The sequence below is a fragment of the Mobula hypostoma genome, chromosome X2, assembly GCF_963921235.1.
Source record: "Mobula hypostoma chromosome X2, sMobHyp1.1, whole genome shotgun sequence".
NCBI lineage: Eukaryota > Metazoa > Chordata > Chondrichthyes > Myliobatiformes > Myliobatidae > Mobula > Mobula hypostoma.
This window is the reverse complement of record NC_086129.1, coordinates 25,250,058-25,394,236: the sequence shown is the minus strand read 5'-3', so window position 1 is coordinate 25,394,236 and position 144,179 is coordinate 25,250,058. Positions and strand designations below refer to the sequence as shown.

Sequence of the window (144,179 nt, the reverse complement as noted above, 5' to 3'; positions counted from 1 at the left end):
TAAGCCGCTCAATGATCATCATCATCATTATGAGCCATATCGTATGACATGAAGGATCATGGTCCCTAAGACCTTGATTGTTCTTGGTAAATTTATCTACATTAGTGGTTTACCATTGCCTTCTTCTGGGCAGTGTCTTTTCAAGACAGGTGACCCCAGCCGTTATCAATACTCTTCAGAGATTGTCTGCCTGGTGTTAGTGGTCTCATAACCAGAATTTGAAAAATGCGCCAACTGCTCGTACGACCATCCACCACCTGCTCCCATGGCTACACGTGATCCTAATCAGGAAGCTAAGCCTTGCCCAAGGGTGACATGCAGGGTAACGGAGGGAAGGAGTGCCTTGCACTTAGTTTGGTAGAGATGTACAGTATCTCCACCCGCTGCCCTTCTCAGTGGTTGACTAGGATAATCAACAGCACAATTTCTATTGGTTCCTCACCAAAGCCATGCAATGAGACAGCAGCAAGAACTTCCTTCCTTGAGTAACCCCAGTTCATGCTTCGAATGGTCATCCATTTTAGTCCTCAACTTATCTTACTCCCCTTACCCACACAAAAAATGTAATGTTCATGTTACAAGGAATACCCCTTAATAATAATGACCACTTAGGCACAGAGAGAACCTGGATTTACTGACAAATGTCTTCATTAGTTCAATTCACAATCATGTGAATTTACAAAACTGAATACCTTTGTGCACCCTCCAAACAGTCAAAGAAGAGGAAAAGGGAATACCTGGGAACTAGAGTCTATACTGACCAGGCTTTCCTCATGGTCGTGATGTAATCTCCACATGTCTGACGTGAGGTCCTCCATATCCGCAAAGGATGTTCTCTGGAGATTTGTTGCTGCTTGTGCTTCCAAAATACTCCATTATTATTATTTTCCTTATTAGATCAATCTATGATGTTTCAATTTTGTCTGCTCGAGATTATCTGACTGAACTGTGTCAGTTCCTGTTGCCCAGGGCTACAAGCAGTATTGCTTTATGGCCTTTCCTCTAGCCTCATGCCTGAGATGATTTCCTTTGTTTTTCCCAACTCAGACTGGTTCAAACCAGTCTAATCAGGTCACTCAAACACTGGGCCCAGCCAACCAGATCACAGGCTGTTCCTTCTGCAGACCTGCCATTTTACATAATACGAGGAAATTTGCAGATGCTGGAATTTCAAGCAACACACATAAAAGTTGCTGGTGAATGCAGCAGGCCAGGCAGCATCTATAGGAAGTGGTACGGTTGACGTTTCGGGCCAAGACCCTTGGTCAGGACTCGGCCCGAAGCGTCGACTGTACCTCTTCCTATAGATGCTGCCTGGCCTGCTGCATTCACCAGCAACTATTATGTGTGTTATTTTACATAACAAACAGCTTCTTATCTGAGAATGATCTCGGGCAGATCATTAGCAGAAAGTCCTTGTGTCCATGTTCAACTGTCCTGATCAATTTATACTGGAGCAAGAATTAATTCAAACAGTTCACAAAATAGTGGCTGCAAGGACAGCTTCATAAAATAGCTGCCTCGTTTCCTGCCACCACATGGTATGAACAAAGGCGTTTGCTTTGTCTGTTTCCACCACCCTTGCCTCATTCCTGCTCACTGATCTGTAGAATGCAGTTCCTTTTGGTCATCATTCTTGACCATAAAGACTTCAACTGTGCAACATTTGGGACAGGGAAAACTATAGTTTCTTAACATAAATTTTTCCATTATTAACTATTATACTGGTACCCCAGCAAAGCGCTTTGCCTAGTGAGTCCAAGTGTCATTGCATGAATTTAGAGATGACATTTCAAACCTGTTGCATGCAGTTAGGGACCTAATTCCTAGGCTTAATGCTCAAGGTTATCTTTTATAAACACTGAACTACTTAATTTTATTTTAATTCAAATTCACTTGCAGGAGACAAAAAAAAATTGGAACATTTTAAATGGGTCATTTTTAATTTCAGCCAAATGTTGCTGCTAGTGCTTCTGTGAAGTAGACCTTTATTTTGAAAATCAAAAAAGTGCACATGCTGAAATCTGAAATAGGAACAGAAGGTGCTGGAAACACTTAGCATGTCAGGCAGCATCTGTGGAGAGAGGAGCTGTGTTCTGATTAAATGTCCTCAATTTCAAACTTGGAGTTATGTTTCAAGTGGAAGACCTTTCATCAAAATTTTACTACTTTCTCTGCTGATGCTGCCTGACCTGCTGAGTTGTTCCAGCATTTCTGTCTTCACTCTATCATTAAGATGCTAAATAAATGCAATTTTTATTGTTGTTACTGCCCATGGCAAAGTCAACATCAACGCACCCCCAACTGCCATATTGTCTGGAAATTCATGGGGTTTCCACTCTCCCAATGCAGAGCCACTTCCTCCCAGCACCCGCAGCTCAGGTTCAAGTTGTCTCACATGCTCTGTCTGCGACTGTATGGTTTTCCATAAGACCATAAGACATAGAAGCAGAATTTGTCCATCTGGCCCATTCTTGATTGGACATGGCTGATCCTTTTTTTTAATCTCTTCCTCAACCCCATTTCCTGGCCTTCTCCCTGTAACCTTTGATGCCATGTCCAATCAAGAACCTATCAATCTCTGCCTTAAATACACCCAACGACCTGGCCTCCACAGCTGCATGTGGCAACGAATTCCACAAATTCACCACCCTTTGGCTGAAGAAATTTCTCTGCATCTCTGTTTTAAAAGGACACCCCTCTATCCTGAGGCTGTGTCCTCTTGTCCTAGACTCTCCCACCATGGGAAACATCTTTTCCACATCTACTCTGCCTAGGCCTTTCAACATTCAAAAGGTTTCAATGAGATACCCCCTCATCCTTCTGAATTCCAACGAGTACCGACCCAGAGCCATCAAGCATTCCTCATATGATAACCCTTTCATTCCTGGAATTATCCTTGTGAACTTCCTCTGGACCCTCTCCAATGCCAGCGCATATTTTCTAAGGTGAGGGGCCAAAACTGTTCTCAATACTCAAAGTGAGGCCTCACCAGTGCCTTATAAAGCCTCAGTATCACATCCTTGCTCTTGTAATCTTGACATCTTGAAATGAATGCTAACATGGCATTTGCCTTCCTCACCACCGACTCAACCTGCAAGTTAACCTTCAGGGTGTTCTGCACAAGGACTCCCAAGTCCCTCTGCATCTCAGATTCCTGGATTTTCACCCCATTTAGAAAATAGTCCACATATTTATTTCTACGACCAAAGTGCATTTTCCAACATTGTACTTCATTTGCCACTTTCTTGCCCAGTCTCCTAATCTGTCCAAGTCCTTCTGCATCCTACCTGTTCCCTCAACACTATCTGCCCCTGCACCAATCTTTGTATCATCTGCAAACTTGGCAACAAAGCCATCTATTCCATCATCTAAATCATTGATATACAGTATAAAAAGGAGTGGTCCCAACACCGACCCCTGCGGAACACCACAAGTCACTGGCAGCCAACCAGAAAAGGATTCTTTTATTCCCCGTTGCTGCCTCCTACCTATCAGCCATTGCTGTAACCATGTTAGTAACTTTCCTGTAATACCATGGGCTCTTAACTTGGTAAGCAGCCTCATATGTGGCACCTGGTCAAAAGCCTTCTGAAAGTCCAAATATACAACATCCATTACATCCCCTTTATCTATCCTACTTTTAATCTCCTCAAATAATTCCAACAGGTTCATCAGGCAGGATTTTCCTTGAAGGAAGTCATGCTGACTTTGTACTATCTTGTCCTGTGTCACCTCATCCTTAATAATTGACTCCCAACATCTTCCCAACCGCTGAGGTCAGGCTAACTGGTCTATAATTTCCTTTCTGCTGCCTTCCTCCTTTCTTAAAGAGTGGAGTAGCATTTGCAATTTTCCAGTCTTCTGGCACCATGCCAGAGACCAATGACTTTTGAAGGATCATTTCTAATGCCACCACAATCTCTAACGCTACCTCTTTCAGAACCCCAGGATGCAGTTCCTCTGGTCCGGGTGACTTATGTACCTTTAGGTCTTTTAGCTTTTTGAGCACCTTCTCTCTGGTAATAGTAACTGCACCCACTTCTCTTCATTCACACACTACAACATTTTCCCCGGTTCCCTCCGTCATCCCAAGGATAATTGGCCAAAGGAAATTGCCCCAAATTTACTGTTTTATATATTTATTCTATTTAGCGATAGAACATGGAATAGGCCTTTCCAGCCCTTCAAGCAGCTCCGGCACCCCCACTACCCCAATTAACCCTAACCTAATCATGGGACAATTTACAACGACCAATTCACCTACCTGGTACATCTTTGGACTGTAGAAGAAAACCAGAGCACTAGGGAAAACCCACACATTCCACCAGGAGGACGTACAGTGACTCCTTACAGAGTGGCGCCGGAAGTGAACTCTGAACTCCGGAATGCCCTGAGCTGTAATGGCGTCCCGCTATCCGCTGTGCTACTGTAGCACCCCACGCCCCAGTTGTGTAGGTGAGTGGTCAAATCTGGGGAGAATAAAATGAGGTCAGTGCAACAATGATGAAGGGTGCATTTTCCTGCTGTGTGACTCTGTGACTGAGATCATTCAATAACGAGTCTATATTAATGAAACTGAATGAGAAAAGCTGCCCATTCCTGTTAGTTTTAGTCTTGACGGGAGGGTTCATGTGTATGATTTGTGTGATAACGGCTTACCCTTGAGTGCTTAGAGACTGAGATGCAGTCATAACACTCACTGCTAATCAAGATTCGCCTGCAATTGTTTGTCATCTTGAATATCCAGGTCAGGAGAGGGTTGCAGAGACACCAGGGCAAAAGTCTTCTATCCTTCGATGCATCATTTTTTGTGACGAAGGAAACTGAAAGCTGAAGATACAATATTTAATTTTTAAAAAGCTGCCTGTAAGATAGGAAGAAACCTGTATATAAAAACCTGCCTGTAAGGAGATTGCACCTTAACAATACAGATCTAGCGCTTTCCTGGTGTATATGAATGTTTGTACGTTCTCCCCATGACCACGTCGGTTTCCCCCACGTGATCTGGTATCCTCCCACGTTCCAAAGACCTACAAGTTGTGAGCGCGCAATGTTGGCACTGGAAGCGTGATGACAGTTGTAGGGTGCCCAGCACAATCACTGCTGATTTGATTTGATGCAAACAATGCCTTTCACTGTATGTTTCGATGTAAATGTGACAAATGAAGTTAATCTTTAATCTTTAAAATCTGTAAAAAAAACAAATATCAAACTAGGAAGGACAGACGTGTGGACAGCAAGCGAAAGGGACTGCTAGTTTAGTTTACAGGGTAAAATTTAATACAATTGGAACTGGAATTTTTAAAGGCTGTTAGCAAGTGGCAAAGCATTGTTATGTTTTCAAAACAGGAGGTACTGCACTGCTTGATTCGATCATTTTAAGTAGCGTTGATAATGTACAGGAAGTGGGAGCTGTGGGCACTTAGGGTAAGAAAGATTACTGAATGGTCAAGTAATGTCACAATATGAGAATCACAAAAATGCAAGTCAAAAATCAGATATACCATTTTATAAAGGCTAATTTCTAGGAAATATGAGAAGAGTTTAAAATCGCAGATATTTGTCATAAAAATTTTGAGAATGAGTTTGATAAAATGCTGTGGATCAAAGTCTTAATGTGCAACCCAAAAGGATTAACAAATTAATCAGAAATTGAATAAGAGGTAAGAAGTAAATCTAAGGCAGAATGCTGAAGAGGTTTGCTGAACTGAGGAACATGTAGAAACAGCTTAAAAAGGTATTCATCAGGCTAAGAGGAATGAAAGAGCATTATCTGTTAATATACTAAATAATACTTCAACCATTCACTAAAGATGAATGAAATGTTCTCCATAAATCATGATAATCCCAGTCAAATGAATAGCAAAGAAATCATCAAAGAAATGGAAATCAAACAGATTAAAATGGTTGGAAACAAGCAAATCTCCAGAGATACATGATATTTATCCCCAAGTACTAAGAGAGAAGAGGAATGAGATTTGCAAACTGATTATGTCCTAGTTCAAGCATTTATAAACAGATGAACGCGGTGTCCATTTTCATGAAAGTTGTCAGAACAAATCGAGGCACATACAGGCTATTGGTTATACACCAAACTGATGGAACAGTTTCCAGGAGTAGCCCTAGGAATATTTAGGAAACATAGCCATAGCTTGAAGAAGGAGCCATCCTAAATAACTAAATTTCTTTACATTATTACTGTGACTCTAGTGATTTTTCACAAAGTGTTCAATTAGGGTTACTATCAGCGGCCATTTTGGCCCATTAAGAATTCTTTTCTTCAATGTTTGCAATGTCTATTGCTGTCAGGTTACAATGCCTGAAGACTTCTTCTGCAGTAACACCTAGGTCTACAATTACCATCAGGACAAGTCAAGTCGAGTTTATTGTAAGGTGCTCAGGTAAACTGAGGTGTGGATACGATGAAAATCTTGCTTGGAGCAGCATCACGGGCATGTAGATTCAAACACAGAAACTATAAATCAAACACAAATTAGACTGAAATTATAAAAGACAGTGAAGAGCGAGACATATGGAAGAGCTTAGAGCTAAAGGAAGGCACAACCAGAGACAACTTCATGTTGGTACAGAAGGTCCATAGTGTTCATTGCTGAGGTAGGATTAGGATTGTGCAGATCGATTCAGGAACCTGATGACTGTAGGAAAGTTGCCGTCACTGAACCCGAAGCTGTGGTAACCTCAGGCTTCTGCATCTTCACCCCAGTGGTAGCAGTGAGAAAAGGCTATGGCCCTGGTGGTGGGGATCCTTAAGGCAACAGTTCCTGCAGATGCTGCTAAAACATGCTGATTGGTAAATGGGAATACTAACACTTCCAGGACAATCGCCAATTCACACTCCATCTTAGCTTGGGCCATTTATACCCATCGTCACAGGGCAAAATCCTGAAACATCTTAACGAATTCCATCCAGAATATGGGCTGCAGAGGTCCAACAAGACAGCTCATCACCAGTGCAGATCCCTCATAAAGTCAAGGGGAAAATACGCAAGGATAAGAATCATGCCGTGCCCAAAGAAGGGTGGTTGCAATCACCCCAACCCAAGGACCCTACACTTCTCTGCACAGTATTCTATCTGCCATTCCTTTGCCCATTCTCTAATCTGTCCAAGTCCTTCTGCAGACATCTTGCTTCCTCAACACTACTAGTCCCTCCACCTATCTTCATATCATCAGTGTCCTTTGATTGTGCCCTGGACCCAAATATGGTTTACTTTGTCAATGGCGTTCCTTTTTTCATTTGGGTTAGAGGAACAGCACCTCATACTCAGTCTGGATAGCTTCCAACGTGACAGCATGATCATCAGTTTCTCTAACTTCCAGCAATTTCTCCTGCTGTCCCTTCTCAGTTTTTCCATTTTTCATTCTGGATCACCTCTTGTCCTTTCTCTTCTCCTCATCAGCACATCACCTCCCTCTGGTGACCCTCCTTCCCTTTCTCCCATGGTCCAGTGCCCTCTCCAATCAGATCCCTTCTTCTTCAGCCCTTCACCTTTTCCCTCCCAGCTTCTTACTTCATCCACAACCCCTCCCACCCACCTACTTTCCCTCTCACCTGGTCTCACCTACTATCTGCTAGCTTGTACTCCTTCTCCTCCCCTACTTTCTTATTCTGGCTTCTTCCCACTTCCCTTTTACTCCCGATGACGGGCCTCAGTCGAATACATCAACTGTTTCTTCCATCAATGCTGCCTGACCTGCTGAGCCCCTCCAGCACTTTGTGCATCTGCAGAATCTCTGTGTTTGTGCCAGAAATAACTATTTCCAACAAAAGAGAGTTTAACCACAAACTGTGATATTCAACAGCATTATCATCACTGAGCACTTCACCATTAAAATCCTGAGGCAGGGGAGGGGGCTGGACACCATCAGTCAGAAATTCAATTAATCCTATAATTACAGGAAAAGATTCATGAATGTTCAATGTTCAAAGTTCACTTCGAGACACCTGAAAATCTTCCCGCCATCTACAAGGCACAAGTCAGGAATAAAATGGCATACTCTGCACTTGCTTGGATGACTGCCACTCCAACAGCACTCAGATGGCGAGCACAATGCAAATCAAAGTTCCATTTGAATGAAATCCTATATAATACCTTAATCATTTGTTCTTACCACCATAATGATCGTTCATTATGTGCCACGTCATATGACGTGGGTGATTACGGCCTTTCCATGACCATGATAGGTCTTGGCAAATTTTTCTACAGAAGTGATATGCCATTGCCTTCCTTACAGTGTTAACATTTACAAAATGTGCCACAATTATGATACTTTGATAGCTCCTCTCAGCCCCATAACCTCTACTACGAAGGAACAAGGAGGTTAGTTACGTGGGAACATCTCTGCCTGCTCTTCACCCTCCAATATCCTTACATGGAGCTATATCATTATTTCTACATTGTTGACTGATCAAATCCTGGAACCTATGAACCAACCCTGTGGAAGCATTTTCACCAGTGGTTCAAGAAGGTCGCTCACATCTATCTTCTTAAGGGCAGTTAGGAGTGGTGAACAAATGTTCATTTTACCAGCAATCCCCAGACCTCAAATAATGACTAGATTAAGAAAAAGGATTATCATTCCAAAGCAGGACAGTACATTCAATGGCAGCACATCAAGTGATAAACAAACTTACATGAATGTGTGGTCCTCAGGAAATACAAATGTTGTAGCCAAGTCCCTCCACTTTCAGAGAGTTGAGATAGAGATGGGACATGTTGATGTGGGATAGACGCGGAAATGATGGAAATGAGACGTCAAGTACAACTATACACGCTACCCTTTGAAGAAGAAAAAAATAACTTTAACCTGGATTTGTCCACTTGTAATGCTGGCATTTAATGCATTTAACTAGTTACTGCTTGGTGCTGAGATCACCAAAATCAACATGTTGCTTGCAATGCAAGTTACCATTTTAGTTTAATTATGCATCACAATACTTGTGTTCATTTATGCAGACTGTCATACTCCCTACATTTCCTCTGTTTGAAGTCCAGACACAAGATAATCACTGTTTAGTTTTCTCTCCCATCTCCTCTGTCTTCATTCATCTCCTTCTTTGTATACTTCCTCTAGACCAGGGGTTACCAACCTTTTTTATGCCATGGACCCCTACCATTAACCAAGGGGTCAGTGGACCCCAGGTTGGGAACTCTCTTCTGGACTAATCAGCTGCAATTGACAACCCTTCACCACACACCCCTGCTGGAAAATATTGCTCACTGTCTCTCTACAACCTATCACAGTCCTTCCCCTTTGTTCTCTCCATGGCACACCTTTCTCTGCATAATCAATTTATTTTCATTCTGATGATGAACCATCATTAACCTGAAACATTAGCACTATTTCTCTCTCCACAGATGCTGCTTGGCCTATTGAATATTTGTTTTTTCCTTAATTTTTAACACACTGCATCTGCATTTTTTTTTGCTTTCCAATCCCTAATCTCTGTTTGATTTTCCCATTGCCAAGGAAAAGAGCAAATTTGACTGAAGCGGTATATGGATATTCCTGAATTGTGCATATTGATGAAGAGGAAAATTAACACTTATTGATTGAAGAAAGGAGAGTGCAGAGAATAAAAAGAGGCTGTAAATTGTAAAAATGATAGAAAAGATTTTTCAGTGAGGTAAGTGGAGCAGACATACATAAGTTCAAACATTATGAAATAAAGGGAAGCCTGTGAACAAAAAAGTATTACTGTAATCAAGATCTCTTTCAGTCACTGAAACGGATAATCCTTAGCTGAGAAAACACAGCATTTTAGACTTTTAGTTCCTGGATCAAGGTTGATAAGATTGATTTAAAGAACATGTACAAATGAGTAGAAAAAATGAGCTGCTGGAGGAACTCACTGGGTCAGGCAATATCTGTGGAGAGAAATGAACTGTCAATGCCTCAGGTCAACTTGAAACTATGATTATCCATTTCCCTCTACAGATGATGCCTGGGCCACTGAGTTCTTTAACAGCTTGATTTTTACTCCAGATTCCAGCATCTGCAATGTCTTATGCCTGCAATAAATGTTTTTATTTGTGGAATGGGAGCTGGGCCAAACATTATCCAAAGTATCTGTTGAAGTCTGTGGGTGGTCGTGGAAATCAGCAGACAGAACTCGGAACACAAAATGATAAAAGCAAAGAAAGATGATGGTGGACAGATGAAAGGGAAAGCATAGTCACTGAAGAATCAGAATCGGAATTAGGTTTGTCATCACTGTCCTATATGACATGAAATTTGCTGTTTTGTGGCAGCAGTACTGTGCAAAAATATAAAATTACAATAAATTACAAAATAAATAAATAGTGTAAGAAAAGGGAAAATGAGGTAGTCTTCATGGTTTCATGGATCGCTCAGAAATCTAATGATGAAAGGGAAGAATGTGGGTCTTCAGGCTTCTGGTACCTCCTCCCTGATGGTAGTAATGAGAAGAGGGCATTGTGAGGGCCCTTAGTGATGGATGGCGCCTCTTGAAAATATCCTCAATGGTAGGAAGGGTTGTGCCTCTGCAGCCTCTTGCAATCCTTTGCATTGGAGCCTCTATACCAGGCTGTGAAGCAACCAGCCACAATGCTGTTCCCCATACTTCGAAATAAATTTGCAAAAGTCTCTGGTGACAAACCAAATTTCCTCAAATTCCTAACCAAGTAGAGCCTCTGGCATGCCTTCTCGTGATTGGACCCTGGACAGATGCTACAGCATTAGCAAAACTGTTGATGTGGGAGGAAGTGATAAGGGAAGGAGACAAGAACAGGATTATTTCACGTAGTTACAGAAAGCTCTGAAATATACAATCTTTCCCATAGAGGCAGGTCATCTTCAGAAAGTATGTGGTGCTGAGTTTCGAGAGCAAGCTTAGCCAAGCATAGGGGGGAAGACAGAGATGAACAATACATAAAATGGGTCAGTCCTATTGTGTCTGTCCCTTTGATTAGAACAGGATGTTTCCTGGCATCGGTTTTAATCCAACTGGGCAAATTAGTGACAAACAACTTCAGCTAATATTGGATGAGATGCAGCAATGAAAGGCACGTTGCTCAATGGTTGTTGCATTGCCCAGTCAGGTTGCTTCCTGAAAGAAAGCTGCACTTCCTGCTGCTATTGTGTGCTATCAACTGGATAAACATATTTTATCTCGTTCTCATTCACGTGACGTACAATTGCATAAACAATTCGTTCGCTGTAATTTGTCACTCCCTTATTTGGCAGCAATTTATATAAATGCCATGGTGTTATAGAAGCCAACAATTGTGTTAGAGAACAGGACGTGCATTTATGGCCTAAGAGTGGAGAATAAGAGACTGAAGTGGATCAACAGTTCACTGACTTTAATGGCTTCTGTGCAGAAAATAAGAAAAAAAACAATAAACGTTAGGCTAACAGGGTCATTAACTAGAACTATCAAACTAACAGCTAACGCCAACACTGCAGCTAGGAAGCAGTAACTGAATACTAAATAAATATCGCTCCTGAACAGTGTCAACCTAAATGTTAATCTTCTTTCCTGGAACCAGGACAATGGGGAGCGTAGATGTTGTTCTGATTTGGTCAAGTCTTGACAAGACTAGAATGAGAGGGAAGGGGTTAAATACCACCACAATGAAACGCTAATTGGCTGGAACGTGCATACTCACGAGCGTGATCGCTAAGCCCGTTCCGGAGCTTGCCTGCAAGGGCGTGCAGACCCTGCAACGGAGTTCGTGGTTGTGACAGGACCTCCCTCTCGAAGTGCAGCTCCCGAGGCACCAGAGACCTATGCTCACTGGAATTCCCAGATGACAGACTTGTCCATAATGACAAGGGCCAGAATTCAAGGACGTTCCTCAGGGTCACACCCTTCCCTACCCACGAGATACTGGACCCTGCCCCATACCCTACTAGATGCCAGGGGGCACTGCACAGAACAGACCAGGGACCTATCCATCAAGCAAGAACGAGGGGAAAGGGGGCTGACTGGAACCGGGAGGAGGTGGTCACTGACTTGAGTTGGGAAGCACGGAATATGGGGTGAATCTTCAAGGATGATGGTAGGCGCAATCTGTATGAGACCTTGTTGATAGTTTTCTCCACTATGGATGGTCCCACATAGTGTAGGGACAACTTGCAGCTCTCAACTTTCAAAGCAAGGTCCCTAGATGCCAGTCAGACTTTCTCTTGTGTCATGAGTGGCCTCATCTGTCGACAGAGCCGATCAGCCTGCTGGGCATGTTATTTTTGAGCATGCAGCAGAGAAGGCCTGGCCCGTCGCCACGTGCACTTACAGCATGTCAGTCTCCTGGTCAGGGAAAGCAATGGCTGGATATCTATCTGGCATTCAAAGGGGCCATGCCAGTGGAAGTTATTGTGGACAATCTCTGCCCGAAGCATTTGGGAGCTCCAGGACTTGGGTTTGGAAGAGGCAAGGCGGCACAGGGTTGTCTCCAGCTCCTGATTTACTCTCTCAGTCTGGCTGTTAGATTGGGGCTGGAAACTAGATGACAGTCTGGCTGTGGCTTCCCCAAGAGAACAGAAGACCTTACAGGACGTGATCTGTGGTTCTCGGTCACATACTATGTCCTGAAAGAAGCCACACAGCCTGCAAACATCTGAACCATGAAGGTAGCAGTCTCACGAGCCAACAGAAGCAATGAAGTGGACAGTCTTGGAAAATTGATCCACAACCACTAGAATGGTAATGTTTCCATCAGACAGGGGTGGACCCGTGGTGAAATCCACTGAGAGGTGGGACCAAGGGTGATAAGGCACAGGCAGCGGACATACTAGGCACGCAGAGCACTGGCATGATGTCTTCTTCTGGGCACAGGTGGGGCAGTCAGAGATGGTCATAGTCCTCTTGGGACATAGATAGCCACCTAAGTCGTCTCTTGATGAACTCCTGGGTCCCTTGAATTTCTGGGTGGCCAGCCAGATGGGAGGAGTGACCCCATTCCAACACTCCAAGCCGCAAACAGCCAGTTGGAGGTCCCGCAAACAGGCCTGTATCTGATTGTTGGGCGGCCCTCACTGCAGCCTCTATTCTCCAAGTTGCAGGAGCAACAATGCGTGAGTGAGGAATGATGGGCTCTGGATTGGTGTTGTCCTCGGACATATTGAACTGCCAGGAGAGAACATCAGCCTTGGTATTCTTGCTGGCAGGAAATATTGAATGCTGTCTTCCACTCGTCCCCTTCTCAGATACGAACAAGGTTATCAGCATTGCAGATATTGGAAAATATGGTTGCTCTCTGGAGATGTTTGAACACAGAGACAAGCAGGGGAAGAGGGTAGCAGTTATAGTCATAGTCATAGAAAGCTATAGCACAAAAACCAGCCCTTCGGCCCATCTACTCCATGCCAACCCATTTAAACTGCCTAGTCCCATCAAATTGCACGCAGACCATGGCCCTCCAACCCCTCCTATCCATGTACCTATCTAAATTTCTTTTAAACATTGAAATCAAAATTGCATCCACCACACTGTCACCACCCTCTGAGTGAAAAAGGTTCCCTTCATGCTCCCCATAAACATTTCACCTTTCACTCTTTAACCCATGACCTCTAGTTTTAGTCTCACCCATCCACAGTGAAAAAAGCTTTCTTGCATTTACCCTATCTATCATCATCTTTATTCTGTGCTGTATTGTATGACATGGGCGACAATGGTCTATAACCATGTTTGCTTCTGGCAAATTTTTCTACTGAAGTGGTTTGCCATTGCCTTCTTCTGGGCAGTCTCTTTCCAAGATGGGTGACCTCAGCCATTATCAATACTCTTTAGAGATTGTCTGCCTGGTGTCCCTGTTCACATAACCAAGACTTGTGATATGCACCAGCTGTTCATACGACTTTCCACCACCTACTCCTGTGGCTTCACGTGAGCCTGATCGGGGGGAGGGGGGGGCTAAGCAGGTACTACACGTTGCCCGAGGATAAACTGCAGAATAAAGTTCTAACCTATTTAATCTTTCCTGATACCTCAGGTGCTCCTTGTAAATTTTCTCTGTACTGTTTCAATCTTATTTGCAGCTTTCCTGTAGGTAGGTGACCAAAAGTGCACACAGTACTCCAAATTAGGCCTCACCAACATCTTACACAATTTCAACATAGCATTCCAACTCTTGTAATCAATACATTGATTTATGAAGGCCAATGTGTGAAAAGCTTTCTTTACAATCATATCTACCTGTGATGCCACTTTCAATTAATTATAGACCTGTAGTCCCAGATCCCTTTGAACTATCGCAAAGAGAGGCTTCAGTCAGAGAAGGCAAAAAAGAAAAGCTCTAGGTAAAGTTTTTTTTTACATCTGCTCAGTTAGGACAGTAGAGGTGACAGGCAGGATAGTTGAATGCTCCTGGTGCGGGATGTGGGAAGGCAGGGAGACCTCGAGTGTCCCTGGACGACCACAACTGTGAGAAGTGCATCCAGCTGTAGCTTCCAAAAATCCACATTATGGAGTTGGAGCTGAAATTGGATGAATGGATCATTCGGGAGGCTAAGGGGGTGATAGATTGAACATATAGGGAGAGTTACACCCAAGGTGCAGGACACAGGAAACTGAGTGACAGTCAGGAAGGGGAAAGGGGTTAGGGAGCCAGTGCAGAGTACCCCTGTGGCCAACCCCCTCAACAATAGGTATATCACTTTGTATACTGTCGGGAGAGTTGACCGAACAGAGGCAAATCACAGTCAGTCCTCTGGTACTGAGTCTGTCTCTGTGACTCAGAAGGGACAGGGGGAGAAGAGATATGCTGTGGTGATAGGGGATCCATTAGTTAGGGGAACAGACAGGAGGTTCTGTGGGCGGGAACGAGATTTCCAGATGGTATGTTGCCTCCCGGGTGCCAGGGTCTGGAAAATCTGGGATCGAGTTGTCAGCATTCTTAAATGGGAGGGTGAACAGCCAGAGGTCGTGGTCCATGTAGGTATGAATGACATGGGTAGGACAAGTGACAAGGTTCTCCATAGGGAGCACAGGGAGTTAGGTGCTAAATTAAACGGCAGGACCTCCAGGGTTGTGATCTCAGGATTGCTACCCGTGCCACATGCCAGTGAGGCCAGAACTAGGAAGATTATACAGTCTAATAATTGGCTAAGGAGTTAGTGTAGGAGGGAGGGCATACGATTTTTGGATCATTGGGCCCTCTTCCAGGGAAGGTGGGACCTGTACAGATGGGACGGTTTGCACCTGAACTGGAGGGGGACTGATATCCTAGCAGGAAGGTTTGTTAATGCTGCACAGGGGGGTGGGAACCAGAGTGGCAGAACAGTTAGTGGAGAGGTTATGGAGCCTGATATTGGTAAGACCTCAGACAAAATCAGGAATCAAAAGGTTGAGCATGGTGTGACTAGTGTCCTGAGCTGCTTATATTTCAATGCAAGAAGTATCGTAGGAAAGGCAGATGAGCTCAGAGCATGGATTAACAGCTAGAATTATGATGTTGGAGCCATTAGTGAGACTTGGTTGCAGGAGGGGCAGGACTGGCAGCTCAGTATTCTGGGGTTCCGTTGTTTTATACGTGACAGAGTGGGAGGGATTAAAAGAGGAGGGGTGGCATTACTAGTCAAGGAAACTGTCATGGTAGTGCTCTGTCAGGACAGACTGGAGAACTCAACAATTGAGGTGTTATGGGTGGAACTGAGAAATAAGAAAGGTATGACCACATTAAAGTGGGCTTTATTACAGACCAGCCAACAGTCCTAAGGATTTAGAGGAACAAATTTATTAAGAGATCACACTGTTGCAAGAAACATAAGGTTGTCATAGTAGGTGATTTTAACTCTCCACATATAGAGTGGAAATCCCATTCTGTCAAAGGACTAGATGGGGTAGAGCTTGTCAAATGTATTCAGGAGAGTTACTTTCATCGGTGCCTATACTGTAAGTCACAACGAGAGAGCATGCGATACTGATTCTGCTATTTGGAAATGTGACAGGGCAGGTGACAGAGGTTTGTGTAGGGAAACACTTTGCATCCAGTGACCACAGTGCCAGTAGTTACAAAGTAAATATGCAGAAAGATAGGTCTGGTCCATGAGTTGAGATTCTAAATTGGAGAAAAGGCCAATTTTGATGGCATCAGAAATGATCTGGCAAGTGTGGATTGGGACAGGCTGTTTTCTGGCAAAGGTGTACTTGGTAAGTGGGAGGCCTTCAGAAATGGAAATTTTGAGAGTACAAATTTTGTATTTTCCCGTCAGAATAAAAGGTAAAGATAATAAGTGTAGGGAAACCTGGCTTTCAAGAGATATTGAGGCTCTGGTTAAGAGAAATAAGGAGGTGCATAGCAGGTATAGGCAGGTAGCAACAAATGAGATACTTATGGAGTATAAGAAATGCAAGAGAACACTTAAAAAATTAATCAGGAAGGGAAAAAGAAGGCATTAAGTTAGTCCAGCAGACAAGGTGAAGGAGAATCCTAAGGGACGTTACAGACACGTTAATAACAAAAGGATTGCTAGGGACAAAATTGATTCTCTGGAAGACCAGAATGGTAATCCATGTGTGGAATCAAAACATGTCTTCAATGAATTCTTTGCACCTGTATTTACTCAAGAAATGGACACAGAGTCTATAGAAGTGAGGCAAAGCAGATTCAGCTTCATGGACCCTGTACAGATTACAGAGGAGGAGGTGTTTGCCATCCTAAGGCAAATCAGGGTGGATAAATCCCCAGGGCCTGACAAGGCGTTCTCTCAGACTCCATGGGAGGCAAGTGCAGACATTGCAAGGACCCTAACAGAGATACTTAGTGAGAGGTGAAGTACCAGAGGACTGAAGATTAGCCAATGTTGTTTCACTATTTAAAAAAGGCTCGAAACATAAACTGTCAACTGACATCTTTTTAAACCTACCAATTCCCATGGCTATCTTAATGATACCTCTTCCTCACCTGTCTCCTATAAAAATGCCATTCTCTTTTCACAGTTCCTTCATCTCTGCTGTATCTGTTCCCATGATGAGGTTTTCTTTTTCAGGAGATCAGAGATGTCCTGCTTCTTCGAAAAATGGGGTTTCCCTTCATCCACCATTGATGGTGTCCTCACATGCATCATACTCACCCAATCTTCCCTCCACCTTAACAGTGATAGAATTCCACTTGTCCTTACCTACCACCCCATGAGCCTCTGTATCCAGCACGTAGTTCTTCACAACTTCCACCATTTCCAAAGGCATCCTACCACCAAACACATCTTCATGCCCCCCCCCATTCTCCATTTTCTGCAGATATCACTCCCTCCTTGATCCCCTTGTCCATTCGTCCTTCCCACCTAATCTCCCTCCTGGCATTTATCCCTGCAAGTGGACAAAGTGCTAAACCTACCCATTCACCTCTTCCTTCACCTCCATTCAGGGCCCCTAACAGTCCTTCCAGCCTCCTCTGCATGGGTGAGACCTGTTGTAAAATGGGGAACCGCTTCGCTGAGCACCTCCACTCCATCCGCCAAAAGCGGGACTTCACGGTGGCTCGACCTTTTAATTTCGATTCCCATTATCACTCTGACATGTCTGTCCATTTGTGCCATGATGAGTCCATCCTCAGGGTGGAGGAGCAACACCTTATATTCTGTCCAGGTAGCCTCCAACCTGATGTTACGAATATCGATTTCTCCTTCTGGTAAAAAAAAACTTCCTTTCCTCTGCCTTCTTCTATTCCTCACTCTTGGCTTTTACCTCTTGTCACCTGCCAATCACCTCCCCTGGTGCCCTTCCTCCTTCCCTTTCTCCTATGGCCCACTCTTCTGTCCTATCACATTCCTTCCTCTCCAGCCTTTTATCTTTCCCATTCACCTGTCTTCACCTATCACCTTCCAGCTATGCTTCTTCCCCTCCCCCCACCTTTTTAGTTTGACATCTTCCCCTTTGCTTTCCAGTCCTGAAGAAAGGCCTCGGCCCAAAACATTGACTGTTTATTTAATTTCCATAGATTCTGCCTGACCTGCTGAGTTCTAGCATTTTATGAGTGTTGCATTGGATTTCTAGATTCTGCAGACTTGATTGTCTTTAGTATTCTGCTCCTTCTGTGTATCTTATGATCATTTGCAAATATACAAAGTGCCATGACATGCTGAGGCTCTCGGTTTTGTGATAATTTTGTTGCCATGCTCTGTTCCATTAATTTGTCACATTATCTGTCCTTCCTAGAAAAATTCTTTATGCTGTGGTCGGCATTGGCCATCCTATAAGCCTTCCATCATCCTATGGGAAAGTTTCGTGAAGCCAGAATGCTTGATTGCCAAAACTTGCAAACAAAAACGAATACCTTATTTGGCTAGCAGTGAAATGAGTTCTCTCTAACAGAAACAGAAGCAGAATAGAGTTTAATATCACTGGCTTGTCCCTCTAGGGGAAAGGCAACTCTGAATTGGGTGTTGTATAATGAACTAGCTTTGATTAGGGAGCTTAAGGTAAAGGAACCCTGAGGAGACAGTGATCATAATATGATATAATTCACCCTGCAGTTTCAAAGGGAGAAGATGAAGTCAGCTGTATTCATATTACAGTGGAGAAATTGGAATTACAGAGGCATGAGAGAGAAGCTGGCCATAGTTGATTGGAAAGGGACACTAGCAGGGATGATGGCAGAACAGCTATGGCTGGAGTTTCAACTCAGGATGTGCAGGATAGATACATATGAAAGAAGAAGCGTTCTAAAGGGATGATGAGGCAACCATGGCTGACAAGGGAAGTCAAAGACAGCTTAAAAGGAAAAGAGAGGTCATATAATATAGCACTTCCCAGAGGACCACAACCTTGTCATGATTTGGAAACTTGCGTGCTTCAATGACCCGGAGATTTATGATGGCTTGAGTCAGGGTCTTATGCCTTGGCTATTGGTAGGGTCACTTATGCCAAACAGGTCAAAGGGTAGTTGCTAGGCTAATAGTGGTCCATTGGTTCCTCAGGTTCAGGGGTTCAGGTCAGGGCTAACAACCCTGACTGGTCAAACAAAGCAGTTATAGAAACAGCATTGAAGAATCTTTTCTATATCTGCGTGCAACAGTATTCGAGAATCTTCATCCAGGACTTGCATGGCTGACAGTAGAGAAACCCGAGAGGAAGCTACTGGCACGATGAAGGAAGCCCTGAACACTGCCAAGACCAAGCCTGCATAAAAGCAAAAAAGAGGGCATATAACAAAAATGAGTGGGATATTAGAGGATTGGGAGCTTTTAAAAACCAACAGGCAGCAACTAAAAAAACCTTAAGGAGAGCAAGGATGAAACATGAAGGTAAGCTAGCCAATAATATCAAAGAGGATACCAAAAGGTTTTTCAGATATCAAGAGTAAAAGAGAGCTGAAAGTGGATATTGGGCCACTGGAAAATGATGCTGGAGAGGTAGTAATGGGGGCAAAGAAATGGTGGGTGAAGTAAATAAATATTTAGTATCAGCCTTCACTATGGAAGACACTAGCAATATGCCAGAAAATCAAGAATGTCGGGGGTCAGAAGTAAGTGTAGTTGCTATTACTCAGGAGAAGGTGCTTGGGAAGCTGAAAGGTCTGAAGGTAGATAAGTCACTTGGACCAGATGGACTATGTCCCAGGATTCTGAGAGAGGTAGCTGAAGAGATTGTGAATGCATTAGTAATTATTTTTCAATAAACACTAGATTCTGGAATGATTCCAGAAGACTGAAAAATTACAAAAGTCACTCCACACTTTAAGAAGGGAGGGAGGCAGAAGAAAGGAACTGGTAGGCCAGTTAGTCTGACCTCAGTGGTTTGGAAGATGTTGGAGCCATTTTTATTAAGGATAAGGTTTCAGGGTATTTGGAGGTGATTGGCAAAGTAGGCCAGAGTTAGCATGGCTTCCTTAAGGGGAAATCTTGCCTGACAGATCTGTTGGAATTCTTTGAAGAAATCACAAGCAGTATAGACAAAGGAGGGTCAGTGGAAGTTGTTTACTTGGATTTTCAAAAGACCTTTGAAAAGGTGCTTCACATGAGGCTGCCTTAACAAGATAAGATCCCATGGTGTTACAAGAAAGGCAATAGCATGGCTAGAGCATAGGTTGATTGGCGGGGGCAACGAGAGGGAATTAATGGAGCCTTTTCTGGTTGGCTGCTGGTGACTAATGGTGTTCTGCAGGGATCCTTTGGGTCCAATTTTTTCATGTTCTATGTCAGCGATTTGGATGATGGAATCGATGGCTTTGTGTCCAAGTTTACAAACGATTCAAAGACAGGTGGAAGGGCAGGTAGTGTTGACAAAGCAGGGAGTCTGCAGAAGGACCTGGACAGATTGGGAGAATCGACAAAGTGGCAGATGGAATATAGTGCAGGAAATGTATGCTTGTGCACATGGGTAGAAGGAATAAAGTGTAGACTATTTTCTAAATGGAGAGAAAATTCAAAAATCTGAGGTGAAAAGGGACTTGGGAGTCCTTTTGCAGGATTTCCTAACAGTTAACTTGCAGTTTGAGTTGGTGGTGAGGAAGGCAAATCCAATGTTAGTATTCATTTTGAGACAACTAGAATATAAGAGCAAGGCTGTAATGCTGAGGCTTTTTAAGGCATTGGTCAGACTGCACTTGGAGAATTGTGAGCAGTTTCAGGCACCTTATCTATGAAAACGTGTGGCATTGGAGAGGATTCAGAGGAGGTTCATGAGAATAATTCTGGAAATGAAAGGGTTAATGTCTGAGGAGTGTTTTCATAGCTCTGGGCTGTATTTGTTGGAGTTTCGAAGAATGAGGGAGGATCTCATTGAAACCCATTGAATGTTGAAAGGCCTGGATAGAGTGGATGTGGAGAGGATGTTTCCTATTGTGGGTGAGTCTAGGACCAGAGGGCACAGCCTTGGAATAGAGGAACATCCATTTAGAACAGAGATGAAGAGGAATTTCTTTAGCCAGAGGGTGGTGAATATGTGGAATTCATTGCCATGGATGGCTGTAGACACCAAGAAATTGAATGCAGTATATTTAAAACAGACATTGATAGGTTCTTGATTAGTCAGGGCATCAAAGGTTGCAGTGAGGCAGCAGGAGAATGGGGTTAAGAGGGATAATAATTCAGCCATGATGGAATGGTGGAGCAGACTCGATGGGCCAAGTGGCCTAATTTTGCTCTTATGGTATATGTCATGAAATTTGTTGTTTTGCAGCAGCAGTACATTGAAATACATTTTAAAAAACTATAAGCTTGTTGCCTTCTGATACATGATTAAAGAAATGCAGATTATATTTTAAGCTTACCGATGTAACACTGAGACTTTATAAGGCATTTCTCAGACAACATTTGGAGTATTGTGAGCATTTATCGGCTTCATAAATAAAATGATATGCTGCTATTGGAGAGGGTCCAGAGCAGGTTTACAAGAACGATCCAAGGAATGAAATATCCTAGGGATTTCTTAATCCAGAGGGTGGTGAATCTGTGGAATTCACTGCCATCGATGGTTATTGGGTATATTTAAAGTGGAGGTTGATAGGTTCTTGATTAGTAAGGCCATGAAAAGTTATGGGAAGGCGGCAGGAGAATGAGTTTGAGAGGAAAAATAAATGAGCCATAATCGAGTAGTGGGGCAGCCTCAATGGGCCAAATGGCCAGATTCTGTTTCTATTTCTTATGGTCTTCAGGAGTAACCTGACAGAGATGGCAATATAGCTAATGCTGCAATATCAGTATGAAGCCCTACAAAAGAGAAATTACACCACGGATCTTCAGGTGATGGAGAATCCGCTGTTCTCCTACAACTATGTTTTTATTATTATGTTTATTCAAGGGGTGTGGATTTCACAGGCCGAGCCAAGACTTGATTGCCCATTCCCAATTGTCCTTCAGAAGATGCTAGTGAGCTGCCTTCTTGAACATCTGCAGTCCTTGAGGTGTGCTTATAACAACAATGTTGTTGGGGAGGGAGGTCCAAACCTTGACCCAGTGCCAGTGACACATTTCCAAGTCAGGATGGCGTGTGGCTCAGAGGACAACTTACAGGTAGTGGCAGTTCCTCTGCTTTTACTGCCCTTGTCCTTCGAGCTGGTTGAAGGCGTGGATTTGGAAGGTACTGTCTAAAGAGTCTTGGTGAGTTGTTGCAGGGCACCCTGTAGATAGTGCACACTGCTCTCACAGTGGTGTTGTGTTCTTCCTTCAGTCAGCAGCAGCTACGAAGAGCAGACTAGCAAATGGCCCCAATCGTTATCGGTGGGGTTGTCATTACAGAACATTCACGGGTAATGAAGTATTCCGATGCATTCCAATGATGAGCTAAGCTGCTAAATAAACACCACTTGCTTCAGTGCTGCTGATGCTATGACTGCACTTTCAGGTCCATTAGAGGATTAATCAATATCGCTTCTGCAAACTTGTTAAACTGAATGCAAGAACGTGTATGGGCAGGGAGGGAACCCAGGAGACTGAAGCACACCCAATTTCTCCTACTCTGCTCCAGAAGGCAGATTAGTACGTTAAAAGCATACAACTTGTATGTGTGCATGCCCCTCTGAAGGCGGAGACTTTTAAATTCCAGCACAGATGATCCTGAAGCTGAATTTGGGAATTTGCAATGCCTGACGATTGCCAGCTAGGCAGATAAAGCAATAATGAAAGTTACCAGATAGTGTGGCATTCACCATCAGGTAAGTTTTCTCATGATCCACAACCAGGCAAGCATTTGGGGTGTGCAAACCCTTGAAGATGATAAAATGGGAGCTCTGTTGGGGGCATGAGTGCAGTCATCTGTTGCCTGCTGTTGCGGGAAGCCAGCACACTGGAAATCTGTGTCTGAGATGGGGCTTTTCTCCTTAAAGAAATCAAAATAATAACCATTCCTTCGTGATCAAAGACCTGATGAACTCTACGACTCTGTAGACTGAGAGAGATGATGTGTCAGTCACCTGGAATGACTCAGTGAACAAGAAGCTGAGAGTCATTGTGACGCCAGCCTCCACAGAATGAGCAGTCCAAATAAAAGAGCATGGTGGAAGAATGTTACATATCTTGGTGATTACAGGCTTTGAATACCTAACCAAGCAATGGTATTTGCATTGAATCAGTCCAGGTACAATGTGGCATCTTTGAAGACATTCAGCACGTGGGCTCCTCACGGCTCTTGTAAATACATGCTGGTATTTGTGTACATTTTATTCCATATATATACTTTAAACTCTATTTTTATATAATTGTTGAATGTTGCTGTGTTTTTGTGGTATATCACACACTGCCCAACACACCACAGCAAATTCCTAATACACATAAATGTATATGGAAAATAAATTTGACTCCTGAAGAACATGACTTTGCCTTAAAGTCCCTGATCCTCCCTGTGGCCTGCAATAGCTCCTGCAACTTCTCCAGCAAAATGGCGACAGTGAAGTGACCACTCAGCTAGATGCCATCGCAAGCACTGGCACTTGGAAGGGACACAAACCACTCAGGGCTTCTGGTGTCAGCAAAATAATCCTTTTAATAATAAGTGAAATAAGAAAATGGCAGGCTGTGCTCCTTGTTCTACCCAGCTAATTCCACAATGTTATTGTGTGGAGTCTATATTGGTAAAGGTTGGAAACTTACACAACAAGTGAAGTGCCCATCCGATGCTAGAAAATTATCAGGCCAAGTACCTAGTACAATTTTGCAATTGGTATTGCAGCAGAAAGAAATGATTGCTAGCTCAATTTAATCCGACTGAGATCAAAATTAGATTGAATAGTGCTTTGAAAAAAATTATACCATATACTTCTTCCCCAGTCTTTTTCTTTTTTTCTCCCCCCTTCCTCCCCCTCCCCCTCTTAATAAATATCAGAGCCAAAGTTTTACTCAATCATTTGACATTTTATGCCATCCACTGTATCGGATAGGCAAGCTGTGTAAATGCCACAGCCCCAATACAAGCTGCGAAGATTGCCTCGCTTTTACACCATATCTCATTTTAATAGCACTTTAATGTTACTACTATGAGAAGTAACAAAAAAGTGAAAGATATAATGTTTACGCTCAGTTATTCTTTACATTCTTGTGTTTGCCTAGTTTACTTGCAATAAACATCCTGCACGTATGCAATTTTGAACACACAGTAATCTTCACACAGTTTCTTTTTACTTCTTTTAATGCTGTTTGTTCATATTGAAAGTGATAAGTACAGTTAGATTTATATCAGAATGAAGTAACATATTGTCAATACTAGATCTTTCGAGAAAATGGCCCTTTAAGTATACCAAGTGAAAATTCTCAAGCCAATCAATACATATGTTTTGATCTGTTTCTATGTCTCTCCAGTAATGGGCAATAGACATGGGCGAGTTGTCTTCACTGAACTTGGTCACCAATGTTTTAGGCCTCCATGATGTACGTTGTTTTGATCGCCGCTCGATATCAGTTTTCAGAATCAATTTTATTTAAATACATCTGTTAGATTAATTAGTAAAGAGATAAATTAAAAGCTGGTGTATATTTGTGGATTTCAATGTACACATACTCCAATGCCCCAAGAACAACAGCCTGGCTTTTGAGTTAAACCCCATTTTCCCCATTCAGCCTCAGGTGCCTATCTATACAATCTACAAGCCAATATCCACCCATTTTTCAGTCATTGGTTGCTAACATCAGGCTGTAAGCATGCTGTCTGGTTTGTTTCTCTGCTCTAGATGTCAAAGGTATGGGAAGCGTAGACAAACCTTCCCAGCACTTCATGAATCCAAACTAACGAGCTTCCTATCAAAGCTACATGCACTACACATTGGACATGTGTAGCTTTGACCAAACTGAATGCAGATGACTTGGTAGAGCATGCAGGACACCAATCACCAGTGTAGTGTCTGCACCCCATAAACATCCTTCACTTCCTCATGGATCTGGCTCCTTAGATTTCTGTATGTACAGGGATGGGCCACATCCGTAGGATATTCAGTTGTGCATCTCCTTAAGCTTTCACCATGCTGACACCATTGGCATCCACTGGAATGTTCATCAGCCCAACTTTGTCCACCTTCCTCCTAACTGCAAAACTCTTGTGTACCGGGGCTCCAACCGTTGCAAAGGACACATGTACCGCACTGAGGGTAGGGTTCACCTGCATCTCCAATCCGGAGCTGTACACATCTACAAATGAAAAATTAAGCTGACGTTAATTTCAATGGTGAATAACTCTTTTGACCACAATTAAAATGGATTCTCCAAGAGAAAGTCACAGCACTGGAAGACCTTTATGCGCTTCCATTCCTCCCTTCTTTGTCTGAAAGTTCTAACTTTCGTTGAATTTGATGCTCATAGACTGTCATAGTTCCCCCATTACCTTATGCCAGTGTAATTCTCAAAACTGTGTGCAAACAAGCTAAGTGTTCTTTACATTGTTTTCTAAATGAGACATTACAGCATAGCCTCAAGTTAGATGATTCAGTTGACTGCACTCAAAAGTATTATGTTGGTTGTGATGGATTTTGGAATATCTTGTAGTCATGAAAGTTGCGACTTAAATGCAATTTATTTCTTGCTTGGTGATTATTACACTCCTAATAAAGGCACATATAACTCACTCCAGGTGCATACACTGGATCTCTAAAGCAAAAATCAATATCACATTTGCTATAATCTTTTACCCTCCTCATAGCCCATTTAGAGCTCGTGAAAAGTCCTCTTTTTGAATCAGAAGTCAATAAACACTACTTAGGATGAGTTACCTGAATCAAGCTCCGCTACAAAATCGGCAAGGGGTAATGAGCTTGAGTGGAGCGACACAAAATTCCACGCACAGTAGCCTGACTATATTATGATTTCATCAACTTGCAATTTTGGCTTGTTTAAAAAAAAACATGATACCATTGTAGAAATTGAGTAAGCGTTCTACACAGTTATCTGCCTCAACAACCAGTTCAGCTAGCTTAAATGTGTAACAATGTCTAACCTGTCATACCAGATCTTTTCCAAGATGCATCAAATTTACAACAGCTGAGTAGTGTATTAATAGCAGGGTAAAGTGAGGATAAAGACTAAAATGAAGGTGGAAGATTTCTATTGCACCACATTAACAACCCCTATAACATCTGCCATAACCATAACACTAGTTGCTAATAACGAGGGGGTGGGTGTGTCTTCGGTCTCAACTTGCCTCCCCGCTGACAGAAAGTAGCTATTGATGGAGTATGGTGCAATGAAGAAAAGACTTCAACACTGATCCTATGCTGAGCTCATCAGTAGCTCTATGCCAAGGGCTGACAACCAAATAACTGATTTTTCATCGGATGGGTTGAAACTTTCTCTATCTTCAGAGATTATTTGGATTTTGAGTATTCCTAAAACAGACCCAACAAATGTAACCTCCTAAACCATGAACTTTAATTTTCTGCAATAGGCTTTGATGTGGCACCTTATCAAATGCCTTCTGGAAGTCTAAGTACATGTGCTGGATCCTCTTTATCCACAGCGCATATCACTTCTTCAAAAGAACATCAATGAAATAGTTAAACTTGATTTCCCTTTCACAAAGCCATTTTGACTGCCTAATTGCTTAGATTTGTTTTTCCCCCAAAGTGCCCCACTATAGCATCCTCAATAATGATTTATTATTTTATATCACATATATTCAGCCAAGTGGCCTGTTGTTTCCCCATTTTTTGATTTCCTCTCTTTTTGAATAAAGAATGTACACTTGCAACATTTTCAATATAATGGGACCTACCCCAAAGCCAGGTGAGATTGTAAAATTAAAAACCAACACATCTCATTAGACACTTATTTTAAGACCCTCGGATGGTCCAATCAAAACCCACAGAATCTTACACCCACAACTTGCTCAGTACCACCACCCTTAGGGATTGTAATCCTCCTGAATTGCTCCCTCTGTTCCTGTTTCAGATTTGTGGTTGTTTCAAGAAGTTATGTAGGCCCTGACCCACCCCCAGGTGAGAGCTCTACAAGTTGGGCTCAGTCAATGGCTGCACTCTGTGAATAAATCAGGACTTAATGTAGCTCTGTCTTTGTACCAGTGATGTACTTGTCCTGCTGCTGTTCGTCTGAGAGATTCCTGAAGGGTTTGTTGAGGTCTTTTCCGAGAGCCATCTGGTTCCTCCTTTTAATTTCACCCTTCTGTGAGATTTTGCCTTCTAGTTCATCTGCCCAAGACAGATTCCAGTCCCAAACGAGAGCAGGGTCAGATTCCGGGCACACACTCATGACCTCTGATCCTTCTGTTGGATTGTGGGAGACAGCATCAGGGAAAGTAGTCGGCAGGAAGGAGGATGAAGAGAGTGCTAGAATTAGAGAAGCAAATGGATTCAAATCAGAATCATCTTATACTGAGAAACAACTCATCGTTGAAAACTAAAACATAAGCATAAGATGCAATGAACTAAACTAATACAGACCAAGAGGTATATCAAAGAATTCAAATAACAGGAACATTTTAAAATTGAAGAGCTAGGTGAGGATGAAACCACAAAGGCCAAAGACTGACGGTATAAATTACATTAGAGATGTTACCCAGGCGACAAGAATTGTCAAGGATTCTGGCTGCTCTGTGGTACCTAAGAAACACATGCTCCCAGAACTTGTGTGTAGGTTCATTCAAGCAACTTACAGACCATGAGGACAAAAATAAGGGGAAAGAGGGAGAAACAGAGTGAGAGATGGGCAGAAAGAAGTTGAGGCAGAGTGCGAGAGAGAGGGGGGAGATGGTAGGTGAGGAATGATAGGAATCAGACGCAGGTTTATTATCACTGACGTCATAAAATTAGTTGTTTTGTGGTTAAAGTACTATAAGTTACAATAATATATAAAAATAAATAGTGAAAAAGGAGACTAAATAGTGAGACAATGTTCATGGCTCATGGACTGTTCAGAAATTGGATAGCAGTGGGGGAAAAACTGCTCTGGGTTGAGTCTGGGTACCTCCTCCCTAATGGTAGGAATGAGAAGAGGGCATGTATTGGATGGTGAGGTTCCTAAATACTGCCTTCTTGAGACATCGCCTTTTGAAGATGTCCTTGATGCCGAGGAGGCTAGCGCCCATGATGGTGCTGGCTGAGGTTACAATCCACTGCAACTTTTTCTGATTCTGTGCAGTAGCCTCTCAGTACCAAATGGTGAGGCAACCAGTCAGAATGCCCTCCACATTAAATCTGTAGAAATCTACTGGCCTTTGGTGACATACCCAATCTCCTCAAACTCCTAACGAATGTTCCATGGTTGCATCAGTATGTTGGGCCCGGGATAGATCCTCTGAGATTTTGACACCAAGGAGCTTGAAACTGCTCACCCTTTCCAGCACTGATCCTTTCATGAGGACCAGTGCGTGTTCCCTCAACTTCCACTTCCTGAAGTCCACAATCAATTTCCAAGTCTCACTGACACTTAGTGCAAGGTTGTTTTCACACCACTCAACGAGCAGATTTGTCTCTCCTGCACGCCTCCTCTTCACCATCTGAGATTCTAGCAACAGCAGTGGTGGCATCGGTGAATGTTTAGGTGGTGTCTGAGCTGTGCCTAGCCACACAGCAGGTCAGTGGGCTAAGCATGTGTCCTTATTCTGGTTGAATGTTGCCACAACAACATCTCATTCAACGTCAGCTTAACTAAAGAGCTGATTATTGACTATAGGAGAAAGAAGCCAAAGGTCCACGAGACAATCCTCATCAGGGGATTTGAGGTGGAGAGGGTCCATAACTTTAAATTCCTTGGTATTATCATATCAGACGATCTGTCTGGGCTTGTCATCTAAAATTCTGACAAACTTCTATAGATGCATAGTGGAAAGTATCCCGACTGGTTGCATCACAGCCTGCTATGGAAACAACAGTTCCCAACAATGGAACAACTGCCAAAAAGTGCTGGACACAAGTCCAGTCCACCATCACAGGAAAAGCCCTCCCCACCATTGCGCACATCTACAAGGACAGCTTCCACAAGAAAGCAGCATCCATCAAGGACCCCCACCATCCAGGCCATGCTCTTTTCTCACTACTACCATCGGGCAGGAGGTACTGGACCCTTAGGTTCTACACCACCAGGTTCAGGAACTGTTATTACCCTTCAATCATCAGGCTCCTGAAGCAATGTATAACTTCACTCACCTCAATTCTGAACTGATTCCACAACCTATGTACTCACTTTTAAGGACTCTGCAACTCATGTTATCGGCATTATTTATATATTTATTTGCACTGTTTGTCTTCTTTTTTTTGGTTTTTTGTCAATCTTTGTTGTGTGTAGTTTTTTTTAAATTGATTTGATTGTATTTCTTTGCTCTACTATGAATACTTGCAAGTGAATTAATTTCTGGGTAGTATATGGTGATATGTGTGGCGCGTGGTCAAGTGGTTAGGGCGTTGGGCTCACAATCTGAAGGTCGTGGGTTCGAGTCTTGGCCGAGGCAGCGTGTTGTGTCCTTGAGCAAGGCACTTAACCACACACTGCTCCAGTCCACCCAGCTGAAAATGGGTACCGGCAAATGCTGGGGGTTAACCTCACGATAGACTGGTGTCCTATCCGGGGGGGGGGGGGAGGGCAGTGAGTCTCGTACTCTCAGTCGCTTCACACCACAGAAACCGGCATAAGCACCGACCTGATGGGCCACAAGGCTCGGGACAGACTTTGAATATACATAGTTTACTTTGAATTTTACTCACAATAGCGGGAAGCCACAGCAGGGACGGATGAATGTGGGATTCTGGATACCTGAGCTGAACAAATATGAAGGAGGAATAAAATGAGAAAGGAAATAAATTGGAAGGATGAAAATGCTGGAAAAGAATTATATGGAAAAGAATCAGGTGTGTGAAGGAACAAAATGGGGAGAAGAAATACAAGGAAAGGAATATCAAGAAAGAATACATTGGTGGGAAGGGAATAAGACTGGGTGACAGGAATATTGGGAGGAACACAGTGCAAAGGAGGTGAAGAAGGAACATGGGGATGATAAAGTTGGAAGTAGGAACAAAGCTGGAAGCAGGGACATGGTGAGAAAGAAATGGAGGGTGATGAACTCACAGCATGGAGAGGAACATGGAGATAAAAATGAGGGATAGAACATGGGGAACAATGGTGAAAAGTAAAGAGAAGAAACTCAGAGGAAGGAACACAGGATAGTTAAGAAACTTGGAGGAACACGGGGAACAGGAACATGGGTCGGGCAGGTGGACGGCATAGGCATTAATTACAGAAGGGAGATGAATATGTGCTGAAGGAACATGGGGAATGAGATAAGTGAATAAATGTGAGGGTGGATAGGAACATAGGGAGAGGGAATGTGGCAAGGGAAGGAAGACAGAAATGAAAGAGCATGCAGAGACAGGATTGTCAGGAAGGATGGAACGCAGGGGAAACTGATGGTAAACACAGAAGGCAATGGAACAAGTTAATCAGCTGGTGGAGAGAGAAAGAAGTGTGTATGTGAACGAGTAGGTCAAATTGCTGATATGGAGGCAACACAGGGGACGTTGGAGATGTGGATTATTACGGGTAGACACATGGAGGGACTTCACATGTAGGTACTGAGCCAGAGAGCATATATTTGAAGTTCTCTTTAATACAATTTGCCTGACTATACTGTATCTATTTAATGACTCAGTCCACTAATCTCACTGCATTTCATAATGATAAACACAAGCATCCCACTTTTGTTTTCCTTCCCAAATATTCTCCCTCTGACTCCTCTTCTTTGTACATCAGGGTCAATTGTCCTTTTGCTTAGATCTCCAGAATCATTTTTTTTTTAGGAACAGGGATGAGGGGGAAATTAGAGGTCAGGCTGCCTTCCAAGCCTCCACTCCACGTTCAAAGACCAACGATGTGGACGTGGGACATCCATGGTTTGATGTCAGATGTCGGACCGGCAGAAAGTGGATGGGGACAGCACCCCTGTCCCCCCACTCCAGAGTCAGCAAAATGACAGCAGAATCCAAAGTCAGGGAGTTCTCGGCAGGAAGGAGGAACGAGCTTTGATGACCCGGTGTTCACAAATCGGTGAATCTGGACTTTGACGCCTAGTGCTTGGGTTCCTGCCATTGGCAATTCCGTATTTTGAGGCCTGATGTTTGGTAATTGGCATATCCTGGGATCTAGGCCTAAGAGTCGAATCAGAAGTCCAAAAGTTGAGGCTTGTTGGCTGGAGCCAAGTCTGCGTATCTTCGTGCGCCTACTGGGGAGGACGAAGTCTGGTGTCTGAAGGCCTGAGCCCAATTCTGGTGGAGGTCTGCTCTCACTGCACATAAACAGCTCCTCCGTGGAGAGAGTTAGGAGCACCCCAAGTTTCATGGAGTGCACCTAGTCCCTCAAAACCACCTCTTTAGTCAAGAAAGCCCTGCAGTGTCTCCACTTCCTAAGGAGATCGAGGTGAGCGAGCCTCTTCCTCCATTCTAACCAATTTTTACAGGAGCATGATCGCGAGCATCCGGACCAGCTACATCACTGTCTGGTACAGGAATTGCAAGGCATCTGACTGCAAGAGCCTACCAAGGATTGTGAGGACTGCCAAGAGGATCATCGGGGTCTTTCGACCACCCATCCAAGATATTTATCAGGAGTGCTGAATATGCAGTGGCCTTAGCATTATCAATAATCCTTCCAACAATGTCTTTGACCCCCTACCATCAGGCAGGAGGTACCACAGTATCAGGACACGGCCTGTTAGAATGGGGAAACAGCTTCTTCCCGCAGGTAGTGAGACTACTGAACTCCTTGCCACATCCACGTCTCACCACATATGAAGTGTCAGTTGCATTATACTGATTACCTTTTAACTTTTATTGTAAATGCACCTTATTATTTGTGAATTTATTTGTGGTAATATTACTTTATGTGTTGTGTGTATGAGTTATATGTACTGTGCTGTGCACCTCAGCCCAGAGGAGCATTGTTTTGATTGGTGGTATACATGAATAAGGTTGAATGAGATTAAGCTCAAACTTGCATGTTGTGGGCATGCTATTTTGGCATTTGAATGCATAGCAACACTTACGGGCTGCCCCCAGCACACCCTTGGGCGTGTTGGTGGTTAATGCAAATGACGTATTTCACTGCATGCTTCAATGTAAACATAACAAGTAAACTTGAATTATTCTTCAAAGGTTCACCAAAGCATTTTTATGAGGGTAATGTTCCAGGAGAGGCAACAGTGATCAAGCTGGTTCCACTTAACAATGATAACTGGAACTTTGTTGGACATTTTAAGGTGAATAGGGATTTTTAGTAGACATCAGGATTAGAAATTTAGCACCTAAATTGATCACCAATCACCATATCTAAACTGCTGACACAATGGGTGAGTCTCCCTTGGGAAAGAACCCTTTCCCAGTAAGCCATTGAGGGACTGAGGAACACTCTCTTCAATCAATCAATCAATGCCATTTTAATCGTAAAACAATGCCTGTAAACTAGGCAAGGCAGCTCAAAGCACACACAAATCCTGTGAGGATTGTATCATCACTTCGCTCAACTATAAAGCTGAATGAGGCCAGGGCAGATTTAGGACACTGAGAACAAATTAATTAATTGAGCAACAGACAGTGCTTCAATCGGCATTTCCATTGCACTGTCCTCAGATCAAATCTTAATGCTGCCGTAAATATCACAGCCTGAGAGACACAAAAAAGACCAGTAAACCCTGACCTCAATTTAAATGCATTTTACAATTACCCAGTAAATGGGAAGACAAGCAATCCAATAAAATAGGACTTTTACGTTTCATTTAATCCTTGTAGTGCAGCAGCAGGAAAGCAGGCCGGATGCAAAGGTCAGAAGAATAGGTGTTTATCATCGTGACATGTGCACCATGCAGTCCATTTGCAAAGACCTTCAAAGCAGCTTTGAATGGTTCAATAAAAATGGTGTGGGGGGGGGGGAGAGAAAGACTACTGTGTCAGAATAATTCAGCCCTGAAATTCCACTAGGTTTCTGCCCACACCTCCATTGGACAACCAATTAAATTCACAGACATCCCTTAGAAACAGTTCTAGTTGTCCACGTTTCAAAAGACCCTCGAGGTTGTGAGTTCAAATCTCACTCTGAACATCCAAGGATACAATGTGGGCTGGCACAACTAAGCAACGCTAAGGAAGGTGAAGCATTAGAAAGGGATACAAAACAGCTTGCACAAAATCCTGGATGAACTCTGCAGGTCAGGCAGCATTTATGGAAAAGAGTGAACAGTCGGTGTTTTAGACTGAGACCCTTCTTCGGGACAAAATAGCTTGTTGTTTTGTTTGAAGGATAGCACAGAGTTCTCCTGGAACCCTGGTCAATGTTTATTCCTGAATCAAATCCATAATTTACCTACCTGGTCATCTGCCTAACGTGTTCGCGGAGTCTGTCTTATGCGGATGTGACCGGTACGTTTCTTAGTGTATAACAGTAATGTAATAACTTTTTATGAAACCCAGGTACTGAAAATCTACAATAAAAGCAGAAAATGCTGAAAATACTCAGCACACCAGGTAGCAACTGCAAAAAGAGAAGCGGAACCACAAAATTTAATTGGGTGTAAAGCACCCTACCACATATCTGGATATTGAAAGGTGCTATGCAAATACAAGTTATTTTACACTTCTCTGCATCCTTTGGAACATCAAGTACAGAAAATCCTAAAGATGTTGCAACAAGGTCAGAGGTTTGCAATCGAATGTTTGATGTAACTTGTCTCTTTCTCCCCCCACACACAACTGCATTTATAAGGATTTGGCTTTTAATGCTTGGTCAGGTACTGGTTTATCAAATTGCGCCAATGGAGGATATTAAGACACACTGGAGATTGTATGCTGAATTGGAAGCTTCTTTGGGATATTTATAGCAACTAAAATGCTTAGAATTTTCAAACATTTGCTGGTTGAAATTACAATGTGGGAAAATAAGAATAGCAACCTCGGCAAAATGCTTTGACATCCTATTTACAGCCTTACCATAAATAGACTTATCACACAGCGTAGCTGACTTCAACCACACTTCCTCTGAAATAATGCTGATTGCATGTTTTGCTATTATAATCTCCGCTTCCTGGTTCAGTGGTCTGACTGTACAGAACGTGTTGGCCAGAACACTGCACTTAATGCAAAAATCCCTCCAGTCATAAATCATACTGAAATATGCCTGGGTAATTACCTTGTGCGGAGCATCCGTCTGCTGACTGTGGAATAACTCAAAGAGGAGTTGGTGGTGGTGCAGGGCCAATCCACAGTAAATGGTAGAAGGATGAGTCAGCTCAGAGAGAATGTCAATGCGGACGTCCTCTCTCCCCCGCCCCCCATCGAGCAGAATATTCAAAAGCCTGAAAGCATGAACCACCAGGTGATATGTGCTTTGACGTTGGAATTGATGACTTTATGGCTAAGTTTGTGGATGATACAAAGACAGGTGGAGGGGCAGGTAGTGTTGTGGAACAGGGAGTCTGCTGAAGGGCTCAGACAGATTAGGAGAATGGGCAAAGAATGTAGAGAAGTACATGGTCATGCAAAGTGTAGACTACTTTCTAAACAAGGCGCCAATTCAAAAATCAGAGGGGCAAAGTTATTTGGGAGTCCTTGTGCCAGCTTCTCAGAAGGCTGAGGAAGGCAAATGCCATGCCAGCATTCATTTTGAGGGGACGAGAATAAAAAAGCAAGGATGTAACGCTGAGACTTTATAAAGGCATTAGTCAGACCGCACGGTTTTGTATTTTCAAGTATGTATTTCTGATTGAGCAACCTTGCAACAATAATCTCCTTCAGGATAAATAAAGTTTTATCTTATCTTATCAATGACTTGCACCTCACTGTCTGCCTGCACTGGGCACTTTCTCTGTTGCTGCAACACCTTGGCTGCATTGTTGTTTTGCCTTATACGACCTCAATGAAATGACCCATTCAGGTGGTGTGCAAAACAAACTTCTTCCCCTGTTCCTCAGTGCACGTGACAGATGAACCAATTTACTAACTGGGGGAGATGGAAATCTGCTGCAGGTTGCAATGCAGGCCTGGATCCCAGAGGCTGGCCAGACAGCCAATGTACTGCCTCTGTACGGCCATGGAAGTGGCAGAGACAATCAGAGCCTCCTCAGCATATCCAGCTGTGTGAGTTGTCTGTTTCCACAAGTTTTACTTCCAAGGTTCTGCCTGTCTCTCTGTAGCTGTTATACATTGTTATTGTTTTACTTTGTCCTACCTCAACGTACCGGGTAATGACCTGATCTGTATGAACAGTATGCAAGACACGCATTTCACTGTATCTCAGTATATCTGACAATAATAAACCAATTCCAATTACTCCCTGGTCATGAAGCACATTAAACAGACAAGTGAGGGAGATGGACAGTGCAGCAAACTCAGCAAACCAAAAAATATGCAGACTAGTGTCTCCCACGGGTCAACACAAGGCGACAACACCCTTCAAAGGGAAATGAGACAGATCCTCAAAGAAAACGTTGGGGAATAGGCATAGGGAATTAAATGGCTCCTCACTGAGTAGTAGGGCAGACATACACACACTGGAGTGAAGTGTCTATACTGCATAAATCAGCACTGGGAAGTTATGTAATCATGTTGTCTCATTATTAACTCTTAGAAGCAAAGACATGATCTATGGAGAAAGGCCCTTCAGCCCACTGAATGTGCTCTGACCCATTTATACCAATCCTTCATTAATCCAATTGTGTTTATTCTCCACGCATTCTCAGCAACTCTTCCCCACGTTCCACCACTCACCCACACACTGGGGGTAGTTTGGAGTTGTCAGTTAACCAACAAACCCCATGTCTACGGCGGAGAACCCAGAGAAAACCCACGTGGTCAGCAGGAGTATGTGCAAATTCCACACAGTCGAGAACGTAGGTCAGGATTGAACACGAGTCTCTGATACTGTAAGGCAGCAACTCTACTAGCTGCGCAACCATGCCACTCCTTTGACGAAGTGGGGTGGAAGGAGTCTGTAGGACCTTTAACGAAAAGATGCAGTTTACTTCCAAAAGGCCTCTTCCAAAGTTCCACATGAGAAACTGGAAAAACTATCTGCCAAAGGAACTCAGCAGGTCAGGCAGCATCAATGGTAGCAGAAAATGGGCAGTCGATAGCTTGGCTCAAGACCTTTCACACGTCGCCAGAGGAGAAAATGTTCACTAAACTCAGCGCTGTAGGATTCAAACTAAATCCTGGGAATGGATGAAGTGACTGGAGGACTGGGAGAAGCATAATGTTGAACTGGTGACTACAGTGAATGGGGTTCTGAATCACATCTTGAACCGCTGAATTTCTACCTATATCCAGCATGCTGATTCTGTTTCTACAGGCATCCAGCCAAAGGAAACTGGTCCAAAAGAAACAGGCAGAAGAAATAAGGCCTTTTTTGAAACACAGCTGACTATAATCTGGAACTCACTACTTGGGAAAAAGATGAAACAAATTCAACTTTTGAAAAGAAAATGAAGAAAATTTCCAGCTTAAGAAAACAAGGATAATGGCTCATCAAAAGAGCTAGCTGAAGGGCAAAGGGCCAAATAGCTTCCTCACACCTTATAATTCTGTACTGGAATGGGAATTGAAACTACAGGCTCCTGACACAAAGGCCAGGGTGCCACCATCAAGCTCACTAGACCAGCTGGGATATGGTGTATGGCCTGTCCTTCTGGATCCACTTAGTGATCCCAACGTGATATTCAGCATAAACGTTAGCTCTGTTGAAATGCCACAGTGGGATGTACCTGTGTAAGGAGTTTCCTTCTCCGGCTGTGCCAGCCCAAAGCAGAAGCTGTCTACTGCCACAGCCAGTGCCTGAGCAAAGTTGGCGTCCATGAGGAAGGAGCCATCAGATGAGCTGACCATGCTGCAACGGGCACTGGTGAAATTGTCCTCAGACACTGAGCCCCAGCCGTTGGCCAAAGACCCCGCCAGGGAGCTCTCGCACTCGCTGAGGCTGGAAGTTGGGCTGTGGCAGGACCTGTGAAAATATCGGCGCAAGTTCACGCGGGCAACCTCCATGTCCAGGTCATCATCATCGTCGTCATAGTCCACAGTGTCTGTTTCCAGGTCAGAGAGTTGTGGCCCGCAGATGTACCCGTATGTATGGGGAGGTGAGAAAGGTCTTTCAAAAGTGGACACATTGTCTGTAAAGTGCCTGTAAGTAAGGAAAAACAAAGTTTCATCAATGCCCATCACCAGCAGCTTAACTTGCAAGTGTCTCTATAACTGATCAAAAGTATTAAAACATTTTTAAATACTTTACAGCAGTGCTACACTTTGAGCATTGGCAACAAAGAAAAAGTGGGAAATCACAGAACTAGCTTTTGGAGGAAATTCTACAGCTAAAGATATTGGCAACTCAAGACCAACAGGATGGAAGAAACCAAGGGTTTCCATATGACCAGAAGGGTTGATCATAGTTACTCAAAAGTCAAACAAACCAACATTAGACAGAGGCTGCTAGGGAGGATGGAACGATCAAATGCACGTAGTAGGAGCAAGGGTAGGCTACTCTGCCTCTCAAACCTGTTCAAACAGTGGCTAGTAAGCAGAATTCGTTCACTAAAAAAAAATCACCCAAAGAACCCTCAAAATGAGAATGAGATTAAAGTATTAGATTGGCAAAGTGGTGGCAAAGGCATGCTGGGAAAGAGTAGCTATTGGCGGACCCAATTTCCTTGCTACCAAATTCAAAAGAAAATAAGAGTCTTATGGGTTTTAAAAGTTATGCCCCATTTTATGGACAATATTTAGCCCCTCCTTTAACTTTACTAACCCGGATAAACTAGTCATGAGAACATTACTCTGTTTAGAAGCTTCCAACATACAAGCTAATTGCTGTAAATCCTCATGTCAGAATGTGTTAGGTAACCCTGCAAGAAGGTAGTGAAAGGAACGCCACAAACATATTGCCTCAGCTTGATTTTTTTTTAGTTTGACTGTAAATAACAACACACTAGAGGGGCAAATCATAAACACAAGAAGTTCTGCAGATGACGGAAAATCCAAAGCAACACACACAAAATGCTGGAGGAACTCAGCAGGGAGCATCCATGGGAATGAAGAAGCAGTCGACGTTTCAAACCAAGACCCTAGACAATGGTAATTATCAGATCATTGGTGACATGACATAGAATGGTCCACAAAAACTAGACCACGTGCTGTGTTTGTGCTTATACCCACACAGGCCTTCTCCTCCCCTCTTTTTATCCCAGCCTTCCCATTATCTATGTTCTCTGCTCTTCATCTCAACTATTCTTTTTGAGAGCATACTTTATATTGTCACCAGTCTATGGGTAAGCAAATTTCTTCTCAATTCACTCTGGAAGTGGTACATGAAAATGTTACATTCACAATCCTGGCCTGAGGAGCATGCTTTCTCCATGTACACTATCAAGTGCCAACATATTAGATCCTACTATTGAGGGAGTCTATTTAAGGGGCTTCTGTTGAGTCACACTTCAAGCTTCTCAAACACACAGAACAGAGACGCGCCCTTGGGCCCATCCGGTCTACACTGACCATCAAATACCCGTTTATACTAATATACTGATCCTATTATCAATCCTTTTTTATTCTTCCTACAGTTCTCATCAACATGCCTCCTCCCCACCAGATTCTGGAACTCACCTACATCCTAGGGGGAAATTTACAATAACCAATTAATCTATTAACCAACATGTTTTTGGAATGTGGGAGGAAACCAGAATGCATGCAGCAAATCCACATGGTTATAGGGAGAACATGCAAACTCCACAGGGACGGTACCCAAAGCCAGGATTGAACCCAGGTTTCTGGCACTGTGAGGCAGCAGATCTACTAGGTGCATCACTAAGAATTTCTCTCATCCAGAAATCCTCAAGTGCGGTGACAGAAAGTTTAGAAAAGCTGAAGGTTCCTCCTCAAACCTTTGGTTGCTCTCGCCTGTCAGCTCCAGATAATGAGCTACTTGTTCTGGACGGAGACCCTTCTCAGCATTGTTCGTAGACAGGGGGAGGGTGGCAGTGGACTGATGGCTGTAACACGTGGTGTGAGTTGACAACTTGTCTCCTGAAAAAGAGCAGCAGTCCTTCCTCGTTCTTCTTGGTGAGACCCTTTTTGATTCAGAAGTCTTTGCAGATTTGCTTCGCCTGAAACAAAGACCAGTACCAGTGAGCCTTTCCCTTGAAGTTTCTCTTACTGAACGTCCTTGTGTTGAGGAATGGGTACTAAAGAAAATCAGAATAAGCACAAGTCAACCCACAACCTTGTGCTTCTCTCCCACATGAAGCAATTCTTAAAACACACCATTTTACCATGTGCCTTTAAGCCTCCTGTATTGTTTGGATTAAAATTTTATTTGTTAACAGCCCTGTGATATTCTGTAGGTTACTTTTCAATGTTAGTAGCTTGAGATGTAAAGTGGTTGCTGGTGTTCAGGCCCAGAATCCTACGCTTCATTCACTTCATGTTTAAATCAACCCTTAAGGGTTAAGTGGCTCTGGAGTGAGATAGCTGGACATAGTAAGAATAGCTGATTTTCTAAGATACATTGTTTTTCTTAAACAATTCAATTGCTGCACAGTCATTGTCAAAGCTTGCAGTTAATATTCCACATTTATTTACTCGTGAACTTGAGTTCCTTCACTGCATGGAGTTTTGAACCCACATTTCTGGATGGCAAGTCTAGCATTCTGCATTGCTGGTCCTGTTACAGCACTGTTTTCCTACCGTGCATCCAGATCATAACAGCTCAGTAACTCAACCTCTGCCTCTGTCCTATATCCCTTTTTAGAAATAACTATTTTTTTAAAAAAAATCTGCTCCTTTCTCTCTTCTAAATTGAAGTGATCATTTCCATAGCCTTATGAAGGACATGTAATAAATTTCCACCACCTATGGGTGTAAAAGTGCTCCCTGATTTCACCCCTCAGTGGCACAGGCCGAACTTCATGATAATTCCTTGTTCCAGAGGATGAGTAACACGCCGGATTCCGATCACCAAACTTAGTGGTGAGAGTACTACTGCAACCAGGTCCATTCCTACTCTCATCCAACATCTCACTCAGTTTGGAGGAACATCAACTTTGTCTCCTTATCTCAAGGACAATGAAGCAATTTATAGCACCATTAACAACTTTCCACCTCACATGTGATACCAGAATGGGGACGTCAGTAGTGTGGTTCTCCCACTTTCCTTCAAGGTCATGGATAAATTCTCCACCTTTCTCCTCTCCACTATGCTCAGAAATATAAAATGACCCTTACCTTTCCTCTGTGCCCTGGACCTCTCCTGGTTCCTCTACAGGGCGAGGGGGAGGAGGAGGAAGAGCGTCAACAAGTTTTAGTCCGAAACCATGATGCTGAGCCTTTGGGGAACAGAAAGTCTTCAACACTGGCTTCCCATCACCTGCCAAAGAGACATCGAGGTTAAAGGCACAGGCCAGCACTTGGAAACCCAATTCAGCCACAACTCCATGGTCCTATTGTAATGTACAGACTCAGATGACATGACATCACTTCCCTGGCAATGTTGTCACTTATTGTGCAGAACATGAATGTCAATATTAATGACAAACACCAAGAAACAAGATTGCACCACACCTCACTTCTTTATACTATGCATTGATGACTGAGGATTCAGCATACGGATTACAAACACTGCCATTTTTCTTCTGCATCCACTGTGTATCCCAATCAGCCCGGGCTATCACAGTGGGGCTGAATGGACTGCTACATGCAGCTCAATGACACCAGCATGATTTCCAACCTGCACAAAAGCCAGTTTCCATAGCACAGATGAAGTCAGTCTGGAAGAGACCAATGGCATTCTTCCTGTCCATTGACCCATAGTTATCCCTCAGGTAGTATCAGAAAAGCCGATAAATTGGGCATTTGTTCTGTTGCTTTTTCTAGGAGATTACACAGTTTAGCTCTTGCATTCTACACGATGCAGTGCACCTACTCAAACTGGCTCTCACTTCTTTGAGCAGTTTCAAAATGAGACGGCCATACAAGCCACGTCCCATCAATTGGTTGGTGTCTTGTTGAGGTTTAATTGACACACAACCATGCTGAACTTCTTCACTGTGTTCTCACCTCTAGAACGCCAGTCGCAATTGAAGTCAAGGAAATGGGTGACCGAGAGCTGTTGCGGACATGGTGAGCTGAAGGTTCGGTTCTCATGCTGCAAGACTATGACCCTATATTCACCCAAGTTGACCTTGCTCGGTGAAGGACTTTACTCCGCGTACTTTGCAACGGTGAGTGTACAAAAGATAGCTCTGGACAGAAGTTCCCAAACTGGATGTGGGCACTTACCTCCTGCTGCCCTGATCACTGCCCCCATTTTCCACCATATATATATCCTCCAGTGCTTGTCCACAGCGCTGTTTGCCAATATAAAGCAACATCCCCTACACTCCCAGACCACCCACTTAAACTCCTGACCGCATCCAACAACTGCTTGGCTGAGTGGTGTCACAAAGCAGCCTCTTACTCAATATCAGCAAGACCAAGGAGCTGATTATTGACTACAGAAGGAGGAAACCAGAGATCCATGAGCCAGTCTTCATTGGTGGATCAGAGGTAGATGGGGTCAGCAACTTTAAATACCTCAGCGTTATCATTTCAGAGGATCTGTCCTGGGCCCAGCACACAAGTGCTATTACAAAGAAAGCACGGCAGCACCTCTACTCCCTTAGAAGTTTGCAATGATCCATCATCTAGAACTCCGACAAACGTCTATAGATATGCAGTGGGGAGTATACTGACTGGTTGCATCATGACCTGGTATGGAAACACCAATGCTCTTGAACAGAAAAGCCTGCAAAAATTACTGGATATAGCCCGTTCCATCACGGGTATGCTCCCCCCACCATTAAGGACATCTACGTGGAGCGCTGTTGCAGGAAAGCAGCATCCTTCATCAAGGACCCCCACCATCCAGGCCATGCTCCCTTCTCACTGCAGCCATCGAGGAGGAGGTACAAGAGTCTCAGGACTCACACCACCAGGCTCAAGAACAGTTATTACCCCTCATCAGACTCCTGATCCAGAGGGGTTAACTTCACTTGCCCCAACACTGGACTGCTCCCACAACCTATAGACTCACTTTCAAGGACTCTTCATCTCAGGTTCTTGATATTTATTCCTTATTTATTTGTTCACTTATTTAATATTTGCACTGTTTCTGGTCTTTTGCTCATTGGTGGTTTACTTGCTGTGTGCGGTTTTTCATTGATTCTATGACATTTCTTTGTATTTACTGTGAATGTCCACAAGAAAATGAATCTCAGGGTTGTATATGGTGACATATAAATACTTCGATAATAAACTTACTTTAAGCCTTGAACCACCTCCACCAACAGATCTCTGAACTTCTCCTTACCTTCCCTGCATGCATTATCCTCTTCCTCGTTCCACAACCCACCCCACGAGATTCGTAAAGCTTCCAATGGCATGATACAAAGCTGATTTGGCGAAGCCTTACGCCCAACTGAATTTCTCGAGTTGAACCAATTATCACAGCAGTCAACTAACGAGACTCTATGATCATCTGGCAAATCCTACGCCTGAGCAGTAAAGTCATTTCCAATTGCACAGAGATAAGATGGAAAACAATTCATAGAAACAGTAAAGTGGTAAAAGACCAGGGGATTAGTTTTGCTAATATTAGTTAAGGGATAATTATGGGTCAAGGAACAAGGAGAATCCCATTTTTTTTTTAAGATGATCTTTTGTCCACACAAGGAGGAAGACGGGGCTTTGGTTTTTGACTTTGGAGGGTCAGACTAAGCATTGTGGCCAATTGCTTGTTTGAGATTTGTCTACAGCCTCCTGCCTCAGCTGCACATGCTGACACTGGGCTAATGATGAATCTTCGCAGACCTTTGTACAAGGAGTGATGACAAAGGACTTTGTCTCCCTTATTCTCTCTCCAAGTACATTTTATCTGTATTGTCGAGTAGAACCAATTAAAGATGATTATGAAATGAAATGTTATTTGCATTAAAGGCCCTCTCCATGTTGCCCGACTTGCACATACCCCCATAATATTATGAACTCACATACTATTAAATTCAAAAATCCGACATACGAACAGACGTAGCGCCTGTTGAAAAGTATCAAGAGGCCCTGAGCTCTTCTTAAACCTTCACTACCTTAGCCAACCAGTGAATTCTTCTTTCTTACAAATCATATCTGCTTTTAATACCAATAATTACAACACTGTGGAGGCGTGGTTACCTTATCAAGTGAATTTTGTGTTCTTTCCAACTTATGGACATCTGTGTTCATTATCCAGGGACCACTTGTATTATCTTACAAGATAGAAGGCCATTCAACCATCAAATATATGCTTCATGGCCCCAGCTTCAATCCTGATCTCCGGTGCTGTCTGTCTGCACGTTCTCCCTGCGACGGCATGAGCGTCCTCCACATATTCTAATTTACTCCTACCTCAAAGACACTACCGTGAATTTTCCTCAGTGTAGGTGAGAGGTGGAAGCTGAGGAAAATTCATGGGGATGTAGGGAGAATAAAATCAGGATCAACACAGCACTTGTGTAAAAATTAGTGCTTAATGGTCCGCACAAATTCAATGGGCCAAATGGTCTGTTTTTGTCTGGTACCTCTCTGTGGCTCCAATAACCGTTTTTAAGTGGCACAGAATTGTCTATGGGGAGAAAACCTCAAGAGTTTGAGTACATTGAGTACACTGTGATGGACAGGGACAATTAAAACTTACCTGTGGCAGAATCACAAACACATAGATTTAGACAAAATAAAGCACAGAACACAAGTTATATTAAATCATACAAGACAATGATGAAAGAGAACAAAAGACTGCAAAACAAGACATTTGTGGAAAAATAAAATCACAAACAAGTCCATGGAAATGCAAATGGTGGGTCATAGTGTTCCATTATTGAGGTAGGGTTAAGGTTAGTTCAAGAACTTGAACATCACCAGAGAGCACAACTGACCAGAATGGAATGATGCAAAGACAGCTTTAGAATGGGAATAAGTACCAGTTGAGTTAATAGTTCAGCCAGCTACCTGGGACACATTATTCCCTTTTGTATACAGACTAAATCACTCGTTTCATACTTTTTGTTTGATTTAATTCCAGTTTAATGCTTGAACCCATGTTACATATTCTATCTACTGTTGTATATATTGCACCAATAATATATGCCAAGTATTAGATATACTATATTACTGTGCCTTATATATAATTATGCAACTACACTTCCATATGACTATGCATACCTTTCTGTACAGCACATTTTTAAACTACTAAATGCTACCAGATATAAACACACACAGCATGGCAGTAGGTCCTCTGGCCCAATTGATCCATGCAAGTAGTCCCATTGCACACAATTGCACTAAACCATTTCTATCCATGTACCTGTTCAATTACTTTTCACATGAGCCTCGACCACTTCCTCTGAACTATTAAACTATTGGCAGCTCATTCCATATCCTGACCACCCTCTGGTGAAAAAGTTGCCATCAGGTTCCTTCTAAGTCTCTCCCCTCTCACCTTAAACCTATGCACTACACAGCCTCCATCTCTTTGGGAAATATTAATGTAATATCGGGCAGCTAGGAACATACCTGTTGGAGCTGTAGAGGGACACTGCACAGGAGTGAACCATTTTCCCACTGAATTTGTGCTATATTTGCTACACCATGGAATACATTATTTATTTATACTTTCTGAAAGTTTTTCAACTTATTTTAATTGTTGCCTATATAACTAAAGGTTACTTCTAGGATAAACATAATGAACAAAATATATTAAACACTTTAACAAGAATGAGTGATCTGTGGTAGAACTGAGCTGAGAAGAGGGAAGAGCCCAGGATTAAACGGAGACACAAGAGATTGTGTAGATGATGGAATCTGAGAAAAAGGCAAAATGCTGGCAGAGCTCAGTGGGTTGAGCAGCACGTGCACAGAGGGAGGAATTGTCACCATTTCAGGTTGAGACCCTGAGGTCCCCCAGCACGTTGCACATTTCTTTTTGCCTCAGGATTAAACTCCTGCTCATTTATCAGTGATACAGACTCAAGGCTGGTTGAAATTAGGATCTGACCCTCCCCCCCCCCCCCGGGTAAATAGCATGCTATACCACTCTGTCTAACTGTATGCTATCCTGGAGAGTTGCTAGAACACATGAAACTGTATTCCTGTTACACTGGCAGCTGAACAGAAAAGAGAAGTAAAGAACTAGGATATCAGAGCATCTGTGAGTTAGTGCTGCTCTCTAGAGGCAGTAAACAGCAACGAGCAATGACAGAATTCAGAAAGACTGGCGCATTCATATTGCACATCAGGAATACTTTATAAAACCACAATATGTTTCTGGGTGCTGTTAAAAGATGATAGATCCTTACACGTTGAATAGCCTCATTCAAAGTTCAATCTTGCTTTGAAATCTACTGGTGTGGGTGCCCTGGATTCCACTCTCACCTCCAGGAACAGGTTTTGAACCCATCACCCGTGACGATTCAGAAGAAAGAATGATGAACCATTTTAGAAAGAAAGCATGGTGTGTGTTGCAGACGAGCCAGCGGCAATATCAATGTGCCATTCTGCACCTGCTTTCTGGTGAGGGCTTGGGTCTGATGTCAACTAGCTGGTTTGTTGAGTGTCATTGAGGCACACAATACAGGAACAGCCCACTGTTTCTGCATTGAAAGAGCCCACTAAGACTACACTAACCATCTACCATTCACTTATCCTCATCCTACATTATTCCCATTTTATTTTCCCCACATTCCCATCAACTTCCCTGAAGCTGTACCACTCACCTACATACTAGGGACAATTTAGAGAGACTAATTAATCTATGAACTCGCATGTCTTTGGGATGTCAGAAGAAACCAAAGGAGGCCCACATGGTCACAGAAAGAAAGTACTGTATTATAAGCTCCACACAGTCAGCACCAGAGGTCAGGATCGAACCCAAGTCTCTATAGCAGCTCTATTACGGTGCTCTGCTGCCTTCCCCTCAAGCGAGTGGAAGGCCCCAGCTCCACATGCGAAGTCTACCAATGGTGTTAGGGACATATTAACCTGGCATTGCTCCTGTTGGATCAGAGTCTAAGTTGTTATTTTTCTTGTATTTAACCGTCTCTATGCTTGCATATATGCTTATATAAGTTACCTGCTTCTAGGCACGTGGCCAAGTGGTTAATTGTGGGCACGTGACCAAGTGGTTAAGGCATTGGACTAGTGACCTGAAGGTCGTGAGTTCGAGCCCCAGCTGAAGCAGCGTGTTGTGTCCTTGAGCAAGGCACTTAACCACACATTGCTCTGCGACGACACCGGTGCCAAGCTGTATGGGTCCTAATGCCCTTCCCTTGGACAACATTGGTGTCGTGGAGAGGGGAGACTTGTAGCATGGGCAACTGCTGGTCTTCCATACAACCTTGCCCAGGCCTGCACCCTGGAGAGTGAAGACTTTCCAGGTCTCGTAAGACTAACGGATGCTTATAATTGTCCAGTGAATTTTTAGTAATTGCAGTATACCTAGTTCTGTATTTTTCTGTAGTTCTCCAGCATGTGCAAAACCATTGAACATGACAGCTTCATAGGCTGCCTCTTATCAATGGAGTTTTTCTTATATGTCTAGTTTAAGCTAGTTTTTAGTATAATATGACAGAAACTTCTTTGCCTTTCTCATTTCGCTTTGTTCTCTTCCATAGCTTTCTCTCTTCCTTGCAGTGGAGTGAGTTGGTTAGTGTTATTTCTTTGTTAGGAACACCCTAGTAAAACAGCTGTAACCACCTCTGTCCTGACTTTTGAAGGAGCTTCTGGATCATATCATCTCCAGACTCAGCGTTCCCGACCTCCCTCTCACTCTGAGTGATTGATTATGTTAAAGTCAGCCAGGCCACATGGTGGTGTGGTGTTTAGCATAATGCCATTACAGCGTGAGTGACCTGGGTTCGACACTGTCGCTGTCTGGAAGAAGTTTGTACGCTCCCCCCATGACCACATGGTCCTCCAGGCGTTCCGTTTCTTCCCACAGCCCAAAGACTTGTGGGTTAGTAGGTTAATTGATCACATGGGCGTAATTGGGCCAGAAGGGCCTGTTATCATTCTGCATCTCTAAATAAGAAATAAATTTGAAAAAAAAACACAAAAATGAGAAGGCTGACGGCCCTGGCAGGATAAGCGCTGGACAACATGAGTAGAGACCGTCACCAGATGACCATCAAGAATGAGGCTCATGGGACTTTGAGCCCACCAACTTTGATTTAATTGCTGCATTGCGAGACCATTTGGGGAAAGGAGAGGGTGGACGCACATGGCATCTGTGCAACAGGAGGCCCAGCGTGAAAGCAAATTGTATGCACTGCACTACGGAACATAGCTGCAGGCATTGTGCTACCACTTGTCCTCGAGGGAGTCACAGGTTCTGCACAATGAGGCTGAGGCCAAACCGCAGGTGCAACACTACGAGGCAAAAATGTATTTACTGCATCGAGAGAAAAAGCCTTCGTTGATGCACAAAGTCAAGCCACAGCAGAGTCACTGTAATTTGTGACAGAGCACTGGTCCCTCCGAACCACAAGAATGATTAGCCCACCTTGGCCAACCATTTATTTCTGGTTAGTGACTGCTCATTTAACACAGTGCTCGGATCTGCCCAATCCCTCCAGAAAGACGATCTGGGGCAAGTCGAGGAAAAGTCAGGCTTCCTGAAGAAATGTTCGGCTCTCCAATGAAGGCAGAGGTGAGGCGGAGACATGACTGGGTGAATCTCAGACTCACTCTTGAAGAATAACTATGCTGACAGCATCCATACCTTTAGGAGAAGGAAAAACAGGAGACAACTTGAAAGTGACAAAACACGCACGATGCTGGTGCCATGTTACTCTGAGAAGAATAGAATGATGGAGCTTTCAAAGTTCTTCTTTGGCAGATTAGGCAAGAGTTCCAATGACAGATGGTAAATATTTCTTGGTTCTTCCCCAAGTGAAGAGCATAGTGCAGCAATTTTTTTGAGCACTCCCACAGGTAGGTTACAGAATAAACTTCTATCCATAATGTCCACTCAATACTCAAAAAATGCCAGTTTAGCCCTAGTTCATTCCACATTAGTATCCCAACGTTCATATTCAATTCACTGGCTATATGAGCTACAAGTGGTAAACACTGCAGTCCATTTGTGGTAATCATTTTGACTTTAACTACTTGCAACACACACAACGCTGGAGGAACTCAGCAGGCCAGGCAACATCTACGGAAAAGAGTACAGTCGACATTTCTGGCTGAGACCCTTTGGCAGGAATGGATGTGATTTGACTTAACCGCTGTTAGTTTTAACACGTTTAATAATTATACTCCTAATTGGGTGGAGATATGTCTCTATCAAGGGAGGTGTAAGGAGCTCCTTCCCTCTGCTAGCCTGCAGGTCACCCTTGGGCAAAGTGTAGCACCTGCTTAGCCCCTCCCCCAACCCCAAAATCAGGGTCACGTGAAGCCACGGGAGCAGGTGATGGATGGTCATATGAACAGCTGGTGAACATCACAAGTCCTGGTTATGTGGCCGCTGACGCCAGGCAGACAATCTCTTAAGAGTATTGATAACGGCTGGGGTCTCCCGTCTTGCGAAGACACTGCCCAGAAGGCGGCAATGCCAAACCACTTCTGTAGAAAAATTTGCCAGGAGCAATCATGGTCATGAAAAGACCACGTTCGCCCATGTCATACGACACGTCACATAACAAACGAACAAATTCCCAATTCTGTGGCTAACCCGTTCATTAAGGCATACATTCTTTGTTGGTGTCATTCTGACCAGTCATTTGGACATCTCAAGCAGCTCGAGTCTCATTGCCATCCCTCCATCTTCAATAGTAGCTAGCCCAATTCCAATTAAAATCGAACCCATCTCCCAAGCTATTCAAAGGTAGCCAAATTATATCCAGATGTTGTCACCTCTAGCTTAAGGTATTAATTTATACTTTTCCTAAGTGTATTCCTGTCTTTTTGAGTCAATGTCCCAAAAATAAAATCAAATTCAGTCATTACATAGAAAATGCAGGTGGTTTTACCTTTACGAGTGTTTTCTGGGCTAGAGATGGCACCTGGCATATTCTTTGTGGCTGGGTTGCGGCAAATAGCTATTACAGGCCCAATATTTCCTGGAAATTGTTGAAGAAAATTCATTGTGAGGCTTTAAATCATAAAAGAGCATCAGTTCAAATACATACGTTAAAGAATTTACCTCAACAAAAATAAGTTAAAGTGTGTACAATCCTTAGCAGGTCCTTGAATGTGGAGACATTGTTTCCTCTTGTGCAAAAATCTGGAGCTATGGCCCACTGTTTATAAATAAGGCATCATCAATTTAAGGCAGATGACATGATTTTTTGTTTTCTCTCATGGAGTTGTGAGCCTTTGAAATGATCTTCAAAGGGCAGTGGGAAGTAGAGTTTTTGAATATTTTAAAGGCAGAGAAGATAGGTGTAAGCAAGGGGTGAAAGGTTAGCAAGGGAAGTAGAGATGAGTTTACAATCAGATTATCCATGGTCTTATTGAATAATAGGTTTGAGTGGCCAAGCTGTCTTAATTCATATGCCTGTAATTTATAGAATAATATATCAGACATACAAACTCTGCATCAACAGCATTCATTCCCACAGCCAACCAACACGGAGACGCTCCTTCCCTTATCTCAAAGTGTAAGGTCACATTTATAAAGTATTCTGAAGGCTGTACAAAGCTTGAAGACTTTCAGCTGTTTTTCATGTCCATTAAGTCTTTTGGATGCATCTAAAATAACCAAAAAGCAGATGAGAGCAGTTGAAAATGACAGATGAAACCAAGCAGATAAACTATATAGGTTAAGGTAAACAAAATAAACCACTTCAAATAAAGAGGTCAAAATAATTTAATTGAAGTTAAAATAAACATAAAAAGTTCAGCTGAGAAGCATGTGTAAAATGGATGGCTTAAAATAGTTATAATAAACAGCTTAACAATTGATTAATATATGTTAACTTGCAGGTAAACACTTTAAATACATCTGACATTACAGCATGAACCCAGCTGTCTCTGAATAATCATGCCTTCGTAGTTCAGCATAATTAGCAGTAGTTACTATGGAAACACAGGGAAACAAATTATGGGCTTTTGGGAGGGAGAGATATTTAAAATGGAGGCACCAACTTGATCAGCTGTGATCTCTAGCCTCCAGAGGTTTGGGGAGACACAGAATGGTGATCCCCATCCCTCTGCGCCTATGCTGTGGGATGAAACAAAAGAGCGCATAAAGAGTAACTTCCTTATTCCCTATCTCTCTCAATTTGTCCGTATCTTATTCCAATAGTCTCCTCTCAATGCTCTCACACATACCCTTTTTTTTTAAAAAGAAACACACCACCAGAGAGAATGAATTAAATACATTATAAAATAATGTATCTGAAATAAAACCATACCTGTGAGAATCCCTGCAGCATCTGACGACCCTGTGACATCTGTCTCAAAGGCTAACAACAGAATATCTTTCAGGAAGGTGAGTCCTCATAAGGCATCAGGCCCTAGTGATGTATCTACCAGGGCACTGAAAACCTGTGCCAACCAACTGGCGGGTGTTTTCACGGACATCTGCAAACTCTCACTGCTGCAGTCGGAGGTTCCCACCCACTTCAAAAGGGCGACACTCATACCAGTGCCCAAGAAGAGCAGACTTCAATGACTATTGACAACAGCACTCACATCTACTGTGATGAAGTGCTTTGAGAGGTTGGTCAAGGCCGGTGTTAACTCCTGCCTAAGCAAGGACCTGGACCTGTTGCAATTTGTCTATCGCCACAATAGATCGACTGCGGATGCAATCTCACTGGCTCTCCACTCGGCCTTGGTTCACTGGACAATAGCAGCCTATGTCAGCCTGCAGTTGATTGATTAGAGTTCAGGGTTCAACACGATCCCCTCAGTACTAATCAACAAGCTTCAAAAGCTGGGCCTCTGTACCTCCCTCTGCAACTGGATCCTTGACCTCCTCACTGGGAGACAACAGCCTGGGCGGATTGAAAATAACACCTCCACTTGACAATCAACGCCGGCATACTTCAAGGACACGTGCTTCACCCATGCACTACTCTGTCAGGATTGTGGGGCCAGTCACAGCTCAAATGCCCTCTATAAGTTTGCCTAAGGCACAACTATTGTCGGGAGAATCTCAGATGGTGACAAGGAGGCATACAGGAGTGAGATAGATCACGCAAACACGAGGAAATCTGCAGATGCTGGAAATTCAAGCAACACACATCAAAGTTGCTGGTGAACGCAGCAGGCCAGGCAGCATCTCTAGGAAGAGGTACAGTCGACGTTTCAGGCTGAGACCCTTCGTCAGGACTAACTGAAAGAAGAGCTAGAGTGGAATTGCAACAACAACCTTGCACACAATGCCAGTGAGACCAAGGAATTGATTGCAGACTTCAGGAAGGGGAAGACGAGGGAACACACACCAGTCCTCATTGAGGGATCAGTAGTGGAAAGAGTGAGCAATTTCAAGTTCCTGGGTATCAACATCTCTGAAGATCTATCCTGGGCCCAACACATTGATGCAATTACAAAGGCGGCACAACAGCGGGTCTATTTCATTCGGAGTTTGAGGAGATTTAGTACGTCACCAAAGACTAGCAAATTCCTACAGATGTACGGTGGAGAGCATTCTGACTGGTTGTCTCACTGCCTAGTGCGGAGGCTCCGAGGCACAGGACCGAAGGGGGCTTCAGAGGGCTGTCGACTCAGTCTGCTCCATCGTGGTTACAACCCTCCCCACCTTCGTGGCCATCTTCGAAATGTGGTGCCTCAAGAAGGTGGCATCCAGCACGAAGGACCCTCATCATCCGGGACGTGCCCTCGTCTCATTACCAGCATTAGAGAGGAGCTTTAAGGTGCACACTCAATGTTTTAGGAACCACTTCTTACCTCCCTGCCATCAGACTTCTGAAAAGTCCATGAACCCTACCTTATTAATTTGCTCTCTTTTTGTTATATATTCTTATTGTAACAGAGTGATTTTTATGCATTGCACTGTGCCGCAGCCACAAAACAACACATTTCATGACATTCGTTGGTGATAATAAACCTGATTCTGATTATCCTACTCAATGTCCAAATTAATAAGTGCAAGAAATTACATTAAAATTAAAATCCTTGGTGAAGAGGGTTAATGGACCTGAAGCATCATCTGTTACTCCCTCTGGATACTGCCTGACCTGCTTGACTATCCTCAGCATGTTCTGCTCTTATTTCAGATTAATAGCACAGGCAGATTTTTTCCTCAAGGCGTCATTAAACTGGGCCGGACAGATCAATTGTCACTGTTCTGGCGCAGATTAGTGTTATGGTGTCGGTTTGCTGGCAGTGGAGCATTCACCCCTCATGTGTTTGTCCTTTTCAGCCCCTGAGGTTATCAACCTCACTGCTCAATGCCACTTTGATCAGCAGCCGAGATGGCAATGGTGAACCACAGCAACATTTTACGGGCAGCTTACAAAACTTCGAAATATATTGCTACTGAACTACTCTCACTGCAACCTGTAGCCTGTAATTTCCCTTTAAGTAACACACACAAAATGCTGGAGTAACTCAGCAGGGCAGGCAGCATCTATGGAAAAAAAAGTACAGTTGACGTTTCGGCCCGTTTTACATAGATGGTGCCTCTCCTGCTAGGTTCCTCCAGCATTTTGTGTGTGTTGCATGGATTTCCATCTTTGCCGATCTTCTCTTGTTTCCCTTTAAATAATGCACTTTTGAACCACCTAAACAAACTAGCGATTTCACCATCTTCCGAAGAACTTAGTAAAACTAATTCTCAAGCAAGCGGACAAAGGTACATCACCACAGTTGAAAGAGAGGGAGGGGGGAGGACTCCAAGCCAGACTAAAACAACGGAGAAAGGAACTCCCTCTATCCAACATCTTGTTAGCAAATGTATTGTTGCTGGAAAACAAGATTGAGGACCCAAGGGAAAGACTGTTGTAACAGAGAGAAATGAGGAATTGCTGGGTTCTGTGTTTCGTGGAGACATGGCTCACTCCAGACAGGCCAGGTGTGTTGGTAAGACCTGAGAGCTTCTCGATAAACAGATGAACCAGACTGCTGACTCAGAGACGGTAAAAGGTGGGGGACTGTGTTTCATGATAAACTCTTTGCGGTGCTCGGACACAGCAGTCCTATCACATTCTTGTTCCCCTTGACCTGGAACATTTAACAATTAAGTGCCGACTGTTCTACTTGCCAAGAGAGTTCTCTTCTGTGATCCTGCCCACCTTTAACATACTGCCAAAAGCCAATGTTAATTAGGCGCTTGAGATATTCAATGCTGCCATCAGCAAACAAGAAACAACCTACCCTGACACCTTTCAAATCATTGTCAGGGACTTCAATCAGACTTGTTTGAAGAAATTTCTGCCCAATTACCATCAACGTAAAACCTTCAACACAAGGGGTCCCAACACACTTGACCACTGCTGCACTCCAATTAGGAATGGTTACTGTTCCATGCCTAGACCGCATTTTGGCAAATCTGATCACTTGGCTGCCCTTCTCCTACCTGCATACAGGGAGAGGTTAAAGAGCAAGGCCCCAGGGATAAGGACAACAAAAAGGTGATCGCAGGAGGCAGGGGAGCAGCTATGGGATTGCTTCGAGTCAGTGGACTGGGCCATGTTAGGGACTCTGAGGATCTGATTGAATACACCACGGTTGTCATGGACTTCATAGAAATAGTCATTGTTGAGTGCATTCCCACAAAACCATTCAGAGTCTTCCCCAACCAGAAGCCCTGGATGAACCCATGAGATCCAAAATCTGCTGAGGGACAGATCAGTGGCATTTAGGTCTGACGACCAAATAAGGTACAAGAGGTCCAGGTATGACCTCTGGAAAGCCACCTCATGTGCAAAGAGGCAATTCCAGACCAAACTTGAACCACTGAAGCATCTGGCCCAGATGGGGTACCTGGCCGAGTACTAACGACCTGCGCTAATCAACCGGCTGGTGTGTTCACCAATACCTTTAACCTCCCGTTTCAGCAATCTGAGGTGCACACCTGCTTTAAGCAGGCTTCAATGATACATGTGCCAAAGAAGAACATGATAACCTGCTTCAATGACTAGTCCAGTAGCACTTACATCCACTGTAACGAAGTGCTTTGAGAGATTGGTGATGAAATATATTAACTCCTGCCTGAGGAGTGACTTCAATCAGCTCCAATTTGCCTGCCATTCACAACAGGTCCACAGCAGATGCCATTTCATTGGCTCTTCACTTAACCCTGGAATATCTGGACAGCAAAGGTGCATACATCAGGATGTTCTTCATATACTACAGCTTGGCATTCAATACTATCATCTCCTCAAAACTAACAAGTTTCAAGACCTGGCCTCAATACCTCCTTGTGCAAATGGATCCTCTATTTCCTCACCTGCAGACCCCAGTCAGTTTGGCTTAGCAAAAACACCTTCACAATCTCCATCAGCACAGGTGAACCACAAGGCTGTGTGCTTAGCCCCTGCTCTACTCACTTTACACTTATGACTATGATGCTGAGCACAGCTCCAATGCCATACTTAAGCTTGTTGATGCCACCACTGACGTAGGCCAAATCAAAGGTGGTGATGAATCAGCATATAGGAGGGAGATTGAAAATCTGGCTGAGTGGTGCCACAATAACCTCTCACTCAATGTCAGCAAGAACAAGAAGCTGACTACTAACTTCAGGAGGAGGAAACCGAAGGTCCATGAGCCAGTCCTCATCAGAGGTGGAGAGAATAGCAACTTTAAATTCCTTGGTGTTGTCACTTCAGTGGATCAGTCCTGGATCCAGCACGCAAGTACCAGTACAAAGAAGGCTCAGCAACACCTCTACTTCCTCAGGGGATTGTGAAGATTCGACATGACATCTGAAACTTTGACAAGTTTCTATACATGTGTGGTGGAGAGTATATTGACTGGCTGCATCTTAGCCTGGTATGAAAAAACAGATGCCTTTTAACAGAAAATATGGCCCAGTCCATCATGGGTAAAACCCTGTCCACCACTGAGCACATCTACATGAAATGTTGTTGCAGGAAAGCAGCATTATCTTCCATTATAAAGGCCATGCTCTCTTCTTGCTTCTGCCATCAGAAAGGTGGTACAGGAGCCTCAGGACTCACACACCAGATCCAGGAGTAGTTACAACCCCTCAACCATCAGGCTCTTGAACCAAAGGAGATAACTTCACTTAGCTTCACTCACCCCATCACTGAACTGTTCCTACAGCCTATGGACTCGCGTTCAAGGACTCTTCTTCTCATGTTCTCAATATTTATTGCTTATTTTTTTTTCTTTCGTATTTGCACAGTTCATTGTCTTTTACACACTGGCTGTTTGTCTGTCTTGTTGGGTGTGGTTTTTCATTGATTCTATTGTGTTTCTTGGACTTACTGTGCATACCACACGAAAACAATCTCAGGGTTGTATATGGTGACCTGCAGAATATGTACTTTGATAACAAATTTACATTGAACTTGATCTCCCAATTTCAATTGTCTACATACACCTAGACTGTGGGTATACTAGATCAGTGGTCCCCAACCACCGGGCCGCGGACTGGTACCGGGCCGTAAAGCATGCGCTACTGGGCCGCGAGGAAACGATATGATTTGGCGATAGGGGTCAGCTGCACCTTTCCTCATTCCCTGTTACGCACTGTTGAATTTGAACGCATGCGAGGTCATTACCTACGCGTCATCCATGTCAGCGCGGGAAGGAGATCGAGCTTTCAAAAGACGGCCAGCTGAAAAGTATGTTTGACATAACATCTCTGCCGGCATTCTGGATCAAAGTCAAGGCTAAATATCCTGAGGTAGCCACAAAAGCACTGAAAACGTTGCTTCCATTTCCAACATTTTTCTGCAATGAATGCAACGAAAACTAAATTGCGGAATACACTGGACATAAGGAACCCCCTTCGAGTATCGCTGTCTCCCATCACCCCTCGATAGGACCGTCTTGTTGCAGGGAAACAAGCCCAGGGCTCCCATTGATTCAGTGATATTGGTGTGTTGCAATGATTTTATATGTTCATACGGGGAAAATATGTGCTGTGTGTTTCACATCCAAACATTACTTAAAATGTTATGATGCTATTGACTTACTTGTATAACCATATAACAATTACAGCACGGAAACAGGCCATCTCGGCCCTTCTAGTCAGTGCTGAACGCTACTCTCACCTAGTCCCACCGACCTGCACTCAGCCCATAACCCTCCATTCCTTTCCTGTCCAAATACTTACCCAATTTTTCTTCAAGTGATAATATCGAACCTGCCTCAACCACTTCTACTAGAAGTTCGTTCAACACTTACTTCAAGCTCTCGTGTCCACCCCTGATAATTGACTTATCGTATATTCATGTGAGGAAAATATGCGCTGTGTGTTTAATATTAAATTTGTTAGATAAACCTTTTTAGAAACAAAATTGAGTGTATTAGCCACTTATCACCTATATTCCGGTCGTGATTAACCACACCCCCCCCCCGAACAGAATTGCCAAAAACGATTCGCAAGAAAAAGAAATCGGCACGTACATGCATGCGCAGGTCACGCATGCGCACTGGTGCCCGCGCAAGGCTTCATGGTCATTGAAGTCTTTCTCAGGGTAAGCTCAACGTATTTGACTGCTACTCTTGTCCATTGGCAACCCTACCACCCCCTCTCCCCCCGGGGTCAGCCGGTCCGCAAGAATATTGTCAATATTAAAGCGGTCCGCAGTGCAAAAAAAGGTTGGGGACCCCTGTACTAGAGTGTTCAGATCAAAACTATGATCTTAAATAATTTAAATAATATGGTTGGGTTTGAGTGGCCTATTCCTGTCCCTAATTCATATGTTCATATTCCACAGAAGGGTGAACTAAGTACATAAACACTCAGGATTAACAGCCAGAGGAAAGTATAGGGAGGATGTCAGAGCGAAGTATTTTACACAGAGACTGATGGGTGCATGGAACGCATTTAAACACATTTAAAGAAAAGCCATCAGTCTGAGCTGATAGAGAGGGGTGGAGACAGAGGGGGGGAGGGAGGGATAGAGAGATAGAGAGATAGAGAGATAGAGAGATAGAGAGATAGAGAGATAGAGAGATAGAGAGATAGAGAGATAGAGAGATAGAGAGATAGAGAGATAGAGAGAGATAGAGAGAGATAGAGAGAGATAGAGAGATTGCATGAGATAGTAAGCCTGGATAGACTTCTCAACCATTAGAGGCATCACAGTCATGCCCTCACCCATGATCAGCACATGTGCAGCTGAGCAAGAATTGCTTCATTGATGATCAGAAACACAAAGACAAGCCAAATCATTATGTACTTCACTGGGATGGTGAGACTGTACTTAAAACCCCAGTGGGAACAATGGAACCACCTTGGGACAGACCAATTATCAAACTTTGAGCTTCCCTTGTCTGCAGAGCTCAGTAACTCTGTGTGAGGCAGTTATCTCCCTTGTTTTCTTGCCGTTTCAGCTGGGAAGCACACTGAAGCCAAGCTTTGGATTATCCTGTGAAGTCATATGTATACGATAACAACAAGGAAACTGCCTGCAGAATTCCAAGTGGCAGATTCTGTAAGAAAAGCAAGTCAGTTGCTAGGCACGATGTCTAATGAACTACTTTGGAGCCACTTTATGCTTCTGCCAGCTGCTCAGAACTTGCCAAGGATCAGCCTTTGAAAATAGTAAGCATGCATTCTGATTTTAAACTGCAACCTAATTTCTAGCTCTGCACCATGGTATTATAGCAGAATGGTGACGCTTCAGGACTGATGATAGTGAGCCCTACGCCTGTGGGCATGGGTTCTAATTTCAACCTGGCAATGTGAGAGTTGGAATTTGTTTATTAAAAATAAATCAAGAAATTAAACATTGGCACAGGGGAAAAAAGTACATTTTGCAAAGCTGTAGATTGTTGTTTAAATAAAAAATGCAAAAATCAAGTCTTATTAGGAAGAAAATCTAGCTTTATCCATTTGGCTCCAGCCCATCACCAACATCAACGTGTTCATGTTGAATCTTGAGCAGAATCCTGAACTGCAGAAAATGAGGCCTTCAGCAGGTCAGTCATAATCATGGAACTGCAGGGCAGGCTTGACGAGCTGAGAGGCCTAATATTGTCCTATTTCCTTAAGTTCTTTGTTTTCAAATGGTTTTCCATACCGCTCTGTAAATGGCAGGCAACACATATCATAAACGCAAGATAGTTTTTTTTAAAATCACTTGCATTATTTTCTTATCTTCCAGCATCCTCTTCCTAGAATGATACCAGCTACCTTCAACTGTCTCATACAAATGGCTGTGTCCAGTGGCTGACTCTAGATTATGGGAGCTCAGACAGTGGTTTCCAAAGACGTTAACAACTTTCGACAGCTGTACCATGAAGAGCATTTTGACTGTTTGCATCACCACCTGGTATGAAGGCTCCAAAGCACCAGAATCAAGAGGGTTGTAGACTTTGCCAGCTCCATCATTGACAAAGACCTTGCACCAAAGACATCTTCAAAGGGCAGCGCGTCAAGGTGGCATCCATCATTAAGGACTACTCATGACATGCCCTCTTCTCATTACTACCATTGGTGAGGAGGTACAAGAGTCTGAAGACACACTCTTCTGAAGGAACAGATTCTTCTCCTCTGCCATCAAATTTCTGAATAGCCCATGAACACTCATGGGTGGGGCTATTTGTAGACACCTGGAGTAAATGATCAGGCAAGTTGGAGTTGACTCCCTTAGTAGAATGAGCTGCTTGTAATCACCAGACTAAGTGAAGAACTGCAATCCTATGATAACCTGTCTTTGGGGATGCAGATAATCAGGTGATTCAGATTCTCTTTGGAGCGATGGAGAATGGAAAGCAACTTGATAGAGGTGTACAAGATGAGTAAGAGGTATGGATAGAGCAGATGGCCAGAGAACTTTTCCCCCAGGAAGAGTATCTGGCTATCCACTCTACTGTATATATCACTCTCTATGTAAATAAGAAGGCATCAGTGCACAGAATGCACTGCCAGGCAAGGTGGTAGAGGCAGACACATATGCAGACATCCCACCTCTCCCGGAAGTTCTGGGAGTCTCCCACATATTAATAGTGGCTCCCTGATGCCCGCAAATTATATACAATATCACGGAAATATATTTTTTTGAGAGCAAGCAAGCGAGAGCAAGAGAGAAAGCGAGAGAGTGCGCCAGCGACCACAAGACAGCGCGAGAGAGAGAGAGAGCGCGCGCGCGAGCGTGCCATAGCAGTGTTCCAAAACAAAAAAAACAAAACATACTTCACCCCAGACTACACTAAAGTGTACCCCTGCCTAATAGGGGTCAAAACAATGACAGTGTTGCTCGCTGCACTGTTTGCAACAGTGACTTTTCTATTGCCCATGGTGGGTTAAGACTGTAAAAGACATGTTGAGGTGAGTTTAACAGGTGTCATTTGTTCATTAGCATAGCTAACGTTATTTAAACTAGCTGGCCAGCTGCTAAGGAGCTACTCTATTGCAGACATCCCACCTCTCCCGGAAGTTCTGGGAGTCTCCCACAAATTGATGCTGCAACCTCCCTGAAATGAGTTTTTGCAGGGTGGGATGTCTGCATATGGATCATGTAACAGACTCATAGATAGGTACACAGATGAAAGAAAAATGAGAGGGAAGCATTAGATTGATCTTGGAGTTGGTTAAAAGGTTGGTACATCATAGGCCAAAGAGCCTGTACTGAGCTGTAGCATTTTATGTTTAGTTTGATGATGACACAAAGGTTGGGGGTGTTGTGAATAGTGTGGAGGGTTGTCAGAGGTTACAGCGGGACATTGATAGGATGCAAAACTGGGCTGAGAAGTGTCAGATGGACTTCAACCCAGATAAGTGTGAAGTGGTTCATTTTGGTAGGTCAAATTTGAATAGAGAATATAATATTAATGGCAGTGTGGAGGATCTGAGAGATCTTGGGGTCCCTGTCGATAGGACACTCAAAGCTGCCGTGCAGGTTGACAGTGTTGTTGATACTCTAGAGAGAGTGCAGAGGAGATTTACAAGGATGTTGCCTAGATTGGAGGGTATACCTTATGAAAATAGGTTGAGTGAACTTGGTCTTTTCTCCTTGGAGCGACAGAGGATGAGAGATGACCTGATAGAGGTGTACAAGATGATGAGGGGCGTTGACTGTGTGGATAGCTAGAGGCTTTGTCCCAGGGCTGAAATGGCTAACACAAGGGGGCATAATTTTAAGGTGCTTGGAAGTAGGTACAGAGGGGATGTCGGGGGTAAGGTTTTCACACAGAGAGTGGTGGGGCATGGAATGCACTGCCAGCGGCGGTGGTAGAAGCAGATACAATAGGGTCTTTTAAGAGCCTTTTAGATAGGTACATGGAGCTTGCAAAAGTAGAGGGCTATGCATTAGGGAAATTCTAGGCAGTTTCTAGAGTAGATTACATAGTCGGTACAACATTGTGGGCCAAAGGGCCTGTAATGTACTGTAGATTTCTATATTCTCCATTCTATTATTGGAATTTAATCATATTTATACACAGTTTTATTTCCCTTTTTAAAATGTTACACAGTATCATAATATACAGTCTATATTTCTCAGATAAGCTTAAAGGGATTGCAGGAAACACTGCTCTGGTCATGTGAAAGAAAGCACAGGAATCAAGGCCAAGCGGGTTGGAAACTGGAACTCCTGTGAGTTGGATAGCATACAGGAGTCAAGGCACTGCTTAGTGGAAGGAAGCACGGGAACGGGAGCCCTGGCAAGACAATAGGAGTGTAGCCAACATAATTTGGTGAGCCAGATGCCAATCATTCAGTATTTCCAAATGGTCAGATAGCAAACTATCAGAGTTTTACAGTGGTGGAAATATTACACTCAGTGCCCACTTTATTAGGCACCTCCTGTATCTAATTGTAATGGACTAGATTTTTGAGTGACTGTATCTTACTGATATCTTATATGTGCTTGCTATATTATATGGACTATAGGTGCCTTGTGCTGTGTATGACTATTGGTAATTGTTTTGCACCTTGGCCCCAGAGTTACACTGTTTCATTTGGCTGTATTCATGGGTATTCATGTATGGTTGAATGATAATTCAACTTGAACTTTGAACTATGAACAATGTTCATGGTCTTTTGCTGCTGTGGGCCATCCACTCCCAAGTTCAACATGCTGTGAGTTCTGCACACTACTGTTGTAACACGTGGTTATTTGAGTTACTGTCGCCTTCCTGTCAGCTTGAACCAGTCTGGCCATTCTCCTCTGACCTCTCTCATTGATAAGGCGGTTTTGCCCATAGAACTGATGCTCACTAGATGTTTTTCTTTTGTTTTTCACACCATTCTCTGCAAACTCTAGCAGTTTCTGAGATACTCAAAGCACCCTGTCTGGCACCAACAATCAATCTACGGTCAAAGATCACCTTTCTTCTCCATTCTGATGTTTGGTCTGAACAATGACTGAACCTTTTGACTATGCCTGCATGCTTTTATGCAATATGTTGCTGCCACAGGATTGGCTGATTAGGTATTTGCATTAATGAGCAGGTGTACAAGTGTACCTAATAAAGTGGCCACTGAGTGTATGTCAAACATCAGACAATGAAAGCCAGCAAGGAACCATATCCAATGGGACTCCCAACACCTTGATACTGCACAGAGAAGGAAGAAGCACCAAGAAAATTCTTCTTGCACCAGACATTTCCCAAGCTACAGGATTCAAGTGCTCACCTTTATTACAGTTTTTATCCCAGAATTCTTCATATGGATGCAGGTAGGGTAGCATTTTCTGCGGTAACTTTGTAACATCCTGACCAAAGCTGTTGATGTTGTTTCTATTTATGTTGTTCTTCAGCAACGGCAAAGGGCTCTGGTCTGGAGTCATCTGGACACTGCAGTTGGAAATGGTGGAGTGCTGCGGAGTGCTGAACGTTTTCAGATCTTTCCCTTTAATATCGGTGCTGAACGTCCCATTCAGGCTGTTGTCAGACAACAGAGTGGGGCCTTGGACTCTCAAAACTGGAGTCTTCTCAAATGAAGAACCTACAAGGGAAAGAGGCAGGTTCATCAATGAACAGCCCAAAGCTTCTCAATCCACTACCGATTACCACAGCAGAGCAGTGTAATGACCAATTTGAGCCAATGTTCTGCCACTAAATGTTGGAGACCGGTGTCCTGTTTGGTTTATACCAAAGCTTCCAATGACAATGATTGGATGTTACTTTTGGGAGAAAAGGTAGGGAATTTTTGAGCAAGAACCTGACCTTTAGCCATTTCAAAAATGTTTACCACTAACCAAGGAGGAACTATGCCGAACTGAGATAATGCAAAGGTACAACATCAATTAGGTCATAGGGAGCCATGGAAACTAGGCCCTTTGGCCCACCAAATCCGTGCAGACAATCAAGCACCCATTTACACTAATTCCACTCTAACCTCATTTTATACTCAGCAGGTTGGGCAGTATCTATGGAGGGAAACAGACAGTCACGTGTCAGATCGAGACTCTTCATCTGGACAGATCTAGTGCAGACGATGGGTCTCGGCCTGAAACATCAGCTGTCCAAATACCTCCATAGATGCTGCCTGACCTCTGAATTCCTCCAGCACCTCGGTGTGCTGCTCTGTATTTCCAGCATCTGCAGTCACTTCTCTCTCTCATTTTATCCTTCCCACATTCTAATAAGTTCCCTGCAGATACTACCATACACTTACGGGCAATTTACAGTGTCCAAATCAACCGACCAACCTGAATAGCTTTGGGATGTGAAAGGACCCAAAGGAAACCCATGCAGTCACAGAGAGAAAATGCAAACCCAACATACAACATCAGAGGTTTCGAGTGAACTTGTGCTTCTGGAGCCGTGAGGAGCAGCTGTACCAAGTGCACTACTCTGTCCCTCATTGTTCTATCCTCTATATCAAATTGTCAGTCTCATCAAACATCCCTAGCTGAGCATCCATTAAGAAGCATCATGTGTTAGCGATTTAGTTCCAAACACAGATATATCAAATATTTGTGTCCACCAAAGGGTTAATGCTGGAGGACAGACAACTTAAAACACTTTGATTCTATCTATCTACTCCAAATTCATGACAAATGAAACCCACAGCAAAGCCTCAAGTTTATGTAAGAGTACCAGGCTCAAGATGCTGGGCTGGAACTCTCATTCCCATTTCCTGCAATAGCCAACCTCACATCCACTGGGTTAAGCTACTTAATTTCACAAACACAACTGATAGCAAGTAGAGTGAAAAACCAATTTCATATTGAGAGAGTGGGAGAGACCAGTGTGTGACTAAAGCCAAATCAGCTCTTAGAGACCCATATCTGAGAAAGAATGTGATGGTGTAGGAGGGGTGTCCAGAGACTGTTTATGAGAATGATCCTGGGAATGAAAGAGTTAACTTATGAGGAACACTTGTTGGCTCCGGGCCTGTAATCGTTGGAGTTTAAAAGTGTGAAGGAGGAGCTCATTGAAGCCCACTGAATATTGAAAGACCTACAGTAGATAGATTGGATGTGCAGAAGTTGTTTCCAATAGTTGGAGACTCCAGTACAGCCTCAGAATAGAAGAAAGTCCCTTTAGAACAGAGATGAGGAGGAAGTTCTTTCACCAGAGGAAAGTGAATCTGTGGAATTCAGTGTCATAGACAGCTGTGGAGGTCAGGTCACTGGGTATATTTAAAGCAGAGGTTGATAGGTTCCTGATTAGTAAAGGCGTCAAAGGTTAGGGGGAGTCAGTGGGCCGAATGGCCTAATTCTGCTCCTATGTCTTATGCTCTAAACCTCTTCATGCTAACTGTCTCACTATAAACGCACTGGACACCATGAGCACCTGGTTTCTAGAGATTCATACACTCATGCATCACAAAATGGCTATTCAGACTACGGTGCTTGAAACAACCCCTTTTGGTGAATGCAACTCGATGGACTGAAGAGACTATTTACATTCTGTACTGCTCGATTTAAAAGTCTCACTCGCCAGCTCCTTCCTCCTATTAATCTCCCTTTCTAGTAATATCCAGTTCCCATTTGAAAGTTGCGACTTATGAGTATATGCATGATTATCGGTGAAAAATACTTGTCGTAAGGCTGTCATCCCTTTAAGGATCGAAAGTTTTGACTCTCTGCTCTCTGGGCAGCAACGATACATGTAGAATGTTCCAGAAACAGCCTGTAAAGAGCCTTTGAATAAGCTATACGCATTGTGTCTGAGCTCCAAATCCCATCCACCCACTAAGCATGCACAGTTTACACCACTGAATCTGCATATAAAACCATTTCATGCTGTATTCCACATCAAAACACCTCACTGCGAGAAAGAAAAAAATCCTCTTTAATCTCCTTTTGCCATTCATCTTAAACCTGTCAGCACTGGCTAATATTTCCCCAATCACAAAGAGTCATGGAGTTGTTCAACACAGTAAGAAGTCTGTGCTGATTTTGTGCCCAGCTACACTAGCCCCATTTGCCTGGATTAGGTCTGTGTCCTTCTCTGCCTTGCCTCTCTGTGTCTCTGAAACTTAGTGACTGTATCTTATTCCACCACTCCTCCAGCAGCTTATTTCTGACCCTAAGCGCAACTGTGTGAAAAAAAAATCCTCCTCCTCCCCTCTCAGGGGATAAAGTGATATTTATGTCTCTTATAGTTTTAAATATATTTAGCAGGTCATCCTTCAGTCTCACTTACATCAGGAAAAGCTAGCCCAACCTATTCAATCTCCACACATAAACTAAAGTCCTCCAATCCAGGTGATATCCTGGTGAATCATCTCAATGCTCTCTCCAACATATCTTTCTGATAGTGTGGCAGCAAGAACTGCACACAATTTTCCAAGTACAGTTTAATCATTGGTTTATATAGTTGCTACGTAACCTCCTGAGGCTTATATTATATAGCCAAGCATCCCAATTACTTCTTCACCACTGTATCCACCCTTGGTACTACTTTCAGGGAGATACGTACTTGAACCCCAAGGTCCATTTAACATTCATTAGTGCCTTACCACTTACTGTAGATACTTTGCCCCTATTTAAATTCCCAAAAATGCGTCACCTCACACTTTTGGGGATTAAATTCCATCACCCAAGTTTCTCCCCAACTTTCTACTTCATCTATATCCTACTGTTGCCTTAGACAACCTCTCGCACAATCTGCATCACCATCAATTTTTGTGTCATCTGCAAACTAACCATGCCTCCTCACATCCAAGTTATTAATACACAATCACAAGCAAGAAAGGTCCTAGCTTCCAAAATCCATCACAACTTTGGACATTCTCTTCAACCTCCACTTAACTATCTCAGCAGTAAGAGAATGAGAGAAAGCTGGAGTATTTTTGGGCTTACCAGGCCTGAAGAACAAATGTGGCTTTGTTGTGATATGCTTTGTGGATCACTCTTACCCATTTCTCGGTATGTCTGATTCTCCCAGCTGTGCAGCCAGAGAGGACGGGTACTGCTGGCACTGAGGTTCTTGGAGCAGCTGTTTGATTTCCAAGAGTTTGACAGCCAAGGAGAATCAATGAGGTTCATCCTAGATTAAAGCAAAAAGGTTGTCAGGTCAGCTGCTCTGTGGCTTCTGGGCTGGTTTATTTTTATTGTCACTTGTAGCAAGCACGTCCTACATACTGTTCACACAGATCAAATCATTACGTAGGGTACTGAGGCAGAACGAGGTAAAACAATAACATTGAAGAATAAAGTATAACAGCAACAGAGAAAGTGCAACACAGGTAGACAATAAAATGCAAGATCAGAAGCCCTCCAGTGAAAAATGATATCGTATCCATTAAATAGGGGCCATGGACAATTCTGATATGATGGAGAATGGACGTGAAAGCACAGAGGAACACCTGGAGAAATTTCTGAAATGTCAGTTCGCTGCTGTTGTTACTGCGCGGTCGGGAATCTTCTGAAGGGAAGACCTCAAAATCTCCAGCTTTGTCTGCTGTTGGCGAACGAGATTGAGGTCGAATCGTTCGGACAGAGATGGCGCTCAGTACTTGGTGTCGGAGAGCTGATCGGAGGCTCGAAGTTTTCGGATGACCCAGAGTCGGACTGTGGTCGGGTATGGCAGGGAGAGTTTTTCTTCCTTCTCCCGTCTGTGTGAGATGTGGGACATTTGAGAGACTTTGAACTTTTTACTGTGCTCATGGACTTCTTCATCAAGTTATGGTATTGTTGCACTGCTGTAACTATATGTTATAATTATGTGCTTTTGTTAGTTTTTTCAGTCTTGGTCTGTCCTGTGTTTTGTGATATCACATCGGAAGAAATATTGTATCATTTCTTAACGCATGCATTACTAAATGACAATGAAAGAGGACTATGTGTCTTCATAATCTAAGAATGAGATAGTTTGAGATCAAGAGTCCATCTTATCATCCAAGAGGTCCACTCAAGAGTGTGATAAAAGCAGGATAGAGCTGCCCTCGAGCCTCGTGGTACATGCTTTCAGGCTTTTGCATCTTCTGCACGATGGGAGAGGGCAGAAGAGAGAATGTCCAGGGGTGGGGTCTTTGATTATGCTGACTGCCTTACTGAGGCAGTGAGAAGTATAGACAGAGTTCAGAGGGAAAACTGGTTTCCACGGTGCTAAGCTGTGCCTACAATCCACTGCAGTCAGGTCACGTGCAGAGCAGTTGCCAAATCAAGCCATCATGCACCCAGATAGGACAACAAATGCAAGCACATCGAGGGACATGGTGAAAGGGCAGGTATATGGGGTTGGGTGGGATCCGGGATCAGCCGTGATGGAATGGCGGAGCGGACTCGATGGGCAGAATGGGCAAATTCCGCTCTTGTGCCTTATGGTCTAAACACTCACCCCCCATCCTGGTCCAGCTTACCTGTGCTTGATGATAATGTCTTCATTAGCCAGCCGGAACATGCCTGCAGTTCACAAATAAACATGAATTAGTTAGACAGAAACAGCCCTTTCTCCACGCGGGACTTCTAGGATAGTCTGGCCAAGTTTTGTGCCGGGTGCATACTTAAGAATTATAAAATCATGATAGCACCACTCAGTGCTGAGTTTTGCAAGAACAATCCAATAGTTCGCACTGCCCTGGCTCTTGTTACACTGCAATGTCTGGTCAACAGATTCCAACTAGAATGTGGATAAAATGTAACAGTGACGCACTCTAGGTTCGGTACCAGAAGCAGGAAGACTGATATTTTGTTTTATTACCATTTTGTTGTTGTTGAGCAATTATTAAATTTCCTATCTAAAATGCACATAAAACTGAAAAGCATCCATGAGTGAATTTGGCTACTATATCCACAGATTGTCAAATCAAATCAATATGATTATAAGATCCCACAGGCTAACTGATGTGCTGAACAGTCTTCTAAACAAGTTATAGAGTCATACAACACAGAAATGGGCACTTTGGCCCATTATGTCCAGGCAGACCTTTATTGCCCCTTTACATCAATTCTGTTTCTCTGCATTAGAACTGTATTCTTCTATATCTTGCAATTAATACTGTGATAATTAACTCTGTTACAAGCAGTTAGATACATGCCTGGTTTGGACAAGTGACAGAGGTCCAGTTTGAAATATAACGCATACCACAATACCCTCAAGGCCTTAGTTTAGAACCTGTTATGGTTCCATTTTACAGCCTTCTTCATCTTTTCTTCTGTCACTTTCAGCTTAGAGAATAAGCACTCATGTCTCAATGTTTGGTATCTGCACTGAGTCTTTATTTTAAAAGGAAGGCAGTGTGGCGTGGCATCCAAGCTGGAGTCGATGCTGCCCCCCAGTGTTCACTTGACAGAAGACAAGCTGTATTGAGTTCAACTGCAAACTGCTGCACAGTCATCGACTCGGAGTCTTGGACTATATACTTTTCGTGTGACTGTATTTTACTAATATCTTATATGCGCTTGCTATCTTATATATGCTATATGTGCCTTGTGCTGTGTGTGACTGTTGGTACCGTGTCTTGCACCTAGGCCCCGGAGTAGCGCTGCTTCGTTTGGCTGTATTCATGGGTATTCCTGCATGATTGAATGACAACTGAACTTGAACTTGAAAGGAATTTTCTGTCTGAGACACATTATCAGCAGAGACATAAAGAGCAGTCACTGGTTCTCAAACTGCCAGGGCCGCAGTCTGTCGCTTGTGCTCCACCTAGTGGTTAGTCATGGAGTAGAGTTTGCTTAATAGTGTGGTCTGAGAAATGGTTAAGAGGATAGAGAGATATTGACGTGCACGAGTGGGAAACAGGAGTGATGGAGAAATCAGAGATTATGAGAGGGATTGATAAAGAGAGTACAATGTTTAGAGATGGAAGGTAAAAGGAGAGAAAGGGAAAACAACTGAATTCTGGAGGATCTCAGTGGGTCAGGCAGCATCTATTGAGGGAAATGGACATTTTACATTTTGGGTAGAGACCCTTAATTGGAAATGGAACAAAAGAGGGGAGATAGCCAGGATAATAGGGTAGGAAGGAGGGGGTGGATAATAGGTAAATCCAGGAGGGGGAGGGGGAATAGGAATGATGTCAGAAGCTGCGAGGTGAAAGGTGGTGTCAGATATGACAGCTCAGTAGATTCTGGAATAAAGGGGGAGGTGGTAAGCAGGGTTACCAGAGAAAAGAATGTGTGGGTGATGAGAGGGCAGTGAAAGGGAAAGGGAAGGGGTGATGGGGCCAGTGGAATAAGAAAAGATAAGGAGAGGGGACGAAGGAGAGTGAACACTGGAGGTTTGAGAAATTAATGCTTAAGGAAAAGACGGATGGTATTTAAAGGTGGAACATGGGGGTGCAGAGAGACTGAAAATAAAGTGAAGAGTAAAACAAAAAGAGATAAAGGGAATAATATGTTTTGCATTTGCTTCAAAATTACTTCACCAGGCAAAAACAGTTCATTGAACTTAAAAGATGACCGATCTCAAAATATACAAGAGTCTGACCCTCAATATAGTTGGGTTACATCAACCTGATTGTTCTCATCTCAAAGTTTATCCTTCCCCAAGTCTCTAGCTTTAAAGTGTACAGTGATGCTGATGATATATGGCATCAAGTCTCTCTTACTTTTGCTCAGCTTGTGTTTCTCCTGGATGTGACCCCGTCTGGTACGGCGACAGTACAAGCACACACTGAGCACCATCAGGATGACCCAGATCACACTCCCAGCACTTGCAATGAAAACCGGCCGCCTCACGAACTCCAGCACCTGACTAAAGATCGAAGACTCCGATGATGTCTCCTGACCTGAGGGGTCTAAGATTTAAAGATAATGAGTTAAAGATTCACAGCAAATGGCTGTTGTTAAACTGAGACTTCTTACATCTAGAGGGGATATTCAGTGTGTTTTACAGGCACATCATGTGAACGTCCAAAAATAAAGCTTAGCAAAACTAACTTCGAGGCCTAGCGTTCGGGGTCCTGTCATTGATGAGTACGCAGTTCGAGGCCTGGTGTTCGGTGATCGGCGGGTCCTAGGGTTGATGCCGAGGATCAAGGCCCAAGGGATAAAATGGAAATCTGCAAGTCAGGGCCTGTTGGACGGAGCCCCACGTCTACGAATCTCTGTGAGTCCACTGGAGTAGTCGAAGGCCCAATGTCTGCATGTCCGAGTCTGAATCCGAGTACACTCGAGGCAGGAGGGCAAAGACGACAGCCTGGCTTAGGGTTCAGAGGACTGTGCATGTGTATGGGTGGGAGGTAGGGCTGGTTTTTGCTGTTGTTGTTTTGTTGCTTGTTGTGTTTTATTCTGCCGAGCATTGTGGGCATAATTTGTTGCTGCTGGAATATGTGACGGCACTTAGCGGCTGCCCACAGCACACCCTCGAACGTGTTAGTTGTTAATACACTTCACTGTATTTGTTGATGTACACGTGATAAATAAACTTGAATCTTGAGAACATTCTCAGCTCACTCATAATTGTGCATCACAAAATAAGTTCTTCCCACCATATCCAACAAAACCATACAACCACCACAGAGATTCATGAATTACTTCAGACAAATACAAATACCACTCTCTAGAGCCAGTAACCAGTCAAGTGTTAAATGTTAAACCACAGAAGTTTCAGCTGGTCTCAGTGGGGCAAGTTTCCTGAACAATCAGAAATAATTGGACCATGGGTATACTGAACTCAAAGAGCTTCTGTGGATTTTCAGGCAAAACTGGGCTGTTATTGGGAACATGCTTATAGTGGAGTGGTGTAGTGATGATGCTGGAGATGATGTAGTGATGAGTGTCAGGAAAGATCGGGTGGGTGGAAAAGACCAAAGTAAATTTAAGAGGCTGTGATTCTTTTGTGGGACAAAGTAACAGTGGTAACAATAAGAGCTAATATTTTAACCAGGTATCTCAACCTGATAAATAACTTGAAATGCTAGTGAAATAGACCTGTGCACAAAAGAGAAATCACCGAGTCGTTCCTCTTACCTCAAAAATAAAGGCAGAGTATCAAAATGTTCAATTGACAGAGGTTCAGTGAGGTTTCAAGACCTTGGTTTGGACTTCTTCAAACTCTGTGCTGTAGGGTTCTCCATCTCTTCTCATGTCCCTGTCATCTCAAATCCTACAATAACTCAGAGGTGGAAGAGAAAACCTAATGCCAATCCTTTGATCAGAGGGTGAGTGGGTCGTTCGTGATCACAATGATCACTGCAGGCACAAACTCTTCCACCGCGGTTTCAGCCATGGTGAAGAGATCAAGGCTTCCGCGTGCAAGTTCCATTCCAAAGATCTGAATACAAATGTCTAGAATGGTGCAGGGCTACAACAGAGCAGAGGGTAGACTGTACTTTCAAGTGAGATATCAAAATTGCCCCCCCTCACCATTCCCCATTCTCATCTCTCACCTTATCTCCTTACCTGCCTATCACCTCCCTCTATGCTCTTCCCCCTTCTCTTTCTTCCATGGTCTTTTGTCCTCTCCTATCAGATTCCCCCTTCTCCAGCCTTTTATCTTTTTCACCAATCAACCTCCCAGCTCTTTACTTCAACCCTCCCCCTCTCTCGGTTTCACCTATCACCTACTACCTTGAACTTCTTCCTCCCCTCCCCCCACCTTCTTATTCTGACTTCTCATCTCTTTGTTCCAGTCCTGATAAAGAGTCTTGGCCTAAAACGTCTACTGTTTACTCTTTTCCATAGATGCTGTCTGGTCCGCTGAGTTCCTCCAGCATTTTGCATGTATTACTTTGATTTCCAGCATCTGCAGATTTTCTCTTGTTTCTGATATCAAATTTAGATCCCATCTACTGTCAAAAATGCATGTAGAATCTCTCATTACACTATTCAAAAAAGAATACTGAAGTGGTTCCTGGTGCCTTGCCCAACAGCAACTGGGAAAATTTCAGATTCTGCTATGAACAAATCGGCTGTTGCATTTCCTAGATAATAATTAAAATGTTGCAGAACATCGTTGGGTCATGAAAGGTGCTAAATACAGTCTTCCTGAGCTGGCAAACATTTTTTCCCCTGGTTGGTGAAAGAAAATCAAAACAGAAGTACAGATGCCAGAAATCAGAGATAAAAAGTGAAAATGTTGGAAACACTCAGCATGTTAATCAACATCCGTGGAGGAAGAAAAAAGAGGTAATTTGAATTTGAATTGACTTTATTTCTTACAACCTTCACATACATAAGGAGCAAAAGTCTTTACGTTATGTCTCCGTCAAAGTCAATATTTCATCAAAGTCAAGGAAGTGATGAAAACAAGCCTTAAGGAAGAAGGAGGCGAGAAAGAACAATGGGCAGATCTCCGACCCTATCAAACATATTTTGTTTGTCCTAGCTATAACACGACACCCACGATTTAAAGTTAATTTGTTCTGATGAACAGGCTTCAACCTGAAGCCGTATTTCCAATTCTCCTTCTATTTTTCTTGACAAGATACAATGATTTTACTGTTCTAGATCTGTCATATTGTTTGTTATTCGGCATCTATCTTGAAGGACGCTCACCATCCAGGACATACCCTCTTCTCATTACTACCATGAGGGTGGAGATATAGCAGTCTGAAATGCTCAACATTTTAGGAGCAGTTTCTTCCCCTCCACTGTCAGATTTCTGAATGGGCCACCAACCCAAGAACACTACCTCACTGTCTGGCTCTCATTTTGCACTATTTAGTTTTTCTTATTGTATCTTATAGTACTTTTATGTAATTTACTCACTGCTGCAAAAACATTTCCCAGCACATGTCAGTGATAATAAACCTGATTCTGAAAATTCTCCCATCTGATATCATCCAGTGCTTGCGTTTGTTAGTTTTATTGTATCCTAGTTTTAACAGGGCTGCACATGTAAAATGGGTTTAGGACTATTGGCATGATATCCTGGGAGACTGATGGAGATAGATGAGGGAGCTGACCGTGTAATGCATACAATTCCTGTTTCCCTATTTTCAATTGAGTACCCAACATGATGTGAAATAACTCTGTCTCAATCCTCCACTGTAGAAGGAATGATAGATGGTTGTTTTCTGTTCAGCTCATTATAAAGCCACAGAACAGCACAGAGAGAATCAACAATGAATAAATGAATAGATTTTTCATTATTTAAAAAAAGATGAGATTGCTGCATTTAATAATCACGTAATACAACCTTTTCATGACTTGTGCAGGCTCTAATCTATCCCCTGTGAGATTAGAATTGCCCAGAAAGCTTCAAACATGTATATCATGCAAGCAGCATTTAATATCCAGCTGAAGGAGCTGAAAATATCAGACAAAAGTCTCATATTTGTGCACAGAACATCACACAAAAACATTGAGGTACTTCCCAAACAATTAACTGTTACCACGTGGTCACCCTGTCACACAAAAGATGGTGGTTTTTATCTTTGTACGGGAACATCATGAGAGTTACGAATGAGCATTTGCTGTTGCTTGCCAAAAGAGATGGGTGCAAATGGAGGGAGAAGGGACTGCTTTAAGATGGCTTGCTGAGTGGGTGGGTGGAGTTACTACTGGGGAGGATGAAGAAGTAGAGCTGGTGAAGGGAGAGAATGTTGCTGATCAAAGGAAGAGTGTCCTGGTTGAGGACGCAATGGGGTTGAACTCTACGGCTAGCAAGAGGAAGGCTATTGGCATATGCTTGCTCCTCTTTCACTCATTCTGCAAGATCCCTCACGTGCACCTCAACTGTTACCCTTAGTAGTGCAGCTGATATTAATAGTGCACCTACATGTTAACTTTGAGTGCTTTATGTCTCTAACACCAACACCATTCAAGCCCACCCATTCAGAAAGATACTCCATCTTTCTTTTACTCCACCAGTAGATTACTTTGCATCTTTTCTTCATTACATGCCACTGACTATATCTTTGTTCATTCATTTACCTTGTCTGTATCCCCCTGAGGGCTCCATGCAGCCTCCTCACTACTCATACTGACACCTACAGTAACCTTGTATCGTCAGCAAACCTGGGAATATTCCTCTTCGTCTCTTTAACTACATCATGTTAGTTTGTCAACTGCTGCAGCACCAACAGCACCCAACAACACAGCCCTGCAACCCGGGAATGGCTGATCTAGAACACAGAACAGTAAAGGCATGAAGGGCCCTTCGGCCCATAATATTTATACTGACCATGATATCCATGCTGGCAGACTCTAGATCCCTCCATTCCCTGCATGATCATGTGGTTACTATCATACCTACTTCCACCATCACCCCGACAGCACACTCCAAGCACTCTCTGTAAAATACTTATCCTCTCACACTTAACAATTCTACTCTGGAGAAAAGACTGAGTATGCATGGCCGCCATAATTTGATATACGCATCTCTATCAGATCTCGCCTCAGCCTCCAATTCTCATTCCTACTCTCTATTCTCTCTGAGCTTCCGTCCAGCCCAGTGTATCATCTGAATCCCACACACTTTAATTTTGCTTAATAATCTCTTGTAGGGAAACTTAAAGGCCTATTGAATCTCTGAACACAACACATCCACTGGTTCCCCTTTATTTATTAGGGAGCACGTCTTATGAGCAAAGTCTGAGTGACTCGAGCTTTTCTCTATAGAGTGAAGGAGGGTGAGAGGCGACTAGGTAGAGGTGTGTAAGATTATAAAGAGGTATAAAAAAAGTGGACAGCCAAAGCCTTTCTCCCCAGGGTGTAAATGACTAATACAAGAAGGCATAGTTTTAAAGTGATTGGAGGACAGTCCATCCTGTACAAGATGGCACCAGCAAACAATGAGATCGACTGCTGACAGTTTACAAATGACTTCTTTTACTACTCCTTCTTTCAAATGTGATTTTACTACTAAGCTGAGTGCAATTGGAACTCTGATTTACATTTTGATGGTGTGCTTTTGGGGCTAATTGAGCGATCGAGTGCTTTGCTATCTCCAAGGGAGTTCGGTGAGGTTTGCCTCAGAGTGTATGGCCTGGAGATGGAGCACGAGCCCATGATCGATTCCATTGCTTCTCTCTGATTGAGGTGTCAAGCAAGGTTGAAGTCAACGAGGACAAGAGCGGAGGTCGGGCGGGTGTTCGGCAATGTCTGTCTGAATTGACCGGTATTCCTCTCCCGCTCGCTAGCTGCTGTCGGAGGAAAGTGCAGGAGCCGTGGGATCCAGGTTGCAAGGATTGATCGGCGAGGCTGTGGACTCATTTTGGGGGACTTTGAGGTTCATGTTGCACATGTTCCTGGATTCTGGTTACTCTTTCATTTACTTTTTTTTGAGTGGTTTGATCGGGGTGATAGATGTGGACTGGGGTGCCTTTACGAAGAATGGTTCCATGGCCTACAGTGGCTAGCGGCATGGCGCTGAACTGAACTGAATACTGCTAGTTTGATGTTTAATATTCTATGCGTTGTTCGCTCGCTTTTTGCCATTTGCGCAATTTATTCTCTTTTTGCCATTTGCGCAATTTTGTTCCTTTTTTTTGCCATTTGCGCAACTTGTTCTCTTTTATCGCGTGTTGAGTGTTTGGTGCTTTCTTGAATGTGCTCCACGGTGTTTCCTGTGGCTGCCTGCAGGAGGACGAACCTCAGAGTTGTGTTCTGCATACATGCTTTGAATCTTTGAACAAACAGGCTAGCAGGAATTCTGTGCCTCACAGAGTAGGGAGGATCATTTAACATCAGCAGAGATACAGTCAGTAATGCAATGAGCTAGGGAGTGGGGTTAATGATCCTCACAATGTCGACTAATTTAACAGTAGAAATACAGTGGGCTATGGGGTTCTGTGGGTCTACAACACCCTTACAGATAAAGATATACCTCAAATTCATTTAAACAAGTTACAATACTACAGGCTCTTGTGTATTATCAGAGAGAATGAGAAGCAAAGCTGGCAGTAATGTATCTGTGGCCTTTCCCGTGTACTGACCTAGGTAGACGTATTGTGGTTCGGTGTGAACTCCCACTCCAGCACCATTGATCGCTGCGATCTGCACACGGTACTCAATCCCAGAATTCATTGTGGGGATCTCCAGCTGGTGTGTACTGCTGTTCACTGTCCAATTTCTGTGATGCTGTGTGTCATTCCCCAAACACCAAACCTAGCACCAAGCAGAGAGAAAAAAAGAACAAACGTATTATACCAATTACACAAGAAGGAAGCAGGAGTCGGCCATCTGGCTCTTCATGCATGCCCTGCCATTCAATATGATCAGGCCTCAGCCTCTTCTGTGCCAGTTCCTCATTAGCTTCAATATGCAAATCTTTCAAAAACTATTCAACACTCCCTGATCTAGACTCCTCCTGTGGTGATGCAGCAAGTAGAGCTGCTGCCTCACAGTACCAGTCTCCCAGATTCAACCCTGACCTCCAGTCTTATCTGTGTGGAGCTTGCATGCTCCCCCCCGTGACTGCAAAGGGTTTCCTTCAGATGTTCCGAGTTCCTCCCACATCCCAATATTATACAATTTGATGGTTTAACTGGCCACTGTAAATTCCTCCTCATGTGTAGCGGAGAGGTAGAATTAGAGAAGGGGCCACATATTTACCTCCCCCTCCAAGAATACTTTGAAGCACAGTTTGCACCTATAGCAACACACACACAAAGTGCTGGTGGAGCTCAGTGAGTCAGGCAGCACCTATGGGGGAAAACAAACAGTCGACATTTCAGGCCAAGCCCCTTCATCAGGACTGACCTTATCTCCATTCTGCACCTATAGCAGCTCGCTCCTTGCTCAATTGCCCAGGTCTCTCTCATTCCGAGACCGGGAACCATTATTTCCTTTGTGTGTTCCATATGAAAGACATCGGCTCCTGTAAGGGCCGGTCTGGTGTGCACACCATCCTGTACCTTACTGCAGAAAACCCCACAGTAAATTTTTCACTGGTTCACCATGCACTCTTCCCCTGCTTAATGGGCCCAAATAGATTGCATTCAAATTCTAGGCCTTAAAGCTGAACGTATCAATTTTCACTGGAATTTCAATGTATTCAACCAACCACAAGACGTTTTCTTCACAAGTTTAACCCTGCAGGCCACAACTTCTCTTCTATTTACAGGCTTCTGGGGTAATAAATTTCACACCTTCCATGGTTACCCATATACATTTGTACCTTGTAACCTTTGATGATGCCGTTGTGGGACTCGGGGGGAGGCGGCTTCCAGCTGACCAAAATGCTGTCATTCCTGCTCTCTGTAGTCGCGATGATAACACTGTGAGGTGGAGCATCAGGTACTGCACGTGAAACACAAGGGATGGCAGGTTAAATGTCAAGCACCCCCATCAAAGGTGCGCCATTAGTGATTCCACCAATCACTTCAGTCCATAAAATATTGGGATAGTTTAAAAGGAACACTGCAAGATGTGAGGGAACTTTTGTGCAGAAATATTACTGTAAAAATAATTGATTTTTACAGCGTCAGTTGGCACTCACTGGATTCTGTAATACCCAACTTCCTTAACAGAGTGCAAGAAAAAGAAAATCATTGAATGGCTACAACGTACAAGAAAGTTGTTCAATCTATCATGTCCATCCAGATCTCTACCAGAGCAACCTTTCTCCATAGCCTTGCAAATTTCTTTTTCCTTCACCATCTACTTACTCAGATTCTTATCAAAGGCCACTATGAAACCTGCCTTCACCTCCTCCAGAGGCCATGCACTGCAGATTCCAAACACGCCTTCAGTTCCCTCCTAATTCTCCTTCCTTTTCTTTTGTACTTGTCACCCCCAGGCCACTACGCCAAAGGCAACCGTCTCCCACTCTCCATTCTGTCCCCGATCCTAATCATTCAATATTGAATCTTGAAATTGATCATTAATTTAATATTCCCTTCTTCAGAGATGTGCAGGGCAAGCTTTGTTCTCCATTCTGACAGTGGTGGGTGCCTAGAATGCAGTGGCAAACGTGCTAGTGGAGGCAAATACAACAGAGGTATCGTAGAGAATGGTGGATAATTGTGTAGGCGGAAGGAACTAGTTTAGTTAGGCACTTAATTGCTAATTTAACAAGTTTGGCACAATATCATGAACTGCAGGGCCTATTCCAGAGCAGTACTGTTCTATGTTCCAAAGAAAACAGTCCTAGGTTCTCTGATCTAACTTTGTAGCTGTAATGCTTCATAGAGTTATAGAGTCACACAGAAAAGATTGGCCCACCTTCCCCACTCTGAACACCTAGCACGCTATTTCCATTTCATTCATTCCATAATTCCATCAATTCATTCGCGAGCCCCCTCTCCCACCAATTCTCCCACTCCATCTACAGTTCTGTGCAAACGTATTCAGCACATTTATATATAGCGAGACTTTTGCACAGTACTGTAGTCATTTTATGTATTGCACTGAATTGCTACTACAAAAGAAAAACAAATTTCATGACATACGTGAGTGATGATAAACCTGATTCAGATATGGGTCTCTATTGTGGACTGAGAGTGGGAATGGGGCAGGGAGAGGGGAATCATGGTTGGGAAAAGGGGAAGGGAGAGGGGAGGGAGCACAAGGCACCACAGCGACATTCTGTAATGATCAATAAATCAATTGTTTGGAATCAAGTGACCTTGTCTGGGGTGTCTCAGGGCTGGGTGTGTCTGCATCCACGCCACCCGTAGCCCTCCCCCGCCCACCTGCTCCTGGCACTCCTTCTCAACTACCTGTCCCACACCCTTTCAATGGTGATCCACCCTCACAACATCCTTTGCTCCCGCCAGATTTACAAACCCTCTCTCCACTCCACGTCGACAAACACAGTGTTATGCAAAAAGTCTAAGGCAGCTTCGCTTTATGGCCCAAAAACTTTTGCACAGTAACGTCTATTCTAGGGACGATTCATGAGGCCAATCAACCTCTTAATCTGTATATGTTTGGGATGCAGGAGAAAAGCAGAGCACTCAAAGGAAACGCACAAATCTCAGCATCCATTCTCAAATCTTCTCTGAATGTTCTCTAATTACTTTACTATGATGTGGTGACTAGAAATGAACTCAAGATTATTTTGCTGCTTTTAACTCCAGAGGAAAAATTGGCTCAACTAGAAATATTTTCTTCAGAATAGAGGAGACTGAAGGGAGACTGCTTTGTGGTGTATAAAAGTACGAAGGGCCAAAATGGAATCAATGGGATCAACCTGAGGTTGGTTAAGAGTCTCAAAAATTGGTTAAGAATCTGCCCAATCACAATTAAACAGTACCTGGATGCTGAGGCCCGCAAAGAAACAGGTTCAGTACTGGAATGTGGGATTGGCCTCAGCAGCTGTTCTGTGACTGGCACAGATACGATGGGCTGAATGGTCTCCTTCTTTAATTCCATGAACTCAAAGCGCTATGGAGTCACAGAACAGAAACATGCCCCTCAGCTCACCTGCTCTCCTGCCTAGTCACGTCTATTTGCACCCAGCCTATAACCCTCCTAACTAATCCCATCCATGTACTTGTCCAAACTTCTTTCCTAAATGTTATAATTGAATCTGCTTCTACCATTTCCACAGGCAGCTTATTCCACATGCTGTGAAGAAGCTTCCTGGTAAATATTTCAGCTTTTATTCTAAACACAAGACCTCTAATTCTAATCTCAATAAACCTGAGGAGAAAAAGTCTGCATGCATTCACCCTACCTACACCACTCAATTTTGTATACCTCTATCAAATCTCCCCTCATTCTTTTGCACTCTAGCGAATAAAGTCTTACCTTATTCAACCTCTCCCTATAAAACAGGTCCTCAAGTCCTGGTAACATCCTTGTAAATTTTCTCTGCATTCTTCCAAGTTATTGATATCTTTCCGGAAAGTAGGTGACCAGAACCACACACATTCTAAATTCAGCCTCACCAACGTCTCCTGCCCTTTACTGTTCTAACAAGAGATTGTAGACTGCCAGCAGGTACCAATCTATTGTGCCCGTGTCTCACCTTCCTCTGGAATCCTTCCATGCCTTGTGTTACTGTCTGGACTGCAAAACTTTCTATTATATGCTTGAACCTTGAACTCGTACTTGTAGCCCCTCTTGAGAGTGGCCAGCACTGTATCCTCTTCCACTGGGTTGGCAACCTGTTGCAACATCCAGCCCGAGCTCAGGGGCATCAGGGAACGAAACAAAACGTTAAATCCCTCAATGTACTGAGACGGTGAGATAACCTGCAGAAACAGAAACCAGGTGACCTGTAAGCAGATAATGAAACTCACATCTAGCCCCCCTGTGGGCATTAGCTTTAATACGAAACATCAAAAGAGAAAATCAAGCGGAATTACAGGGATTAGTCAGACTGAGTCATCTTTGCTCAGGGCAGCAGCATAGGTAATAACATTGTCACCAGTATCTCTCAACTCCCCATTTCTGATCCCTGCCCTGTAATTCCAACTTGAAACCATTCTTGAGCAGACACTATCTAATGCTAGTTTTAAAATCCAATCAGTGAAGTGGAATTGGATGTCCCACAATGACCAGCTTAAAAAAGGGCTTTAGATTCGGGGCTAAAGTACCTGGAAGCTGCTTGAGAAAATTTGACAGTCCTAAAAACCATGGGTGAAATTAAGGCTTTTTATTTCCAGTATTACCATGGTGGTAGCCATAACTGTTAGAAAATAGGGCAGCATTTCACTGCTAGCATTGGAGGTATCCTACCACAGGAGGTATCCTCTTGAGCTCTAGTACATAACATGAGATAGCATATCAGGAGTAGATGTATTACTGTCTATGCTGAATGTGAGATTCATATGGTTTTGTGCTCACTTTATGCAATCCCAACATATCTACAGCATAATATAAATTCTGGGATAAGATCCTATTGAACTGTAACACAAGTCATTAACATCGTCACTTAAGAGCCTCCCTTCCTTGTAAGAATTGTAAGAATCTAAGGAAGGGAGGCCCTTTAATTTCATATGTTATTAATCATTCAAACAAAGATTTGGAAGAAGTTCCATCACCACCAAAACATTTCCATGTATTTACATTTAAATAGAAACTCACAAAGATCGGAAAGGGATGGGCTCAATTCATACTTTTAACTGGCTGATTCCATTGGTAATGCCATCAGAAAACCAGCCAGAAGGATTCTTGTTTTGATTCCCTAAATGCACAGAAAGATTTTCGAACTTTTATCACCACTGAGTCCTGTTCACTGCTTAAACTTAAGCAGGTATGATGTCGTGGATGTCACAGAGCCTTGGACTTAGAAGAGCACAAAGTTCCTTAGTGTGCACATAATGGACAATCTAACCTGGACCCACAACACCTCCTCACTAGTCAAGAAGGCACAGCAGTGTCTACACTTTCTGAGGAGATTGAGGTGTGCGAGGCTCCTGCTCCATTCTCACAACTTTCTACCATCGAGTGTGCTGTCTGGCTGCATCTTTGTGTGGTACGGAAGCTGCAAAGCATCTGACAGCAAGATCCTACACAGGATAGTAAAAACCACCTGGAGGATCACCGGGGTCTCCCTCCCCTGTTTGAGAGTTTTACTGGGAGCACTGTAGACGAAGAGCCCAAAACATTACTGAGGATCCCTACCACCCATCCCACAATCTCTTTGACCTGCTACCATCAGGAAGTGGGTACAGAAGCATCAGAACTAGGACTGCCAGACTGGGGAACAGCTTCTTCCCTCAGGCTGTGAAACTAATGACTACCCTGCCACCACCGAGGTCTTGTCACAAGGACAGCGAGCTTTTTACTACACTGTTCATTGTTTACCTTTGCTGCACGCTACGTGCATTTTGAATTATATTTCATGAATTTATTTATGGTAATATTTTGTTTTATGTGCTGTGTGTGATTTTTTTTTGTGGGTGCACCGTGGTCTGGAGGAATATTGTTTTGCTTGGTTGTATACATGTACAGGTACAGTCCATTGACAACAAACAAACTTGATCTTGGCTGGAAGTTCACAATTGGGAGCTTAACATTCAAGGATAAAATTGGTATCGAAAGGACAGGCAGGTGCACAGAGGGGTTGGGGTGGCTCTATTCAGAAAAAAATGAAATCAAATCATTAAAAAGAAGTGACACAGGATTAGAAGATTTAGAATCCTTGTGGGTAGAGTTAATAAAATGCAACGGTTTAAAGACCCTGATGGGAGTTATATAAAGGCCTCTGAACAGTGGGGTACAAATTATAATGGGAGATGAAAAAGGCATGTAAAAAAGGCAATGTTATGATCATCATGGATTTCAATCTGCAGGGAGATTGGGAAAATCAGGCTGGTGCTGGATCCCAAGAGAATAAATTTGCCGAATGCCTATGAGATGACTTTTTAGAACAGCTTGTGTTTGAGCCCACTAGGGGAAAGGCAATTCTGGATTGAGTGTTGTATAATGAACTGGTTTTGATTGAAGAGCTGAAGGTAAAGGAACCCCAAGGAAGCAGTGCAGTTTGAGAGGGAGATGCTAAAACCAAATGTATCAGTATTACAGTAGAGTGAAGGAAACTATGGAGGCATGAAAGAGGAGCTGGCCAAAGTTTATTGGAAGGGGGCACTAGCAGGGATGATGGCAGAGCACCAATAGCTGTCGTTTCTAGGCGTAATTCAAAAGACGCAGATCTGTTCATCCCAAGGAAGAAGCAGCATTCTAAAGGGTGGATGAGACAACCATGGCTGACAAGGGAAGGCAAAGACAGTATAAGTGCCAAAAAGAGGCATGCAATATTGCAAAAATTAGTGGGAAGCTAGAGTTTTGGGAAACTTTTAAAAACCAGCAGAAGGCAACTTAAAAAAAAGCAAAGGTGAGCTAGCCAATAATATAAAAGAAGATACCAAAAGTTTTTTTTCCAGATATGTAAAGAATAAAAGAGTCAAGAGTGGATATCAGATCCACTGGAAATGACACTGAAGAGGTAGTAATGGGGGACAAAGAAATGGCAGACAAACAATAAGTATTTTGCATCAGTCTTCACTGTAGAAAATGCCAGCAATATGCCAGAAGTTCGAATCTGTCAGGGAGCAGAAGTGAGTACAGTCACTATTACTAAGGAAATGGTGTTTAAGAACCTGAAAGGTCTGAAGGGTTAATCACCTGAACCAAATTGAATACGCCCCATGGTTCAGAAAGAGATAACTGAAGAGACTGTGGAGGATTTAGTCATGATTTTTCAAGAATTCTGGGATGGTTCTGGAGGACTAGAAAAGTTGCATATGTCACTCCACTCTAAGAAGTGAGGGAGGCAAAAGACAGGAAAATATAGAGCTTTGTCTAACTTCAGTGGTTGGGAAGATGTACATTATTAAGAATTGGTGTGTCACCAAAGACACTCGCAAATTTCCACAGATGTACATGGAGAGCATTCTAACAGGCTACATCAACGTCCAGTGTGGAGGGGCCACTGCACAGGATAGGAAAAAGATGGAGAGGGTTGTAAATTCAGCCAATGCCATCATGGACACTAGCCTCCCCGCCATCAAGGAAATCTTCAACATCAAATGCCTCGAAAAGGTATCATCCATCATTAAGGACCACCACTACCCAGGACATGCCTTCTTCTCATGCCAGCCATCAGAGAGGAGACAGAGGAGCTTCCTCTCCCTCCATCAGAGTTCTGTATGAACAATGAACCTATGAACACTACCTCACAGCTTATTGATGTAACTTGTAGTATTGCATATTTCATGTATTGCACAGTACTGCTATCACAAATTTTACAAGTTTCATAATATATATCAGTGATAATAAACCTGTTTCTGCAACATCAAGTAGGTTAGGTAGGTCAGATAGGAATGCTGACTCTTTTTCCAAAGGTCGTCAAATAATCAAAAACATTTTTACGATAATCCAATTGTGTCAATATTGTCAAGACTAGTTTTTTTATTAGCAATTTAATTGTTAAGTGATATTAAATTCCCAAGCTTCTTATATGGAATTCATGTCTCTGGATCACTGGTCTAGGTCTCTACTTTGGTAATTCAGAGACACCTTCCAAAACTTCCCAATAAATGGAGGCAGCACAAGAGTATCTGTTGAGCATCGCTCTACACATACATGGAGGCTCATGACAATATTATCTAAAATAAAGTGGTAACCACTTGAACATTAGGGGAGATCAGAGGCCCACCTTCCAGTGGAGACGGACGTGTGAAGATGATGGAAGAATGGTAATGTTGTGTAGGTATACACGGACATCCAGCAACTCCTGTTGGATAACCTTCCTTCTCTCCCTCTGACCAGTATCTGGAGCATCTGAAGGTGATAAAAACATGAGCCAGTAACAGCGGTCACATCTGGTACACACACATGATTATTTATCTTTCGTTTTTAAATGCTTTCCAATCGTCATTGACCATTTCTACCTTATTTCCCTCTTATTTTTGAGCCTATAAGAGTAGAGGGCAGATAAAAAGATCATCCTTGGTGGTCAGTAAGGACTAGATTGACTGGATGCATGGATGATGTGCCTGATGGCTGGTCATAGCTTCACAGTGCTATTTTAGAGTCAAGGTTAGGAGATAGTTCTTCACTCAGAGTTGTGAGCCTATGAACTTCTCTCCTACAGAAAGCAGTGAAGGGTAAATCAATGAATATACTCAAGGAGGAGGTAGATGTACTCTCAGTGGCCACTTTATTAGGTTTGCCTGTACATGTGCTCGTTAATGCAAATATCTAATCAGCCAATTATGTGATGGCTGATTAGATATGTATAAGAGTACGCAGACAGGGTCAAGGGGTTCCGTTTTTGCTCAGAACAAACATCTGAATGGGGAAGAAATGTGACCTAAGTGACTTTGGCCATGCAATGATTGTTGATGCCAGATGGGGTGGTTTGAGCATCTCAGAAACTGCTGATCTCCTGCAGCGTTCACGCACAACAGTCTCCAGAGTCTACAGAGAATGGTGTAAAAAAACAAAAAGCATAAAACATCCAGAGCAGCAGCAGTTCTGTGGGCAAAAACGTCTTGTTAATGAGCGAGTCAGAGGAGAATGGCCAGACTGGTTCAAGCTGATAGGAAGGCAACAGTAACTCAAATAACCATGCATTACAACAGTGGTGTGCAGAACAGCATCTCTGAACGTGTTGAACCTTGAAGTGGCTGAACTACAACAGCAAAAGACCATGAATATAGATTCAGTGGCCACTTTATTAAGTATAGGAGGTACCTAATAAAGTGGCCACTGAGTATATATTTCTTAATGCTGAAAGATCAAGGGATATGGGAGAAGGCAGGAATAAGACATCTGAGTTGATGATCAACCATGATCATGTTGATGGTGCAGCCGAACCAAAGGTGGGATTGGGCCTCACCATCAATTTTCTACACTTAAAGTTTACCCATTCCACCACTGACCAACCAGGCCAACTCCTGGGAGAGATGAAGAGAAAAAGAAATACCCCAAAATGTATGGAAATCTATAATTTATGGCAAGAATAGAAGGCAATTTTCAATAAAACCTGATAGCAATTAAACACACCCCAGGAGATCACAGTCACCATCACTGGGACTCAGGGTGACCTACTCTATTATTCCACCCAACCTCTGTTAATGGACAAATTGATCACAGTCAGGGAACCCTTCTGCTCTCTATTTGATGTTTATAGTAAAGTGGATGTTTGTATACAAGCTAACAACTTTATCTCAAAGTTAACAGGTCCATTGAGAAACCTGATATCTAACCAAGGTCAAAGCTTTATTATTTCATACATTCCTCAGTCATTCCTAATCCACTGATGCACACATGCAAACAGCCTGTCAACATGGAACAAGTCTAATCTTTACTCCAATTCAAAAAGGCCTCAACTAAATCACAGTAACATTGAATGGGACCTATATAAGGTTTCATGAGTTTCAAAAACAATGCAGTATTTAATAAGAAATCAAAGCTGATGTAAAAGCAAAAGGGAAGGCATAGAACAAAGCAAAAATTAGTGGGAAGACAGAGGATTGGACAGTTTTTAAAACCCTACAGAGAGCAACTAAAAGTGGATAGTAAAAGCTTTTTCAAGTCTGCAAAAAATAAAAGAGATGAGAGTTGATATAGGACCGCTAGGAAATGAGGCCGGAGAAATAACGGGTGTGAGGGAAGAGAAGTGGGTGCAGTTACTATTACAAGGGAGGAGGTGCTCGAAAAACTGAAAGACCTAAGGATACATAAGTCACCCGGGCCAGATGAACTGCACCCTAGGGTTCTGAAAGAGGTAGTGGTAGAGATTGTGGAGGCATTAGTAATGATCTTTCAAAAATCATTGAACTCTGGCATGGTGCCAGAGGGCTGGAAAACCGCAAGTGTCACTCCACTCTTTAAGAAAGGGGGAAGGCAGCAGAAAGGAAATTATACACCAGTTAGCCTGACCTCAGTGGGGTTGGGAAGATGTTGGAGTCAATTGTTATGGCCTTCCGAAAGTCCAACATCCACTGCATCCCCTTTATCTATCCTATGTGTAATCTCTTCACAGAAATGAAACAAGTTTGTCAGGCAAGGATTTCCCTAAAGAAAACCATGCTGACTTCATCCTATCTTGTCCTGTGTCACCAAGTACTCAGTAACTTCATCCTTAACAACTGACTCCACACATGAGACTGCTTATCAAGTTAAGAGCACATGGCATTACAGGAAAGTTACTGGCATGGTTACAGCAATGGCTGATTGATAGCAGTTAGTGAGTGGGAATAAAAGGATCCTTTTCTGGTTGGCTGCCAGTGACTAGTGGTGTTCCGCAGGGGTCGGTGTTGGGACCGTTTCTTTTTATGCTGTATATCAACAATGTAGATGATGTAATAGATGGCTTTGTTGCCAAGTTTGCGGGTGATATGAATATTGGTGCAGGGGCAGGTAGTGTTGAGGAAACAGGTAGGCTGCAGAAGGACTTAGACAGATTAGAAGAATGGGCAAGAAAGTGGCAAATGAAATACAATGTTGGAAAATGTACGGTCATGCACTTTGGTAGAAGAAATAAATGTGCAGATGATTTTCTAAACAGGGAGGAAATCCAAAAATCTGAGATACAAAGGGACTTGGGAATCCTAGTGCAGAACACGCTAAGGATCAACTTGCATGTAGAGTCAGTAATGAGGAAGGCAAATGCCATGTTAGCATTCATTTCAAGAGGTCTAGAATACAAGAGCAGGTATGTGATACTGAAGATTTATAAGGCACTGGTGAGGCCTCACCTTGAGTATTGTGAACAGTTTTGGGCTCCTCATCTAAGAAAAGATTTGCTGGCATTGGAGAGGGTTCAGAGGTTCACAAGGATGATTCTGGGAGTGAAAGAGTTATCATACAAGGAACATTTGATAGCTCCGAGTCTGCACTTGCTGGGATTTAGAAGGATGAGAGGGGATATCACTGAAACCTTTTGAATGTTGAAAGGCCTAGATTGAGTAGATGTGGAAAGGATGTTTCCCATGGTAGAGGAGTCTAGGACAAGAGGGCACAGCTTCAGGATAGAGGGGCATCCATTTGAAACAGAAATGCAGAATTTTTTTTTTGCCAGAGGGTGGTGAATTTGTGGTATTTATTACCATAGGCAGCTGTGGAGGCCAGGTCATTGGGTGTATTTAAGGCAGAGTTTGATAGGTTCTTGATTGGACATGGCATCAAAGGTTATGGGGAGAAGGCCGGGGAGTGGGGCTGAGGAAAAAAGGATCTGCCATGACTGAAGGGCGGAGCAGTTTCGACAGGCCAAATGACCTAATTCTGCTCTTATGTTTTATAGTCTAATGGACATGAGGAAGGCATTATAACATCAATTACTTTGGCACAGCATTATAGGTTGAAGGGTCTGTTCCTGTATAATACTGCTTTTTTTTAATGTTTCAATATAGATCATCAACACCAGAATGTGCCATTTTGTATGACATGGGCGATCATGGCCTCATGACCATGATTGTTCTTGGCCCATTCTACAGAAGTGCCTTCTTCAGAACAGTGTCTTTACAAGATGGGCAATCCACTGTCAATACGCTTCAGAGATTGTCCGCCTGGCATCAGTGGTCGCATAAACAGGACTTGCGATATGCACCTGCTGCTCCCACGGCTTCTGGTCTTATGGTCTTACAGCCTTAATCAAACTGATAAAGGACCACAGTACCTAGTTCAATTTTAATAATGGCTGTGCTAGTTACAAACAGAAATGTTGCTAAAACACTCGGCTCTTTCTCCCACACAATAAGTTCAGTTTTCAGTGTGCATAATGTACATGTGGTGACTGTTGGCTCTGCAATAACCATGATACTTCTCATCTGTACTAATATCAGCTGTCAGACCTGAGTCTTTATCTTTTAACATTAAAATCTGGTCATTATCTGCTTTTTTTCCCCCTCTGAAGTCCCAAAACTTTGATTCATCTACAAACTGTGGCTATGATAATGTAATTAATTCTTTTTCCAACCTAACATTTGTCTGCCAGTCTTGGAGGCTTTCGAATAATTAATATATGGCATCACATTAAAGGATTTTCTAACTCAATGACAATCAGGCTACCGGCATTCAGGTGCCTCTCAACCCCCTCATAAGTGAAACGGTGATGGTGACATCACCAACGTTTCTAAACTCCATGCAACGAGTTCAAATAAGGCACTCACTGATGAGATCCTCAAAATTGCTTTAGAACCCTGATTCAATGGTAGCAGCCGCACTTCTAAGATGGATGCTTGCAAGTCATAGTCTTATTTCAAGGACAAGGACAATACCGAGTCCAACACTGCGAGTGCCTGACTCTGTGGGAAGGGATGATTTCTGATTGTTAAAATAAGACATCATCTATTCTGCCATACCAGCGTTAAAGATCCCCTTGGGGTTATTTCGGTTAGTTTTGTTTTGCTTTCCTTTATTGCAATTCCCTTAATAAATGACCCTTCTTAATAAATTAAATTTCATTTCAATCCTTTTAATAATACATGGTCCTTTTCAAAAATTAAATTCATAATATTAGCCTAAGCTATTGCTTGGATAGCATGCCCAGACTGTCTAGAAAAACAATTAGGTGCACTAAATTGTCCTTATTAAAACTCAACATTATCCTGGGCCAAAGGCCCCTTTCACATCATCTAATAGAAAGTCAATTCCAGTTTAAAAGATTTGGGTTTAAGTTGGCATACAGGTAAATAAATAACCTCCTGCTGCCAATACAACACTGTCCTTTCACCAATTTAACAAATTCTATCATAAAACACTCACTTTTAACCACATAATTGGACTATTACACAGTACTTCATGCAAAAAGACTTCTTTTCTCTACGCTTTCTGTGTGTGGATTCCGTTCACTCCACCATTATGCTTTCCCAGAAACTCACTCACTGTCGTCAGTCAACTGTTGCAAGCTCACACATACCTTGTACAACAAGGGAGACAGAGGCAGCAGATGAACCCACCGAATTCTCAGCCAGGCAGGTGTAGAGGCCGGCATCGCTAAAAGCAGTGTAATGAATCCTTATTGTGTTATCAGAGTTCACCTCGTACCTGTCGAATCAAAGCAGCAATTTAATCACAAGGGGAAATCAAACTTTCATCTCTCTCCTGACTGCGACCTTGCTGTGAAGTCACACCTCGGATCTGTCCACCACCAGCTAGCGTAATAAAGCTGAGAGGAGAATACGGAAAAGGACACCTTACCTCATTGCTTTACAGGGGTGTGGGCTAGGCTGCTCTGTCAGATTAAGGCTTTAATAAAATGCACTCAAGAGCATATCAAACCTTGCATGGAATAGCTGCAAGGGAAGCTTCTATCCTGCTGCTAAGAGACTCTTGAACAGTTCTCTTGTGCAATAAAGATGACCTCTTGATTTCCCCGTCTAACTTGTTATGGCCCTTACACCTTTTTTGTCTATCTGCACTGCACTTTCTCTGTAATTATGTTATAGTTTTTTCCATTGGTACTACCTGAATGTACTTGGGTATGAAATCTGTCTGAAGGGCTTTTCACTGTACCTCAGGACATACTGTATGACAATGGAAATAAACCAATTAAACCACTGATTTGGAATAAAGGCATGGGAGTCCCAACTAATACTTATCCCTTGGGTAAGCTGACAGCTACACTCCCTGCGTTGCAGCAATGACTAATGTTTCATTGATTGCTAAGCCCTTTAACATAGAGTCAAAGAGAATTACAGGACATGAACTGTCCCATCAGCTATCTGGGTTGATGCTGACCATCAAGCACACATTATTACATTAACCCTACTCCAAGCTTTCCCCACATCTCCAACAACACCTCCTCCCAAATCCCCCTCACCCCCAGATTCTGCCACTCCCTTCCACACAAGGGGGAACTTAAAGCAGACTATTCATCTGCCAAACCAGAACATCCTGAGATGAGGGAGAAATCGGGAGCATTTGGAAGAAACCCAGGTTTTCAGTGAGAGAACATGCAAACTCCACACAGACGGCACCGAAGGTCGGGGTTGAACCCGGATCACTGGAACTGTGCTGTCCATGTTCTAAGACTGTGAAGAAAGCTGAATGTAAATTCTTTTTCACCCAAACAACTGGACAAAACAAATCTAAATCCATACAGTACTGTGCAAAAATCTTAGGCACATATACTGTACATATTGCTAGGATATCTAAGACTTTTGCACAGAACTGTAGTAATTTTATGTGCTGCACTGTTCTGCTGCCACAAAAAACAAGTTTCATTATATATAAATCTAATTCTGATTTGGGTCTCCATTGCGGACTGAGAGTGGGAAGGGAGCAGAGAGGGGGGGAATCATGGTTGGGAAAAGGGGAAGGGATAGGGAAACACCAGAGAGACATTCTGTAATGATCAATAAACCAATTGTTTGGAATCAAATGACCTTGCCTGGTGTCTCAGGGCTGGGAATGTCTGCACCCGTGCCACCCCCTGCCCCTGGCACACCTTCTCTGCCACCTGTCCCACAACCCTCACCATGGCGCTCCACCCTCATCATAACCAACTTCCTTTGTTCCTGCCAGACTTACAAACTTGCTCTCCATTCCAAATTGACAAATACAGTACTGTGCAAAGGTCTTACGCATCCTGGCTCTATATATTATTTTTATATATTTATATGCACACACACACATATATACACCTCAGACTTTTGCACAGTACTGTACATCAATTCCAGGAACACTGCTTGGGTGGCAAATTTACTGTCAGCTAACCGTTAAAGTCACTTCACTGACCTCCCAACGGGAAGCTCTCCATTTTCCTTCTTCCAACGTACTTGAGGCATCGGATCACCTCGAGCTTTGCAGGTAAACTGGACGCTATTTCCAGCTGTTACTGTTTCATCACTCGGCCTTTGAATGAAGGTTGGCTTTTCTGGAAAAAAGGGGATTCGAAAATTATTATCACATGAAATGCGAGTGCTCACTGGAAGCCAGATCTGCCTTGCCCCAGCCAAGAATGAATAAAGGTTGCTGACGGAGAATAATTTAAGATCCCAAAATCTGGGTAGATGTGGCGATAGCAAAACCATCCATCAGAGGAGTGAGATGATGTACAGTTCCAAAAGTAGACCCCATGTATGTCCCCTTGTAATTCAGTCTAGCACTCCAACGTGATGAAGGAACATTGTACTAGTGTCACAGAGTGATTGGTAATATCACATGGACACTCTAAACACGTCTATTCCATGTTTTTATCCAAATGTTTTCAAATGTTGTTCTTAATGCTAATGGTGCAATAGAAATGAGCTGGCCCAGGACCTAGAGGATGATGGATACAAACTCTCCTCCAGTCTTTGTCTTGCTTTCAACAAGAATTTTGCAACCAAGCATTTGGTGCCCTTAGAAATGAATCACCAGTGACTGTACCGGTCTTGCTCAAAGAAACAAGGTCAAGGCTTCCACTTACGCAGAGTCTACAGGAACCATCATTAACTGAACTTCTACCAACATTGCTGCAGAGAAGTCACCAAAGACAGGAATTCCTTCAAAGAAGGCACACGGGACTGCAGATGCTGGAATCTGGAGCGACAAACAATCTGCTGGAGGAACTCAGGGGTCATACTACCTAGTGGGATGTTTCAGATGAAATGCCTACATCACGAGTGAGAGTAGAGGGGTCAGATGGCCAGTGTAAAGAGAAGAAGGGGAGTGATGGGGCAGGAGTCTGAGGTGATTGGTGGGCAGAGAAGGGGTGCAAGTTGTTTGTTCGTTCATTATATACGTGTCATATGGCAGAGGTGATCATAGTGTCATGTACCCCGTGAGGGGAATAAAGAAACCAGCAGAAATGGAAACCACTTTGGAGTCTAGTATTGCTAATAACTAATAATATTTATTAATAACTATGCAATACAGTAAACTAAGTGAAGGTAAATCAAACAGGTTAGCAAGAATTATATAAGTAAGTAAGTAAATCAGTAAGTGTGGAAAAATATGTATGAAAACCAAGCTTCTTTAAGTCTAGGGGTAAAAAGATACAGTCTTACGATGTGGAGTAAAGTTCAGTTGCGGAATTTAGTTGAATAGTGATGGGGGGGAGGAGAGAGAGGGAGCGAGGGAGAGAGACACACACACACACACACACACACACACACACACACAGAGTCTTCAGGTGAGCTGTTGCTGTCGATTTCCTCATCATCCTCCGAAATCCTTCACAAGTCACCGACTGTGACTTTAACAACAAAGGGGACCGTACTTCGGTGTGGTTGAGCTGTCTACCCAGGCCAGGGTCGGACACATGGACAACTCCCCACTGGTGTTGCCTTTGAATTTTCACTGGCAGAGCAATTGGATCAATCCGCCTGATCGATCCTCCAAAACCCACTTTCTCTGCGGGCACAACAATGCTCACTCAGTGTCCAAATCATGTGTCTGTGGTCTGTATCATCTGACCTCCCATTTATTTCACTGTGCTGAGCATCACCTGTCATTCAAAGAGTCCCTCCTTCCTTTGTCTGTAAAGAAATGCAAGCAAGCAACAAGTCCTTGAAAGTAACATCAGTAATGTACTGTTGGTCACCATAGCAACTTTCGAGCTGCTTGGTGCTGTCTCCAAACCAAACTCAGCAGAAATCCAAAGTTACTTCCAGTGCCTTAAAGTGACAGTCCAAACGTCAATCTTCGTCTCTCTCTCTCTCTCTTTTTAAAACAAACTATCGATGATAAATAACTCTCTCTCTGTCTCTCTTCAAACAGTTAATAGGGGCACTCCTGGATCCCCTCACAATAGTCTTTCCAGAACCATGATTATTCTTGGCAAATATTTCTGCAGAACTAGTTTACCATTGCCTTCTTCTGGGCAGTGTCTTTGCAAGCCAGGTGGCCCCAGCCATTATCAATACTCTTCAGAAATTGCCTGCCTGGTGTCAGTGGTCACATAACCAGGAATTGCGATATGCACCAGCTGTTCATACGACCATCCGCCACCTACTTCACAAGAAGCTGACTCGGGGGACTAAGCAGGTGCTGCACTTTACCCAAGGACGACCCGCAGACTAGCCAAGGGAAGGACCGCCTTACCTCTCCTTTGGTAGAGACATATCTCCACCCTGTCACCCGGTGCAAGATGACTGGTTTTTTTAAAAATTATGCCAGGTAGGCAAAGGGAGCGGTGATGGAGATGGGAGACAGTGGCGGGTGGATGATACATGGAAAAGACAGGGAGTATCAGAGGAGAAAAATATATATGGAGAGGCAGATGGAGCACGATGGGGAGGCAGGGAGGTGGAGGGTAGTGTAAACACTAGGGACAGCTACTGGAGGATAATAAACAGAAATACAAAAAGTTACCAGCGCTGGATTCTAGTAAGTAGAGGAGGTGAGGATGGGAAACAATAGGGGAGAGGTGAATGGCAGATGGAACCAGTGACAAAATAGGGGAGGATTGGTTGGAGGGAATCTATGAACTGTGAACTTTGTGAGCAATTTCATCAAATTGGATTAGGTTATGAATAGCGCAGGACTATTATCTAATGCAGTGGAACTAACTTTTTTTCTTGGTATTTTGAAAATAATTAGTTTTGATCATGTGAAAAAAGCAATTTTTTTTCCTCCAGTTTTGCAAATAATATTGTTATCTTAAAGGCAAAAAAAAAACAACACCATCTGGTCAATGTTCATTATTCCAAAAATTGAGAGGAAGTTCTCCCAGTTTTCTGGCCATCAACACCAACAAAACCAGGGGTAACTGAGTCTTTCACGCTGTAACTATTTTTATAACCGGCTCATAAATCAACTTTTAGTCAAACTGATTTCTGATGAGAATTGCCAAGTGTCACTCACCTAAAACAGACATTCGGGCAGGCCTGCTCTCCCGCTGTCCCACTTTGTTTGTTGCTACACACACATACACTCCCGAATCACTCTTGAGAGTGTAGAAAATGGTGAGTTTGCCAACACTGACCTACAGGAAAAGACAAACCATGAAACTGAAACAAAATCCCACATACAGCAAAGGCCTTTTCTGCTTCACTCTCTTGCTAAGTGGAGAACAATGGAAGAGGTATTTAACCCGCATTATAAGTGATAAACTTCTTCATTTTTTTTAACATATCTTTGAAGAAAAGACAAAAAAAAAAATCACATTTTTTTCTTTAAAAGGAAAAGGCACATCACACTGTTAGGATGACTGAAATTCGTATAGTACAAGTATCCTGGCGGTGGATTTCTAAAACAAGGAACAAATCAGGACAATATCTCCCATATCTCAGTTGCAGTGTGGCTCACTCATATTTCAATCATGAATAGAGAAAATGCATCCAACAAATTTCAAAGAAGGGAGAAGAAATGGGAGGAGAGGGGAGGGGATGGATGTAGGCAGAATCATTTTCACTGGGTGATCAGTAATTGAAGCTTTGGATGACACATGGAATCTGCGTCAAGGCAGGCCAGGGATCTTGTGGTGATGTCGTCATTGTTGACCAATGATGGAAGCTGGAATGGGAAGCCTGTCACTAGTGAGATTTTTCCCATGATTCCATAATCCTGTAACCCACTGCCCTAAAGCGAGGCCACCCTTAAACAGACAAACAATGGGAAGTTTACCGATAGCAATGACCACGATCATGATATACCTGAACTTTGGTTATTGACAAACTGCATAATTTTGTCTGTTTTTGGGAAATAAAATCCTTTCTATAGGAAGTGTTTTGATAATCAGCTAAAGCAAATTCTTTTCTGAAATCCTCCGTAGTTTCACTGGAGAATCCCAAGTTTAGAAATGGTCTTCCACATCCCAGGTAATTCCAGGACCCCTGAAGTTTGGGCAGAGGAGGAAAACAAGAAATGGACTCACTCTGTAATGGTCATCTGTTTCATTGAGAGGTACCCCATCTTTCTTCCATGTGACAGTTGGCTCTGGGTGACCTCGGGGTGGGAGACATTCCATATCAGCCTGCTCACCTACTGCCACTACTACATTTCTGGGCTGTAGGCGAAACTCATCCCGTAGGGCTGTAATGGAAAAACATCATCGGCTCAGCTGAACAATCACCTCATGTTTGGGAGAAAGAAACAATGAACAAGGTTTAAGAAAATACCTAGCATTGAACAATGACCTCCAGTAACTACACTGTAAACAATGACAGGAAACCTGGACTAACTACTGAATGTAACAAACAATCTGCTGCAGGAACTTGCAGGTCGAGCAGCATCTATAGGAGGAAAAGAATTCCTTTCTTCCCACAGACATTGCTCGACTGAGTTCCTCAAGCAGATTGTGTGTCAGTCCCAATTTCAGCATTGGCAGACTTTTGTGTCTCTAACTTATGAATGTGTTCCTCAGTTATGACAACAAATACTATATTATAATTATAGATGCTTCAATTCTATCAGGCACTTACCTATCACTTAGAAATCCTCATTCAAGCTGAAAGTCTTCCACGAGAGGATTTCTACAAAGGGTTCAGGATGACACAATGGATGCTTGCTGCCTTCCTAACCAGTTAATGGTTTCTCAACTTCAACTTACCTGATTAGGTCAGCAATCCAAAATGGCAGAACAAATCCAAAATTGATCCTGAAGATTACAACTTTTCAGAGTGAGGGATTTGTCCCATTAGAAGACATTAAGCAGACTCCAGGTTTGCTGTCTCTATATGTCAAAGAAGGCAGAGGAGATCTCTTATGAGATTTGATCGAATAGATGCAGTGAGGTGACTTTCCCTGGTTCGGGCATCTAGAATTCGGGGGTCACAGTCTCAAAATTCAGGAGAAATGTAAAGGAATTTCTTTACACAGTAGGCATTGAATCTTTGGAATTCTCTACCCAAAATAGTCTTGGAATTTCAATCCTGATGAGGGATCTCGGCCCAAAACGTCAACTGTTTACTATTTTGCATAGATGCTGTCTGGCCTGTTGAGTTCCTCCGGCAGTGTGTGTGTGTGTTGCTTGGAATTTCATTTGCAGACTATTATTAAGGGTCTGATGGGTAGACAATAGACAATAGGTGCAGGAGTAGGCCATTTGGCCCTTCGAGCCAGCACCACCATTCACTGTGACCATGGCTGATCACCCACAATCAGTACCCTTTTCCTGCCTTCTCCCCATATCCCTTCACTCCGCTATCTTTAAGAGCTCTATCTAACTCTTTCTTGAAAGAATCCAGAGAATTGGTCTCCACTGCTTTCTGAGGCAGAGCATTCCACAGAACCACAACCCTCTGTGTGGAAAAGTTTTTTTCTTTCAGTGCATGAAAGTAGAGCTGAGGTACATAGTTAGCCATGACTTTATTAAATGGTGGAGCAAGCATGAGGGGCCAAACTGCCGCCTCCTGCTTCCATTTCTTACATCCTAATTGAATATGAAGTGATAACTAATTACATAATCATAAAGCAAAGGTCATTTTAACTGGGGACAGCCAAAGCAAAAGCTGACACCACAGAACCTGCCCTAAAGCTTGCAATAAACTTAATTGTGCCCCTGATGTAAGAAAACTACTTATGTTTCTACAGCATATTACAAATATCCTGTGAAGTTACGGTTATGAAAAGTGCCGTGGAAATCTCCTGCTCTCAGAAGACATCTACACCTAAGTGAATTGTTTAAATCCCGTTTAAGTTTAAGTGGCCTATCAACAGCGGCAACTGAGCTCGATGAAGAAAAGTTTCTCATTATTTTAGCCCACACCACTAAAATGGCTAAACTAGTCACCGACCTTATTCCCATTTGAGAATTCTTTCTGGAGAACAGTGTTTGGCTGGATAATTACTTTCAAAAATTACTTTACTGTGATAAATGTTATTGGATGCTTTAACACAGCATGCTGTCAAATAAATAGAAGTTACCTGTCAAACGAAACTGAGGCTCCCGGCCAAACTCGCACTTAGTCATCGGCAAAGAGATTAAGTCATATAATCCATATAAAATATTTTATGGTCTTAAGATTCACCATAGAATCTTAAGACCAAAAACCATAGGAGCAGAATTAGCCCATTCGACCCATCGAGTCTGCTCCACTGTGTATAAATTGGCTGCTCCACTTGTTTCATACAGAGATTGACTACACTTCAAAAAAAGAAATTAACTGCTTGTGAAATAATTTCGGACTTCCTGATGATAAGAAGCCCATATTATCAATAAAATTGATTCCATGTTCTTTGTATGACCTAACACTAATAAGGAGCCTGCAGTCATAACTTGAGGCTAACCCTGAAGATTACTGCCACCTCTGGGTATGAACTTCCCCTTTTTACCTCAACATCAGCTACTATTGCACATGAACTCAAATGGATCGACCGACACTCAGTGGCGATCGATTAGGTATTGGAGGTGCCTAATAAAAGGAGCCACTGAGTGCTGGTTTTCTGCTGTAGCCCATCCACTTCAAGTTCTGACGTGTTGTGTGTTCAGAGATGCTCTTCTGCACACCACTGTTGTAACTCATGGTTATTTGAGTTACTGTCGCCTTCCTGTCAGCCTGAAGCAATCTGGCCATTTTCCTCTGACCGCACTCATTAACAAGGTGTTTTCGCCCGCAGAGCCGCTGCTCACCGGATGTTTATTTTTAATTTTTCACTCCATTCTCTGTAAACCATAGAGACTGTTGTGTGTGAAAATCCCAGGGGGATCAGCAGTTCCTGAGATTCTCAAGTTCAGGTTTATCGTCATTCAACCACACACATGTAAACCACTAAACGAGACGTGCGTGAAATGGAAGAGATCGTTTACCCACCAGCTTCTGAGGAACGATTGTGTTAAACGCCGAGCTGAAGTCAATGAGCAGCATCTTGCCGTACGAGGCTCCACCCCATCTGACACCAATAATCATTTCACAGTCAAAGTCACTTAGATCACATTTCCTCCCTATTCTGACGTTTGATCTGAACAACAACTGAACCTCTTGACCATGACTGCATGCTTTTATGCATTGAGTTGCTGCCACATGATTGGCTGATTAGATATTTGCATTGATGAGCAGATGCACAGGAGTAACTAATATATAAGTGGCCACTGAGTGTACATTGTTCTGCACTGATGTTATCGAATTAGTTAAGCAGTCATTCATATTCCATGAACAAAATGTAGCTTCAATTAAAATTTTAATCATTTCAAAGCTTGAAAATTTGAATATACATAGGATAAAAGTAGAAACAGAAACAAATATTTCAATAAATCAATCATATTTTAAACTGTCTGTAGGAATTACAATCCACACACATTGCTGAGCACCAGGGATTTGTTATTAAGTCCCATAGCATCATTAAACTTACTCATATATTATGCAAAAGTAAATGTTTCAGATATTTTTAAAAGAAAATGGCTTGTAAGTAATCAGGATAATAATACAGCTTGTAGAGTTGCCATCTTGCAGCTCCTTAAAAGCGAGTCTATAGGTTTGGGGGAACAGTTCAGTGATGGGACAAGTGAAGTTGAATGAAGTTATCACCACTGGCTCAAGACCCTGATGGTTGAGGGGTAATAACTGGTCCTGAACTTTGCACTGTGAGTCCTGAGCCTCCTGTACCTTCTTTCTGATGGCAGCAGTGAGAAGAGAGTGGGGGTCTCGGATCATGGATGTAGCTTTCCTGCAACAATATTCCACATAGATGTGCTCACTGGTAGGGAAGGCTTTACCCATGATGAATTGGACTGTACCCACCACTTTTTGTAGGATTTTCCATTCAGGGGCATTAATTCGACATTAATCCTTTTGCTATTCCCACTCACAATGGTGGCTGATAGCAATGTAGGGAGATGAGACTTCAGGTGAAGTTAGTCCAGAACAGGATGGATCTGTGAGCCTGCAAATACTTGATGGACCAAACTTACTTTTCTCGGTGTCTAGGAGAAAATCAGAATCCCGACACTTCTCACCTGATCAATAATGTCATTTGGTTCAACTAAAGGCTGCAAAACAGGACAGCCTGTGGTGGAGATGACGGAAAACAATGTCAAGATCCCAAGAAAAAATGCTTCACTCATCAGAAATCTGAAAGTTGCTGACAGATTCACAGACCACTTTGGAAAAACAAGAAATTTTGCCATCACAAAATCTAACCACTAGTTATTATGAAACTCAACCAAGACACCAAGGAATCAGCAACTGTTACTGTTACATGTAAATTCAGCAGAATACATTTTCCATCTCAGAGAATATAAATCCACTTGCATTTTTGTTTCAGTAGTGTAGTGATCTCTGGAAGCCAGCAGAGGGATTCTCAGTACAGAGAATAAGAGACAGAGTTCCTGAGGCTCAAAGAAACAAAATGTCAATCAATCCCTTCTCAAGAATACCTCCAGCAGCTCATTAAATTCCAACAGACTGGAATTTGTATCCCGTTCATCATTTCAAGCTGTAAGTAATTCTCCAATGTGATCTTGTTTCCGATGTTTATACCGAAGGGCAGATTTGGAGATTGGAAACAAGGTGCAAATAGCTGCTCCAGTGCAACAGCAGATGTTGTTTTGGCTAGCTTGCCTGCAACATTTTATTATGCTGGAAGAAAGAGAGACAGGGCAAGTCCTTTCACTGGGGAATAACAAGAAACACGGAATCAAAGTGAATTACTTGTTTCTCCTTCTTTATAAACACTATATGTTGCATTCATTCTATTTTACTTTCAGCTATCTCAGTGTAATTATGTATGGCATGATCTGCCTGGATGGTATGCAATCAAATATTTTTCACCATATCTTGGAACATTTGATTATATTAAACCAATGCCAACACCAATAAAGGAAGGAAGCATCACCTTCCCTTTGCTGCCCCTCCTCCTTCCCTTTCACCCATGATCCACTCTCCTCTCCTATCAGATTCCTTCTTCTTCAGCCCTTTACCTTTCCCACCAATCACCTCCCAGCTTCTCTCTTCATCCCACCTCCCCCCTCACTTGTCTTCGCCTATCACCTTCTAGCTTGAACTCCTTCCCTTCCACCACCCCCCACCCCACCCCACCTTCTTATTCTGGCTTCTTCCCTCTTCCTTTCTAGTCCTAATGCAGGGTCTCAGCCTGAAACATCAACTATTTGTTCCCCTCCATAGATGCTGCTTGACCTGCTGAGTTTCTCCAGCATTTTGTATATATAAACTCATTTAATAATGGGGGGGGGGAGGGTATAATTTCAAATTCACATTATATGACACTATAATTGAATTACTGCATTTGATGATTGTTCTCCTACCAACCTCATTGGCTGGTAAACTCAATACGGTTTGCCTCTGTAACACTAAAAAAAATTACTGGGCAGATTACAGGCAGTGAAATCACGTTAGAAGCCTGCAAAGACTTTGTCACCTGCATCACATGATATCTATGGTAAAATTTGGCCACGTTGGACCTAAACATTGTAAAAGTTCTCCATAAACTTAATGTAACATAAAATGCTGGAGGAACTCAGTGGGTCAGGCAGTACCTATGGAGAGAAATGAATAGTCGATATTTTGGGTCAAGACTCTTCATGTGGACTAGCTCCAGATCTGATGTTGCTCCAGTTTTCCACTGTCTGCAGTCTCTTGTGTCTCCCAATAATTATTACTTGATGTGTACTGGGTGCAATTATGCCATTCAGCACCAGTATCATCCTCCATTCATCCATGAAACACATGACAGAAGTAATTTCTGACTGTGTTGGTTGTCGAAGGGAGGAATGGTTGGCAAGGCACTGGAGAATTCTTCTACTCTTCAAACAGATACCATGGCAGTTATTGGCAGGAACCTGCTTTAATGTCTCATCTGCACTCAAGAGTGCTTTAAAGCATCCAAAAGCCTGCGGGTCCACCATTAATAATTTGCGTTATGGAGAATGTCTCACCACCAGTTCCCCTGATTGTCTAAAGGAGAGGAGAGGTCAGGTTGTTTTCATCTGGATAACGTCCCACTCCCATATCGATCATAGGAAATGACAAGAAGTAGTTGCCAATATCCCTGCATCTAGATGCCCATTGAGGGTTCAATGACCTTCCAGCACTGAGCAAGCGATTAATTGGGAAATATCTTTTTTGCACCATTGATTTTTGGATGTTTCTATGTACACCCATTATTCAGAGACATCACCACACCCCACACCTGGAGATGTTACATCTTCAGGTCCTTCCATTCCTTCAACTGCTTAGGCGATCAGTTAAAGGGAGTCATTAGTTTCACTGAAATTATAAGAGATATTATGACTTCCACCATGCTAATCAGTAGCCACGGTGAAGCAGTAACTGGGTTATGCTGGAATGGACATTGTCTCATCTCCCAGGATGACGACATATTCTTGGAGCGCGATGGTAGCGTAGTGGTTAGCACAACACTATTACAGCTTGGGGTGTCAGAGTTCAATCCTACGCTCTCTGTACGTCCTCCCCGTGGAATGGGTAGGTTTTCTCCAAGTCCTCTGGTTTCCTCTCACAGTCCAAAGATGTACCGGGTAGATAAAGGATCTAGTCCTTTCCCAGTGTATATGACAAGTAAACTTTTCTCGGGTTTCAAGTCAGGTACAGGTATCAATTATAACCAATGTTTCGATGACAACCTCTGCCACCTTCTTCAGGGCATCGTCCCTGAAGATGGCAGAGATTGTCATTGAAAGATCGGTTATAATCAATACCTCTACACAGCTTTAAGCCCGAGGAGAGATTATTATGCACGTACCGGGTAGGTTAATTAGATATTGCAAATTGTTTTGTAATGAGGTTAGGGTTAAATAGGGGTTGTCAGGGGTTGTTGGGTGGCGCAGCTTGAAGGGCCGGAAGGGCCTATTCCCACATTGTACCTCTAACGAAATAAAAAGTAAATCTCCAAGTCAGTCTGTAACCAAACACACATGGAAGGTGTGTATCCTGGAGCAGACCCACATCAGGTTTCACTCATCAGGAGGTTTACCCACCTCAGACCCAAGGTATCCTACGGCCACCAGCTGCCACAGGAAATAACAACTTCAGAAAGCACAGCCAGTTAGAACAAGGGTGTCAAAATCAAGAGGGCATCGGTTTAAGGCAAGAGGAAGGAGTCCCGATGGGTACACTTTTTTCCAAAGCAAATGGCAGTTGCTATCTGGAACACGCTGTCAGAGAAAGCGGTGGAACCAGGTACAATTATTGCAGTTCAGAGACAATTCACAAGTATTTGAATTGACAAGGTGTGGAAGGATACAGTCCTGTAGCTGGCAGATAAGACTGATGTAGGATTCATTGCCACAGTTGGCTATGAAGGCCAAGCCACTGGGTGTATTTCAAGCAGATGTTGATAGGTTCTTGATTAGTAAGAGCATCAAATGTTAACAATGAAAAGGCAGAAGAATGGGGTTGAGATGGAAAATAAATCAGTCATGATTGAATGGTGGAGCAGTCTCAATAGACCAAATGTCCTAATTCTGCTCCTATGTCTTATGGTCTTATAGATGGTAATAAAGTTTCGTATGAACATAGTGGGCAGAAGGGTCCATTTCAATGCAATATGACTTTATAACTAAATTCGCTACATAAAAACAAGGGAACACCAGCACCTACGGGTCCCCTTTCACAACTCACAGCATCATGACTTGGAAATACATCATTGGCCCTTCACCATCACTAGGTCTAAATCCTGGAACTCCCAACCCAACACGACTGTATCAGGAAAATGCAATTTGTGTGCCTGTCCCGCCATGTTTCGCAAACCATTTACAAGGAAGTGTAAGTGGTGTTGCCTGTTTACAGCTGCCTGGAGAGGGGCGTCAAAGCCCATGCACTCCACCGGGGGCAGTGTGGTGCAGCATCCAGGCTGGAGTCGGTGCTGCTCCCCAGTTGCTCGGCAGAAGACAAGCTGTATTGTGGTTGACGCAGATTTCTGCAGCATTCATAGCTCGGGTCTGGACAACTTTTTTTGTATGGCTGTATCCTACTGACATCTTTATGTGCTTACTACCTTGTGTGCGCTATGTGTGCTCTTTGCTGTGTATGACTGTCGGTACTATAGTTTGCACCTTGGCCGCAAAGTAACACTGTATCGTTTGGCTGTATTCCTGGATATTCATATATGCTTGAATTGAATTGAAGATATTCCTGAAAGAGTGGAAGAAAGAGAGAAAGAAGCAAAAGTGTGAGAGATATAGAAAGTAAGAAAAATGAATAGGAGAGAAAAAGGAAAGGTGAACCTATAGACCATGGAGAGGCAGTGTGACTGGAAACAAATAAATCAAAAGGTTGGAGATAATTTGTTAACACACAAACAGTTAGCATGGCATGTCATCTATCACAATCTATCTCGTTATAATCTTACACCTTATTGTTTACCTGCACTACATGCTCTCTGCAGTTCATTCACTTTATTCTGCATCTGTTATGGTTTGAGCTTGTGCTACCTCGACACACTGCATCATGATTTGATCTGTATGGACAGTATGCAAGGAACTGTACAGGTCACAATAATAAACCAATACTCTGAAGTACTTTTACAACCTTATGGGTGTGCACTTTGTTCAATCCAACCTCCACTCATTGGAATCCAGAGAATCTCACGGAACCAAATGAGTGACCGGACAGTCTATAAGAATCACATAAACATGAATGTAATTGAAATCAAAGCTTTCTGCACATCAGAACCCATCTCTGTTAGCTATTTATCCTACCCCTTCCATATCTGCTGGAAGAATTTCCACATATCTACATGGAAATTTTAGTAGACAGACTGGCCACTCAGTGGGCACCCTCCATACACAACTCATCTCTCTATTTACATCATTGCACTCAATAACATTCCCTTTTATTCCATGAACGTACATAGTTTCACCTTGGTTTCCCCCAACAATCTTTCTGATGCTGGGTTCCTCAAAAGATGAATTTTCTTCTGAACTCCTTTTAGTGTTTCTTACTGATTATCTCAATTTTAAGGCCCCAAATTTTAGATTCCAGCATATGTTCTCTACAGTCATCCTTTATAAATTCTGAAAAGACATTTAGCCTGTTCAATTTTTCCAATAGTTGTGAAGATTAGAGGTGAACACTCCACTGATTCTCCAAAAACAATGCAGCACCATTGAGTAAGGATGGTCTCTAATCTGCCACAATGCTCAACGGGACAATTGTGATCCTCACCCACTGCTCCTTTCAGTGGAATGGCAGCTGTTTCTTTATTCAATTAAAGTCCTGGTTGATGATTGCCCCTTCCAATCCTCCTGTACTGCTCTGGCAAATGTCACCATGTTACGGTTTGCTGCCTTAGTTTACAGACAAGGTCTCTCCTTGTCCCACAATTCATCTGGATAATGTGGCTGACACAGTAAATGCCTAACAAGTCCTTTGGGAAGCTATAATGTTAATGAGGGCCTTGTAGCCTCGTCAGATCCTCGATCACTAACATATTGTTCATTAGAAGGTCTACTCATGTATATCGGATGCTGTTTAATTGCGGCACAAATTAAGTGTGAATTATTTTTCTAAATGAGCTCTGTTGGCATCAGGCACTCTCTCACCGTGTACCTTAGGGAAAAGAAAACGTAAGCGCAGAGCGTTCTGTAGAGGCTGAAAGGACAATAGTGCTTGAGCAGTAAACTGAGTGTTAAGCTAAATTAGAGCTGCTAAACAAGTCTCTCTGTATACATCACCTCCCTTTTACGGACTGCAGCTCTTGGTAAATCGTCACTCATTACTAGCTCACAAGTTATTAAAAGGAATAGGCTTCAAACCCACTTACAATTGAAGTATTAATATTTTAACCTTGTAGGAGAAACTGAGTTGCGTAGTACAGCACTGAACAAGCCCTCCAGCCCAACTTCAGCGGCAGCACGGTAGTGTAGCAGTTAGCATCACACTTTGTAGCACTAGCTGTAAGAACGGGATTTAATTCCCAACGCTGTCCGTAAGAAGTACATACGTCGTCCCCGTGATTATATGGGTTCCTGGGTGCTCCGGTTTTCTCACACGTTCCAAAGGAGTACTGCATAAGTTAGAGTTAGTGAGTTGTGGCCGTGCTTTTTTGGTGTTGGTAGCATAGTAACACCTCCCTGACCAAGACCGTATGTTTCGATGTATATATGACAAATAAAGCCAACCTTTAATCTTTAAACCAGTTCATGCTGCCCAAGATGCTCATCTAAGCTCGTCCTATTTTCCCAAGTTTAGCCTATATCCGTCTAAACCAGGGGTTTCCAACCCGTTTCTATGCCAAGGACCAGTACCATTAAGCAAGGGGTTCATCAACCCCAGGCTGGGAACACCTGCAGTAAACCCTTCCTACCATTTAACTGACCAAGTGACTTTTAAATGTTGCTGTTGTGCCTGCATCAACCGCTTCCTCTGGCAGCTCATTTCATCAACTGACAACTGTCTGTGTGAGGAAGGATGCAAGACAGCCACCAAGAATTAACAGTTCACATCTTCCCCCACTACTTTTCCTCCTGTGCCAACAGTGGCTGTTGTTAATGATCCATTCACTGATCGGAGGCAAAAAAATTATTCTGAGTAACACCCTCCCCGAACCATCAAGTGGAGAGAGAGAGACAGAGACAGAGAACCCCAGTCACAAGTGAGGTGGAGTACCTGGGTCCATCCCACAAAATGTCAAAGAGGTGTGGCCAAAGGCAGTCCACCGAGTAGGTGATATGATCTTTTCTGAATGATGTGGAAATAGGCTCATGGGCACCAGTCTGTTCCAGATGATCTCTTGTGCTGTTTCAGCATACAGAAGTGAATTTCTGTAGTGCTCCTCCTGCACATCCCAATACAGAAATTCAACCCCCCCCCACCCCTCGTAATAAGACCTGAATTTACCTCCTGTTTTTGACCTGCTAAATCAAGCGGTTTCATTAGACATTATAATAATGTTGTTTATGTGACCAAATTAGCAAGGATGACTGATGAGATACAGAGCAGTAGGCCTGACTCCCAAACCCACCAATAATCTTATCTTGACAATTTTCTACAGTGATTTAATTGGCAAATATTGGTACAAACTACGAAAATAATTTATTCTGCACTCAGTGAAGTCCCTGAGCATCAGCAGCAATCAATCTGCTCCTACAATCACAGGGTAAGCAATGTGTGAGTATATTTCCTTTATGTTGGAATTCTATTAATGTGGATTGTTCAGTAGATTAGTTTAAAGCTGAAATCCCATTTTAGGAGAGACAATGCAGACATACAGTGGATACAATTTATGGTCCCATAATACCAGTTATCACTGGATAAGACTTGAAATTTAATTTTCTCTACTTACAAACAAATGCTGAAAATATAGCCCAGTTATGTACATTTGCTTTCCTGACAACTCCAAATCATTTAGATGTATAACACTTGTTTCTGATTTATGATACTCGATAGCCTCCTCTTCCAAAACCTCTCATGTTTGTTTTATCATTTGACAGAAGATCTGGAGATTTATAAAAATAGCCAAGATAAGTGCTTATTTAAACATAACATTGCCTGCCTGAACTGAAGGAGGGAAAATCTGAAGGATCAACATTAGCATAGGCCCCAAGCCTAACAATGACTAGTCCTCTGCAGTTCTCGGACAGGGATGCAGTGCAGTCAGCGACAAAATTGTCCTCTTGATGCATTACCTTAACATATACAGTATGCCCATATTGCATTGAGCGCAATGTAAATATTTTCGTAAATCGTTTAGAAGCTGAAAAAAAAGACAAAAGGCCTGCAGATGAAGGTCAAGAAAGGGTAGAGTTCATTCGAGAGCATGTTAGTATGGTTGCCAAGTACAAAGGATTGTGGGATTCAATCAGTCTGCACGACCTCCACACACCAGTGGTTGTGTGACAGGGATTTACGAGCAGCACCTGGGTACTCATTTAGAGGACAAGGGCTTACTTTATGGAGCAGTGCAAGACAATGGGACATGAAAAAGATTAGAATCAAAGCTGACAAGAAAAGAAGTCTTCTGATGTGATTAATGAAGTTTAGCATGAGTTGCTCTGATAGCCAGCCATTGCAAAAACCAAGACAGATCAAACAGGCTATTAACTGCTTCAAGCTGCTACTGATCAGATTTCCTGACAGCCTCTATTATTCTTTACATGGATTTGAACCATACCTCATATTTTGATTTTCTTTCAAAGAACAAGATATGTCATCAGTTTTGTACTCATGTTATTCCAAATTCCTGCTTGATCTACTAATTCTTGAATTGGTGAGTTAAAGGCAGGTTAGATCATTTACCAGATCCTCAGTTTAAAAGTACAGAAATGTGTATGTATTTGTGCATATGACAATAAACTCAACCTTGACCAAGTCAGAATAATTCCAATCTACTGTATTTTCTACTTCTGACTTGTCTCGGTAGAGGGCTGAAGATTTGGGTTTATAAGGACTCTGCTTCAGCTACCTGCACAATGAAAGGTCCACAAGTTTGTGGTGGGGTGCAATAATCCATAGTGTACTATAGTGTCCCCTAACCAGCTCAAAACCCAAGAAATCAAACCAGGCTTGGACCAGGACTCGAGCTTCTCGGAAGTTTCTGATTCCTAATGGCAGTCTGCCAATTGGCTTGAGAGAAGAATCACCTGGTCTCGCCCGTTGAGAAGAGCATTAAGGCATTTGGTTATAAAGTGCACATCTCAAGTCCTCCCTTGCTGTTGCCATTGGGCATCCAACACAGACGAGACAGACAAGGGAGGATTACACTGAACCTTCAATTCACATTAAGACCATAAGATACAGGAGCAGAATGAGGCTCATCGAACCTGCTCCACTATTTCATCATGGCTGATCCAAATTTTCCTCTCAGCCCCAATCTCCTGCCTCCCCCCCCATATCCCTTTGTGTCCTGACCTTTCAAGAATCTATCAACCTCTGCCTTAAATATACATACACACTTGACTTCCAAGGCTGCCTATGGCAATGAATTCGACAGATTCACCACGCTCCGGCTAAAGAAATTCTTCTTCATCTACATTCTAAAAGGACACCTCTCTATTCTGAGGCTGTGTCCTCTGGTCTTAGATTCTTCCTTCTTAGGAAACATTCTCTCCACATCCACTCTATCAAGGACTTTCACCATTCGATAGGTTTCAATGAGGTTACCACTCATTCTTCTGAATTCTAGTGAATACAGGCCCAGAGCCATCAAACACTCTTCATATGGCAAGCTGTTTAATCCTGGAATCATTTTCATGAACTTCCATTGAACCCTCTCCAGTTTCAGCACATCCTTTTGTAGATAAGGGGCCCAAAACTGCTCACAATACTCCAGGTGAGACCTCACCAGTGCTTCATAACATCTCAACATCACATCCTTGTTTTTATATTCTAGTCCTCTTGAAATTAACGCTAATATCACATTTGCCTTCCTCACCACAGATTCAACCTGCAAATTAACCTTTAGGGAATCCTGCACAAGGACTAGCAAGTCCCTTTGCACTTCAGATTTTTGTATTTTCTTTCCATTTAGAAAATAAGCAACCCTTTAATTTCTTCTACCAAAGTGCATGACCATACACTTCCTGACACTGTATTCCATCTGCCATTTCTTTGCCCATTCTACTAATCTATCCAACTCCTTCTGTAGCCTCTCTACTTCCTCAAAACTACCTGTCCCTCCACCCATCTTCGTATCATCTGCAAACTTTGCAACGAAGCCATCAATCCCATTGTCCAAATCATTGACATATAACGCAAAAAGAATTGGTCAAAACACAGGCCCTCTGTGGAACACCGCTAGTCGCTGGCAGCCAGCCAGAAAAGGCTCCCTTTATTCCCACTTTGTCTCCTGTCAATCAGCCACTGCTTTATCCATGCTAGAACCTTTCCTGATTAAGGGTCTCCTCAACTAATTCCTCCCTTGCAGAGCACACCTTAGTTCACTTGCCTGCTGATTCGACAGAATATCTCCTTTAGCACCACAGATGGGCCCTAACACAATATACCAGCTGATAAAACAGCTGCCTTCTGGCAGTTGGTACACACACTGCTGCTTCCAACTTCCAATCAGAGTATTTGCTTGAAAGTGATCTCAAAGCACTTACCCTATGACAGTGTTTTGAAATGAAAAATGATAAAATCTTGCTTCACCTGCCAAGCACTTTCACTATTTATTTGCTTCATTAAAATGACAGATCTTGCCACGAGCTTGACCAACCCCTTGAATGGATTTAATTTTGATTTTGAGTTCAAAGGCCTGGAAGTTTTAAAACCGCAACATCTCATTGACAAACTATTATTCAGAATTGAGAGGACTTTCTTAACATACTGAGGCATTGCCATTTCTAGCCCCACCACTGACACCCAGAAGGACCACCATTGACCGAAAACTCAAGCCGGACCCACCAATCAAATGCTATACTGTCAGAGCAAGTCAACGGGAGGGTTTTTGGCATCATGTGGCGTGCTCTTTATTTAGAAAGCATCTCAAGTTCTCCTCTTGATAGCTTGGTTCTGCTCTAACAACACTCATGATGCCCAATGTTACCAGGCAGAAAGCAACCTATTGGCTTTGCACCCTGTCCATTGGTTTGAACATCAATACAATTCATGGTAGCAAGTCACTAAAAGTCAGCAAGAACAAGTACAGCAGATATATTGGTACTGTACATTATTATCCAAAAAATTAAGATGTGTGGGATCCACAATTACTTGGTAGCCTGGATTCAGAATTGGCTTGCCATAAAAACCAGAGAGTAGTGGTGGAAGGATGTTATTATGGCTGGTGATCGCTGACCTGTGGCTCTTGCAGGAATCACTGCTGGGTTACTCTTGTTTGTGACGTATATAAATGACTTGAATGAAAGTGTAGGTGAGTGGGTTGGTAAGTTTGCAGATGACACAAAGATTGGTGGAGTTGTGGCCAATGCTGAGGATTATGAAAAGATAGAGAAGGGATACAGATCAGTTACAAATGTGGGTGGAGAAGCTTCAGATGGAACGTAATACAAGCAAGTGTGAGGTGCTACATTTTGGGAGGTCATAAAGGGAAAGTATACAGTTAATGGCAGGAGGCTCAACAGCATCCACATGCAGAGGAATCCTGGGGTCCAAGCCCATAGCTCTATGAAAATGGCCACAACAGTAGATATGGTGGTAAAGGTGCATTGCATGCTTGCTTTCACTGGTCAGGGCACTGAGTATAAGAGTAAGGAGATTATGCTGCAGCTATATAAAACTTCAGTTGGTTCACATTTGAAGTAATGTATGTAATTCCCATTACAAGTGGGTTGTGGAGGCTTTGGAAAAGAGTGCAGAAGCTGCTTACCAAGTTCCTGGATTTGAGGATATGAGCTATAAGGAGTTTGGATAAACTGGAGTTGTTTTCTCTGGAGCAGAGGCTAAGGGGAGAGCTGATAGAGGTATATAAAATTAAGAGGGGCATAGAAAGGGTAGAGAGTCAGAACCTTATGGCAGAGTAGAAAGGTCAAATACTAGAGGACATTTATCTACAGTGAGAGGAGGAAAGTTTAGAGGAGATGTGTGGGACAAGTTTTTGTTTTACACAGAGTGCTAGGTGCCTGGACCTGGCATCCAGGGGTAGTACAAACAAGTACTTGAGTGGCCTTTAAGAGGCTTTTGCCATTAATATGCAGGGCGGGGAAAGATGTCTAATTCAACTGCACTGAGGTTGAAAGATTTGAGTTCCTTGGAGAGAACATCTCCAATATCTGGTCCTGCTGAGTAGACGTCATGGTCAAGACAGCTCACCGACACCTCTAATTCCTCAGGAGGCTAAAAAAAAAAACATGACCCTGTCTGACTTTACCAATTTTTCACTATGTACCATAGAAAGCATTCAATCTGGATCCGTAATGGCTTGTTATGGCAAGTGCTCTGCATATGACCACGAGAAACTGCAGAGAGTAGCGGACACCGGTCAGCACATCTCAAAAACCAGCCTCCCCTCCATGGACACTGTCCAGACTTCTCACTACATCGGGAAAACAGCCAGCATAATCAAAGAACCCACACACACTGGGCATTCTCTCTTTTCCCCTCTTCCATCAGGCAGAAGATACAAAAGTCCAAAAGCACATACCACCAGCCTCAAGGACAGCTTCTATCCTTTTGTTATGACTCTTAAATAGTTCCCTAGTACAATAAATTAGATTCTTGACCTCAGTCTACCTCGTTATGATCTTGCACATCGCTGTTTACCTGTACTGTACTTTCTCTGTACTGTAGCTGTTACACTTTATTCTACATGTTATTCTTTTATCTTGTACTATGCCAATACTCCGTGTGAACAGTATACAAATTTTTACTGTATCTCAGTACATGTAACAATAATAAACCAATTTCAATCCCAATTACAGATATAATTTGGCATTGTGGTTGGTACAAACATGATGGACTGAAATATGTGTTCCTGTGCTGTACTGATCCATGTTCTACGTTCTAATAGCTTCAAACTCCCTTCACAGTTATCTTTCCTTCATTATCACTGGGTCAAAGCCCTGGCACTCTCAACTGAGGTGTATTGGATTGTGATATTAACTGCACATGTTACTTTAAGGTCATTGGGTCACTACCATCCTAAGTACGATGTCACGTAGTTGATCATTCCACATTATTGTGTTGTGTTTACAGCTTTGGTTAAGGTCTGTCACATCAAACAAACATTCTCTACCTTCTTAGTGTAAATGACTTGTGTAATATCACAATAGAACAAAACCCAATACACTGCCTATCCTACCCTTATCTCATGTTCTGCAGTTTTTAAAGAAGTAGTTTCATAACTTTGAACTAAGAACTAAGACCAGTTATTTGGGCCATTAGTTAATCAGGGCAGCCAATTATTTAGGACAACTCTTAAGGAACAAAAACTAATTGAGAAAATAGCCAAAATTCCCTTTGTTTATTTGGGACACTATGCTGCATAGTTAGGACAGGTGGCTGTTGCCAAGTAATTTCTAACTAACATCAGACATGTGCACTTGTCTGGCCATTAGACACTGCACTGTGCTTAGAGCAAACAGCTTTTAAATAGCATCATTTGTATGTATTTGCATTCAAAAAGCAATCATTTTTGTCACAGATAGTCGGCAAAAAATAAGCAGGAAGACAATTCAGAACGGTTTTGCTCACTGTGGTTACAAGTATTCAGGCTCAGAGATGCCGGAAATGGCTGGGAGCGAAAATGAAACAATTTCACTACTTCAACAAGTTAGGAACTACAAAGAATTTGAAGGTATCGACAATCATCTTGAATGTGACAATGAAAATAAAGACTTGGAGGATGCAATCATTGAAGGCATTGTATGAAGCAGTCCACTATCTGCACTAGGTGTCAGCACTGGTTCTGTTCATTTACAGACAATCAAAAGAACACGGCAGCATTCGCTGGATTAATTCCTCCATTGATAACTATTAGGAACTAATACAGTTTTATAGCACTGTAGTAGTACTGAAAGTGTTCTAATTTGTTCCATTTTTTATTCAAATACTTAAGTTGTTACTCAGTTAAACGGTAGTTTGTCTTTTTTATACCTTTTTAACTATTTCCATGAAACTTTGGCTAATTGGGGCTGCTACTTAATTGGACCAAAATGTGCTGGTCCCAATGTGTCCAAATTAACCAGAATCTACTGTAAGGAAATAAGGGTAGGAGTAAGTCAACTGTCCCGTTGAGCCTGCTCTGCCATTCAATAAGATCATGGCTGATCTGGCCATGGACTCCATTCCACAGACCTGCCTTTTCCCCCCATAACCCTTAGTTCACCGACTATGCAAAAATATAACTGTGTGTTTAATACTCTTTGGAAAAGCCATTCCTCCTCATCTCCATCCTGAATTTATTCCCCTGAATCTTGAGGTATGTTCCCTTGTTCTAGTCTCACCTACCAAAGGAGATGATTTCCTTTCCTCAAACATATAAAATTATGGAAGGATTGATATGTTTCTATAACATCCGTTCATTCCTCTGAACTTCTGCGAGTATAGCCCCTGATGACTCCATCTTTCTTCATAGCCTAATCCCCTCATCTCCAGCATCAACCTGGTGAATCTCCTCTGCATCACCTCTGAAGCCATACATGCATCTTCTTCCTCAAATAAGGAAACAAGAACTACACACAGTACTCCAAGTGTGGCCTCACTTGTACCCTGTATAATTGCAGCACAACCTGCCTGCTCTCAAGTTCAAAACCTCTACCAATGAAGGCCAACACTGCATTTGATTTTTGATAGCATCTTGCAAACCAACCTTTTGCAATTCATGCACAAGCACTCTCAAGTCCCTCTGCACAACAGCATGCTGCAACCTTTCACCATTTAAATATTAATCTGAACTTCTGTTTTTCTATCCAATGACAAACTGGTAGAAATAATAAATGGCAGTCTTGCTGGCCACATTAATACTTGAGGAGTGCTCCAATGCCCAATGCCCAAGAGCTGCTGGAAATGCTTTGGTTGGGTCTGGTCCACCCACACCTGGACTAGTATCAACAATGAAAGCTGCCTATCAACAGGTCACAACACAGAGATGACATTTAAAACCAACTGCTGGGAAAACATGGCTCTGGACCCCCTAGAGTGGCAATGCTTGCTAAGGACCAAATGGTTACCGATTACTTGATCCAATCATCACTTATCCTCTACTCTATGAGGAAAAAAGATTGGGAAATGGAAAGCAGAGGTCATAAAAACAATTGCTTTTCAGGTAGGAGGTTTGGGGTTGCCGTGTCAGTGTTAACACTATGGTAGCGTAGCGGTTAGTACGACATTATTACAGCTCAGAGTGTTCCAGAGTGCAGGGTTCAGTTCTGCAACTGTCTTTAAGGAGTTTGTTCATTCTCCACTGAACACGAGTTTCTTCCGGATGTTCCAGGTTCCTCCCACAGTCCAAAGACATACCAGTTAATAGGTTCATTGGTCATTGAAAATTGTCCTGTGACTAGGCTAGTGTTAAGTAGGCGGGTTGCTTAGCAGTGCAGCTTGATCAAAGATTCAAAGTGCATTTATTGTCAGCGAGTGTATAAATTATACATCCTTGACATTTGTCTGCTTAACAGGCAGTCGCAAAGCAAGAAACCCAAAAGAACCTGATTAAAAAATAAATAAGACCAACCCCCAGTGCCCACAGAGAAAGAGAGAAAAATAAACAAAACAAATCAAGCAAGCAACAATAGCATTCTGAACCAAATGGAGTAATTAGATCCAAATCCCAGGAGCAGCTCAGAGTAGGCCTGAAGCCTTGGATTCGGTTCATCATGTTGGCTGGGCAAGTTGCCGCAAAGATAACAGACACGAAGCACAGCAACTGGGGGCACTCTCACAGTCTTAGCATCACAGAGAGAGGAGCCCCCAGGCTATCTGGGGCAGTGCTTAAATTGTCCTAACAGTGTATCATAACTCACATTAGGACCCGGGCCTCGCTGTGGCAAATTGCTCCAGGCCTAGACTTCTCTACCAAGGAAACAGTTCTCGACCTCTCCAAATTGGCTTGGCGCATAGAACATCCAACTCTCAACATCCTGCCCTTCCAGTCTATATGGGCTGGCATTTAGGTTGTCCAAACAGTAGATTGAACTTTGCATTAGAACCTGGGCCTTGCCACGGTGAATCGCTCTAGGCCTATAACTAGGTGCCCAGCGATTCACTATGAACCTTGATTTTGGTGCTTAAGAAGCCATTCTCGACCTCGCCAATTCGACTGGGCATTTAGAGCAATCCACTCTCGCTCCCGGGTAAGTTGGACGGGCATTAGAACTCCTCCATCCTGTCTTCTCCTCTCCAAATTGTCCACTCCAACCAACACGGTTCCAATTCCAAGTGTGTCGATTTTGCAGCACAGCAGCAGGGCACATCTCTCGAGTTTCCTTCGCCTTCTCTCACGTTTTCATTATTTGATGCAATAGATTACCACAATTTGCTTCAGAAAAAGTGTTATTAATAATGTTTTTAATTGAATTCCTTTCCTTTCAAACCACAAGTAAGCTGTCGCACTCCTTCAGTGCGCCATCTTAAACCAAAGGTTAATATATGTATCATATATTAGCATGCTACATTGCTACTCTACTTTGAAAACAAATGTGAAAGGTTTCTACATCTCCATACATTCATCACTGATTTTGTCTGTTGACTAGTTTCCTTAGGCAGTTCAATCTGGTAACTGTGTTGCTGTCTCTAATGTTTGATCATTTCCTTGAACTGAAGAATTTGCACTCTTAACTCACTACAGATGTACGGTAGAGAGCATTCCGACTGGTTGCATCACTCTGGTATGGAGGAGCCAATGCACAGGATCATAAGAGGCTTCAGGGGGTTGTAGACTCAGCAGCATCATTACGGGCACAACCCTCCCCACTATTGAGGACATCTTCAAAACGCAGTGCCTCAAGAAGGTGGCATCCATCATCATTGCTACCATCAGGAACCTGAGGACCCACATTCAACAGCTTAGGAATGTTCCCTTCCCCTCTGCCATCAGATTTTTGAGCAGTCCATGAACACTACCTTGTTATTCCTCTTTTGCACTATTTTTTTTTAATTGTACCTTATAGCAATTTGTTGCACCTGCGATGTACAACTGCCGCTAAATAACAAATTTCATGACTAATGTCAGTGACAATAAAAACGCAAACACGAGGAATTCTGCAGATGCTGGAAATTCAAGCAACACACATCAAAGTTGCTGGTGAACGCAGCAGGCCAGGCAGCATCTCTAGGAAGAGGTACAGTCGACGTTTCAGGCCGAGACCCTTCGTCAGGACTAATTGAAGGAAGAGTTAGTAAGAGATTTGAAAGTGGGAGGGGGAGGGGGAGATCCAAAAATGATAGGAGAAGACAGGAGGGGGAGGGATGGAGCCAAGAGCTGGACAGGTGATTGGCAAAGGGGATATGAGAGGATCATGGGACAGGAGGCCTAGAGAGAAAGAAAAGGGGGAGGGGGGAAGCCCAGAGGATGGGCAAGGGATGGGCGATGGTGGGAAGGGATTTATCTGTGACGAACTCGGCTGGATCCACTACTTTTTGTTCTTGGACATTGGTGTTTCCTTACCACTCAATGCAGATGTTGAGTGAAAGGTTATTCTGGCATGATTCATTATTTAAAACTCAAGCAACACACATCAAAATTGCTGGTGAACGCAGCAGGCCAGGCAGCATCTCTAGGAAGAGGTACAGTCGATGTTTCAGGCCGAGAGCCTTCGTCAGGACTAACTGAAAGAAGAGATAGTAAGAGATTTGAAAGCCTTTTCCCCATAACCCTCAATTCCCTTACTATGCAAAAACCATCCACCACTGGATATTAATTCAGCAAAGACCTGCCTTCAGTGGTACATTCTGCTCTCTTACAAGTGCCAACAAATACCAACTTGGTGTGATTTCTGAGAACACTTGGAATGTCTACTTATTTCTTGGTCTTTCAATGATAAATGTGATAGAATAGGTGTTAATTTCACTGAGTGCTTGTTCGAGATGCTCCAATCTCTCAGTCTGCATTCATAGATTTGTTTTGGTAATACATCTTGCCAAGTTCACAAAACCATTTCATTATCTGTAAATGGAAAATCCTTGTCCACAAGTTAAAGAGTGATAAATTGAACTGTCTCTATCAATAACAGATGATTCATGCAATGTTTTGAAAAGCACACTGATTATCATTCTTTGCTTTGGCCAATCACACTGTTGAAGCAAAACTGTCCCCTGCAGAATCTCTTGTGTTTATAGCAGGAATTGCTACTTTTACACACAAAGTTGCCAAAAACCATTTGTGATCTGTAACAGCAGCAAAAACGTTTTCCAGTGGGACTTGGTGGAATTTGTTCAGAGCAAAGATAACTGATAACACTTCCTTCTCACTTTATAAATGGTTATGTTTGCCTTTGTTGAGAGAATGCAATACAAATACTGTCTGTTCCTGCCCATCATCCATAACAAGACTAATGACAATGTCTGCACTGTAAATGCAGCATTAAGTGCAATCTATGGGACTTCTGCTCTATCATGGTGAACCAGTAAAGATTTGCTACTCAATCTGCATTTACATTGAGCAAATTTTCCTGATTCACATCAGTCCAATTCCACTTCTTATTCTTCATAAAGACATGGTACAATTGTGTTAGCACCACTGAAAAATCAAGCAAGATTCTGGAATACTGTAACATTGAGTCGTTCCTGGAATGAAGATCAACCACTTCTAGACATGATTGCCATTCATGTTAAAATCAACCTTAACAGGCTACAGTCCACAAGTTTACAATACCTCTAGTTATACAAAGTTATACTTGGACCATTGCAGCAGCATGTTGTTACAATGAAGTCCCTCAATATTTTCTCTCAAATATCCAAATGATCTTCTTCACTAAACCATTTTAACTGAAGAGACAATTACCAAAGCCCTGCAAAACTTTAGCAGTGAAGGATCCTTGGTGAGGATCTGACTTCGTATGACAACATAGCTTAAGAGTACAATGATTTACGTACTGCTTGTGATGGTGCTCGTCACATCCAATCTTCTGCAAATTGCAGCAAATCACATTTTATAAAAGGAAAGCTGGGATCCCACCAACTCCACAAATGGGACCTGAGAAGTTGCTAAAAGATGCTGTTCATTATTGACTATCTAACCTAAAATTATCTTCTAGCCACTGCAAAATGATATTCCTACTTATGCATTAGATACAGCTGTTATAGGAATCATTCCATCACTGGAAGTGTCTTTGACAAAAATTCTACTCCTTTTAGTTCTTCCACTTGCCCCTTCAAGAAATTAAGAACTGGCATTGGTTTGCAGTAGGCTGGTTGGTCACTAGGTTTAACTTGTGAATATGTTCCATATTTCATGATTCCTGCATAGAAATCATAGAAGATGTTATCATATTTAGATTAAAGCAACCCCAGATATAACATTGGTGGATCTGAGCAAAATCTGAATGACCCTCCAATTGAGTTTCAACTTTGCAAGTGAATATTTTCTCACATTTTAATATCCATCGAGTCCACCACAACCTGACACTTAGTCTGATGTGAAATGTCATGCATTTGAAATCTTCAAAATTTCTCACGAGTCATGCAGCATGGAGACAGATAACTCAATTCAGCAAGTCTGCATTGACCATTGAGCACCATCTGTGCCCATCCTACAAGCATAACACTTTATTCTCCTCAACTCCTTCCAAATTCTACATTCACCTATACACTAGGGTAATTTAGTTAACCAATCAACCTTTAGTAAATCTTGAGACTGGCCATATTCCTTTCTAAGTCTACGAACTGCTTATCATAGATATCCTCCCTATCCTCCCTAATAATGGAACTATCTGCACCAATGTCAATATGCATCACTAATGATGTTACCCAATCAGGAATAGGATCTTAAAGTTTTCTTGCTTCGCATTACACTTGGGTAAAGTATAAATGCTGAACAAAGTAAATTCTGTGTATTTGCAGCTAATGTAATATTGTGTGCCTTCCGCTTTGTGATGTCTTCAATGCTGGTGTTGCATTAGAAACAGTGTTTTTGTCTATTTTTAAAATTTTGTTTTTGTGTTTTGGTTTTTTTTTTCTTACCTGTTTGCTTGAGTTGCAATTTTTTTAACTGCTGTAATGTGTTCTTGTTTCCTGTATGAGTGGTACTAATTACAATTATAGAGTCATACAACACGGATACAAGCCCAAATGGTCCATGCTGGCCAAGATTCCTCTCTGGGCGAGTCCCATTTGCCTGTGTTTGAGTCATAGCCCTCCAAACATTTTGTATTCATGTACCTGTCCGAGTGCCTTTTAAATGTTGTTATTGCCACTTTTTCTGACAGCCTGTTCAATATATTGACCTTTCTCTGAGTGAAAAAGTTGCCCCTCAGGTTCCTATTAAATCTCCCCCTCTCACCTTAAACCTATGCCCTCTAGTTCTTTCCACATACTGCAAAAAAAGGCTGTGCACATTCACCCTATCTATGCCCCTTATATTTTTATACACCTTGACAAAATTATCACTGATTCTCCAATGCTCCAATAAGAAGTCCCAACCTCCTCAACTTCTCTCCATAACTCAGTCCCTCAAGTTCTGGCAATATCATTGTAAACATCCACTGCACTCTTTTCCAGCTTAATGCCACCTTTCCTATAGCAAGGTGACCAAAACTGAGCTGAATGTTCCAAACACACAGTCACCAATGCCTTATACAACTGCAACATAACATCCCAGCTTCTACGCACACTGCACTGAATGACGAAGACCGGTATGCCAAAAGTTTTCTTCACCACTCTACCTAACTGCAACACCGCTTTCAGGGAACCAAGTACTCGTACTCATTGGTCCTTCTGTTTTTTGACACTCCCCAGGGTCCTACCACAACAGGACTGACTGCCATAACAGTCTTCCAGTCCAGCTCCTTCCAGTCACCTGATCCTGTTTAGATCAAATCTTTAGTGTTTGTCCTTTGACTGTGATCTGCCATTATATTCACGACTGGCAAAGAACAGAACAACCTGGCACTTGTGGCTGTGATCTCCATGAAACATGCCATTTATCTGTCAATGTAACTTCTACAAACTGGATGTCTTTAGCTTTCTGTGGAATTACTAATTTAGTGAATGATAAATACTCATGAAAATAAATTTCTTTGAGCAAATTGCTTCCTTTGAGCAAATTGCTTCCTTTGCTCCCTTCATTGCAGAATTCAATGCATTCTCAGCACTTTCCATTCAAGAAATATTGTTTCCCGGGACAGACAGCTCCAAACTGGATGTGACAATTTACAAACCTCAGTTTTTCTCCTCAATACTGTATTACTGGAGTTACTCTATTCCAGTCCAATTATAAGACACACCAATATACAGAGTCCTTTAACTTATATTCATATGATGATATCATGGCATTCTGTGAGCAGATGACTTTATGCTCATATTATTCATGTTCTTTGAGTCACTATGTGTGAGGATGGTGGAAGCAGTCAATCATAGCTCCAAAACATAACTGGATGGGTGTTTGAGGGGAAAAGTTATTTTCCTAGCAATGAGGAAAAACTAGGAGATACGAACTAAAAACAGAAAAGGCTAGAAACACACAGCAGATCAGGCAATATAGGTGGAAGGAGAAGCAGACTTAATATTTTTAGTCAAAGACATTACATCAGGATTAGGTACCAACTGGTTTGCTCCACAAGGAGCATCTTTGTGCTTGAGCCACCATTTTCTTTCTATTTCCACCAAAACATTGATGAAGGATGGCCTTCCACAGCAAGATGGAACTTTGAAACCAACATTATTAAAACTAAGCCCAGGTAAAGGGTCTTGAGCCAAAGAATTAACCATCCATTTCCCTCCACAGATGCTGCCTGACCCACTTTTTTTTGGGTTGCACCATATTCCAGTGTCTGCAGCCTCTTGGGCCTCTTTAATTTTGCACTGAAGTCAGATGATAGAGCTCTTAGAACTCAAGAGTGAACCTGGATCTCTGGAGTTGTGAAGCTCCCACTTTGTGGCATTCTGAGGGCATGAATAAAAGATTTTTTTTTTTAAAAAAAAGGTCTCGCTGAGAACACCCAAATGAGTCAGGTGCAAAATGTTAAACAATTGAGCTGATTACTCACATGCCACGTAGAGTGATGCATTCTTACTCAAGGCATATCCCAGATGGTTTCTTGCCACGCATGTATATATGCCCTCATCAGATTTTCCTTTACGCCCCTGGTTCAGCTGATAGAAGAAGAGGGAGCCGTGAGGCAGGAGAGTCCGTTGGGATTGAGGGTCGTCCTTGCTGGTCTCCACTCGTTCGCCATTCCTGTACCACTCGATAACTGGCTGGGGCCTGCCCTCTGCCCGGCAATTCAGGGTAGCCGGCTCACCCCGGAACACGGCAAGGTCAGTTGGATGTTCAACTATCTCAGGGGGAGATTCATCCAGACGTAATCTGGAATCTGAAATACAAAAAAAAATTACTTATCAGCAACACAACACCTCGAAGAAACTCAGCTTCAATAAATGTAGGATAGAGTCACAAAGAAAGCCTTTGGCACATTGGCTTTCATACGTTTGTAGATCAAAGTAATGAGTACAGGAGACGGGATGTTATGTTGAAGTTGTACAAGGCATTGAGGAGGCCTAATTTGGAGTATTGTGTGCAGTTTCAGTCACCTACCTGCAGGTAAGATGCAAGTAAGATTGAAAAAGTGCAGAGAAAATTTACAAGGATGTTGCAGGGACTAGCAGACCTGAGTTATAAGATTGAATAGGTTAGAACTTTATTCCGTAGAATGTAGAAGATTGAGGGGAGATTTAATAGAGGTATACAAAATTATGAGGGGCACTTTATACTTTATTGTCGCCAAACAATATAGATAAGGTAAATGCAAGCAGTCTTTTTCTACTGAGATTGGGTGAGACTACAACAAGAGTTCATGGGCTAAGGGTGAAAAGTGAAATGTTTAAAGGGAACTTAAGGGGAAACATCTTCACTCAGAGGGTCACGAGTGTGTGGAACAAGCTGCCAGTGCAAGTGATGGATGTGATTTTGATTTCAATGCTTAAGAGAAATTTGGATAGATACATGGATGGAAGGAATATGGAGGGCTATGGTCCAGGTGCAGGTTGATGGCAGTAGGCATGAAGGCCCTGTTTCCATGCTGTAGTTTTCTATGACTCTATTAACTCTACTTTACTCTCCTAAAGGAGAGTCAGTTTCTACTCTAGATTTCCAGCATCTGCACGTTTTGATTTTCAAGTTATTGCAAATAGATATTTATTAAAATGACAGTTAGCCACCATAAATCTCTGGTCTTACACTAATATGTTGACCCACAACAGCCTTCCTCCACCCAGTTCAGAGATGGGTGTCAAATATTAGGCTTGCTGGAAACACTCAAATTCCCACGTGGGCACATGGCCAAGTGGTTAAGGCATTGGACTAGCGACCTGAAAGTCATGAGTTCAAGCCCCAGCCAAGGCAATGTGTTGTGTCCTTGAGCAAGGCACTTAATCACACATTGCTCTGCGACGACACTGGTGCCAAGCTGTATGGGTCCTAATGCCCTTCCCTTGGACAACATTGGTGTCGTGGAGAGGGGAGACGACTTGCAGCATGGGCAACTGCTGGTCTTCCATACAACCTTGCCCAGGCCTGAACCCTGGAGAGTGAAGACTTTCCAGGCACAGATCCATGGTCTCGCAAGACTAACGGATGCCTTTATATAAATAGATGCTGACTTGCATTGGTTTATGGCTTTAGAGAATCTAGAATTAATCCCCAGATCTGCACAATCCCTGCAGACTTTCATATAAAGTAGTTGTTCTTTATTGCTTGCCCTCCACAGCAAGGACTGTTGACTCTGTTGGAGGCCACGACAGCAGTTAAGGATTCTGATCACATACAGATTACCTTCCAACAGGTAATCCTAATCAATATGCCTCTCTCCATCCTGAGGCAATGAACCAAATTCTATTGCAGTTGCTACTAATCCAATCCAACAGTGGTTTACACTGCAGTTTTGCATCTCGGTCATTCTGGGTACTTGGTGAAGAGACTGACTTTTTTAAATATGGGAACATTACTGAAAGAGACTAGCCGTTAGAAGCAGAAAGTATGACATGTAACAGAACAACACCCCTAGCTCAGATGGACACTAAATTCCCTCAGAAACCCCATGGCCCAAAGTTACATTAGGATTAGTAAATCATCCAGGAGAAATTGTACCCATGTCATTTACCTTGCGTATCTGTCAAAATAAATTCAACTATCTCACCAAATTTCACTCATTCTCCAGATTTCCCATTTGCCTCCATACTGCCTGGCCAATTACGAGGCTGTTTTTTAACAATGTGCTGAGTACACATGAGAGTGCTGAGTTTATTTCGCCACACAATAATTTTCCTGTACAAGTCTTTGCTTAAATACAAACAACTGAAATACTCACAGTGCTTCCTCCAACTCAGCTATCAAAACAGGAAACTTTTTTTTAATAATAGCCTGCACACACGGAGGTCTTATTGTTCCAATAGCCTCTGACCTGAGCCACCATGTTGAACTGTCCGAGTTCCTGCATGACTCACTGGAAAGTATGCAGCCATGGGATCCATCAGACCTCTTGAATCAACGGAATTCTTCCACAGGAGCAAGCAGGAAAACATTAGAATTTGGAAGTATCCAAACGCACTATTTGACTGAAAGTTTGTCATTTTGTAAGAAAGTTGTATTAGACATTACTCACTAAATAACTAATGAGAGAGAATTTTCAACTTGTATATCAACTCCCAAAAAGGTGACATTGTCAGCAAGTAGGGCTGTGAATCCCGATAGCAGGCAGCTCAGTAAAATGGTCATACCACATTTTAGATCATCCATTTGCAGGAAGTGTATGTCATATTTTGGGGATAATATAGAAGAATCTACAATTTGGGGAAGCACAGCAGTGCCACTGCCTCACAGCACCTAACCATAGGTATGTGTGGAGTTTGCACATTCTCCTTGACCACACTGGTTTCCCCAGGATGTTCTGGTCTCCTCCCATATTCCAGGGATGCTCAAGTTGGCCCTGGCAAATCACATCCAGGCGTGTGGGTGAATGGTAGAGTAAGTGGAGTTGATGAGAAAGTGGAAAGAATAAAAATTGAGAGTAATGTGGGATTCGTATAAACAAGAGGTTGATGGTCAGCTTGGATTTAGTGGGGTGAAGAGACCTTTTCCATGCTATCTCTCTCTACGAATTTATGACTCTCAGAACTTTCTAATTCCCACATAAGGCTAGGTAAGAGAGAGACATTCTCATGAGATAAAAAGCAAAATTCAAGAAGGTTAATTTGAAATTCATCACTCACCTCAGAGAGAATTTTAGATCCAATGAAATGTGTGTGTAATAATTGTGTTAATATAGAGACACTGCAAATAACTCACACTTTGCCATCAATTCCGGAGCATGTCGAAGTTATGAAAGAGGGTGTTGGAACTTCTGAAAAATATTAAGTTGCGTAAGTCCCCAGGGCCAGACAGGATATACCCCAAGTTACTACCAGAAGCAAGGGGAGAGATTGCTGGAAATTTAATGCATCTTTCCTGGCCACAGCAATAGTACCAGAGGGCTGGAGGATGGCAAATGTTATTCTGCTGTTCAAGAAAGGTAATAAGATAATCCTGGGAAATAAAGTCAAGATGTTATGCTTATTCAAGATAACGTTGTGAAATCATTGCCATCCAACCAAAAGAGGAGACAGGAACTCCATTTCTTGTTTCTTCTGACCAAACAGACTTTCTCAGTGCCTTGGGTCATGTTTTCAAGTCTCTGAAGTTAAACTAAGGAACAAAACCAGCGGTGGGATTCTAAAGATATGGACTTTGGTCTTCCTGATAAATGGAGGTAATTTCTGTTTCATCAAAGTGGCCGTTGTGAAAGCAGATAGGACAACAGAGCTAAATCCATTCACATTTGGTTTTAACATGGCTGTTAGTTAGGGAGTCTGAAGTTCTGACTTTACTCAATGCAGCCAATCTGTCACCCAATGGCATGCATTCACCTTAACTTTACACAAGTTTTCACCCCTTTATTTTACATACTAAGCATCACTCTTGTTGTCTATATTCTTCCATTATTATAACCTCAGGAATGAGGATGTCCTAGTTTCACTTCAGCTTTCTACATTCTGAGGTGGCTAATAATGTTAACGTGGGAACTGCAGACTTCTCCTGTCAATGGGGCAGGTTGTAGCTGACAGGTTGACGTGAGTGGTGTGCACCTCCATCACTTATACAGGGTATCCGTGCTCCCAATGCATGGCCTTGAGATCCGCAATACCATTCCAAGTGCTCCTGCTCGGGCAGCATCACTGACCAACACATCTCTTCCCGGTGAGCTTAATTCACTCAGTGGCCACTTTATTAGGTACACCTGTACACCTGCTTATTAATACAAATATTTAATCAACCAATCATGTGGCAGCAACCCAATGCATAAAAGCACGCAGATATGGTCAAGAGGTTCAGTTGTTGTTCAGGTCAAATATCAGAATGGATAAGAAATGTGATCTAAGTGACTTTGACCATGGAATAATTGTTGGTAACAGATGGGGTGATTTGAGTATCTCAGAAACTGCTGATCTCCTGGGATTATCACGCACGACAGTCTCTAGAGTTTACAGAGAACTTTGCCAAAAACAAAAGCATCCAGTGAGTGGCAGTTCTGTGAGTGAAGATGGCTTGTTAATGAGAGAGGTCAGAGGAGAATGGCCAGACTGGTTCAAGCTGACAGGAAGGCGACAGTAACTCAAATAATCACACATTACAACAGTGGTGTGCAGAAGAGCATCTCTGAATGCACAACACGTTGAACCTTGAAATGGATGGGCTACAGCAGCAGAAGACCACAAACATACGCACAGTGGCTACTTTATTAGATACAGGAGGTGCCTAAGAAAGTGGCCACTGAAGTGTACATTCTCTGCACGTTTTGGATAGAAGGGGTTTGGAACGTCACCACCCACCCCAACAACCTCCAATGCACCTGAACCGACAATCACCACTGTGGCCACAAGATCAGTCTTCTGGAGAGTGAACCTTTAAAAGCACCTGATACGGATGGTGACCCTAGCCATGTGCCTAAGCTGCACAATTCAGCCGTTGGGTGTATTTGTATTTTCCATCTCTCGCTGTCTCAAGCTGAGGTTTCAAACTGCTTTAAGAAGACCACTATCATCCTGGAACTCTAGAAAAGCTAAGTAATGTGCATTAATGATTGTTGCCCAGTGCCTTTGACATCCACCATCATGAAGTGTTTAAAGAGGCTGGTCATGGCCCATATAAACTCCAGCCTCCCAGGCAATGTGAACCCACTGCAATTAACCTACCCCTGAGACAGGTCTACAGCAGACATCATTTCCCTGGTCCTATACTCATTTCTGGGGCATCTGGACAGTAAAGACAGCGATGTCAGACTATTGTTTATTGACTACAACTCTGCATTCAATGCCATAATTCTAAACAAGCTCATCTCCAAACTCCTAGACCTGAGACTCAACACCTCCCTTTACAGTTTGATCCTTGACTTCCTCACCAATGGACCACAATTATTTAGGACAGGTGGCAACACTTGCACCTTGATTTTTCTCAACATCGATGCCCCACAAGGCTGCGTCCTCAGTCCCCTATGCTGTTCTCTATGCACTCATGACTAGATTCTGCTCCAGCTTCATCTACAAGTTTGCAGGTAATACCACCATAGTGAGCCATATCTCACATAGTGATAAATCAGAGTACAGGAGGGAGATGGCCCTAGTGAAGTGGTGTCATGGCAAAAAGAGCAGGTCACCAACTTTAGAAGGGGGAGTGTTGCATGGTGTCACGCTCTTGTTTACATCAATGGTACTGAGGTCAAGAGGGCTGAGAACTTCAAGTTTCTAAAGTAATCTGTCCTGGCCTAACTAGATTGACACCACAGCCAAGAAAGCTCATCAGCACCTTTATTTCCTCAGGAGGCTAAAGAGATTGAGCATGTCCCCTTTGACTCTCAATAATTTTTAATCACCATAGAAAACATCCTATCTAGATACATCACAGCTTGGTACGGCAACAGATCTGCCCATGACTGCAAGAAACTGCAAAGAGTTATGGGCTCAGTTCAGCAAATCATGGAAGCCAACCTCCCCTCCATGAACTCTGTCTACACTTCTCACTGCCTCGTTAAAGCAGAGAGCAAAATCAAAAATCCCACTCACTGTAAACATTCTCTCTTCTTCCCTCTCCCGTTGAATAGAAGATACAAAGGCATGAGAGCACTTATCACCAGACCCAAGGACAGCTTCTACCCCACCGTTTTAACACTATTGAATAGTTCCCGAGAACAATAAGAGAGACTCTTGACCTCATAATCTACCTCACTATGGCCTTGCACCTTGCTGTCTACCTGCACTCCCTTTCTGTTCTATAACACTTTACTCTACATTCTGTTATTGTTTTACCTTGTACAATCTCAGTGTGCCTTCACAGTGGGTTGATCTGTATAAATGGTGTGCAAGACAAGTTTTTCACTGAACCTTGTCACATCTGATAAGAATAAACCAATTCACCAATTCAATCCTGACGTTTGGTGCTGTCTGTGTGGATTTTGCACAATCACCCCATAAGTATCCAATGGACACTGCAGTTTCTTTCCACATCTGAAGGAAAATGAAGCCCCCCATTTTGCTTTAAATAGATTAAATAATGTCTTGTCTCCCTTTCTCTTCACCATTTACACCTCGGACTTCAACTACTGCACAGAATCTTGTCATCTTCAGACGTTTTCTGATGACTCTGCCATAGTTGGATACATCAGCAAGGGAGATGAGGCTGAGTACAGGGCTACGGTAGGAAACTTTGTCACATGGTGTGAGCAGAATTATCTGCAGCTCAATGTGAAAAAGACTAAGGAGCTGGTGGTAGACCTGAGGAGAGCTAAGGTACCGGTGACCCCTGTTTCCATCCAGGGGGTCAGTGTGGACATGGTGGAGGATCACAAATACCTAGGGATACGAAATGACAATAAACTGGACTGGTCAAAGAACACTGAGGCAGTCTACAAGAAGGGTCAGAGCCGTTTCTATTTCCTGAGGAGACTGAGGTCCTTTAACATCTGTCGGACGATGCTGAGGATGTTCTACGAGTCTGTGGTGGCCAGTGCTATCATGTTTACTGTTGTGTGCTGGGGCAGCAGGCTGAGGGTGGCAGACACCAACAGAATCAACAAACTCATTTGTAAGGCCAGTGATGTTGTGGGGATGGAACTGGACTCTCTGACGGTGGTGTCTGAAAAGAGGATGCTGTCTAAGTTGCATGCCATCTTGGTCAATGTCTCCCATCCACTACATAATGTACTGGGTGGGCACAGGAGTACATTCAGCCAGAGACTCATTCCACCGAGATGAAGCACAGAGCGTCATAGGAAGTCATTCCTGTCTGTGGCCATCGAACTTTACAACTCCTCCCTTGGAGGGTCAGACACCCTGAGCCAATAGGCTGGTCCTGGACTTATTTCATAATTTACTGGCGTAATTTACATATTACTATTTAACTATTTATGGTTCTATTACTATTTATTATTTATGGAGCAACTGTAACAAAAACCAATTTCCCTCTGGGATCAATAAAGTATGACTATGACTAGATTAATGACTGTGAATTGGCCATAATGTGTATCTGAGTGATAGAATGTGGAGGAGTTGGTCTAATGTGGGGTAAATAAAATAAAATAGGGTTAGTGTAAGAGAGTGTGTGATGGTCACTTTGACTCAATAGCCTGTTTCCATGCTTTAATTCTTTATAACTTACCCACCTGTAATGACAGCAAGTGCTCCCTGCCCAATATGATGTAAGTTTTGGAAACCCATTAAGCATAGAACATACAAGACAAGATGTTGCCAAACTTCTAGGCTAAGTTACGCTGAACAGTAAGAATGATCTCCCATACGTTTCTCCCATAAAAGTTAAAGATTCTGCAGAATCCTGTTAATTAGCATACAGGTAAAAAAGTTTCCATTCCCTCCATTTATCAGGTGTCAACTCACTGGAATTTCCTATAACTAACGCGGCCTCATATCCTGCACAGATCCCAGGAAACACTTCCCTTCTTATCAAGGTCGCTGACATGAAAGCTTTTTCAATCTTCAGTAACTGCTATGAAAAGCAAAGGAAGCAAGTCATTGTCAAAACTGGGCTATTTCTACTGCAGACAGGAAGCTGAAGCATACAAGAAAGGAGTCAGTGCCTGACTTTAGAAACAAGCATTACGAACATCAGCAACCGAGCCTTGACGTCAGGATGTCCGCCTTTTCTTCTGAAGGGGCTCTGGAACAGTTGTGTTTGTGATAAAGAATTGTTGTTGGTGCCTTTGTATGTGAGGCTACAAGAGTCATTTAGTCTGCTTTAAACACAAGAGATTCTGCAGATGCTGGAAATCCAGGAGTAACACACAGAAAACTGGATGAACTGTGGTAAGGAATAAAGGGCCAACATTTCGAACGAGACCGATTTTCAAGTCCTGATGAAGGGTCTCGTTCCACAATGCCAACTCTTTACTCCCTTCCATAGATGCTTCCTGGTCTGCTCTGCTGAGCTTCGTAAAGCAGACTGTGTTAGTCTGCTTTACTCCTTGATGTGTAAGTGGGTGCTGTGCTCACCAGCAGCACTAGACAAAAAGATATTTAATCATGTTCCTATAATCAGCAACAATATCAATTGGGAAGGTATTTTGTCCTTCACTACTTCCTGCTAAGGAACTAAAACTAGAAATTGTATTAGAAAAAAATACTTATCCCTATTTTGATTAAGTGTGTATGCCATGCATTCCGGGCATGTTTTGAAGTGTTTCAGCCATTTCCAGCACAAATCCTCCCAGTTGGGAGACTAAACCGAGCATTTTCTGTCATTATTCACCTGAGCTCGGATATCACTAACCAAATGGAATTTTGCACCTGTGATCTGATTATTGGCTTTTCAGTCACAGCTGGAAAGCTGGTAAATCATACAGCAATTCGGGAACACAATGGGACATTGATTTTATCATTAGGCAGTGTCCCACATTGATTTCCACTAGCAGTCCTTCTGCACAGCAGCACCGGGAGAGGTAGACGCTTCTCTGTATTGTGCACCCCTCTGCAAGTTACTGCCATTCATTAGCCTAGCAAACTCTACTAGGACCAGAACAAAATGGAGTGGGGGGGGGGGAATGAAATGTGGGAGAAGAGGTGCTTCATTCATATATCACCGTGCTGCTTAACTCTTCTCCCAATTTCCAAGTCTTCCCTCACTTCCCCACCTCAATACCAGGCACACAAAGAGCCACAGGCTGTTCTTTTTAAACCACATCGATCGACTTCAGAGCCAGCGGCAGACAAACGATAAACACAGAGTAACACAGACAAAATGCCGGAGGAAGTCAGCAGGTCAGGCAGCATCTGTGGATGGGAATAAACAGGCAACATTTTGGGCCGAGACCCTTCATCAAGACTGGAAAGGAAGGGGGAAGAAGCCAGAATAAGGTGTGAGGAGGGGAAGGAGTACAAGCTGGCAGGTGATAGGGGAAGTCAGGTGGGTGGGGGAGGGGGAATCAAGATAGGAGGTGATAGGTGGAAAATGAGATTGATGAGGTTGACAAATGCAGTTTATTATTATTATTATTGAGATACAGCACAGAATAGGCCACTCTGGCCCTTCGAACTGCATCGCCCAGCAGCTCCTAATTTTCCATGGGCAATTTAAAATAACCAATTAACCTACTAACCAGAATGTCTTGGACCGTGGGAAGAAACCAGAGCACCTGGAGGAAACCCATGCATTCCACAGGGAGGATGTTCAGACTCCTTACAGATGACGTCAGACTGAATTTCAAACTCTGATGCCCTGAGTTGTAATTGTGTCATGCTAACCGCTATGCACCCCAAGTTGTATTGTTTGCAAATAGGAGAAAATTACAACAGCTAGCTCTTAAAGTGATCCAAACATTGCTTGCAACACACACACACACACACACAATGTTGGAGGAACTCAGCAGGCCAGGCAGCATCTATGATAAAAAAAAGAGTACGGTCAACATTTCGGGCCAAGACCCCTCAGCAGAACTGAAGAAACATTACTTTTTTTGGTAATACCTGATTAAGCCTTTAGGAATACATAGCACCCTCTTTCTACTCCAACAATAGTTTCAATCCAGTTCTAAAGCTCAAGATAAGCATTATAAACCATAAGCAAGTCAGGACAGGCAGGGGTGATCAATTCTCTGTCTTGAAGACCAATTGGGCTTCCACATAATTGTTATTGCCTTCCCCACTCCCTCCAAGAATTACCACTGAACTTAATTAAGCAACTCAATACCATGGGATTAGAACTCCTGTACTCTCAACAGGCCAATACTACACGACCATTCAATTGGCTTACCAGTGCTAACACTGGATGTGCATTAGCAGAGGTGAATTAATTGTCTCATCAAATATCGATCAGGAACTTGGATGATCAGGAAACAATCAGGAGCAGAAATTCATGACTACAACTACCCTGGCTGAAGTCAAACAGCTCTTTCCAGCTTCAGTTTCATTACATGAATAATGGAGTTGCTTTTTTCAGGTGAAGTCATGAACAATCACTGTTCAGTTTAGTGTGTTTTCAATCAGAAATTACATTTTACATTGCTTTTTTTTTCCTAATTTTCATTTACACATGGTGGCCCCAATGGCCAAAGCAGGTCATTCAAGGCAAAATTGCCTTTAAACTAGATCAGGGCTTCACCTGCCTTATATTGATAATCTTCTGGACCTCAGCAGAAATCAGATGGAGCTCTGGAGGTACTATATTTACGTTTGAAGATGCAAGCTCATTGAAGGTCTAAAGAACAGTCTGACCCAATCACGAAGAAACCAATATTCAGTAGGGTGGAGAGAAGAAATCAGTGTGACACTTTTTTTAAAATTGCACATCGACTTTACAAGCACTGTTAATCCAGGCTATGATTCCATCCATTTCAACGAATGCCTTCTGAAAGCTTGCCAAAGTGCTCCGTATCCTGGTTGATCCCAAGATAGGCTTCTGAATACATCATCCCTTTCCTGAGACCACCTGCTCCAACTCTTTAACATTAATTTTTGGTGACCATTTCAGGAATATCATCCCAAAGATGTGAGGATGACTACACTCAATTTATCTCCCAAGCCTCCTGAGTCACAGGTAATTCCCCAATCTGTATTCCCTACTGGAAAGTGGTACAAAATGTCTTCAGACCATAGTTACTGTATTACAGCTGAGTAATGCTTAAAGCTGCTTGTACAGAATGATCCCAAATTCTATGATGTCAAGGCAGCTGCGACTGCAAGGTCATACTCCTTATTCATTACCAGTATAGCACTCATTAGAAAGTAAAATCAGCAAACTGTACTAATTTCGCATTCCATGTGAAGTTGGCCTTATTTCAGCCCAGAGGATTAAGAAAACAAATGATTTCTATACAAGTAGTCTGTGCACTGCATCCAGAACAAGGAAGACAGTCTATTCTTCCCATCAGACAGCTGAAATGCCCTGAAATGTAAAATCCCTGAAGCAACTGAAGATGTTTTAACAAAATCTAGTAGCAACATCAATAGCATACATTAAAGTCCAGCCTCATTGGGAAAGAGAGACTGGTCAGAGATTGGGTGTTAATACAAGGACCAAATCTTAATCCCGCCCATATCCAGTCTGGCTCTTTGCGTGGGAAAGTGACACACACAAATGTTTACTCGTGCTTAATATGTGGTTTTCCAAAACAAAATATACCAGAAAATGACACTGAACAGAAATCACAATTTTCAGAACAGTTCCACCTTGTAATAATTCACCTCCACTAGTAAATCTGTGGCTCAGTAGCAAGATTCAGAAAGCTCTGTGCCTGAGCCTCAGACTGGAATCTTGAGGAAAGCCTTACAAGCAAAAATTTAATGCAGTACTGAGGGAGTGCTGTCTTTCAGCAGAGACAGCTCTCAGTCTGTCCTCTCAAGTGGGCATAGTTAACTCTACTGTTCTTAGAGTCTGAATACTCCTCCCAGCACCTTTCAATTCATTTGCAATAGCCAAGCTCAGACAATGAATGCCAGCGAGGGTGTGTGACTGGGTAAACAGTCTTAACAACATTACCCAAATATAATCAGGTATGGGCACCCTGCTACTAATGCTGAAACTATTCAACTCAGCCCAGGGACTGAATGTGGGATCATCCTTACCTGTATCACAGTACATGTGATGCATTAATTACATACCTAACTTCCAAGGGTTGCATTTTAACCTTAGCTTGGTTGTTCCCCTGGCTACTAGTGTAATTGCTGTGTACCAGAACAGGAGACAGATTCTTCACCAGGTGCGTGCCTGATTACTGCACGCCATAGTGGAAGAAAATGACAAGACAGTATTAAAACAGAAATTACTAAAGAACTAAGGAAGACATAATTACAATAAGTGCTTGTAATTCCAGAACTCAAGGTTAAAATTTTACCTCAAAGGGGAAGAATAGTTATAAAGAGTTTAATTAAGAAGGTGACAATTACATATACAAAACATCGGATGCCATATCAGTCTGCGGCTGTAAAGAAGCACTTGAAACAGATGTTAGATCCCTTTAACATACAAACAAAAGAATTGCTGTTTTGGGTATACTGGTTTGAACTGAGTGCCATGCCCAAGTGGCTTGCTATGTGTTTGGATTATTTGTTTGTTTGTTTGTTTATTATTGAGATATACAACATGCACTGCCTAGCAACCCATATATTTAACCCTAAACTAATCACAAGGCAATTAACAATGACCAATTAACCTATTAAGCGGTACGTCTTTGGACTGTGGGAGGAAACCCACATGTTCACAAGGAGGATGTATAAACTCCTTACAGAGGACACCGGAACTGAATTCCAAAAGGCCGAGCTGTATTAGCGTCACTGTTCGGCAGCTTTCTTAATTGAAATGGCACGACTTTTTCATTATTGCAAGGTCAGTATGGAGGATGGTGGGCTTACAAAGGACGTTGGAACCGAACTGAGACTACAACCTCCTCAAGCTCCTGCCCTACGCTGCCCCACGTGGCATCCACCATCTCCCTTCCATATTTTCCATTTGCACAAACACTCCTCTCCGCAGCTGAGAACGCTGTTGTGACACCTTTCTGTCTTCTCTGAAGGACATCAGAGTGCTGGGGATTACAGGTTACAAACTGCCAATTTACAGACACCCCTGGATCAAACTCCTACAATATTATTAAATTCAAAATATCCAATGTATGCACATAGATATGCATTTCCTGTCTCTACTTTTGTGGTTCATTCAATACAGTCTTGCATGTTTTTTATGCCATTCATTACAATACTGTGCAGCAGTGGTGACCATATCAAGTGATTTTTATGTACTTTCCAACTTATGGACAAAATCAACTTCTGTTAAAAAAAATGGAACCTTGTTATTAGCCAGGGATGTCCACAGAGCAAATATGGGCAGTGCTCAGAGTCCTTCAGCGTTGCTGTCGAGACAACACCTGGCGCCTCTCTTCCTGTATACCACCCACCTTCTGATGGCTGTATTTATTTTCAACCCTCAAGAACCTTGCAGCATCTATCATTGCCATCTCTCTCTGGCACTGCACTAATCCTTGCTGTGCGTTTAAACATAATATTTAATGCAGCATATTTGTCGAGTTTGTGTTGTGGAATTCTGCAGGTTAGACTTTTAAAAACAAAATACTTGAAATGAGACAAGTCATGGCTAGCCCTGAATGATTTTGTCACTTTTAACTTGTGTCAGAATGGTGTTACCTACATAGACCTTGCCAGCACATGGTATCATATGAATTATTCATGGTGAACAAGATCAACAAGCTTCAGACTACATTGACTCCTCAGTAGCAGCATAAACTAATCACTTGAATTATCCTAAACCTGCTGATCATAATTCTGAATTTTTCATCCTTAAGGGACAATATCTGGGGTGCCAAACTTTTACACAGACTGGTTGGTCTCTGGCCACAGGACGTAGTTGAATTGAATACAACTACTCCATTTAAGAGGCATCTAGATAGAAACAAGACACAGATGGATTCAGTGCTGGAGCTGGCAAATGAGATCAGTGTGGTTAGACAAAAAGATGGCAATGGACACAATGTAATCTGATGGGCTGAAAGGCCCATTTTAGCAGTACGACCCTATGACACTCAGAATATTTAACTAAAATCCTTCTTACCAATGGGTGTTAAAGATACCATGCTGCATATTAAGGAGGGGTAACAAGTTCTTCCAACATTATTTGCTCACCCAGCAGACCGTGCACTTTCATCTCACCATCTTCTTCACAAAAAGTAGCTTTTCCACTTACTTTTAAAGCAAGTATTAATGAGAGTAAGGAATATGATGACTTGGATTACATCGATTTCAAAGCTCAAAGTAAATTTATTATCAAAGCACGTATATGTCACCATATACTACCCTGAGATTCATTTACTTGCAGGCATTCACAATAGAACAAAGAAATACAATAGAATCAATGAAAAACGGCACACAAAGACGAACAAGCAAACTATGTGCAAAAGAAAACAAACTGTGCAGCTACAAATAATAATAATAAATATGTAAATAAAATAATACAGAGCTCATAAGCTGTGGAGCCCTTGAAAGTGAGTCCATCGGTTGTGTTCAGTGTTGAGGTGAGTGAAATTGTCCATGCTGGTCAGGGGCCTGGTGGTAAAGAATAACTATTCCTGAACCCAAGGCTCCCGTACCTCCTTCCTTATGGCAACAGTGAGAAGAGAGCATGGCCTGGATGGTGGGGGTCCCTGATGATGGATGCTGCTTTCTTGTGGCAGCGCTCCTTGTGGATGTGCTCAATGGTGGGGAGGGCTTTTCCTGTGATGGACAAGAAAAGCTATTTTGACTCTTTACTGTGGAGCCATGGAGACCAGAATGGCTCTTTGAAAGGTTATCCAATTTCTCCATCACCACCTCTTTTTTCCAATTCCCTATTGATGTTTCTATTTAGTCTGATTTTAACCACCATTATGGGCTGTATATTGCAGATCATTACTTGCCCATACAAAAGAAGTCTCTAGAAATAAATTGTGTACTGTAAGGAATGATATCATGGAAATATTTCTAATGATGTAGTCCTGTCACAACTGCTTGGTAGGCAACGAGCCATTTCCCCATTGAAATAAGTGACGGGTTTAATTCCTGGAGAGATTTGTGCTGCTCCAGTTCTGATCTCTTTGGCCAGGGGTGGTGAATCTATGGAACATGTGCCCAATATGGCGCACGCAAAAGTTCCACTGGCACGCATGTTATGCCGTCCCTTCTGTCTTTAAAAATCCCTCCATTCTTTAAAAAGATGCATAATGATTAGCTTTACTTCCAAATGAAGCAGCAAATTATTTTTTACAACACCACAGCGGTAAAGTTTTCACAGGATTCCATATTTATTAATGCTAATTCATTAATCAGTGATAATCTCTGCTCAAAATTGCCATGACATGCAAAAGTGAATTTTTTAAGAAGATTATTGCCAATTTGGGAACGCACAACTGGCTTGGACCATCTATTCACTGTACTGTAGGAAGTTAGAAATTCCTTCCTCACTGCACCCCACCTCTTCACTTCTTTCATACATTCTCTTTGATCATGGTTTTGCCTGCTTGTTCTATTATCTTCTTGTGTGGCTTGATATCATTTTGTTTTCTTACAGCTAATGGGAGCATTTCAGGAGATTTTATACAAACACAAGCTGTTACTCATTGAGAAATGTAACAACAGGACTGGGCAAGCAAAGGTGATTTCTCTTCTTTCAGCCATGTAGAGATCAATGTTAGTGGTCCACTGCCCATCAAGACTGGTATCAGTACAAACTGTCCAGGGAAACTAAACACGAGGAAATCTGCAGATGCTGGAAACTCAAGCAACACACACAAAATGCCGGTGGAACGCAGCAGAACAGGCAGCATCTCTAGGAAGAGGTACGGTCGATGTTTCGGGCTGAGACCCTTTGTCAGGACTAACTGAAAGAAGAGATGGTAAGAAATTTGAAAGTGGGAGGGGGAGGAGGAGATCCAAAATGATAGGAGAAGACTGGAGGGGGAGGGATGGAGCCAAGAGCTGGAAAGTTGATTGGCAAAAGGGATACAAGGCTGGAGAAGGGAGAGGAGCATGGGATGGGAGGCCTAAGGAGAAAGAAACAGAGGGGGCGGGTGGAGAGCCCAGAGGAAGGTGGAGAGCGGGCAAGGAGTTATTGTGAGAGGGACAGAGGGAGGAAAAAAAAGAGAAAGAAAAAAGGGGGAACAATTATAATAAATAAGGGATGGAGTAAGAAGGGGAGGAGGGGCACTAATGGAAGTTCGAGGAGTCCTTTTTGTGTGTTTACAGTATTAGAAGCTAAATCAAAGGAACACTAAACACTAAAGCAGAACCAGTCCCTGTACAATGAGCAGGCATACATTCTTGGCAAGGAATCATACTTATGTGGAGCAGGGGGCATTGTAATTAAATTCTAACTAAATATGTAGCATTTCCAGAAGTACAAAGGAAATCAAATTAAATAGATGCTTTTTTAAAAAAATGTAAATTCATTTAATTACTGTTTTGCTCACAAACCTGTTAGTGCCTGCAGCTCTGTGTAGATGAACGTTGTTGTGTCTAGATGCACACCTTAAAAGGGTCGTTTTCAAATGCATCTGTTAATCTCGCCTGTCGCTCATAGAAATTACGTGACAAGACGCTAATGTATTTACAGTCAAAACCGTACATTTAATAAATTATTCTACTCTCCATTCCAAAAGCATATGTTTGATTTTCGCAGTTTCAATGCAATATTTCTGGTACCTGAGATTAGTTTACAGCTAACTTTTGTTGTTCTGAACTCGCCACCGGAACGAATTACTTTTTAGAATACATGCAAATTAACAGTGCGGCTCCAGCGGATTATTTCAAGGGCAGATCCTTCAGTAATCCTTTTCCCGTTCACCGTATGGCTGGGAATTTTCGGTTGATGGTGAAGGAAGGGGAAAGTTATCTGACGGTCAGCGAAATGTTTGATCCTAAATTATCAACAGTACAACGGCAATGGGAAATACAGAAAATGCTGGTCAGACAGCATCTGTGATGAAAGAAATGGACTTAGCGACTCAGGTCGATGACCTTTTATCGTTTGTTTTCAAACATTTACTTCATTTAGTCCGACTCTGTGCCGAACTTGAAAGTGAGGCCTCAAAATGTTGTACAACCTAATCTAAATTCTTCTGTGGAACAAATTAAAATTACAATGTAGGGATTCCTATAACTCAGGTGTTCCCAACCTGGGTCCACCGACCCCTTGCTTAATGGAACTGGCCCATGACATAAAAAGGGTTGGGAACCCCTGCAAAATACCACTTGCAGTGCCCGTGTTAAAATCACCTTTCCACTCACCTTGCAAAGAAGGGGAGAATTCCCAAAGTAGCAGGAGCTGGAGCAGCAGCTTTGCCTCGGCTTTCATCTGCACTGAGCATCGGAGACTGCAACCCCGCTTTCTCCAGTGTCCCGCAAGTTTAAAAACTCCCGGCAAACTTTTAAAATGTTAAACTCCCAGTGCCGCTTTGCTCTCACGTTTCTGTGAATCTTTTCTTCTTCGGCAAGTCTGCTTATTCCCTCTCCTGCTTTGCTGTGATCTATTTGACGTCTCTTACACCACAGATCTATCTATATCTCCCTTGTTCTTCGCGACGGCTAGATATACAGTATTTCCTTACGGCGTGAATGCAAACGTTAGAATCCACATCCACAATCTTCCAGCACACCGCTCTCCCGGCACCAAGCCCCGCCCAGTCATTTAACTCCTTAAAAGCTATGGTTGAGGAAACAAGAGTTTATAGCCATTGGGAATAAAACCAGAAAAATGTTCAAAATACTCGTGGTGTCAGGCAGCATCCATGAAGAGAGAAACACAGTTAATGTTTCAGGTTCAGTGATCTTTCAACCAAACTATATATTGTTCTGAAACATTAACTGTGTTTCTCTCTTCATGGATGCTGCCTGACACCATTTGCTCAAACATTTTGTGTGTGATTCAGCGTCAAGGCAGCTGTCAGCAGTCCATTACTAAAGCCAAGAGGGCACAGGGGTCGACACTGGAGGAATGTGAAGATTTAGATTTGCTGGCTTGGAAAAGTTTGTAGATATGGGACAGAGTGGGTTAGGTTAGAGTCAGGGTTAGGAAGGGAAAAGTCTGAAAGTTTCTAAACTGATAGAAAATCAGTGTAGGTTTGTCAGTAGTGAGTTGGATCAATGTAAGTATGGACTGTAGAATTTTGGATGAGTGAACATTGAGTTGAAGAATAATAAGTGCTTCAGGAGAGGTGGAGGCTTGCGACCTGCAACCAGCAATGTCACCGAGGGGAATGTAATCCCAGTGATGAAGCCAATATATGGTTCAGCTCTGTAGCAGCACAGGAACAAGCTGCTCAACTCAGACTCAGGCTGGCACAGAGAATATCCTGGGTACGGAATAATGCCCAAGGAGCTCAGATTGTGGCAGGATCCAAAGACAAAGCCTTACCCATTGTCCAGACAATATTGGTGTTAGAGCAGGGAAATAATCCCGGGATGTGACACTCAGAGAGATGTGAACAATGTTAGTAAATACTGACCCTGATGTTATATTTCCAGACAGTATCTCTGAGGTACATCATTATGTACCATTTCATATGACATAGGCGTTCATGGTCTTTGACCATGATTGTTGGCAAATTTTTCTACAGAAGTGGTTTGCCATTGCCTTCTTCTGGGTGGTGCCTTTACAAGATGGGTGACCCCAGCCATCAGCAAAACGCTTCAGAGATTGTCTGCCTGGTGTCAGTGGCCACATAACCAGGACGTGATATGCATCGGCTTCTCATACTAGCATCCACCACCGGCTCCCGTGGCTTCACATGACCCTGAAGCAGGCATTACACACTTGCCCAAGGGTGACCAGCAGGCTAGCGGAGGGAAGGATCGCCTTACACCTCCTTTGGTAGAGACGTATCTTCACCCTGCCTCTGAGGCTGTAGCGTTTATATAAGGAAAAGGATCAGGTGGGTTCATTCTGTGGTTGTAAAATTAACTGACAAGGATATGTAGAAGAAATTCAGATTTCATTTCGATAAATAAGAACAGAGGATATGTTTATGATCGAGGCAGTGGAAGGAGGTTCCCCATCTGAGCTTTTATCTCTTTTCTCCTGCCTATCACCTTCCCCTGGTGCCCCTCCTTCTTTCCTTTCTCTCATGGTCCACTCGCCTCTCCTACTAGATTCCTTCTTCTCCAGCCCTTGAACCTCCCCACCCAGCTGGCTTCACCTCTCACCTTCCAGCTAGCCTCCTTCCCCTCCCCCCACCTTTTTTATTCTGGTGTCTTCTCCCTCCCTTCTCCGTCCTGAAGAAGTGTCTTGGCCCAAAATGTCGACTATCTATTAATTTCCATAAATTCTGCCTGAGCTGCTGAGCTCCCCCCTGCATTTTGTGTGTGTTGCTTTGGATTTCCAGCATCTGCAGAACCTTCTCCTATTTATGATCCCTGGCGTGCTGGTTTGTACTCTGAGGAGAGATTAAACCGATGAGCCTATACTCAAGAGTTAGAAGAGTGAGGGGCGATCTCATTCAAGGATACAATATTGGTGTGGGACTTGAAAGGGTATCTGCAGTGATGGCTTTCCCCTTGACAGTCATACAACCAGTCCCAGTCTCCAATTAAGTGGTCAGAAATTCTGAGACGAAATGAGAAGAAATCCCTTCATCCAGGAGGATAGAAAATCTTTAGAATTCTCTACCCAAGAGGGGTGACTAAGCTTGACTGTTGAGTATATTCAAGAACATATAACACAGTACAGTGCAGCCATGTACAAGCCCTTCAGCCCATAAAGTTTTGCCAACCCTTCAAGATCAAAATAACCCTTCCCTCGCACATAACCCTCTTTCATCCATGTGCCTAGATAAGAGTCTCTTAAATGTGCCCAATGGATCAGCCTCTACCACCGGCCCTGACAGTGCATTCTCTCTGTGGAAATCCTACCTCTGACATCCCCTCATACTTTGCTCTAAATACCAAAAGGTTATTCCCCCCCTTGTATTAGCCATCCTTGGGGGTGGGGGGGGGAGGAATCTCTGACTGTCTACTCTATCTATGACTCCTATCACCTTGTACACTTCCATCAAGTCACTTCTCATCCTCCTTCATTCCAAAGCGAAAAGCCCTAGTTCACTCAATCTATCCTCACAAGACATGCTTTCTAATCCAAGCATTATCTGGTAAATTTCTTCTAAAGCTCCCACATCCTTCCTATAATGAGGTGATCAGAAATGAACACAATATTCAAAGTTTGGTCTAATCAGGGTTTTATAGAGCTGCAACACTACCTCATGGCTCTTAAACTCAATCCCCCAAATGATGAAGGCCAACACACCTTCTTAACAACCCTATCAACTTGTGCGGCAACTTTGAGAGATCTACAGACGTGGCTCCCAAGATCCCTCAGTTCCTCCACACTGCTAAAAATCCTGACATTAACCCTGTACTCTGCCTTCAAGTTCAACCTGCCAAAGTGAATCATTTCTCACTTTTCCAGGTTAAATTCCATCTGTCATTTCTCAGCCCAGCTCTGCGTCCTATCAATGTCCTGTTGTAATCTACGACAACCTTCTACACTATCCACAACACCACCAGCCTTCATCAGTCATCTGCAAAACTTAATCTGCCACCCTCCCTCTTCCTCATTTTTAACAGGAAACGGGGTTAGTGCAGCAAAGTGTTAGCATAGAACAAAGAACATCAAACAGTACAGCAGAGGAACAGGCCATTTGGCCCACAATGGTGTGCCGAACCAGCTAAAAAGTAAATCAAAAATCCCCAAAAACTAATCCCTCCTACCTACACAACTTCCATATCCCTCCATCTTCCTCACATCCACATGCCTATCCAAACGTCTCTTAAAAACCTCTAATGTATTTGCCTCTACCACCATACCAGGCAACGAATTCCAGGCATCTACCACTCTCTGAGTAAAAAACTTACCCCTCACATCCCCCTTTGAACCTACCCCCTCTCATCTTCAGTGGATGTATTAGAACCTCTGGTATTGGACATTTCTACCCTGAGAAACAGATACTGTCTGTCTACTCAATCAATGCCTCTCATAATCTTAGAAACTATCAGATCTCCCAACAGCCTCTACCACCCCAAAGAAAGCAACCCAAGTTTGTCCAGCCGCTCGTGATAGCACATACCCTCTAAACCAGGCAGTATCCTGGTAGACCTCTTCTGCTCCCTCTCCAAAGCCTCAACATCCTCCGATAGTGGGCCGACCAGAGTTACAGAATACACGTGGACTAAGATGTTAACTGTCCTGTGCTATCACCAGTGGGATCATCAGTTGATCTGCTACCTGTCTTCAGGAGTTTCGGCCCGCTTATGATCAAGACTCCCTCGAGGTGGTGAGCCAGCAGTGCTAAAGCACCACCTTCCACGGGTGAGCTTAAAAACTTGGCATCTGCCTCTATCAGAGTTGTTGGTCACTTCCATCCAACAGATAGTCTGCTCTTCAGGTGTCTATGCAACTACTGAAGGGTTTGCAAAAGATAGATACACTGTCTGACTATCTGCCCCTCTGGACGTACTTGGTCCACACTCATGGTGATCCTGTCTCTGCTGCCTCAGCTACAGCCCTGCTGGTTGACTTGATCTCTCTTCTAGTGAAGCCAAGGTCACGCAGCCACTTCTGGAGAGTGAATGCAATAAACTCACGGCAGCCTACTTCGAATGGATAGCATGAGACCTTCCACCCTCTGTCTCTGCACTCTGATCTTAATTCTGCAGACTTGGTTAACTTGCGGGAAATGTATGTAATACTCTAGTGAAACACCAGTTGTAGTCATCGAATGGCCTGTTTCTATTTCTACTTCTTCTCTTCTTATGAGAATTCCAGAAACAGATCGAACCACAGCTGAAGGTAGATAATGTTATGATGGTGAGAAAAAAAGGCAGTTTCAACCAGGGCCTGGGTAAATGATCAAAGACACATCTTGGCATCAAATAGGACACCCTATTTGCAAATGTCAGGTAGCTTTAGACAATCATTTGGCAGGTGGATGGAACCAATAGTTAGAAAATAAAGTTTCAGCCTCTTGTGTATCACTCCCAATCTGTATCATTTGGATTCAGCAGAGCAAAAAGATTCTATCAGCAGAAGTGAGCAAATGTCTCAGTGGGGACTATGGTAAGAATAATGGACAAAGGTACATTGAAGAGGTGGATACAGAAATGCTTTGAAGAATGAACGAATGGGTGGATAAGATTTTAACAGAGCGTTGTTGTATGTAGATTGTCTGAGAGCAATTTCTAGGAGCAGAAAAAGAACTAAATAACATGGAGGAGATGAGTGATACAAGGCTCCTGAAATCTGGTCCTTTATGTGACTGAGATGATTTATGGAATGACACCATAGGACGACATGCCTCTTTTCACCACCATAACATTATCCACATCAAGTTCAAGTTTATTGCCATCTGACTGTACATACATACAACCAAACGAAACAGCATTTCTGCAGACCCACAAAATGTATATCATACCCAGCACATAAAACTAAATATTACCACAAATAGGTTAAAAAATATATCATTCAAAATGGATGTAGTGTGCAGCATAGGTAAACAATAGACAATGCAGTAAAACAATAAACAGCTCGCTGTCCTAGTGATGAGACCTCACTAGTGGCAGGGTATTCATTAGTTTCACAGCCTGAGGGAAGAAGCTGTTCCCCAATCTGGCAGTCCTAGTTCTGATGCTCCTGTGTCTCCTTCCTGATGGTTGTGGGTCAAAGAGATTGTGGGCGGGTGGTAGGGATCCCCAGCAAAGCTTCAGGCCCTTTGTATACAGCACTCCCAGTAAGCGTCACAAATAGTGGGGAGGGAGACCCCAATGATTCATTATCCTCTGTAGGATCTTGCGGTCCAATGCCTTGAAGCACAATGATGCAGCCAGACAGAACACCCTCGATGGTGCTCCTGCAGAAAGTTGTTAAGAGTGGGGGCGGGGAGACCTGCCTGCCTCAGTCTGCTCAGGAAGTGTAGATCCTGCTGTGCCTTCTTGACTAATGAGGAGGTGTAACGGGCCCAGCTTAGATCATCTGTTATGTGCACACCAGGGAAACTTGTACTCTTCACTCTCTCCACGGCAGAGCCTTTGATGTGCAATGAAGAATGGTCGACCTGTGCCTTCCTGAAGTCCACAATCAACTCTTTTATTGTGTCCACATTGAGACTAAGGTTGTTATTGTCACACCACTTGCCAAGCTCTCTACCTCCTCTCATCATTGTTGTTGATGAGGCCAACCGCTGTTGTATCCTCAGTGTACCTGATGACGTAGATTGAGCTGGATCTGGCAGTCCAGTTGTGAGTCAGCAAAGTGAACAACATCTGCTGCTGGATTTCTCACAACTTGTGAGAGCCAAAAGGGGGGGAGAAAAAGAAAATAAGTGGCAGTGATAATGTTGGGAATTTAAATGGAGAAGGAATGAAGGGTATTGGGAATAATAATCGCAGAAGAGTGAGAGCATGTCAAAATGAGGTGGAGTCTGAGGAATCACTCAGTGCAGAGGATGACAGGCAAAAGTATCGCAGGTATTTTAGAGATAGTATAACAATTAGAGGTTCAAAGTTTTCGGACGACTCAGAGTCGGACTGTGGTCGGGTATGGCAGGGAGAGTTTTCTTCCTTCTCCCGTCTGCGTGAGATGTGGGACTTTTGAGAGACTTTGAACCTTTTTTACCGTGCCCATGGCCTGTTCTTCATTAAGTTACAGTATTGCTTGCACTGTTGTAACTATATGTTGTAATTATGTGGTTTTTGTCAGTTTTTCAGTCTTGGTCTGTCCTGTGTTTCTGTGATATCACACCAGAGGAATATTGTATCATTTCTTAATGCATGCATTACTAAATGACAATAAAAGAGGACTGCGTGTCCTCATAATCTAATCTAAGAATTTGTGAGAACCAAAAAGGATGTAAAATAATAAAACTCTGTAAATAAAATGCAGCTGCTGAAATCTAAAATGAAAACGGAAAATGTTGGCAATGCCCAGCAGGTCAGGTAGCCTCTGTGGAAGGAAAGACGAGGATTAACACTTTAGGTTCAGGATGGGCGCCACCATGACATAGTGGTTGGCATTGTTATTACAGCTCGGTGTTTCCGGAGCTCAGAGTTCAATCTTGTGCCGTCTGTAATGAGTTTGTACGTTGTCCTGT

The 144,179-nt window shown here is 42.9% G+C and overlaps 1 protein-coding gene across 3 annotated transcripts; it reads right to left on the bottom strand.

The window, feature by feature from the left end:
• Positions 1 to 24,053: 24,053 nt before the first annotated feature.
• Positions 24,054 to 137,686, bottom strand: robo4 (roundabout, axon guidance receptor, homolog 4 (Drosophila)). Of its 3 annotated transcripts, XM_063038288.1 has the most exons (20): positions 137,332 to 137,686; positions 120,015 to 120,341; positions 94,437 to 94,594; positions 93,425 to 93,545; positions 90,374 to 90,512; positions 88,554 to 88,681; positions 83,343 to 83,467; positions 79,206 to 79,431; positions 76,410 to 76,531; positions 75,226 to 75,397; positions 68,953 to 69,141; positions 66,760 to 66,802; positions 65,314 to 65,444; positions 61,636 to 61,947; positions 48,917 to 49,006; positions 40,107 to 40,248; positions 38,768 to 38,989; positions 36,602 to 37,014; positions 26,928 to 27,194; positions 24,054 to 25,047 (listed from the first exon to the last, which is right to left on the bottom strand). In XM_063038288.1, the coding sequence occupies exons 1-20, from the start codon at positions 137,396 to 137,398 to the stop codon at positions 24,869 to 24,871; spliced, it is 3,573 nt and encodes a 1,190-aa protein (XP_062894358.1). In that variant the 5' UTR covers positions 137,399 to 137,686; the 3' UTR covers positions 24,054 to 24,868. The 3 variants fall into 3 exon arrangements, with proteins under 3 accessions (XP_062894358.1, XP_062894359.1, XP_062894360.1); XM_063038289.1 differs by lacking the exon at positions 48,917 to 49,006; XM_063038290.1 differs by lacking the exon at positions 68,953 to 69,141.
• Between the last annotated feature and the right edge of the window lie 6,493 nt (positions 137,687 to 144,179).

Bases quoted from the DNA above. Each gene is read 5' to 3' on its own strand.
- robo4 (XM_063038288.1), bottom strand. From the start codon at position 137,398: ATGAAAGCCGAGGCAAAGCTGCTGCTCCAGCTCCTGCTACTTTGGGAA. The intron at 76,532-79,205 runs GTGAGACACGGG...TTTCACGTGCAG, and splicing joins TGGAAGGATTCCAGAGGAAG to TACCTGATGCTCCACCTCAC. The intron at 65,445-66,759 runs GTAAGCTGGACC...GCTTTAATCTAG, and splicing joins GACATTATCATCAAGCACAG to GATGAACCTCATTGATTCTC.